The sequence below is a fragment of the Peromyscus californicus genome, unplaced genomic scaffold (genome assembly GCF_007827085.1).
Source record: "Peromyscus californicus insignis strain IS unplaced genomic scaffold, ASM782708v3 Scaffold_14__1_contigs__length_90479793_seg_2, whole genome shotgun sequence".
Lineage (NCBI taxonomy): Eukaryota > Metazoa > Chordata > Mammalia > Rodentia > Cricetidae > Peromyscus > Peromyscus californicus.
In genome coordinates, this window is record NW_026294436.1 from 29,698,321 (window position 1) to 29,842,499 (window position 144,179).

General features: G+C 36.8%; 2 protein-coding genes and 1 pseudogene across 2 annotated transcripts; 1 reads left to right on the forward strand and 2 right to left on the reverse strand.

Moving 5' to 3' along the window:
• Positions 1 to 2,988: 2,988 nt before the first annotated feature.
• Positions 2,989 to 117,095, reverse strand: Cdc73 (cell division cycle 73). Its single transcript, XM_052737111.1, has 17 exons — positions 116,914 to 117,095; positions 113,727 to 113,832; positions 110,149 to 110,218; positions 104,257 to 104,319; positions 104,125 to 104,177; positions 99,584 to 99,672; positions 93,807 to 94,023; positions 86,483 to 86,581; positions 84,455 to 84,533; positions 81,956 to 82,020; positions 40,909 to 40,966; positions 33,820 to 33,855; positions 33,422 to 33,509; positions 21,230 to 21,391; positions 19,239 to 19,339; positions 14,207 to 14,348; positions 2,989 to 13,376 (listed from the first exon to the last, which is right to left on the reverse strand). Exons 1-17 carry the CDS (start codon positions 117,042 to 117,044, stop codon positions 13,340 to 13,342), a joined length of 1,596 nt encoding a protein of 531 aa, XP_052593071.1. The 5' UTR covers positions 117,045 to 117,095; the 3' UTR covers positions 2,989 to 13,339.
• On the forward strand, positions 56,120 to 63,783 carry B3galt2 (beta-1,3-galactosyltransferase 2). The gene is made up of 2 exons (XM_052737112.1): positions 56,120 to 56,773; positions 61,030 to 63,783. The coding sequence occupies exon 2, from the start codon at positions 61,153 to 61,155 to the stop codon at positions 62,419 to 62,421; it is 1,269 nt and encodes a 422-aa protein (XP_052593072.1). The 5' UTR covers positions 56,120 to 56,773; positions 61,030 to 61,152; the 3' UTR covers positions 62,422 to 63,783.
• Positions 117,096 to 134,681: 17,586 nt separating the features above from the next.
• Positions 134,682 to 134,832, reverse strand: LOC128110217 (uncharacterized; annotated as a pseudogene).
• Positions 134,833 to 144,179: the final 9,347 nt, after the last annotated feature.

Sequence of the window (144,179 nt, forward strand, 5' to 3'; positions counted from 1 at the left end):
GGGTCACCACAACATGAGGAACTATAATAAAGGGTCACAGCATTAGGAAGGTTGACAAACACCGTCTTAAGGTAACAAAATCATACATACAATCAATCAATATACTTGCTTACCTACATATTCTTCTACCTACCTATCCATCCATCCGTCATGAAAGCAGAAAGTGTACTATTTAGAAGAAGAGGACCAGAGGAAGAAAACGGAGAGATTAATAGAAGAGTGAATGTGAGCCAAGTACAATGACATCCGTATATAAAAATGTCACAAATAAAATCCATTTTGTATGAAAATTTTAGAAATTTAAAAACAGCAACAATACAAACAAAAAGTCAAGCTATATAGCATTGCAAAAATATGTGTAAACTGCAAGTGTGACAAAGGATGGACGTGTACAAAACATAAGCAATACTTGATCTGCACTAGTCAGGGACCATAAAATAACCATTTAAGCTGAAACTACACAAAACAACCTAATAAACAGCAGAAAGTTTTGTAATTGTTGACTTTTAAATCATTGTCAAAGCTTCCTGTTTTATATATGTGTACATATATATAGTACATTTATGAGCATACACAAATTTTAAAAGTACTAAAACTAACATTTATTTAGCACAGTATACTTTGACATTAGAAACTTTAAGAACAGTGCTTTATCGTGACATAACCTACAATACAGAGATCATATCTTTCCTAAATGGTCACCCTGAGTGTTCATACTGTCGTCTAAGTTGGATCAGCTTCTAACATTTTGTGTTGCATTTTAATATTGTGAGATGTCTCTGGGTTCCGTTATTAAAGAACTTTTCCCCAGCTATGTCAAGAGGTTTATGACCATCAAATCCCACTAGCTGCATACTCACCTAAATGCCCCAGTGTTAACATTCTTATCAACTATTGACTACAGAATCCCATTTGTGCCTCATTAAAATTTTATTTCACCTTATAAATTACATTTATGTGCTGTACTTTCATCTTTGTTGGGCAATTCCATTTTTAAGTGATTTGTTTTTATAAAGTGTCATCGGGATTTACTGCCAAAGACTCAGAGGCTACAGAACATGTACTTTGATTTCTACCTTAATAGAAGGTCTATAGCGTTCACCAAAAGTTTTGAAAGAAGCAACTGGTCACTGACTATGACACCCACCCAGCTGTGCTGCCATTGAACTTCATGGACTGGAGAGCTAGCAACAAGGTTTGTACTTTATGCAAGCACAACTAATCCGCCATATTAACTGAAATTTGAGCTATGTGGATTACCTAAACCATGACGGGAAGGGGAAGGCATGCACAGACAGTGGTGTTTAAACAAAGAATTCTCAGAACTCTGGGGCTGAAAAAAGTCAAGGTAAAAATAGAAAGAAGACATGAGCAGACATGTTGACAAAAAGAATATACAGATTTAAAAAAAAATAGTTCCTAAAGATATGGTCAACCACAATTTGCATCTACTAAAACATCAAAAAAAATTATTCATGACAATAACAAAGACTGGCAAGAAACTGAAAATACTCTACCCCTCAAAGAGAAATAGTGAGGATTTAGAGGTCTAGTCACTTTGCAAACTAGTTTCACAGCTTTAAAAAATACTTATACAGCTATCTTACCATTCAGAAACTGCACTCAAGGGTCTGTCTATCAAAGTAAAAATTATGTCCACACATTCTTGTGCTGATGATTATTCTATGAGCTCTACTTTTCCCCAAACAGAAACAGCTCATGTCCTTCAATAGGTTGAACATTTGAACATACTGTGTCACATTCATACCATTAAATGCACTCAGAAATTAAGGAAAACTATTGGTACAGAAGTTGGTGAATCTCCAGATTATAGGGGGTGGGGGTGGGAAAGAGGTCATCTAACAGGCATGGTGTCTAACTGATACAGACTGTCATTGAATAGTTTCAAAATGACAAAATTATGAAGCAGTCAAACAGATTAGATGACCGTAGGTGTTGGAACAGGAGTATTAATTAGTAACAGAGGTAGCACAAAGGACTGCTGTGTTGATGTAATATTTCTATATCCTGACTGTGATACTGACATAAATCTACTCGTGATGAAAGATAAAACTACACAGAACTACACACACTCAAAATGAGGACACAGACTAAAAAAAAAAATCCAACAAAAAAGGTGTAGTGGTGCACACTTGTTATCTCAGTACTCAAAGGGGGTGTGGTGACATAGAAAACTAAACAGATCTGAAATGATGTGATTTGACCTCCAAATGCATCTAGGTTTTTTTCATCATTCCTTCCTTCAAAACAGTGTTTTATAACATATACCATAGCCCAAGCTAGCCCTATATTCCTGGTGGTCCTTCCATTTCAGCCTCCTGAGTTCTGGGACTACAGGCTTTAACCACCACAGCTGTATTCTAAAGTAAAACATTTTAAAAAATGACCTCTAACCCTGTGATGCCACTTCCAGGCATTTATCCATGATATATTCATATATACAGCTCCATGTATTTCATACATGGATATAGTACATATAGGGATGTCATTGTACCAGTGACATAACAGCAAACAATTGTACCCATCTAAAATGCTTACATGGTGCTCGCATAGCCATAGTGGAAGAGTATGTAGCCAGTTAAAAGTTTAGGATAGGTACTAAAGAATATGAATTTTAACAATAACACAACCACCCTACCACTACAAGTTAATGTTTCTGACAAACATAACTGTACTGTTATTTAGTGGTTGTGATACTCTTCATTGCCAAATGTACTAAGAATTATGAACTTAGAATTAAAGAGCAATTGCAGAGCGGACTACTGAAGAGGAAGACCCACCCCGAAGGTGGGTGGCACCATGGAATATAAAATAACAGAAGAAAAAGGGAAGCCAGTGCAGTGTCAACATCCTCCTCTGTTGTGCCTCTTTTCCTTCAGACATGAAGAGTGGGTTCCATCAAGTGCTCCTTCAGCACATGCACATGAGACAAGTATCATGTATCATGGAATGATCCCTCCGAAATGGTGAACTCAAATAATTCCTTTTTATTTCAAATCAGATATTTTGTCACATTGACAAGTAACCAATACAGTGTTACAGGTCTCTAAATCTGAGCAACATACTTCAGGGAGCATGCAAGATGATTCACTGAAGTACTGGGTAGGAGGGACAATAAGATGAGTATTTGTATTTAAATTAAGGTTTATTAATAAATAACAGATATATTGATACAGATGCTGTTACTTGATCTGGATACAAAGCAAATTAAGAACAAGCCCTGACAGTGGTGCCCTGACTCCCTCATTTACCAATAATTTACAGACATCTCACAAAACAGTAAAGTAGCACAAGAGGATCAGAAGGGGAAATGACAAACAGCCATAGTAATTCAAGAAAATGACACAACTGAACCTTCTCCTAAATTTGCTCTTTGCTAAATTACAAGGTTAAAAGTTATGAAAACAGGTAACCAAAAAGTCCAATTTTTTTAGAAAACAAGTGCTACCAGAAGAGTATTTTGAAAAGGCTTACTGAAATACTTTGGGCTTGTGCTTTTGTGGCTGAAAACCTAGCTTATTACCTAGCAAAAATTTCAAGCTTCACAATGTAACAACTTGGAAATAACTTCTAGACCTACTTTAAAATCTCCAAAACATCAATACAAATTATTTTTTTAATATTCCAAAGTGCTTCTGTAAGCTTTAGAAAGCTTTTTCTTAAAAAAACACTAACTTGGATTAGGTGCTAAAATAAACGTTAATCTTCCAAGAAGCCAAGCCTTTGTTCTCAGGGTCTACAAAAGCTAGAATATGTTTACTCTCTTCATTCCTACTTCTGGATTTTGCTAAAACAGCTCAGTATGACAGTGGTACATTTTCCATAGAGTAGGGCATATTGACTTGAACACATCACATTCATACAACAAATTCTCAGTTACTCTACCATAGGATATTCATTTTGATTAATTTGATATTTTAAAAGTTTTATGTTCCTCAGATAAAGCTACAACTGGGCATTGCCTACACATTGGAGAGTAACCTTCTGACAAGATAATCTTATCTGAAGAGACTTGGTTACAGTCTTAAGTCTAGAAGTGGGCTTTTCTTCTTCCTTTGCACATTCCTTTTTAGCCTGAAACTCAAAGACCCTTTTCACACAGTAAATGGGTATTTCAAATATTTCAAAAGTAAACTGATCCTCTCAGCTGCTACCATTCCCAAATTCCATACTTATAACAGTCTTGTTCACTCTAGTCGCAGGAATACTTTTTCAATTCTCAAGCAAAAAAAAAAAAAAAAAGTTGGAATGTTGCTGACTCTATTGTCTCACAATACACCCAATCTCTGTACTTTGAAATTAGCTCCAAAACCTGACCATTTATCACTTTTCCACCAGTATCATGGGAGCCTAAGCCTTTATTACCTGTCTAAATTACTGCAGTAATTAAAGATCTGGTCTTCCTGGGTTTTCCCTTTTTAACTAAACATGGTCTATTCTTTAACCAGTCAGTGACTCTTCAATCACTTTGAGTCATTATCATTCCTCTCAAAAACTCTCAACAGCTTCAGCATTAAACCAAGAAAAGCCCCAGCCAATGGTCTTCCTTGGTCCATGAGACATCACAGAAGCTTGTTTCCTACTGCATCCGCTACCTCATTAGCCCAGTGGCCTCCTTGTCAGTTCTCTAAACAGTAACTATGACCCTAACTCTTCCTACTTTGAGTGCTTTCTTCCTATATAGTCACAAAGCTAACTGCTTCACCTACTGCACAAATGTCACTTTATTTGCCTCTGGCCATCCATGTAAAATGGTAATTTGGGCCAAAGATGTAGCTCAGTGGCAAACACTTGCTAGAGTGTACAAGGCCCTGGGGTTTGATTCTTTGTGCTGTAAAATAGTTAAACTCTGCCACTTTGTTTTTGTTCATTAACACAGTACTTTTCACTGGCACAAATCAAACAATAAAAAAAAAATATCCAGATGAAATAGAACTATATTTTCTCCCAGTGTTGCCTGGAATCAAAATTCTTTCAACTACTGGAATTTTTCTCTAGTATTTACAAGTTGTGCCCAATACAACTTGCTTTTACTGGCTATTCTTAGCCACACTCAATATTTTCTATTTGTTTCTTGGAGGTTATGACCTTCATATCTTTCGAGTTTTGCCTTCTTAGTAAATTATTAATCTGGTAACAATTTTGGCCACTCTTTTCTTTGCTACTATTTTTGTGGTTTTATTTTGCTTTATAGAAAGTATAGTCTATAAATTGTCTCAGATAACATTTGAAAATTCAAATTGTCCTTCATCTAACCAACAGGGCCTTTTCATTACTCCTGAGTGTTCTCACTATAGAGGATATTTCCTATCACTTGTATACTTTCCTTTGTCTACTGGTCCCAACTTTGGCACAAATCATACTATGAAATATTCTAATCAGCAATGATCATGAACTCAATTACCTCTATTCTGAGGGCTAATGGAACTCAATTACCTCTATTTCTGTGGGTTGGCTTATTAATCAGCAAGTTGTCAACTCAAACATAAGGAAATCTCTATTTTCCTCACTAAAGACTTGCCCTTTCCAAGTTGAATGAACTGAGCTCACCATGAGACCCAGAAAGAACACTTGAAGGTAATGTCCTTGGCAGCATAAATGTGGACAATACCACTTTTTCTCTAATTCCATGATCTTTGAAAGAAAGGCTCAAGAGTTTAGAGTCCACTCTATATTCTGGTAGATAAAACAGACTGTAAACACTAATTGTCCTGTCTTAGTGCCACAGCCACTTATCTAGTGATTAAGAAAGATCACAGGAAGAGAAAAAGGGAAGTGAGTTACAAGTACAAGCTTTTTCTCCCAGACCACTACTGGTATTTAAGACAAAAGATAACCAACATGTCCTGAAAGACCTAACTACAGGGTGACAAGATGAATATACAAGAGAGAGAATAGTATGGCAAATCCTGCAACAGAGAAGTTGTAGAGAAATACAAGTCACTAATGAGCAAGAGGACACTAGACTAATAGGAAGAAAAGATGCTCAAATGCATATTCAAGGCTTAAGCCATACAGTATTATGAAGTTCATGGCTTCTGTTCCCTCTATCAAGAAAAGATAAGGTCACTTCTGGATGAAGACAATGGAATAATACTGGGTTGCAGCTGCATAATCAAGGAATTGATAGGAAAGTGAGGAAGGATTGGAAGAAAAAAATTAGCCAACAAAAACATAAGGCATACCACCTCATGCTAACAAGGAAAGAGACACAGGAAGATTAAGACTCAGAATAGCATTTAACTAACCTCACTGTAGGAAAAAGAAAGTTGGTAGCATCTTAACAGGTCTTATTCCAAGTCTAGAACAAATTGAGGAAACGGGCAGCTCAGATAAGTCAAAGAAAAATTCTCCATAATATAAAGTCCTTCCCTACCATCAGTATATTCAGGGATGTCTTTTTTTCTAGCACCCAGAAGTCAGCTCACAACTCGTCAAGTTAGTCTTTGTAAGAGATGCTTTAAAAAATGACCTCTTGAATTTACACATTCCAATCTCCCCTTCTCATCTCTCAAGCTCAAACTGAGTGAAGCTTTTAGTGTATAAGAACCTTCTCAACTCTACCAGCTCTTTTCCATGACTTATTCTTTGTATAACTTGGATTCCACCTGCTGTCAACACCATCACCTAGCAAATGTCTCCAACTCCCTGGCCTGTTTCTACTTCCACCAAAAATATTATAAATAAATAAATAAATGAATAAATGAATGAATAAATAAATAATAAAATAACAAACAAACAAATAGATAAAGTGGCTCTGGTTCTCTACACTTCACTTGCAGTTAGCAGTTAAATGTTTCTGGAGAAAAATCACATCAGAGATCTGCCTAACTCCCAAATTCCATTCTGCTTATTTCCTTTTTAAGATTCTCAAATAATTTCTTTCTCTTCAAAGTCCAATGTCAACTTGCTTTATCCTTAAACTACTTTAAAGCTCAATTATTTTATCCATGGCTCTACATTTGTTTCTGTAATGTGTTATTCATTACAAAATAAAAATACATTACCTAAGAAAACAAAACATTTCTAAACTGTTTTACAGTGGAAACCACCATAAATACTAATGATGCTAAATTGTGCTAAAACAACTTAATGAGCCATGATGAGGCTCACTTTTATATCTTTCAGTGATTGCAGAGTACTGATAAAAACTTTCAAACCGCTCCATTTCAAAGAACGTTTATATTATCAGCCAATTTAAAAAGGAAAAACAGATGCTGCCATCACATTTAGTCTTAACACTGTTAACTCTAGAAAAGCAGTTCTCTAAGAATACATGACCTTGTTTTACCACAGTGAATGACCTGGTGTGTTCTCTCCTAGAAATCTGTTGACAAAGGAAGCAGAGTCCAATAAAATTATCAAAATGTAGTAAAGGAATCTCTCAGATGTCTTCAGCTTCAGTGTGATCTCAGCTCTATTTACATTAGTTCAGTATTCTTTGGATAAGGATGAAATATAAACTATAAATACAGGTAACTACTAGACAGACTATAGAGCTACCTGATTAGGTTTTCTATGGTTATTTTTAAAAACAGCTATAAAGTCTCCCAACTCACACAAAATGCCAATCACTATGAAATTAAACAAAAAAGGAACTTATTTTAGAAAATGAGAAAGAAAAAAAGCTTACCTGGCAACGTGCTATTAACATGCACATCTCTGAGTCTTAAAAAACAAAAACAAAAAAAACAAAAAAAAAAAAAAAAAAAAAAACCCTAACAGCACATTCACTTTCTGTTTTAGTTCACAGACATAGATCTAAGAGCAGATGATTGAAGGGAACAGAAGAAAAAAGTTCATATTTATTGAGCACTTGTGAACAGAATGAAAATTAAATTTGGATATGGCCCATTTCCTTCATTAAAAAACTGTCACATCAGATTCCCTTATTATTACTGGCATTGCCAATATGATAATGTTGTTAATGATTTGAGTGTATCTGACTATATGGGAATGTGGTTTTCAATTTTATAAAATGTTAAAATCAGGATATTTATATGTAAAATATTGGGATATACTTTACTATTACAATAACAATTTGACATACTTCAAGTCACTGTGAAGTTCAGTAGGTCATTAAGCCTGCTGACTTTACAAAGAAGTCTAATTCTAGAAATGATTTGACTTATTAACTGAGAAAAAAAAAAGACTAACTGGATTTAACTCATTAATTCCAAAGAATAAACATATTTATTTCCTGAAGAGAAATACTATGCCTGACAAATCTCATGAATCATTTTACATAAAGACAACATGCCAAACTCAACAATACTTTCTGCCTTCTTGGTAGGCATGGAGTGAGTGAGTGAGTGAGTGAGTGTGTGAGTGTGTGTGTGTGTGTGTGTGTGTGTGTGTGTGTGTGTGTGTGTGTACACATACACACTTCGTTTGTTGTTTTGTTTGTTTGTGGCCTTTTTTGGGAATTAAGGGAAGGTAGATACATACTCAAGATTTTTAACAGCAAAATGTTGTATGTAAAATAAAGCCCACAATTTAAAGCTATAAGAATGGAATAAGGAGGAGAACTTTTCATCAGGTAACAGGCTTCTAATGAAGCTCTATTCAGGAAATACTTTGCTTCACAAACAACACTAGTTGTTGATTAAGCAACCAGTGAGTGGTCACTATTATGGTAGGGACTAAGTCACCTATTAAGAACTATAACCGAAGGAGGTTAAGTAGCTTTACTAATGTTTGTTTGCATAGAAACACAACGCAATAGCACACAAAATACTTGGAAAGACCATTTGCTTAATTTTGACATACTATAATCTCATCTTTTAAATTTTGGCACAAATCTGGTTGTAGTTCACAAACTTTATTCATATAAAAAATGCTTACTGCATTTCAGTATATGGTAATTTATAACTTCCAAGATACTCTTATGAACAGTTCCTAAAATAATACACAATCCCAAACACATCAGTGACCTGAAAGCATTATAAATTTATGTGTACTTACTAAGAAGACTTCTTTATACATTTAGTGTACATTTTCAATTTCTCCTCAGCTGTTCTACCAACATGTTATTGCAGAAACTATGTTAGGGACAATACATACTTCTAAACATGGCCAGGAATGTCAAAAAAAAAAAAAAAAAAAAAAAGGATCTATTTAAATTCTCCAAGTCAGGGTTAACCAATTCTCCATTTTACTATAAATTAATGAAAATCACCATATGAAAATTAAGCCCAATGGATAATGAAAATTCAGTCCAGTAATTTCAAAGTGAATGCAATTAAATTAAAATTTCATTTATTGGAAAAACAGCAGACACCAGCTTTTCAGTTAAAAAGAAATTTCTATACTTTTATAATTTTCTCGACATTCTACATAAATTTAGACAGAATAACAAATCTTTTGACTTATCTATGTATGCATGTATGGACATTCACACACATGCTTTAATAAATTTCCCTGGAGTGGGGGACTAAAAATAAAACTTTTCTGGTTTAGTTATACTTTTGCATTTAACCAATTTCACAATTTATGGTTTGGAGTGTAACTCAGTGGTAGAAGTGCTTGCTTAAAATGCACATAGCTCTGGGTTTATCCTTAAGCCAACAAACAACAACAAAAAACAAGAACCCACAAAATTTAAAGCCACTTTCTAAATGATTCTGACCAGCTTCAGTAACTACAGTATTAATAATACTGTAAGATATTATGAAATGTCAAATAATTTTGCATATCTCATCAGTGCAATAAATCTCTTCCCACTTTCCAAAAAACAAAACAAACAACAACAAAAAAAACCACTGTCATCACTTTGTGTTAAGAAGTCACAGAAATTTTTATTTAAGAAATGTTCCTTCAGTATTTATTTGATAAATTTTCATTTAGGTGAGAACTTTTACTTTTTGTATAGACTAACTCAAACTATGCTTTTTTTTTCATAGTTGAATTGTATCTTACTCTGCATAGCAAAGAAATTAGTAGTTCTTTGAACTTAAAGACTTGAGAATTTCCTCATTGTGAATTAGTTCTTCCTGTATAAACTGCTGTTCTTCTGCTGCTAAAGAATACTTAGTAAAATAATAAGCAAACAGCAAACAAATCATAAGCTATGATACTAATTAATAATGAAATATATTAAACGTTGTTTAAATATTAAACAGCAAAATACTCCTTGTACATTAAATAAATAAGATTTGAATTTGTCATTTCGGGATATAGGAAAATATCACCAATGGGAGATGCTCTAGTGCAAAGAGTGGCCTCAAAACATGTATACAGACACACACACACACACACACACACACACACACACACACACACACACACACACACAATATACAAAGATGAAGAGAAAAAAAGGAGGGAGGAAACACAACACTCAATACTGGTATCATTTCCAATAACACTTTAAATGGGTGAGTCTCACTCCCCCGCGCCTCTCTCTCTCTCTCTCTCTCTCTCTCTCTCTCTCTCTCTCTCTCTCTCTCTCTCTCTCTCTCTCTCTCTCTCTCACACACACACACACACACACAAATTATCTGGAAAACTTTTGAAATTTAGTGACAACTGGGTTTATCCAAGAAAATAAGAGTAAGGATTCAGATATATTTTTCAAATCTCTTCAAATGGTGAGCTTCTGATTAAAAACTACATATTTTTTCTTACTGTTACTTAGAAGACTCCAGATAATAGAGAACCTTCCTTTACAAGTAAAGCTGGCAAGAATACCTCCAGTTAGCAACTTATAGGGAAACTGAACTTACTAATGTGTACTCATTTTCATTAAACTATCTACTTATTTCTTCTCATTGCTTATATTTCTTTATTCTCAAATTCTAAGACCAAATAAGGTCAAAACTATTTTAAAGACTGAATCACTTATGCTGAAAATACATCATCCATTTACACATATAAATAACTACTGAATGCCTACATGTGCAAGGCACTGTTAGGTGCTGCTGCAGAACTGAGTCACAGGAGATTAATGAATGATTGGCTGAGCATAGTGGATTTTTATAATTTGCTTTTTCCCTTTATTTTTATACTTAACCACTATAAAATTTCATAAACTTACTTAGGGGACCAAAATGTTGAAGTTAAAAAAAATCTAAAATGTTTGTGCATGTTTATGTGTAGGTAATTACAGAAAGGAAACTATGATACAGAAGGCAGAAGAGTTCTTAGGAGAGGGTGAGGAAAGAGAAAGAGAAAGAGAAAGAGAAAGAGAAAGAAAAAGAACATATGTGACAGGAAAGCAAGAAGGGAAATGGAGGCAAGAGGAACGGGGAGGTCAGCAGGGATGGGAAAAGAACAAGTACATGACACGTGTCCACCAAACTGCCAGCAGGAAACTCATTACGTTTCCTTCCACCTCAATTTTCTTTTTGAAATCTTAAAAATAAAACAAGAAACCCCAGTGCACACAAAGAATCTGATTTCAAGATACACGTAAAGCATAGTTCTAGATTTACTAAGTTACAGGTATACCCAGAAACCTTTGACTAAACACAAAGCAAATTTAAAATAGAAAAATAAACCATGTTCAAAGTAGATATTAATTTTAACCATACTCTGTTATCAAGTAAATTTCAGATAGTAAGAATAAATATCAAACATCTTTATGGAAAGGTAGTAGTTCATGTCCACTTTGCAGTAGTCCTAAAAAGTAATTTTACATTAAAGTATTACAGGTTTGACTCACTGACTATTTCATTGTGGAGAAAGTTTATTCAATACATAATTTAAGAATAGATTTGTATGCTGAGAAATTCTCTGAACAAAGTGAGTTTTCTTTTGCCATAAAGAAGAGGATGCAGGAGAACAGGAAATTGTGGGCAACATCTACTAAAATTAAAAATGTACTAAAGTCATTTGAAACATTAGCTGCTTCTCTTCTGGAGAGCCCACTGAACTCCATCTGAATAAATATCTTTTCCATTTTTACTGACAATTGATTTTTGTAGTAAGTTAATAAAATAAATTAATACTTTTTTCTCATCTTTATGATAGCATTAAATTCTAAAGAGGCTAAGTATCCTCATCAGAATAGAAGAGCTAAATGTTTTACTGCACCCCCCAAGTCCCCCAATTTGATAACCTAAGAGATAGCCACTGAAGAAAACAAGATACAAGGTGGGATGGTCAACAAGAGCTCTAATGGCAGAAAACGGTTTCAAGGAATAAACATTCCTTTTAAATAGTAAAAGGTAAAACCAGGACTCAAGGAGCACGGTCATTCATTGCAGCTTGGATGCAACACTCTGTCTAAAGTAGAGAAATAGTAAAATATTTTACTAAGTTAAAATATAGGTTTTATATTTTATACCACATTGAACACACACATAAAAATACCAGTGTTTTTATCTTGTTTCTGTTCAGACACGTAAGCAAATGTGTTCTTTGGTGCCTGGGAATTTATCAATATTTAGGGATAATGGAAGATAAGAAGTCCCAAGTTGACATGTGTACAAATAGAAGACTCAAAATCCTATAGCATATAAGAATCAAAATCAAACTTAGAAGTTCAAGTTACACTGTAACTAGGCTGATACGTACTCAGTCTCCCAAATCATATTTTAGCTTTCTAAGTAAGAGTCACTACAGCCTATTATACTGTAATCTTTGTTTCTTGAGATTTCTTTTCAAGTGGAAACATATCCCAGATAGAAATATATCACTTTAAGTTTAAAATCATCAAAGTCAACAAAGAGAGTGTACATTCATTAAATGTATTCATTTACAAAAGAAATCTTGAAAAGGCTGAGTTCAACCGAAACTGAAGACTTGTTCTTGATTTTTCATTATTCCTTTTTAAACATGAGTTAGTATAGACATAGTATACACACAGGCCAACTTTCAACTGATTTAATAGTTACTTCCCTTTGATGGGGTTTTGAAGTTCTAGAGTCTAAAATTTAAAACCATTCATGACAGTATTTTCCAGTAAAAGGAACCATAGAGCAATGAAAAATCAGAAGCAAGATGGCTTAGAGAGCCTAATAACTTCTAAATATACACACATTTATAACCTGTATTTATTTCTAAAGAAACAAATTTTTAAGTAATGCTAATTTAACCAATAGAGAAAAAGCTTCTATCAAAATATACAATTTCCATTACAGACTAGAAGGCTAATATTAAAAAAATAGTTGTAAGCCAAAAAAGTTTGCTTGTATGGATGGGAGGCAATGCCCCTTTAAAGCACACAGCATCAAACAAGGTCTTATAAAAGACTGCTCTGTGGCCTTCTTCATTTGCAAGTTCTTGATGAATTCATAAAGCTTGGGTTTCAGTCTGTAGATGAAGCTATATCCATGCTTCTTAAACCAAGTTTTCAGAAATGGAGGAATCAAATGATTCAGAATCTCAAGTGGGATTTATGCTTTACCATGTATCTGGGAAAAAAAGAGAGTAATGGGTTAGGATGACAATACAAATTTCAAAATTTTAACATGTAAAAAGGGGTGACTTCTTTATTACAAAATCACTAAGGGACAAAATACTGTTTTTACTAAGCAACAAGAAACTGGATTTTGCAGCTTCTGAAAAATAGTAAGAAAAAAAATTTTTTTTTCATTAAATTCTATAACCTAAGAGCTTACTGGAAGTACGTTTATCTTTACACACTATCAGTTACAGCCATAGAGTTAACTCATGACTTTCAGAAAACTGACACAATCCAGTGAGAGATACCAAACAAGATATAGTTTTCAGGGAACACAACAAATAGCAACTGAGTCCATAGTATTAGTTATGATAATCCGCTGTTCTTGTATTTGTAAATTACAGAACAGCTGCTATTTTAAAAGACTTAACTCTATCCTAGTAATTCCAGTAATATCCTAGTAATAAATGAAGAATTAAATTCCTTTCACAGGCGTTCAGGGTAAAGCCCAAGGGTCACCTGACAGCAGGCTCCTAAGCAGATAGAAAATGAAGTGCAGAAGGTTTCCCAGTTCATGAGAGCAAGATCACAAAATCTTTGTCTTCTCATGAAGACAACAGAGTTTAACATGCCTTCTAATAGACTCTAAACTCTACATTTACATATTAAGTCAATAAATCAAAGTATTTCTCAATCATGAATTATTATGTTGGCATCAAATCAGACGATATTCAAAGCAAGGAATTACAAAATATAGCTTATAACTAAAGATTTTAAATTCTGATTTTAAAAAATTGCTAAAATAAAGTATGTATGAGTTTATTTTAAGATCACAATTACCTATCCAATGTTTCCCAGAAACGTAAGAAAACTGGTCTATCCAAATGACGCTTATGATAGCTGAGTTCTAACACTGTTACATCCCATTTTTGAACATTTGGATCTAGACGAACTTCATCATACTTGAGATGGAAGGCTTTAACTACATCAGGAACAGGAAGAAAGAAAACAGCATTCTTATTAAAAACTGAAGCCAAAATTATGGAAACACTTTCTAGAAAGAAGTATACATACACACAAATACCAAAACAAACAAAAATTCCAATCTTTTTACTATCAACTAAAGCTATATTAACATTATATCCAGTGACCTGTGAAACAGCTGTTCTATGGTACCATCAGAAACACTCAAAGTCAACAGTGAGGGTTGATACAAGTTAGCAACTAGTGATTGAAACAACAAATAAGGTAAGATAAAATTCTTAATTCATTTAAGGGTAGTTAAGAGAAAGACAACTCAAATATAGTATAGAAAGCACAATACAAGATCACAGAGACATAAAAAAAAGTACCTTTTCACAAGACATAAATTCAGGAAAAGACTACATAGGCAATAATGATTCATTTAAAACTTAAAGAAAAACAAGCAATGAACAAAGTGACATGATGATCAAGATAATACTCAAAGAAGAAATGGTTTAGTCTTAGAAATGAAAACGTCAAAGAAATGGAATATGTAGAGTAACAAAGAGAAAGGACAAAGGATTAAGATCATAAACGTTCAGAGTGATAGTGGTCTTGGAAGCCCGTATCAGTCTAGAATTCAAGTGATATGGAAATCATTATAAACTACTTACTAGATAAAGGAAAGGAATTCTTCAGTTAAGTAGAAGAGACAGAGCCAGGACGACAAATACCTGTGAAGTTACTAAGGAGTGAGAGCCAATAGGACTCAGTGCTGGCAGAGTTTTGTCAACATAACAGAAACTCAAGGAACCTCAAGTGAGAAAAATCCATCCGACTGGCCTGGAACCAGGACTGTGGGAGCATCTTCTTGATTAGTGACTTATGTGGGAGGACCCAGTCCAGTATGGCAATGCCATGCCTAGGCAGGCTAAGCAAGCCACAAAAAGCAAGCCAACAAGCTTCCCTTCATGGTTCCTGCCCTGGTATCTCTCAATGATGGACATAGAAGTATTTAAAAAATAAAAAATAAAATGCTTCTTATGAATTGTTAAAGCCTATAATTTCTTTAATAATTAATAATTTTTACTGTCATTTACTTTTGATCTAGACTTTTTAAACTAAAGTTGGTAGCATACTAAGAAAATAAGGTTTCCCTCATCAGATAAAAAACAAAAAAATCATTTTATTTATTTTGGTTTTGGGGACAGGGTTTCTTCGTGTAGCCCTGGCTGTCCTGCAACAGACAAAATATCTTTATTGCAGGTATCAATAATGCAAACCAAACATGCCAGCATATTACCATAAAATGTATGTGACTCAGAAAAAACAAAAGTTTTCTAAGGTTCTTCAAGTAAAAACAAAAGAAATTACATAGTGACACAATGAACACAAATAAAAACCATATGTCTCAGAGTAACATACATCTTTAGGCAAAATTCATAAACTGCAAAAATTTTCAGCAGGGAACAAAAAGGTATCCTTTTGAAAAAACAGATACACTAATGGCATGCCATGATAGAGAAGATAGATTGTAGAGATTTAAATAATTGTAATAGTAACCAGCAAGAATTTGAAGAAACTATCATTAAAAAGTCTTTGGGGAATGGGGCTGGAGAGATGTCATGGTGGTTGCTGCTCTCCCGGAGGACCTGGGTTCCATTCCCAGTCAGCACCCACATGGCAACTCATAAACACCTGTAAACTCCAGTTGTAAGGAAGTCAATGCCCTCTTCTGGCCTCCATGGCAGAAAGCACATATATGATGCACATACACAAATGCAGACAAACACAAATATACATAAGAAAAAATAATCTTTTTAAAAAATCTTGAGAGCTGAAGATTCAATGCTTGCCTTAGCATACAAAAGTCAAGGATTCAATCCAAAGCATTCCAATAGTGAGGGGGGAAAAAACCGTTTTCAACAGCAAATGTATATAACTACTCAGCTACTCAAACATAAAATATTAAGCTACAAATTAAAATTTATTATACTTTTGAAAGGATTTTTTTTGGAAACTATATAATTTGGTATCTAATATCTTTGCTAAATTTGACTGTATCATAATTATGCAATATTACGTTACTTTTTTACTTATAGTTCATGAAAATACTGCCCAAACTCCCAGGTTTCTCTTATGCTATATAAGTAAGTAAATTCTCTGCTATATGCATTATGACGTGGAAAAGGGTGGGACTGTAAAAGCTGAGAAAAGCACTGTGATGGTTAATTTATCAACTTGAAACAAACTAGAATCAGTAGTAGAGAGTCTGAATGAGGAATTTTCTACACTGGTTTGGCCTCTAAGCACGTCTATGGTGGACCTTCATTACTACATTAACTGACATGGAATGAGCCAGTCCACTATGGGCAGCACCACAGGTCCTAAACTGTATAAGAATAGAGAAATCTGTTGGGAGCACAAGTAAGCAAGCAAGCGAGCAAGAATGTATTCATTTCTCTCTGCTCTTGACTTGTGATGTGATATGGCTAGCTAAATAAAGGTTCTGCCTTGACCTCCTCACAATGATGAACTGTAACTTAAGAAATTATAAGCTGACATAATCATATGTTTTACCTAAGCTGCTTTCTGTCAAGGTATTTTATTATAGGAACACCAATGAAACTAGAACAAGCACTAAGAGCTAAAAGACAATATAGTCCAAAGTTTCTGGTTTAGGCAAATCACAGAAAAAACTAAGCTAGGGATAAAAAAGGTGAAGAGACTACATCAATTAATTGGAGTCAATTGGAATGGATTGTCATATTCCAACAGAACATTAGCAAGTATTTATTAGGTAGTAAGACATACAACACAGTCCTACAATGTTGAAATATAAGAGACATAATTTTTATAAAGTGGGGAAAGAAAGTATTTATTGGGTAGTAAGACATACAACACAGTCCTACAATGTTGAAATATAAGAGACATAATTTTTATAAAGTGGGGAGAGAAAAAAACTGGAAATGTGAATTGGACAGTGTGGCACATGCCTTTAGTCCCAGCACTAAGGAGGCAGAGGCAGGCGGATCTACATGAGTTTGAGGCCAACTTGGTCTACAGAATGAGTTCCAGGACAGCCAAAGCTATTACACAGAGAAACCCTATCTCAAAAAACAAAACAAAAACTGAAAATGTAAGATTTCCTTAAGAGGGTATTCAGAATTTAAAGAGGAACAATAATTTAAAATGTACAGCTGGCAGTCAGAAAGAACTACCAAGAAATAAAACCAAAAACCCTTGAGATCAAATGAAGCCCAGTACACGGACACAAGCATTTTAAAAAGTAAGAAATCAGTCAACACAGTAAAATTCTGATAGAAGGCCAAAACTAATACTGGGAGGTGTAGAAAATCAATTTTAGTGAAAGAGCCAAGGTATAGTGGCTTGAGAACTGAGTGCCAAGTTTGTGGAGATAATTGTTTCACAAAGTAGTTACAAAAAAGAGGGTAGGAGATCAGGTTCATGGTTTGGTTTTGGGATTCATTTAAATATAGAAGGAGAACATTTCTAACCACTGCCAGAAAGGAGCCAGTATGAAAGCAACAGTGAAGAGAAAGAATAGTATGTGGAATAAACTTACTGATTATTGCTAAATTCTCAACATCCTTATCTACCTTGGAAGAATAATAATCTCAATGATTGTAATAAACTTATTATATTCCTAATAAAATTTGGTCTTTTTATCTTGAAGATAACCTTTTCAATGATAAAACTTCATCACTTTTCAATGATAGTCAAGGCAAGATTTAAAGAAAGAAAAAAAAAAAAGAAAGAAACAGGTACTTGCATTCATTAACACATTTCCATTCTCTCCATTATTTTAACTTTCTATGCACCAACTCTATGCATTCCTCAGAAATGGAATAAAAAGCTATCATAATAAAAGCAATATTGTAATTTGTCTTTAAAAGCAGATTGAGATAAAATAAAAACAAATTAATAAAACTTTAATTTTAGGACAGAATGGTGTTACCAACAAAAATGGGTTGCTAAAATATCTGGGCTGAATAAAAGTACAATTTATATTCACAATAAGTTGTCACTGATTATGAGAATAATTTTTAATTATTTTCAATAACATTAATATTTTAATTGGGTCGGCCAACTAAGTAATAGTTGGACTATCCCTTCCACCTAATAGACTAAATAATCTACTGTGTCAATTTCCACCAAATGTATTCAACAAGAGAGATTTTTATCATATGAAGTCATTCACTCTTAGGATAGTTATAGAAAGTCTCCATGTATCTGGCACTCTTTTGTTGAAAATACAAAGGTGGAATGAATGAATAAAGCAGAAAAGGGCTGCTCCTGCTGTGGTACCTGCATTCTCTTCCAATAAAGATAGAAAAATCACAAGTTGCCAAGAAACAAACACTAGTAAGGATTCTCCAAATAAAGAACACTTGAGCTAAGAGAACTGAATGAAGAAGTCATACAATAACCATCCCAGAGGAGGTAGCTGATAGATGTCCTGGACATTTCAAGTTAGTGCTGCTATACAGCAAAAGTCAACCTATATAAAACTTAGCTATTGCTTGATATATGCAGGTAGAGAAATATGGGTAGAAATCAATTTATACAATGTATATTACATGTAGCTAGTTATCAATCTTAATAAATATGTATAGGCATACTGAATTATTAATAATGTAAGAAACCTAAAATATTTGGCAATGTAACATATAGGCAACACTCATATTTTCTATATACAACCACATAGAAAATATTAATGTACAAAAGGCTTTAAAAATACCTCACAGGTGGTTAAAGGTTAGTATTGTATGTTACTCAATGGCAATCCTTTCATACATTCATATACAGGGTGACTTACATGTGCTCTTTCTCTTAAAAATTAGTTCTATATTGAATAAGCAGTAAACATATGGAGAGAGAATCTTACTTTTAGCAAATATGTCAACTGGTGATCCATCAGGTAGAAGCCATGGCCAACCTTTGAACTGCCAAGCAGGACCTTGAACAAAAACAGCTACAACCCGATCCCTACAAGCAGAAAGAAGGAAGTGGGAGAGAGAAGAATACCTCAAACTTGAGCTTTAACTACTGCAAATCCTTAAAAAGAAGTTTCCTAATTATTCATGTGACAGCCTTCCCAGCAGTCCTCTTGGTGAGACAAACATAGTTGACATTTTACTATGCTGGTAGGATATTAAACCTTAATGACCCTAGCCCCTACCTAAGTCCTCTGGACATGGTTGCAAACAAGTTTGAGGTCATCTTTGTAATCCTTTTTTCTTCCCTTAAGTAAAGACTTACAGACTGGAATACAGATCGGCAGCTGATGTATTAATTGAACAAATTGGTTTTAAATGGAAGTTATTGGAAATTCAAATAAATATTAAATATTTAAATTTAATTAAAACACTAAATTATAGGAATTCCCCAGCCATTTTGTGAAACTTTCAAAGACTTACTTTCAAATCTTATGGTTCCTTAGGAAGAAATCTGAGTATAAGATCACCTCAACTTTTCTAATTTATCAAGCTTTAGACAACTATTTTATTTACACTAAATGTTAGTTTGGTTTCTAAAGAAACTTGTTTTTTTCAGCTATACAAACTAATTTTCCAAGAAAAAACAAATCTCTTTCTAGGTCTTCACATTTCATTATTTTGCACAATATTCAGTTAAAAATTCTATAAAGTACTGCCATAAGCAGTTTAAGTATACAAGAGTCAGGAACAAAATAATGATGGTTACTTACCATGAATAACATTAACTTAAGTATTTACTAAGTGACAGTGTTGTTTTAAGCACACTATAAATTAATCATGTTAATACATTTCATTTTCAAAACACTCTGGTGAGGTGAATACTACTGTACCCCATTTTCAGATGAGGAGACAAATATAAGGCTATATTAAAGAAGAGCCCACTAAACAGAAGGCAAAGAGAGAGAGGGAGGGACAGGGGAGAGAAGAAGGAAGGAGAATAATTATTAATCTCAGGCACTGGATAGAAAAGTTCCATTTAAGGACTGATATATCAAGAGATATATAATCACCTGCATATTACTACAGAAATAGGCTGCCCTTTAAAAGGTCTACAGAATGCCTAGGGGTCTTCATACCAGACAATAATAATCCCTGCCTTAGATAACAACTCTATACACCTAACAAAACAATTAAGCAGTTACTCTGTTCAAGACCTACATTAAGCCAGGTATGGAATTAATGCCAATATCAGTTTTCAGGAGGCTAAAGCAAAAGGAGTGCTGTGAGCTCCAGCTCTAACTAGAGTGAGGCCATTCTTCGACAGACACACACGCACGCACACGCACACACACACAATGACAGTTAGCAAAATTACTCAGAAAAACAGCAACCTGAAAATTCCTACTCTTCTCAAAGTTTCTGAGGCTAAAATTAAATCATAAATAAAAATATTTCCTTCTGTGGAATATATACCCCAAACTTTCAAAAACATCTTCAAAAGTACAGCACACTACTAAATAAATTAGATGTAACTTACACCATATAATAGTTGTGAGAGTAAGATATTACTAGAATGTCAGTATTATTATATAGATCTTCCTATATGGATTAATAAATTTTCTAAGATAATTTCTATTTAGAACCTGTTATAAAGTACGATACCTATTTATATCATTTAAAAAATGGTCAGGCAAGATAGCCCAGCAGGTAAATGTGCTTGCTACCAAACCTGACAACCTGGGTTTGATCCAGGACACACACGGTAGAGGAGAAAAACCAACTCCTGCAAGTTGTTCTCTGACTTCTGCAATCATACCATGGCATACTCATACACACAAAATAAATATTAAAAAAAAAAACTTTAAATGCAAACAAAACGTTAATGCAGAGAGAATGGGGGAGAAGGGAGAGAGAGTGGGGAAGGGAGGAAGAACCTTACCAATCTTGAGGCATAAGTTTCAGGGGCTGGTCTACTACTCTATAAGGTACTGTGACACTAATGGCTGTGCCCCCTGGTTGCATCTGATCTTTTCTTCTCTGTATTAGTGTTTCATTTTCTCGTTGACAACCTTGTTTCTTCTTTTCATCTGATGGGACAAACCTTTGAAAGAGTAGAGAAAAAGTACACAATATGATGAAACAAGGAAAATATATTTTCAAATACTTTTTGAAATGTTAATATTTTAAGCTAAAATGTTTGCTTTATGTGTAGATCTTAAGAGTTGGAAAGATACGCTCCTTTTTGTTTTGATTTTGGTTTTCGAGAAAGGGTTTCTGTGTAGGCTTGCCTATGCTGGAACTAGCTGTGTAGAGCAGGCTGCCCTCAAACTCATAGAGATCCGCCTACCTCTGTGTAGCTGGAAGTTTTCCTGTGTCCCACCTGGCCCATGGTCAGGACAAATCTCTCTCACCTGCAGGTCCCATAGCTGCTTGGACCCAAATAAATACACAGAGGCTTATATTATTTACAAATGATATGGCCTAATGGCTCAAGCTTCTCGCTAGCTAGCTCTTACATCTTAAATTAACCCATTTCTATAAATCTACACTCTTCCATGTGGCTTGTGGCTTACCGGTACTTTACATCTTGCTTCTTCTGGCAGCCAGCAGCATCTCTCTACTGTCTTTCTCCTTCCTCTCTCTAGTTAGAATGTCAGGCAGTGGCAGCACATGCCCTTAACAGGCAGGATCTCTGTGTGTTCAAGGCCACACTGGAAACAGAGCCAGTCTCCACTGGGAGACCAACTTACTCCAAATTTCACAAGACACTTTTAAAAAAAACTTCTACACTTTCATATTTCAGAAAAATTAAGTGACATTAAACTTCTGTGTTACTTTTAAGATTCTAAAGTAGGAAAATCAGCATATATCAATAGTCTGTTCTAATAAACACCTTTAATACTATCATATAGCAGTATTTATAAACTCTATGTGATTCAATTTTCTACTGTATCCTCCCCACAGAAGTCAAACTATAACATAACCTAACATTCTGAAGAGGAACTACCACTCTAGAAACTGGTAGTGTTTTACAAGCTATAATGGTTAGCATGTTAGCTGTCAACTTGACTCAATTTGAAATGGTATGACAACATTCCTTTGGGTGTGTCTCATAGGGGAATTCAGAAAGGTTTAACTGAAGAGGGCAGTTCTACCTGGATTATAGACAACACTATTCCAAATGTTGAGGCATGTGGCTGAATAAAACTAAAATAACACCAGCACTTATTTCTCTCTGCTTCCTGAATCAGATACAGTGTGGCAACCTGTCTCACTCTCCTGCTGCAAGGGCTTTCCACAAGGGGAGACTATATACACCCTACAACTGTAAGACAAAAGGGACCCAAGTTGCTTCTGTCAAGTATTCTGTCAGAGCACTGAAAAAAGTACCTAATACTTAAGCGTGTATAAACACTCTAATTTTTAAAGTAAATATAATCCAAACATATGGTCCATTAGTCATGGCTTACCCTCTCCAATTAGATCAATACAACCACTGCACTTGCAGAGCAGTGCTTCCAAAGGCTAGGGAAGATGAAACGGTAAAAGGATAAGGGCTAAGAAATAAGAGTTGGGTGTGGGGTTAGGGTTAGGGTTGGGATGCATTAAGTCCACACTAGGAAGGGCTCCTTGAAACTTTCTATAAAGTAATGCTAATTTTGTGGTCATGAAAGATTTTAGTGCTTGATAATAACAGCAGTACAGAACTGTCTGAGATGACCTGATTTTTATCTTTATTTTATATCTGGTAATCATTTCCTCCTGTATAAATTTTGCTCATTTTTAATTAATCAAGCTTATACAGAAAATGCCAACTTTAATAGCAACACTTTAAATAAAACATATTTTAAAAATATTGTATATAATGTTGGAAACAATTCTAAATCAAAAAGAACAATGAAGGAAGGTATTTAGTAAACTTGCACATGCAAACGGAGCACATTAAATGTCAGAACGTATCTACACGGTTGAGTCTGTGCTCTTGAACTCGTGTTTTAGACGCACACAGTTCTTACCACCAAAACTAAGTTGGTTTTCTTGGCCTCAGTCTCTACCTAGCTGAGGTTAAATTGCTCACATTTTTAAATACCACATTTTTCTTTCTGAATTTTGAAATGTTATAAAAAGTACTTCGATAATGAATTATAAAATAAAAACAAATGATATTACCTAATTAATAAAGTTATTACATACCTAATCCAACCTATTTCCTAATAAATAAAGAGTTATGTAGCACCTGCATGTTTCTACACTGGTTGCTTCAGTTTTATTAAAGTTCAGAACAACTCATATGATCCAGAGTTTTAAAAAAAACTAATTTTTTTCACGTGTTCTAGTATTTTAATGTCTGCTTATGTCAAGGTATGTTTTTATTTTAAGAACAGCAGAGTTCCTCTGTTAACAATAAGAAGCAGCTCTATTTCAAATACTTTCCTCCTTTGGTCAGTTGATAACATAAGGATAAACCTTATAACCGCTTTTGAAGTTCATTGGAAAGATTATTTGCCACTTGTTCATCTTGCTGAATGAAGGTCATCAAACCTAAGAGACACTAAGGACTAGTATACAAACTCTATCATACCACTAAAGGAAACAAAAATATTAACTGCCAACTAAACTCCAATACTTTAATGATACTGCACATAACTCAAAGCCACTATCCCTCTACTGGAATTGGCTACTTCTCCTAGCAGACTACATTGTTTGATGTTATGACAGAAAATTTTTCATTTATACCTCAAGAACAAAAATAGGCAGAGCTTTACCTACAGTACAAGTTCTCTGTAGAGATCGTTTAGATCTTCAAAGTAATTATAACAACATAAGTTTGCAATTCTCTCACAAAGTGGAATTCATTTTAATGTATTTTCGCACATATAACATTGGCATAAAATTTACACACAATTAAATATGAAAAATAGTTTAAATTTATACCCAGAGCATGTTCATTAAAAAAAAAAATGTGATATCCATTGACACCTTGTGCACTTTTAGTCAATTCTCATCACTCTTCTCTCAATAATCACTTTATATTCCCATCAGCATAAATTGGTCTTGCCATATTCATATACATAAAGTCCTATAGGACATAATCCTTTGTAGCTGGCTTCTTCAATCAATTGTTTCTAATATTCAACCATACTGTGGGAACACAATCAGTAGTTTGCTCTCTTTTACTGCTGAGTGGTATTTTATCATTAGACTGCAGTACTGAAAATGATTTTGTTCTTGCTAATTGTGGGTGTATGGGTGTCATAGTTCATTTGAGATATTATAATAAAAACATGACAGACAAGGTGGCTTCTAAGACAACTTTTCTTTCTAACATTTCTAGAAGTTGAGGTCAAACATCAAGATGACGACAGACTGGAAACCTCGGGAGGAAGAGATTACTTAGTGGTTCAGCCTGTCACCTGCACTCTATGTCCTCACAGTGAAGAGAGCAAGAGAACTCTGAGGTTTTCACTGCAATGGCATTAATCCTATTACCAAGGGCAGAGTTCTCATCTTCATTAGCCCCAGTCTTAGTTACTTTTCCAGTTGCTGTCACAAAAAAAAACTTGACAAATAAAACTTAAGGAAAGAAGAGTTTATTACATATCTCGTAGTTCAGGGGTCCAGTCAGTCCCTCCCAGCTGGGAAGTGATGGCAGCAGGAGCTTGAGGTAGTTGGTCACATTGTAACTACAGTCAGGAAACAGAGCAACGAATGGCCCTCCTTTTCTTCATTTTACCCTCTGTAGGACCCCAGCCCATGGAATAGTACTGTCCAAAGATTCACTGGTCTTCCCATCTCAGCTAACCTATGCAGACAATCCCTTACAACTATGTCCAGAGGTCTGTCTCCTAGGTGATTCTTGATTCTGTCAAGCTGACAATATCAACCAACACATCTCCCAGTCTCCTCTTTTTTATATCATCATATGAATGATAAATTTAAATATATGAAATTGACAGCAGGAACAAATATTCAGTCCTCACCAAAAAGGTTCTAAGACATGGGTTAGTACAAATTAAGCTAGCAAAGGAATTACATTAGTGATTTATAAACATGTATTTTCATTTCTTCTATATAAACACCTTGGAGTAGAATTTTTGAATCATGGAGTACATTTAACTTTGTAAGAAATTGCAAAAAAGTTTTTTGGGGTTTTTTTTGGTTTTTTTGTTTTTGTTTTTTCGAGACAGGGTTTCTCTGTGTAGTTTTGCGCCTCTCCTGGAACTCACTTGGTAGCCCAGGCTGGCCTCGAACTCACAGAGATCCGCCTGCCTTTGCCTCCCGAGTGCTGGGATTAAAGGCGTGCGCCACCACAGCCCGGCTGCAAAAAAGTTTTTAAGAATAGTTGCCATTTTGTACATTCACCAAAAATTCCTGAGAACTAGATTTTTAATTTTGCCGTTTCTAATGAGTGTAAAGTACTATCTCCTCATGCATTACTGGATATTGTATCCTTTATTGCAATATCTCATCTTTAGCTTCTGAGTCTTTTTAATATCAGTATGTAGGAGTTCCTTATACACTGTAGACATAAGTCTCTTCTTGGAAATGTTTAATGTGAAAAATAAAAATTGTGTCAGGGTTGCCACTAAAGCCCTGACAACTCTAAGATGTCCATCACCAATTGTAGGATATATTCCAACATTAAGTCATGACACATAAGTTTACATTAGTTCAATAAATATGCAATGATTTACTCAACTAAACAAAGAGTATGACCAAAGTGCTACATATACAGTACTATTAGTTTGGCTACTCTACCAATTATCAACCTGTCATCTTCTATTACAATTCCTCTTATGCCTGAGAAGTATCAGTTAATGATAGCCATGACTAGATAGAAGATAATTTAGGATCTCAAAGAAAACAAGGCAAAAATTAGCCCTTTAAGTTATACCCAAAATCTTAACAGAACAAACAACAGTATTTTATTTCTATGCCTCTAGTTTGCCCAAGTAGTTTAGTTAACATAGCGGCACCTGGAGGGACAGTACATCAGACAGTTAAATATGAGAAAAAGTTTTATCTCCTGTCTATCAAACTTTAAATGTGTTCCTAAAAAATGAATTAAACTATTTAATAGTAAATCTAACCATGTTTATTTCACTAAGAATTTGTCTTATTTAGCCAGGCAGCGGTGGCACAGGCTCTTAATCCCAGCACACGGGAAGCAGAGCCAGGAGGATCTCTGTGAGTTCAAGGCCAGCCTAGGCTACAGAACGAGATCCAGGACAGGCACCAAAACTACACGGAGAAAGCCTGTCTTGAAAAACCAAAAAGAAGAAGAAGAAGAAAAAAAAAATTTGTCTTATTTAAAGTAGTATTACATTAATAATTTTACAACGGATTTTTTTTAAGAGATAGCAATTTACCTAATTTACCATCTCTCAACTGTCAGTCGGACATGATGTTTACATCAACTAGTGTGCTGCTCTGAAGCATATCTGTGCACATTGGATAAAGTGAAAAATCTGAAAAAATTATTTAGATAGAACTATGTTATTTCAGATTTATCATGATTAATGCTTACTATCAAATGACTAGATCTAAAATGACCTAAAAGACAAGCCACCCAGCAAGTTAGCTAGATTGGGTTATCTCCTACTGAACTTCAGGTTTCAACCTAACACAGCCCTGAGTTATCTGAGGGAGTCTCAAATGAGGAACTGCCTGATCAGACTGGCCTGTTGGCATGTCTGCTTGCTAACTGATGTAATAGGATCCAGCCCACTATGCCAATACAATATCTAGACAATGGATCCTGGACTATGTAAGAAAACTGGCTGAGCAGAAGCCAGGGAGTAAGCCACTAACAGCATTATTCCAGTCTCTACTTAAGTTCCTGCCCTGCCTGTGTTTCTACCAGAGTTCTCTCAATGATGGACTATAACTTTAAAAAAAAAAAAACAAAAAAAAAACCGCTTTTTTTTGAAGATTTATTTATTATGTATACAGTGTTCTGTCTGCACATATCCCTGCAGGCCAGAAGAGGGCACCAGATCTCATTACAGATGGTTGTGAGCCACCATGTGGTTGCTGGGAACTGAACTCAGGACCTTTGGAAGAGCAAGCAGTGCTCTTAACCTCTGAGCCATCTCTCCAGCCCCAGACTACAACTTTTAAGATAAAATAAGTCCTTCCCTCTCCAAGCTGGTTTTGGTCATGGTGTTTATTTAACACTGCAACGATGAACAAGAACAAGTTCATCGAGGTGGGAAGGTCCACACTAACATAGGTAGCACCATTCCATGGGCTGGGTCCCAAATGAATGAAAAGGACAATTTAAATAGTTAGCATCTCTCTCTGCTTCCTAAATGTACTTCAACTGTGATGAGATGACTCGTGTTTCTGGGGCCAGGATTTCTCTGCTAGTTAAGTTTTTATTCTCTTTGTTGTTGTTGATTGTTTGGTCAACTTGACATAAGCTATAATCATCTAAGAAGTGGAAACGTCAATTGTGAAAATGCCTCTATCATCTGGCCTGTGGGCAAGCCTGTGTGGACAGTTTCTTGATTAATGATTGATGTGGGAGGTCCAGCCCAATGGGGATGGTGACACCCCTGGGCAGGTGATCCTGGGTTATAGAAAAAAGCATGCTAAAAGAGCCACAGAGAACAAGCCACTAAGCAGCACTCTTCCATGACTGCTTCAGTTTCTGCCTCCCTGTACCTGACTGGAGTTCCTGCCCTCATTTCCTTCCCAGTGAGTAGGATTAGATGTTCGAGACAAATTCTTTCTTATGTGGTTGGTTTTGGACAGTGTCTTATCACAGCAACAGAAAGCACATTAGGACAGCCCTCCCATCATGACAGATCATATCCTTAGACGAGGACAGCCTTCCCATCATGACAGACCCTATCCTCAAACAAAGACAGCCTTCCCATCATGACAGACCATATCCTCAAACGAATACAGATGCACCACCGCACTTTGCACTAGCTGCGATTGTTGAGAACAGGAACTCTCATTGGTTAGGTACAAGTTTCAAAGGTTGCCCTGCCTGTTCTCATTCCCAGCAGTTACTGTAGCCCAGGCCCAAGTAGTTTCCTTACACGTATGTGTGGAAGAACATTTAGTGACTGCAAGGGTACCCTCTACATATATATCTTTTGAGCGTTCTCTTATGCAAGCTCTCCTCTTGGAAGTAACTCTGCCTTCTGAGAACTCCACCATGACCAGAAGAACACTTTCCATCTATGCACTCTACTCTAAATAACTGTGTAGTCCCACCAATCTTCTCTCAATTATGCTAACAGAAGTAACACGTTCTTGACACTTCTATAATATTAGCTTTATTTTGGTAGGAGTGTTAAAAGTTAGACTGTAAAACGTTGAGCTGAGTTCTAGTTTCTGCTTCATTTATCAGTGAAGGGATACAAGATAGAAGAATCCTTACTTTTATATATAACGAAACAGAATCTATGCCAATTTGAACTATGGGCCACAGCCAGTACTATAATTGTGTCAAGGAGGTTTCAATTATGCATTAATTGCATGGTGAAGCCTCCAGCCGACTCAATCAGTAGAGGAGACATCAACTGCAATGAGTCATTAAACAATGAGAGAAATGTTTTGAATTTGGAAGAAAAAAATGGACACAATCTATCCTAAAAGTGTGGTCCATTTAACTGGCTTCTCTGTAGTAAGGCTAATAAGAAAGGGAAACAAGGTCATTTTGTTATCTCTTCAAACTATAAATATTAGACTTAACAGCATACTAAGATAAATACCATATAAAAGAGTTGGAAGGAGCTTTAAAAGATCACTAAATTCAAAAATACGAAGAGTAAATTTTTAAAAATCCTAAGATCAAGTAAAAGGCAGCCTCATAGGAAATATAATCTATACCTTAAACAAGGAATTTAAAAGTTGAGAAAAATACACATTGCTCTTGGACTCATAAAACACACAATACACACACACCATACACACACACACACACACACACACACACACACACACACACACACACAGAGTGAATCAAATGCTGAATTTTAGGTCAAGTCTCTATTTTCCCATCCCTCCTCTTTCTTTTTCATTTACAACACCAAATGTTTAGATTAAAACAGTACATTTACAGTATTAGCTACAAAATATAACAAACCCAGGTCTCTGAAGAATCCAAAACTAGATAAAAATTCTAGAAATACAAAAACAGAACTAAAGAAAAGAGCAGCCACATGCTATTTCACAGACTATCAATGATGGAAAGAATATATTTGCATAATAATTAGAAGGTGGAAAGGAGACACCCATTCCCCCACAGGCTCCCTCTCACGTGATCTCCTGAGCACTAGGAACATGGCCATTCTAGCCTTCCATTCAGGCTTTCTGTCCATTTATGTCACCCACCAATCCCCAGAAACACTTTCTACCCGGGACACAACCCCTCAAATGGCCACACATAGCTGGAATTTACTCAGGTAGGCTAGTCTCATTCCTGACCTCCTTTACACTCTCCACCAGACTTACTCTTAGTCTCAACATGCTTGCAAGAGCCCCTCCTCAACCCCATCTCAATTCACTGGGGACTCCATTTCTAGGTGCAAACCCAGGGTACCCCTAGCCCTTTCATCTCCATCTCTTTATAGACTCTTTTTTGACCTTCTGCAGCCTGCTTGTAGGAACTCCCCCTTCTCATCACATCTTGATGTCTACCCAATACCCCTAGCTCTTTCCCACAGCCCTTCCCAGTCTTTGGTCCTAGCCATTTCCATTCCTTTACACCACCCACCCAAATGCAGGAATTTCTATCAGGGAACCCACAGCCACCACACTTGCCTAGGATCTAAGGACAACAGCAACCAAAGAACAGACCATACACCCAACAAGAAGCACCAAGAAACACCTCAAACATCACAATTCCAGCTGCCTAGACACAAGCACAGAAAGAAAAGAACAGTAGAGACAATGTGCTTCCACCAGAAGCCAGTGAATCCTATTATAGTAGGCCCTTAGAGATACAATATAGCTGAATCACAAACAAGGCTTTCAAAACAGCAAATATAAATATGCTCAAGGTTCTTAAAGAAGATATAAATAAATCCTTTAATAAAGTCTGTAAAAACAGCTGAATGAAATGATGAAAACAATTCAAGACAGAAAAGTAGAATTTAAGTAAGAAATAGAAATCACTAAAGAAAACCCAAGTGGAAAGAAAAGATTAGGATATTAAAGAAAAACCTCAGAGGTTAAGTCTCACCAACAGATTACAAGAGATGGAAGAGAGAATCTTGAGTCTTGAAGACAAGGTGGAAAAAATGTTTACCTCAGTCAAAGAAAATGTTAAATTGGCAAAAAAAAAAAAAAAAAAAAAAAGCTCAAAACATCCATAAATCTGGGACACTATGAAAATATCAAATCTATGAATTATGAATATAGGGACAGAGGAAGAAGAAGACCCAAGCCAAATGCACAGAAAATATTTTTAACAAAAATGTCCCCAAACTAACCAAGAAGGTGCCTATCAAAGTACAGGAACATATAGAATATACAGAATACCAAATAGACAGGACAAGAAATTTCCTCACAACACATAATAAACAAAACACTAAATGTACAGAACATAGAAATGATATTAAAAGCTGCAATAGTAAAAAGGCCACATAACATAATGGAAGAACGAAGAATAACATCTGACTTCCCCATGGAGACTCTAAAAGCCCAAATCTCCACAAATACAAAAAAACTGAAACATCCTGCATTTTATTTGACCACCATCAATTAAAGCTGCATATCAACAACAAAAAGTATACAAACTCATGGAAACAGAACTCACTATGGAAAGAAAAATGGGTCAAGACATAAATAAAGAAGAAAATTAAAAACTTTTTAGAATTGAATGAAAATTATAACAGCATAACAAAATTTATGGGACACAATGAAAGCAGTTCAAAGAGGCAAGTTCATAGCACTAAGTGCTTACATAAAAAAAATGGAGAGATCTTATATTAGTACGTAATATTACATCTGAAAGCTCTAGAACAAGAAGAAATAACACACGACAACAAGAAATAATCCAACTCTGGGCTGAAATCAATGAAATAGAAACAAACAAATAAAAAACAAGGAATTAATGAAAGTAACGCTTGTTTGAGAATATCATTAACATTGATAAATTCTTAGCCAACTTAAACTAAGACACAGTGAGAATAAGATACAAATTAATAAAATTAGAGAGAAAAGGGGTACAATATAACAGATATCAAGGAAATCGGCAGAATCCTGAGAATATACTTTAAAAATCTGTACTCCATCAAACCGGGAATCCTCAAAGAAGTGGATAAATTTATTGATCTACCAAAGTTAAATCCAGATCAAACTGCTAGAGTGGTCAAGATTCTGAGACTGGATAAGAAAACCTAATACTATTATTCTGCTAAAAGAACATAGCAATAAAATGACTCTGTGGTGGTTTGAATGAGAATGGTCCCCATAGGAGCCTATGTTTGAATTTGTGAACTCCGGCTGTTAGAACTGTTTTAGAAAAATTACTAAGCTTGACCTTGCTGGAATAGGTAGGTGTGGCTTTGTTGTACAAGGTGTGTCACTGAGAATGGGCTTTTTGATGTTTCAAAAACCCATGCAAGGCTAGGTCACGCTCTTTCTTTCTACCTGCATTTTATGGATGACAAGTGAGCTCTTAGCTACTACAGCTCCAGAGTCACGCTTGCCTGCCAACTGACACCATGCTGTCAGCCATGATGGTCATAGACTAACCCTCTGAAACTGTAAGCAAGCCCCCAATTAAATGCTTACTTTAAAAGTAACCTTGGGCTGGGTGGCAGTGTTGCATGTCTTTAATCCCAGCACTTGGGAGGCATAGCCAGAACTCTGAGTTTGAGGCCAGCCTGATCTACAGAGCAAGATCCAGGACAGGTGCCAAAACTACACAAAGAAACCCTGTCTCGAAGGAAAAAAAAAAAAAAAAGAAGAGAGAGAGAGAGAGAGAGAGAGAGAGAGAGAGAGAGAGAGAGAGAGAGAGAAAAGTAACCTTAGATATGGTGTTTCATCACAACAGAGAAGCAACTAATACAGACTACTAATGACTTTCTACTATACCCGTTGAGCAGTGCCTCAGTCAGCCATCACCAGAGACACTTCTCTTTCCAGTAAATGGAAACTAACACAGAGACCTACAAGTGGACAATGTGCAGAGAGTGAGACTTTGGAACACTAAGTCACAAATGGGATGTCTTTATCACACCTGTCCCCCTAGAGTTCAAGGATGATGTATGGAAAGATTACAAGAGGCTATGTGATGGGTGACTCCAAGGAACCTGTCTTCCATACACATTTCTGATACACATATAAACTCACAGAGATGGTTGCAGAAAGCACAGGGTTTGCACAGGTTCAAGCCAGAAGGGGTCCCAGTGCTGAGAGGGGGAAGTGGACATGGGCTCCCACCCCTAAACAAGAAGCTGTCTGCAATTGATACCTAATGGCAAAGGTTTTATCCAATGGCATATAGCTCGGTATATTAACCACACATCAGGGTGGGCCCCATGCTTAGGAGTAAAATGGTCTTTTTGTATACTTTTTGGCTCATTTTGCTTTATTTAGACATTCTGTCTTACTGGTCTTTTGTTTGTACATTTTGGTTTCCATTTTTGTATGGGTTTTTTTGTTTGTTTGTTTGTTATAGAGAGACAAGACAGACAGACACGCCCACCCACCATGGCACTGGGTGGGTGAGACGATGGGCAGAACCTGGGAAGCATTTGAGGAGAGGAAAAGCATAATCAGACAATAGTATATGAGGTAAATTTTTTACAATGAAGAAAATGTAGTGCCATGGGAAGGTTTGGAGGGAAGAAAGGGAAAGGGAAGTGATTTAATTATATTATAATCTCAAAAAAAAAAAATTAAACTTACATAGTGACACCAGCAGTGTCTTACAAGGAACAAGTTTATCAAATTATTTAAAGACTATAAATTAAAAAAAAACAAAACTATAAGTTAGTGGTGATGGTGCACACCTGTAATCCCAGTACTCAAGAGGCAGAAGAGGCTGATCTCTTTGTTCAAAGCCAGCCTGGTCTACAGAGAGAGTTCCAGAACAGCCAAGGCTAAACAGAGAAACCCTGTCTCCAAAAAAAAAAAACCAGAAAAAAAAGTATAAATTACTTACTTTAGATCCTGTAGAAGGTCTTTTGCATTAAGCATAGTTATTAAAGAAGTGGTAGCTGCAGGGATGATAATAATGGGTGTTCGTGATCCTGTAAAGGAAAAATTTAAAGATTAAAAAAAAATCATTACATTATTATTATTGAAAGGAATTACTTTCTGTATTAAAATAATTTTAAATTTATAACCTTAATTCTTTCATGCCAAAATATTTTAAAATAAATTTAAAATTTAAATTTGCAATAATGGCAAAAACATTTAATAAGCCACTCATGTGGCTTATTTCCTGCCAAGTAAAGATACCAAGCAGATACACCCAATAATGGTACACAAGCATATTAGCCCTGGTTTTGAAACCTATTTCACCTCCTAAAATAAACCAAAGACACAATCATACCATACCTTTCTTCTGATTTGGGGGTGGTCTTGCTTGAGAAACTATAAACAGAAAAAACAAAAATCTCAGTTGTTATTAAAACAAACATTATTTCCAAATTATAAAGGAAGCTTAAACATTACTGATATTCACATGACTGGTGGTAAACCACAAGAAATCCCACATTTTACACCTCTGCTTTTTACAAATATTAAAATGCTGTAGCATTACTCAACAATTTAGTATAAGAAATGAATAATAGAATAAATACATTAATTAAAAAAGAAACAAATAAATATAACAGTTTAATTATCTAGTTCATGGATGCCTGGATCTGATAAAGAAAATAGTTTTATAATACACTGATTAACTGTTATAAATGTAAAAGCTGATTACTAAAAGAACATTTAACACAGTAGATTCAGGATAGGAAAACAGAAAAGAGAAAGAAGTTACTGGGGATTAAGATCTGAAATAGTTTTTAAATTCTTTTCTCTCTTTAAATGATTTTTGATTAGAGAAAGACCATTAAAAGCAGTGAGTTAACTATCTCTGAAAAACCTATTTAATCTATAATGTCGGTAAAGGACTTCATTAGTGGTAATTGTGGTTGCATTATGAAACACAAATATTTCTGGTTTTATTATTCTACATGTAGCAGCAAAGAAATATTTGTTAGCAGACAGCATTAACTTAATTCATGATTTATAAAAGAGAATAAATAGTGCTTCGTATTCAGTTTTACTATTTACCTATACAACATCTTCTGAAATGCTTTCTGTGTCACATGGATTCTAGTGGGTTTAATTTTAAAATTTATTCTGCATGATGCTATGATGGCGAACACAAAACAGTGAGCACTTAACAAGACCAAGGAACTTCACAGGAAAATGAAAGAATAGACAGTAACATTTAAAACACAAATCATTTAGGAGAGTACAAAGATCTCAGGATAGACTGGGGAATGTGGTAATAGAATCAAAATGTACTGTAATTACATGAGAACCACCTGGAAAGGGGAGGGGAGGGGAGGGGAGGGAAAAGAGGTGCTAACACAAGTAAACTGGAAGTCAGTGGGGGCTCTAAGACGAAATGCAAAAGAAACTACCTGAAAACTATCTAGCCAATACAGTTATTCCACATGGAATTGTAGGTTAGCCACTTCAAAACCATTCCTTATGTGTAACAGAATTAAACTAAGGAATGATGGATAGTAAGGAAAACATTCAAATTGATGTCAGATTTAGAAACAGCTGCCAGCTGTAAGTGAATCACAAGAGTATAAATATTTTTTGAAATACAATGCATTCTTTAGGGAGCAAGATGCTACATCCTAACAAATTCTTTATACTCCACATAGTTATTTTGTTGTTACAATAGAGTACACTGTATGATCTTTCCAACATTACAGAGATTGGCTCTCACATACACATTTGTAATAATTTCATTTTTCCTCTTCCTAAGGAAATACACAAGCTTTCTTGACTAATTTCTAGGACCACAAATAAATCTGAGTAGCTAGATCATATTATCTGGTATATGTAGCTAGAGTTTTCCTGGCTGGCCCACAGTCAGGACAAATCTCTGTCACCCGCCAGTCCCACAGCCTCTCAGACCCAATCAAGTAAACACAGAGACTTATATTGGTTACAAACTGTATGGCCGTGGCAGGCTTCTTGCTAACTGTTCTTACAGCTTAAATTAATCCATTTCCATTAATCTATACCTTGCCACATGGCTTGTGGCTTACTGGCATCTTCACATGCTGTTTCTCATCATGGCGGCTGGCAGTGTCTCTCTGACTCAGCCTTCCACTTCCCAGCTTTATTCTCCTCCTTGTCCCGCCTACACTTCCTGCCTAGCCAATGGCCAATCAGTGTTTTATTTATTGACCAATCAGAGCAACACATTTGCCATACAGAACATCCCACAGCAGGTATATAATACAGTCTTAGGAAATAGCATTTGGTGGAGGGTAAACTGATGATATTTTAAACAGAAATATGGGCACAAAAAAGAGAAAAGATGCTATGAGAAGGACATGAGGGAGGGAATCTATCTCAATGTCATTTCAGTCAGATTTCTTTCGTTTCTACTAAGGAAATCTACATATAGACCCAGAATTGTAAAGCAACATTTACTAAAATAAGGGCTCAGGAGACCAACTACAAGAAAAAGAAATGTTTTCAGAGCTCACACATGTAAGTAAAGTTCAAAAGTTTAGATCAAATAACTACAGAAAAAGTGGTAATAGGTTCCTTAGAAGCACCAAAGCAGGGACATGGTGAAACTCATGTTGATAAACTTAATTAAACAAAAACTTAGCGGGCACATTAAGAACTCTATGTGGTATGCTCATCGATTTCCAGAATTAATATTGTGGAAACAGCTACACAATCAAAAGTAATCTAGTTTCAATTCGATTCTCATCAAAATTCCAATGATATTTTTTTTTACAGAACTAAAGAAAAAAGAAATCCTAAATTTCATATGGAAACATAAAAGTCCTTGACTAACCATAAAAATTATGACCAAAAATAATAATTACCTGGTTTCAAGTCATAATACAAAGTCATAGTAACAGCAACTATATGGTACCAACACACACACAAAAAAAAAACCATATGTAGAGAAAAGGAACAGAATGGAGGAATAAGAAATAAACCCACGCCGGGCGGTGGTGGCGCACGCCTTTAATCCCAGCACTCGGGAGGCAGAGCCAGGCGGATCTCTGTGAGTTCGAGGCCAGCCTGGACTACCAAGTGAGTTCCAGGAAAGGCGCAAAGCTACACAGAGAAACCCTGTCTCGGAAAACCAAAAAAAAAAAAAAAAAAAAAAAAGAAATAAACCCACACAGTTATATCCACCTAATATGACAAAGGTATAAAAAACATACATTGGAGAAGATAAGTCTCATTAAAAAAAAAAAAAAGGTGCTAGGAAATATCCACATGTAGTCCCCTACTTTCACCCTATATATTCTCCCCACCCCCCAAAAAAACCTCAAAATGAATTGAAGACCTTAAGGGAAGATATAAAATGTTAAGGACTCAGGCACAGGAAAGCTCGGAAACCAATCTCAGCTGGTAAATGGACTACATAAAATGAAAGGCTTCTGCACAGCAATGAGGACAGCAGAAGGAACGGCCTATAAGATGGGAAACCTAGCCGGGCGGTGGTGGCGCACACCTTTAATCCCAGCACTCGGGAGGCAGAGCCAGGCGGATCTCTGTGAGTTCGAGGCCAGCCTGGGCTACCAAGTGAGTCCCAGGAAAGGCGCAAAGCTACACAGAGAAACCCTGTCTCGAAAAACCAAAAAAAAAAAAAAAAGATGGGAAACCTTTGTCAGCTGCACACTGGACAGGGATTAATATCTCCACTCTATAAAGACACTTAAATGATGGGCTGGAGAGATAGCTCAGTAGTTAAGAGCACTATCTGCTCTTCCAGAGGACCCAGGTTCAATTCCCAGCATCCACATGGCAGCTCACAACTGTCTTTACCTCCAGTTCCAGGGGATCTGACAGCCTCACACAGACATACATGCACGTGAAACATCAATGGAAGACAGACAGACAGACGGACGGACGGACGGACGGACGGGATGATAGATAGATAGATGGATGGATGGATGGATGGATGGATGGATGGATGGATGGATAGATAGATAGATAGATAGATAGATAGATAGATAGATAGATAGATAGATAGATAGATAGATAGATAGATAGATAATGAAGATTTTAGGGTGGAAAAGTTGAATATGGTTGGTGATGCATTAAAAAGGTGAGATAAGCCGGGCAATGGTGGCGCACGCCTTTAATCCCAGCACTCGGGAGGCAGAGGCAGGAGGATCTCTGTGAGTTCGAGGCCAGCCTGGTCTACAGAGCGAGATCCAGGAAAGGCGCACAGCTACACAGAGAAACCCTGTCTCGAAAAACCAAAAAAAAAAAAAAAGGTGAGATAAAGGCAAATGATTTAAGGAGATGCCAGTGGAGTTATGGCTTATCTAAGACTATTTCTCGATGCACTAGAAAACACATGACCAGTGTTAGCTAGCTACTTTCCAAAATTTGTTAAAGATCTGAAATTTTTAGTTAAACACTTTAAAAGGTGACATATATCTAGGGATTTTTCTGGTACGATATTACTAATATTTGACAAAGATAAGTTAAAAAATAAATTTAATTGCTCAGAAATGGAATTCCATCCTTTACGTCCTTAATCCAAGTGGAGACTAAGTAGTTCATTCCACATTTCCAAATGTTCTAAACCCGACCTGAAAAAATACTACAATTCTATTCTGTCCCCATCTATTATATTAAACTGTCAGGTGTGTTTGGGGTATTCTCATTTTTTCCCCCAGATTTAAAAAACAGTAAAGACATGTCAAATATTAAACAATAATCCCTTCAAGTTGGGAAATATCATTTAACAAATATTTCTATAGAACAAAAGCATTCACAAAAATAATTAGGACACATAAAGACTCCAAGCTACAAACATCCATTGAAACTGGTTCTTAAGGCCAATCTAGTACTGAAATCTACATTTCTTTCAGAATGGTGGGTAAGGCTTGTGGGTATATGGATGTCAAATATTAATGATGCCAAATGCAATAAAGCATGCCTATAGTACCAGTACTAGGAAAGCTAATGCAGGTGGATCAAGTTTGAAGCAAGACTCTATCTCAAATCAACAATAACCAAAAGAGTAAATGGCAAGGCATGATAGTGTGTGCTTGCTATGCCAACACTTGAGACAGAAAGATTAAGAGTTCAAGGTCAACCTCAGCTACATACTGAATTTAAGGCTAGTCTAGGCTACAGAATACCCTGACCAAAAAAAAGGGCAGAAATCTCACATGTATGGGCAAGGGAATATCTGAGATATTATAGATTAGACTTAATTCCTTCTATTAGTTAAACCTTCAGTGTACTTGTAGAGCGCATAAAAAAGCACAGGATAATTAAGAGTTGAAATTTTCAGAACCTGGTATTTCACATATGATTGTCACGTTAACTAGAACACAACCCTCTTTTCATAATTAACCTGTTCCTCTGAAAAAATACCCTAGACAAGGCCAAACAAAATGGCTGGCTCTGCAGAACAACCTAAGTTCGATCCCCAGAACACACAATAAAAAGAGAAAAACAACTCCCCTAAAATTGGCCTTTGACTTATATATGTGCTCTGTGGAATGCACAGTGTGCACACATACATACTCACAGACATACTGTTTAAAAAAAAAACTGACACAGGCAATCTAAGGGAGAAATGGTCTATTTTGGCTTACAGTTCCAAAGAGATACAGCCCATTAGGGCAATGAGGACACAGCAGGAGGCAAGGGAGGCATGGAGGAGAAAGCAAGTTAGTTGGTCACATTGCATCCACACTCAGTAGGTACACAGTGAACATGAAGTAGGGCCAGGATATCAAGCCTCAGGGCCCACCTTCCTCAACTTATGAAGGTTCCACAACTCTCCCAAATAGCATCATCCCCTTCTGGTAAACAAGTATCTCAGACACATGAGACTATTAGGACATTTCACATTCAAACCTCAATACCCCTAACTTCCATTTCTACACACACCACACTTGAGTAAAGTGACTTATTACATATCAGCAACTTCCTTCTATGCCTTTGTTTAGTATACTCATTTTGGAAAACTATGAGTTCATATTAATTCACAGAATACAAAAATGGATGAGAATCTCAAGGTGATCTGTTTTGTCTTGTTTTACCTCTTTTGTAATTTCTAAATTTCTTATGTGATCATCATTAGACTGACAAACCAAAACTTGCTATCCTTCCCTTCCCAAGAAGTCACATAGCTGCTTCCTTCTACAGTGGACCTGGACTTCGTGCACACTATTCTTTGGACCCGAGTCATCTGTCACTCCCACTTACTTCACTTTTTCTTCTTCCTACATAGCGCTCTTTAGCTTCTCCTAATTCTGGCAAAGATTACACAGAAATAGTTATAAATACACTATTAGTGTTTACATCAATTAGCAAAAATTGTTTTTTAGATACCGAGAAGAAATAAACTCTAAAATAACTTCAATAGTACCCTTCCTTACCAACTATTTTCAAAAATGATTGTGGAACTTCTAAGTGCTCACCAACACATGCTGAACTTCTGTAGGAAAAAAGAATCTACATTTGCATAAAATATCATGAATCTGAGCTGGAGAGATGGCTCAATCATTAAAAGCTAGGCTCACAACCAAAAATATCATGAACCTAAAACGAAGAATTGCTAAGTAAAGGAATACATATGTAAATAGCCTTGGAAACAAATCTTAACCAAAATAAAAACAATCATCTTAAAAATGTTCTATAACTCTTCACCTAAAACAAATTACTCAAACAAATGTCCTCACAGTGTAAGTTTACATGTTACTGTTATGTAACGTCCCATCACTTATTTTACTGATGATTTCTGTGATGGTTGATCTCAAATCACCTAAGAGACAAGCATTCAGTTATATCTGAGAGACTGTCTAGATTATGTTAGCCTCTGGAAATGTCTGTAAGAGATTAGCTAAATCACATGAACTGAGGTGAGAAGCCTCTCCCTGAATGTAGACGGCACTACTTCAGGCACTAGGATCCTATACTACATGAAGAAGAGAAAGCTAACTGAGCCCACTACTCACACCCACCTCTCCTTCCTGCATGGGTGCAGTGTGATCATCTTCCTGAAGGGCCTGCCACAGAAACTTATGATGATGAACTGTACCTCTGCCTTCCTTAAGATACTTTTGCCAAAAATAAGTAATCAAAAGTTTAACTCAAATTGAGGAAAAGATAGTACAGTAAATAATATTAAAAATTTAGACTTCAAAGATTCTGCAAACTATTCATTTTAACTTCTTTAACTTTTTCTGCTAAGAATATAAAGAATAATGATGCTGGCAGAGTTTATTAAGTATTTTGTGTATATTACCACAGTTTAAGATCTGCTTAAGGAATACTGATGATTAATTTGAAGAAAAATGGTCTTTCAGTATATTTTAAGTGACACAATGATTTCTTCAGATTACTATACATCAAAAACATTCATTTTTACGACCATCTAGAAAAAAAAATAAATTTTTATATTTTTACCTGGTCTAGGTACAGGCTGGGCTGCAGGAGTTTGAGTCTTACGGGCAGATGCACCTTCCTTTAAAAGATAAAAATTGATGCATGACATCAAAGTTCGTTTACATAGCAATCAACCATTTTAAAAAGATCTGATATTGCTCTCCCATTCAGTCAGTCATTTGGCCAAGGTCTATAAGTTTAAAAAATAAAACATTTAAGAGGCTGAGACAGGAAGACTGTTGCATGTTTAAGAACAGCTTGTACTATAAAGTGAGTTCTAGGCCATTCTGAGCTACATGAGACCCTGTCTTAAAAGACCCCTGACCCTAAAAAAAAAAAATCTACCACTGCAGCAGCCAGAGCAGACCTTCAAGCCATGCCTTGTCTTCCATGATGAACTAGACCCTAAAATCATGAGGCAAAATACACAAGTAAGCAAAGTCCTAGTTATCTTTTATACTATTTTTAGCAAGGTATATTAATGAAGGTATTTAATGGAAATTTACATTGTTACCAAGCAATATTCTTAATGATTTGTTTAATTGTGAAAAAAATACTAATATTTTCAGAAACAGAGCTACTTGACTTTTTTTTTTTGTAACTTTTGAAATTTATTTTTAATGAAGTGCTGGGGATCAAGCTTAAGGCCATGCTCACGCCAGACAGTCAGTCTATGACTAAGACACATTCTAGTCCACCTATTTAAAGTTAACTCAAACCTTTTTCCTCTAAAAGTGCAAAAATGGGTAAATGATACATAATCTCATGTTAGAAAGATATAATGACACTTTTTGGTACATCTTAAAAGCAGGTAACTATTTCAAATAATTGAATGTCTTTAAAATAGCCAGGGAAAACAGGCCAGTATTATGGCTTGGCAGGTAGGGATGAGATCAATCCCCTTAAGCCACTTGGTGGAAGGAGAGACTCTTGTAGTGTTTTCACCTCCACATGCATTGCCCACACACACAAATAATATATGTAAAAAATTTAAATATTCAGAAAAAATACATTTACAAAAAGGAGTTCCGTTATATTTAAACTACAAGCAAATAAGAATCTTTAAAAACTAAATATTAAATCTCAATTACTGATGTAATTGAGATGTAATAGGAGTAAGAAAATATACAAAAAGTTGAAGTATACTAAGGAAGACACCTATGAGACACTTTAATTAATAAGACATCTGCCTGTTGTGCAACGGTTTCTATTATATTCACAACAATTTTTACACAATTTTCTTTGCAGAAAGCTTCAAACATAATTTACGCTTCAAAGCTATTGTTGCATGGAGCCCTTATCCTCACTGTATTCAACAGAAGAGGATTTGACAAGTACCAAAATCAGTTACAGTTCCACAACCCAAATCACTATTACCACAAGAAACACTTAACAATTACCAAATGTTTATTAAAACTTGAGATTTTACATGAAAAATAATTTAGAATTGCAAAATATTCCACAGCACTTTTAAAAACTAACAAGGGAACACCTTCACTGTTAGTATAATGGTACTCCTAGCCTTCAGTTACAATGCCATAGAAACCATTATTTTTTAGAAAAAAAATAAAAAAACAACAGCTACAATGTTTATTAGCAAGAAACCCTTGGGGTCCAAAGCCCTGAAAGATGCCAAGTTATCTTTCCGGAATACACTCTCTTTTAGGCAGTTAGTGGACACGCTGTATCTAGCAGTTACTCTGAGAGCTGACTTCACTAATGTATTCATTTTGTGAAAATCTGTGAAGCTTATTTACCATAAGAGTATCATCTTCTAAATTCACATAAAAACTGAAATGTAACGGAATATGAGCTATCAGTAAAGTGAAATGTTTAGTAGCATAAGTTAGGAAATTTTCTGATATATTTATCTCTAAGATCATCTTCAGAGACTTGTTTCATTTCTCTTTGGAATTCCACTGCCTAGAACACAGTAGGCACCAATCACTGGTCAACTCAATGTATGGTGGCTTTTTTTTTTTTCTTCGAGACAGGGTTTCTCTGTGTATCCTTGCGCCTTTCCTGGATCTCTCTCTGTAGACCAGGCTGGCCTTGAACTCACAGAGATCCACCTGCCTCTGCCTCCCGGAGTGCTAGGATTAAAGATGTGCACCACCACCGCCCGGCTGGCTTTTTTTCTTTAAATCAAAATAGATTAGGCAAAAGACTAGAGCTTGGAAGCAACAGAAACAAAACACCTTTTTGTCCATCACAAATAACATATAGGAATTTCTGTCTACTTTTAATAAGTTCAAACCTTGATCCTTTTAAATACTATTAATGCTTTCTGTTTGCACAATGAGCAATCCTTGCTTAATGAAGCAATCATTCCCTGGTCATAGGAAATAAATCCCATTCCTTGGTCACTGAAAAAGGCACACATTCTAAACTAGGTCAACAAAAGTCCTTTCCTGGGACTACTTCTTACAAATAAGAGCTACCTGATAAGAATTCTAACCATAAGGCTGAACTACGTACGAGGTATGCCTAGAACAGTGACATCATTTGATTCAAGAAGATAACTTACTAGCATAAAAGACAGAGGAAGTATAAATAAATACATATGAAAGGAATACAATTCTCTTTGTTAACATCTATTACCTTGTCCTACTGGCTTTCAAGTTCTACTTTTCCTCTAGTAATTCGTCATAACATGAATCATTAAACTCCCTCATCTCACTCTGCGTACTATGCACATATCTTTTAGCCTCAACTCGTTGGATCAAATTTCTGTGAGCTGCAAAAGAAAGATTATCTTTTTCAGTTTATACAAATTGAGTTATCTAAATCACTGCAGTACAGTTTTGGTTAATTTGACTCCACACACAGTTATACAGTGTGACACAACAGTACTTTATCAACAAGACAAAACTCAGAAGCTCCTTACTGTGTCATTCATTGGGAGTCGCTTCCAGGCCTCCTAGCAAGTGCCCAGTTTAAAAAGCATGTTATACTTGGATCTCCGTTCTTCTGAAACTGCCTAAGAGATCTGAGAAATGGTAAAACACAATTCTACCACTCTCTACCGTGAAGATGAAAAGGTGAAATATTTTCAAAGTTATATATAGCTGTGTGTCTGGCATGAATTAATAAGAACAGTAATTTGGCAGTAACACTAAACAGACTGCCAATACTATTGGTTTTGGTTTTGGGTATTTTTAAAGATATTAAGACTGCTAGAAACAGTCGTGAAAATAAAGTTATCAGCAGAAACAACCAAAGGAGCTGACAAACGGCTAACTGGAGAGGAAACTTGCTTTCTCTTGGGGGGAAATCTAGCATTACAGCTAGCTGCGTTAAGACATGAGCTATTTTGGGAAAGTTAAAATAACTCAGTTATACAGAAGGAAAAACAGTGACAGAGCTGCATTTCCAAGATATAAGAAAGAAAACAAAGTAAGGTATGTTCTTTACAAGTAACTCTTCGTTGTTTTATTTTAGTGAATGAGATAATCTAAGATCTTCTGGCACTGGGAAATGAATATCTGCTCCTTAAACAAGTAGGCAAAAGTATGTGTCAGGTGTGGTAGTACACATCTGTCATGCTAGTAACTGGGAAGGCAAGGCTAGGAAGACACCAGGAACTCACTGGCTAGCTAGAAATACTCTAAAGGTAAAATAGTTACTGAAGTTGGTTTTAATAGCTTTATTTACAGGAACCTGAAATACTGAAGTCTTAATGAAGAAAACAAAGAACATATCTAAAGACACATTTATATTCTACAAATGACAGCAAATAATGTTTTTAAAATTCTGTTAACTTGGGACTAGAGAAATGGTTCAACAGTTAAGAGCATACACTGCTCTTACAGAAGACACAATTCAGTGTCCAGAACCTACTTCAGGAGCTCATAACTGTCTATGATGCCAGCTCCAGGAGGATCCAATGCCTCTGGCCTCCAAGGTCACCTGCACTCATATGTACATACACACAAACACACAAACTAGCATAAAGTTATTATACTACTGCATGTTTTTATCTTTATCAAGGCAAGCTACTGCTGTGAAGTTTGGATTTAAAAACTAGAATTCTTAAACAGAACAACACTTAAACATTTGAATTTTAAGCACACTAGGGAGGTTTTTGCTGGGGATTTTGTTGTTGTTTTGAAAAGAACTGCTATACAACAGGAAACTGGGACTGAAGATGTGCTCAGTGAGTGGCAGACACCATTCCTAGCAGATGAGCTATCCTGTCTTCAATCCCCACTGTGTACTGTGGGGAGCACACCTCACACAGCCACACAGCCACATGGGGAAAATATTTTTTTAAAAAGCATATGTACTCAATGTTTGTCAACACACAACACAGTTAACATAATTAAAAAGCATAGCATTTTCTTCTCTGTTAACATGCAAATAAAGGGCTCTCAATTTTGAAAAGATCAAAAGAACTTTTTCCATGTCCAGGACATAACTAAGTACTTGAATACCCAGGTCATATTCTTGTTCTTGCCCAACCTCAAAGCAAATGATGAAAGTGGTACTGTGTCTACTTTGAAGGTGAAACTATTAAACTAAAAATACAAGTAACTTGTCCCAGGCCACATCACTAAGTACAAAACAAATGATCTGTTTTTATTCTAAAGTGTGTGCCCTAAGTGCTTTAAGTCACTGCCTCCCCCTTTAAAGCCTTCCAGGACAATCTTGACTTTTCTCTTTCATTTGCTCTCCTCCCATAAGCAAATGTTCCATCTCTGTGACCTTTTACCATTTTTCTTCAATGGAATATTGGGAATTCTAACCTGAGGAACAAGCAGGAAAAAGAAGACATCCAAGAAAGGAAGCAGTACATAGTTTTCGATTGCAAAGTTTACACACAGAAAAACTTATACATAGTTTAAACATAGAAAAGACTGCAAAGGTGGCTCCTTCAGTGAAGTGTTTGTTGCACAAGCTTAGTGACCCAAGTTCAGATCCCAGCAGCCATGGTAAGAGCCAGGTGTGGTAAGACAGGTCTTAATTCTATCTCTAGGAAGGAGAAGACAGGAAGATGCCTGGAGGTCACCAACCAGCCACCAAAGCTTGACCTCTAGCCGCCATGTGTATACACACACCTGCAGACACAATTACATGTATATACATGTGGGGGGTGGAGAGAAGAGGAGAGAGAAGGAAAGACAGTGCATAAGCACAAACGACCAAGTTCACACTCAATAGCAAGTGAGCTCATACTAGGCAACACACATCAAAGTAAACCTCAGCAATTCCACACATGAAAATATTATTATGAACACATTCTACAGTGCTCTAGGTGACAAAAATACACACACACACACACACACACACACACACACACACACACACACACACACACAAATGCTGTGCTTCTATGCTAATAGTAAAAAGTCTGAAAAATAAATGAAGAAAACAATTCTACTAATAATACTATTAAAGTAATGATGTTTAGGAACTAACTTTAGCCAAGGTGGTATAGCTTTGGGTCAATAAAATTTGTAACATTCCTGAAAGGACATAAATAAAAATATGCCTCTGTTTCTGGATTTTTAGAATTACTATGTTAGGATTTGCATACTACTACCTGAAATCACATACATACTCAATAATTGCTATTAAACTCCCAGTTTTTGCAGGAATAGAACAACCTACCCTAAAATTCACAGAAAATCGTAAATAACTTCAAACAACTAATCTTGGAAAGAAGACACAAACTATAAAATTCAAACTTCCAAATTCAATACTTACTACAAAGCTATAGCAATTAAAACAATGCATCACTGAGATCAAGACAGACAGTATAGATTGGTGGAAGAGGAAATAAACTCCCATTTGACAAGAGTGCCAAAATCATCTGAGAAAGGAATCTTCAAAGAACGGTGCTGGAAAAAGTGGTATTAACATGTAAAAGAACGAATATCCACCAGTACCTTATACTATATACAAAAAACAATTTATATAAGATCACAGGACCATATTTGAAAGTTAAAGGTATATAATGAGAGAAAAGTTTTACAATATGGAATCTGACATTGGAGTATTGATATGAAGCAAAAACTAGAGTTGATAACAATGTTTATATGATAAAACAGATTTCCTCAAAATTAAAAACAGCACTAATGGCAGAGCTGAAAATATAACTCATAGAATGGGAGAAAGTTTTTTTCAAGTCATTTTTCTCATTAAAAATTAATGTCCAGAACATAAAGAAAATCCTTTCATTTTAGCACAAACAGTAACAAATATAAAAGATTCAATTCAAAAAAGGTGTAGGACTTCAACAGAAAATTCTCTCGAGCATATATATGAATAACCAATAAGCACATGAAAATACGTAAAACACCACTAGTCTTTTGAGAAATGAGATACCATGTCAACCTCATTAGAACAGTTACATGACATTAAAAAAAGGGAAGTAGAGGAGCTGCAGAAATGGCTCAGCCGTTGAGAACACATAGTGCTTTTACAGAGGATCTGAACTCAGTACCTAGCATGAATATTAGGCAGCTCACAATGCCTATAATTCTAGCTATAGGCACCTATATTCACACTTACATAACCCAAACGTACATAGACATACATACACACAATTTTTAAAATAAAATGAAACTTAAAAAGATAAGCACAACACAAAAAAATCAGAACCCTCAGTGCAAGGTTGGCATGAATGTAAAACAACTATGACAGTGGTTGAAGACATTCAAGACAGAGTAACGATCCATACCAACAATTCTAGTCATGGGTACCTACCAAAAAGAACTGAAGATTGGGACTTGATAGATACCTGTGCCCTTATGCTTGGAGCAATAGTATTTGAACAGTAGCCAGAGTGAGAACAACCCATTAACAACTCTAACAGATGAATGGATAAACAAAATAATGAGACACACAATTTCTTCTACCCAGTTTTAAAAAAGAAAATAAAACTCTCAAATACAATATAATGTTGATGAAAACTGAAAATATAATGCTAAATGAATTAAATAAAACACAGAAAAACAAGTATTCTATGACTTCACATATATGAGGTACCCAAAATAGTCCAATTTGGAGACAAAAGGCAGATTAGTCATTAATAGGGTCTGAGTGCAAGAGGGAATGGGAGAATTACTGGCTAATAAGTATACACACTTTTTTTTTCTGAAATGGAAAACTCAAGAGTATCAGTGACAATTGCACACTTTAAATGTCGAGATGGTACCACTGAATTGTGAACTTGGAAATGGATAAAATGGCATATGTTACAGATATTTATGATTAAAAGAAAAGAATACGCTTAAGTTACTAGGAATATGCCAAGATGGCAAAATTCAAGTATCCTCCATGACACTAGAATTGGGCAAAGTCAAGGAAACAAAGGATAAACAATACTGAAAGCATCAGTCATAAAGAGACCATAGGAAAGTGGAATAATCTAGACATATACAAAAGTCAAACAGCAAAAATGAGGTCAGTCCACTGAGCTTGGGGTATGAGAGAAACTAACATTCTTCTCCACATTAGCCAGCTAGTTCTGCTTAAAGAAACCAAAGTCAGTTCTATGCCGCGAACAAGCCCACTTGGTGGTTCTTTCAAGCCTGCAGTTAGCAGGTTTAGTGTGAAAGTGATGCCTAGTCACCACTGAAAAAGAAATTCACTCCGACATCCTCTATACCTCAGAAAGCTATGACCAGTTACCTCCTTGAAAAGAAAAATATCTGAGAAAATGCTTCACTTGGAGTAACAAATATAAATTGTGGAGCCTAGGCATACCCAACTACAGTCCCTGAGGAAGCTACACACCAATACACCGAGAATAAAGGGTGGCAGGAGGTTCACATGGCAAAAAGCTTAGAGGTGCACAGTGACCCTGATTTCTCTGGCAAGAGGTAAGATAATGATAGAGACTGAGAGCCCTGAGCCACAAGTCAAGAGGCAGCTCAGGGTGGCAACAAACATGCTCAGAACTGAAAGCTCTAGAATGATGGTTGATGGGACACTCCCCAGAGCCTCACTCCTCCCTAACGGGTTCCAAATTAGAAAGCACTGAGAAAGTCCTCCAGTACTAGAATTGCCTCTCCCACACAAGAGCAAACTCAGGAGATTGCTCTGTTCTCAATGTTAGATACACAAAGGGACACAAATTTCAGAGCATTCTCCAACAAATGACAATCGGTTTGGCCTACAGACTGCAAAGCCAGAGGTGGTCAGCAGTGTGGTCCCTGATATTCAAGAATGAGAAAAGCCACTAAAGTGACTGCAGCGCTGTCTGTTAAGCAATGTTCCAGCATTCTGAGCACAGCACAAGTGCAGGACTTAAACAGTCACCAACTTCCAATAACAATCCCTTCTACTGGCAATATCCTCTTCTAAAATATTGAAAAAGAAAATGCTCCAATACAGTGTTTCATGACTGAGACTTTTACTTGTCCTGTGTTCATTTTTCTTCAGATTTCATATATTCTATAAAATTTTAATTCTAAAAACAGCCAAAGTTTTCTTTATTTTTCATTTTGTGTTAACTGTGCTCATGGGTTTTTCTTTAGTGGGGTCAGTTTTTTGAATTTCATTTTTTTTTCTCTCTCTCTTCTCAACATTCACCTATCTTGCTTCTCCTTTTATTTAGCCCAGGCTCTTCACCTCTTCTTTTCTGTCCCCTTCATAATATTTGACTTCATACCTTACTCTATATGATCACTTACTCCTATAGTCACTGATGGTATAAGAGTCAACATTAATAAACTTATTAATAAAATGTATTTCTAGAGAATGCATGGCTCAATGGATAAAGAGCTTGCTGCTCAAACATTGAGGATTGGCATTTGAATCCCCAGATCCTACGTAAAGACAGATGCAGTAGTTTCTATCTATAATCCCAACATTACTTTGGCAAGATATAGAAGTCAATATAAAAAAAAAAATTATAAAAAAAAAATGTCATTTACATTTAAGAGACAGAGGGATGGAGGGAGGGAGGGAAGAGGGAACTTGAAATCACTACGTTAAACAAAATAAGCCAAACTCAGAAAGACAAAGCACATTTTTTTTTTTTTTTTTTTTTTTGGTTTTTCGAGACAGGGTTTCTCTGTGTAGCTTTGCGCCTTTCCTGGGACTCACTTGGTAGCCCAGGCTGGCCTCGAACTCACAGAGATCCGCCTGGCTCTGCCTCCCGAGTGCTGGGATTAAAGGCGTGCGCCACCACCGCCCGGCGACAAAGCACATTTTAACTCATATACAAAATCTGAATAAAAGTGGAAATGAGGCTACACGGGGGGGGGGGGGAAGGATTCTAGAACTTGAGAGACAAAGCAGGAGGAACAGTTCAAGGCCATCCTGGATCACAAGAGACTGAAAACACAAATCCAGAGAGATTTGTGAGAGTGCGTGTGTATGTGATTGAAACGACAATGTAATTACATCATTTTCCCTTTCCTCCCTTCTAAGCACTCCCATAAACCCCTCCTTGCTTTCTTTCAAATTCATGTCCTCCTTTTTCACTAACTGTTCTTACATACATATATGTACATACTTATTTTTCTTTAAAAAAAAAGTCCAACTATAAATTATATGAAGTAAACCCTCTGACGGTTGTCTGCTTGAAGAATGATTTCTCCTGTTCTCACAAGTGTAAATGTACTCATCAGTGATGAACCTTTGTACCCACGCTTCTTCCTGGAGTATACACACAGAGATAACAGCAATCGGTATGGAATCTTGGTGGCTGTCAGGATGACTACATATATACACATGACCAGCAAGGTCATACAGCACCAAACAAAAAAGCAGAGCTTCTCTAAATTAATGAGCTTTTCCATATTCTTACTGTTCTTTTTAAAGAACAAGTTTTACTTCTCAGTATGGGGTCCTACAAAATATCCCTATAATATTATAATGAATTTGTGGTTTTTTATATATGCTGATTTGAGAAAACTTTAAAACACTGAAGAACCCGGGAGGTGGTGGCAAACGCCTTTAATCTCAGAAGAGGCAAACAAATCTCTGAGTTCAAGGCCAGATTAGTCTACAGAGTGAACTCTAGAGAAACCCTGTCTTGAAAAAAATTTAAACAAACAAAATAAAAAACCTGAAGACAATAGAAAATGGAAAGGTTTCCCACATTCATAGATCAGCAGAATACTGAGATACATACCAGACACAGACAGACACACACAGACACACACAGCCAATATATGTAATGCTACTTGCTGAATATCCCTAATTGAAAATACTCTAAAACCTGAATCTTAAACTTTCAGCCTGACTTCTTGTGATAAGTCAGTCAAAGTATAGGTATACTAAAAACATTTAAAACTACGCCCAGCATTTGTTACATACATAAAGCATGTCTGAAAATGAGTAAGTTTCATGTTTAAGATTGATTGATCATGATTCCCAGGAAATCACATTATGCTCATGAAAACATTGCAAAACTGAAAACACTTTAAGTCTGTTATAAGCAATTACAGATAAAAACATGAGTGAAAGACATCAGAATGTAGCAGTACTAATTTAGCACATTAAATGAAGTCAGGAAGCAACCTTTAATCATATCTCAGATGAGTCAGTAGCTGGCTTTTTGAACTTGCCTTCAGATGTGATTACCTCCAGATGCAACCTGACCCACTAAATATTATTAACAAACTACACATGGTGGTGCACATGTCTAAGTCCAGTGCTTGGGAGGCAGAGGCAGGCAGATCTCTGTGAATTCGAGGTCAGCCTTTCTACATATTGAGTCCCAGGAGAGCCACAGCAATAAAGAATGACCCTGTCTCAAAAACAAAAAATTATTAACTACTGTGACTTTCCATAGAATGGATTTCTTCCCTCAAATTACTGAGGGCCTGAGATGTCACCCAATCTCTTTCTTGGAAGACAAACATTTCATAGTTTTGATCGTATCAATCATGATTTATGAATAATAAGTGATATAATCACCAAATACTTTGGTTTAAAGTATATAAGTTGACATTTTATACAATCTTTCTTTAAAAAAAAAAAAAAAAGTAGGGGATGGGGCTGGAGAGATGGCTTAATGGTTAAGAGTATTGACTGCTCTTCCAGAGGCCCTGAGTTCAATTCCCAGCAACCACATGGTGGCTCACAACCATCTGTAATGAGATCAGATTTCTTATTCTGGTGTATATATAAAAACACATGAATAAATAAATCTCTTTAAATAAAAGTTGGTGCTGAGGGTATATCATCATGATGGGACAACAGTCACCTTACTCATTGAGCCATCGCCACAGTCCAACACCATAACTGTAATTGGAAAAAGACATACGAAACTGAAACTGCTAACTCACTGAGGTAACAGAGAACGTGAAAGCAAAATCATGTGTCTGCCAAATCACTGAAAATTTTAAATGATTATACTCTTTTAGGTTAATAGTTTATGAATCATGTTTATAGTTTATTAATTATATGAATTAGAATAAAAGTGCTGATAACTAGTTCTGAAAGAGACATGTATATTTAACTTTGCTTTCAAGTCAAAAGAAATTCTTAACATGAGTTTCTGCTATCCAACTTAATGAAAACTGAAGGAGAAAATAAAGCAGGCAAACACTGACACTTGTGGTCACTCTGAGATTGCTAATTTACAATTAGGCTAACACATGCTTTCTAAATTCAAAAAATAATAAAACAGTTCATATATAACTAGTGGACTTCAAAAGGAAAAAATATTTTAATAGGTAATTTTTTAAAAGGGCAATGCTATTTACTAACATAAAGTAACCAAAAATATGTCATTTGTCTGCATCTTTCATACAATGAAAAAGTCTATATTTTAATAAAGTCAAGAGGTATAAACTGCAAGTAAATATTATTGTGCACATTAGGGAGCATCAGTAAAACTAACCCTGATCCCTAGATAACTATGTCAAATAGTAATTTTCAAATGAAAATGGTGAAAATTATACCTGTTTTAAAAATCTAGGACTACAAAGAAAAAGGATTTAGTTCTTGTCATGAGCTGAAATAAGTGTGAAGTATAAGGGCCATGTAAAGCACAAACAAAAGGGAAAACAATGTAGACAAGAGTGGACTTATGTCTCCCTTCTCCTATTCAACAGCAATAGCTCAGTGTTCTCCAGCCATTTCTTGTCAAACTTTTTTAAGATCAAAGACAAATAATTTAACTTATACATAATGATCAACAGATAATTCCCACAGTTACTGCTAGTTTATATAATGTAAATCACTCAAAACCATTAACTATATGAATAAGGGAATAATTTTTGTATATTTAGTAGAAATAAGGAATTAGGAAGCATTACAAACCCTTTCTTTAAATTTCAGTTCCTTATGAGTTATTATAGACATGTCTAGGAAAATTCCTTACAAAAGAAAGAGGTCGGAGGGAGGGAGGGAGGGAGGGAGGGAGGGGGAGAGAGGGAGAGAAGGAGAGAGGCAGGACAGGTAGACAGTTTAGGCCACTATACCCAAAGTAATAGATACCTTTTCCCCCCATAAGGCATGTATTATAAAAATAGAAATAGATCTATGTAAGCAACAATTACATGCCACTTATAACTATAAAACTTAGCAGGGCAACTGTCAGTTTGCTAAGTTTGAGAAAGAAACCTGCCACAACTATTTGAGTTAGTTTAACCACAGAATTCAGATTTAAAAGGAACTAGACTAAAGGAAGAAGTTGTACAAGGTTTCCGGTCACAGATTTTCACCATTTCTCTGGAATCTGAAGTTGTTAGAAAACATCACTAAAAGAAATTTTACCTCATAGCTGCTATTTTTCTAAACTTTAAGCTGTTAATCAACTTAAATGTTAAGAAACAAAAAAAATTAATTATAGTTCGAATAAAATTATTGCTTACTGTGTACTCTGCCTGATACACAAGAACCTCTGCTTACCAATCTTAGAAATCTTGTCATATAAACACTTGTCCCATAGCAATGGGTAGAAAAAATCTCACTGGTGGGTAATTCAGGCTTCAACCCAACATAGAAGGGAATCACTATTGAGTTATCCATGAAACCCTCAGTAATTGAGAGCCATAATAAATCCAGTTCAGTATCTAAAAAGGACATCTTAGAGATGATGGATGTGCCAGCTGTCTTGGGATGATCATTACAGACTATATAGAATGTCTCACTGTACCTCACAAATATGTGTAATAACTGTGAATTAAAAATAAACACATTGCTGGGAATGTAGAGCAGAAGGACAGAACTTACCTAGCACTGCCCAGCTTTCAGTATTACCAAAGGATAGATTTAAAATATATTAACAATAATTGGCAAAATAATTACTTTGTCCTACCCTAGAGAAAGGATGGGGAATTTATTCCATCATCATTATATTCCCAATAATTAATAAGCTGTGCCTTAATGTATGTGTTAGCATTTAGTAGCTTGTTAATAAACAGTTATTGAAAAAAAGTGAAAATACATTCAGTATTCCATTAATGATTCCTACAGTACTATGCCAAAATTTGGGGGGAAAGTTTCACAATTTCTCCAGCAGCCACGTAGTATAATATTTAAGAATAAATTACAGAAATTCAGATTTTAAAAATTTAAATAATGCTGTTTCAAAATTCTAATCTAACCCTCTTTCCCAACAGTAGTAACAGGTGTTTAGGTTAATTATTTCACAACTCCAGGTACCAGTTCCTCGTCTTTAAAATAGATATTACAATAATAAAATGATCATGAGGCAAGATCATTTACATACCATCTCTAGTACTTATCACTCAATCTAATTTGGAATGAACAATAACTGTATAGTTCCCTAACCTCAGTCAAGCCCCACTATTATGAATCACTGATATTAACAAATCCACTTCTACTTTAGAGAAATTATTTAAGCAGATTCAATAAGCATTACTCCCTTACCTATTAGTTTGTCTAATTACCTAGCCAAGAGAAAAAAAAAAAGCAGTGAAGACTATGGTGTGGAGTTTTAAGAACCAAACGCTAAGAAACATGAGTTTTAGTCCTCTTCCTACAATGTAACTAAGGCAGGCCAAAGTTCCTTCCAAACGGTAGTGTTTTCTTTCTTCCTTCAGTTCTACTGTCCTAACATTTCTAGGGGATGTAAGAAACACACTAAGAAAGTCACAGAGTACACCTAAACCAACAAAGCACACTCTAAGTAAAATATGAAGACAAAAAATTTAAAGCTATTAAAGGAAGTGTAATTTTTATTCACCTGAAATATTTCTCACCATATGACAAATAAATGAAGTCTGCTCCCCTAAAATATATAACATAAGCTCTAAAACTATAAATTTCTAGTAGTTAGTGTCTCTAGAATATCAGAGGGAAATGTTAATTACAGCCATTAAAAACAAATAACAAAAATACCTGCCTCAGTGAGTGCTCTTGTAGGAAAAAAAGATGCCCAAGTGCCCAGGTGCCTAGGTAACTTTACCAGAGGAGGAATTCATAGTCTCTAATGTTTGTAACACCTGTTTGACGGCATTTTACTGAACCACTTTTTAAATATTAAACATTACTAGAAGCACTGGACTCTAGCTCATGACTGTAGTTTTTTTTTAACACACACACGTAATATGTATAAATATACACAATATTTATTATACAATAAGCAAAAGTTCTAAGTTTTTCTCTACCTTAGGTTTTTAGTCAAAATGCAATCAATCATGTAGGACTCACCAATCAAGAAAATCTATGCGTGTTTTATATCTACTTTATCATTTTAATTCTATGATACATGTAATTTTAAAAGAAAAGTTTTAATGTTGAAAACAAGAAAGTGATTTAAAATTAACTTTACTTCTATCAAGAACCCTAAAAACTGCAGAGAGCAAAAAAGTAGACAGTATCACAACATCATTAAAGTAATCCAAGGTAGCCAATTTAGATAAGCTGTAGAAAATGAGAGGGGGGAATTCTAAGTTTCAGATAAAAAACAATGTTTTAACTAGACTAGAAAATCAGAACAATTTAGACAAAAAACTTTAAGAGCAGTAATGTACTGAAAGAGTTAATTTACACCAACTTGCATGTAAAAGCTTTTGCTACTTCTGCTCTAGAAAAGCTTGATAAGAAACATGAAAGCTACCACTGAACACAGAAAACATTTAGAAAGCCTGTGCATAAGTTTAAATAAAGATTTTAAAAACCATTACCTTCATTTCTTAATCATACTTTTATATTCACTCATCACTCTATTTGTTCTGAATAAATACAATGAATCATATAGAAGCAAGATTTCTAAGGTTTCCCTACCTTAGGTCTTTAGTCAAAATGAATGCAAACAATCACGTGGGACTCAGCCAAGCAGTGACGTTAAATTCTGCTCTGTCAGAGAGAGCATCTGTCAAGCCCACATTTAAACTGCTGCCTGCCTGTGCAGCAGCTGAAGAACCGTGGATTTCATATTACAGACTAAAACCCCAGTAAAACTGCTCAAAAAAAAATCCTTCCTGCAGCTGCCAGGCAACAACGACGGAAGAGAGGCAAAGCCCTTTTTTTTCCCCCAATGCAAGTGAAACACTAAACCCTCGCTCTGCTGCTTTACATTGCAGCTCAGCACTATTACGAGAAATATGGATACTGAGAAGAGAATACAGCACCGCATTGTCCAGCCGGGGAATACAGCAGATGTAAGGAGCTTCAATGCATCAACTATCGGAAAGAGACAACAGTGCACCAAATAGAACGGACAACTACAGCTCTTTTGTTTAATCAAAGGGAGAAAATGAAAGAAAGGGAAAATCTCTGAAGACTAGGACACATATGAACAAGAAGGGTAACTTGAATACGCGCCGACAGATGGACACTTTGGATACTGTGAAAAGCAATCACAGGAGGCAGACTGTTGGGGGATGTGCGCATGTTCGATAGCATCGGTTTTTTTGGGTTTTTTTTTTTTTTTCCTGAAGTGATGGCGTGCCAAAAGTATTTTCGGTGGGCATAATCTTCTCCACCTAAATGGCCTGACCAAGAAAGAAAGGTATGTGGCTGTCTTGTGTACAATGTGCATTAAATGTGTTATGATTTGATAGCCCTGCAGGCACTAATACTTGATAAACAAGTTCATATAGTTCCCTGCCCTTGAAACTATGGAAAGGTTTCTAAATACATGATTTTATAATCTGCCTTTTCTAGAAGGCAAGCTGTCACTGCTTTATTCAACTAAATATGTAGCTGGGAGTAATTCTTCAGAATTTTAAACATTAAAAAAAAAAACAAATAGTAACTAGATGTACTGAAAAGATTCTCTGAGAAATTAAACTAAGAAAAAAATCTATAGCCCTTAAAAAAAAATACAGCAATTCTCTAGCAAATTAGGTCAAATTGTTTCCTTATCTAATAAATTAAAGCACATTCTTTAAAATGGCTATCAAAAGATAGTGCAGTAAAATTATATTAAATAGAATCAAATATGATCTTAATATCATGGGGTCTATTTGGGAAAATCCTTTCAATCAAAATCTTAACAGTTCATAGTAATATCTTTTCTCTAATATCTATCTCCTCAGAGATGACAAACATAATTTAAGAGTATATCAGCAAATTTTACATATTATTGAGCTACAAGATATTACATTAAGTTAAAACATTAGCATCAGATCACACATGGTAGTGAGCTTATGCAAAGCATAACACCACCAAGTAGTCAGTCACATGTTATTATAGTATCAATGAATACAACTTTAAACAAAGAGATACCAAATAGTTGCTCTAAATACATTAGTGAAATAGGGAGCTTTTAAGTAACAGACTAATTCTAAATAACTGAGTATAAGACTGTTCCTGAAGATAATTTTAAAAGTGAAATTAAAAATCTAGCGTAAAATAGTTTGATATGAAGATATCCATTAATAATTATCAATAATGGGCTTCTGGGCTTTATTTACATGTAATAACAATCTACCCACTGCCTCTACATGTCTAAAAGACAGATATACACTATCCTGGGGACAATGTTAGAAGAGCAACTAACTCAATTTTACAAATCTATCAAGTATTTTGATTTTTTCCCCTCAATTTCTTAAAACTTACTAATATTCACAAAAAAGCAAATAATTTTAAAATCTATGGAATCTCTGTATTGTAAAATTAAGACTGAATGAGTGTATCAGACCTTGTATATAAACATCAATTCTCAATCATAATTATCTGTATTCTAATAGATTAAAATCAGAAACTATTAAATGAAACAGTTTTAAAAATCCAGCCTCTCTTGGTATCTTTATTAGAAATTAAGTTTTATAGACTAAATATATCAAGACAAAAGTATACAACAAGTTTTTCTATCAAAGCATCACTTAAATCTGGGACTGTTTCAGAATATTAATGTATTTACATCAACTTTTAAAGTCAAAGAATAGGAACTCTATGGGAGGAATACATTTAATAGTAACATCCTTATAAATTACAACCCATACGATATAAAAATACACTGAAAGTATTATAATCAAAACAAGAAAGGAGCTATTTAAAAAAAACTGTAAGACATAGCAAAATATTTCACTCTCTAGTCTTGTCCTCATTTTCAAGAACTAAAATACAACAGGCATTAACCTAAGAATAATTTTATCATCTAACAAAAGGAGAAACAGTTATAGCAATTTTATTTTCTTTTTAATAGCACACACACATGCAGATATATACATATATCCATCCTGAGAAACTTTAGCAAACAATGTAAGGCTAGATGCATGAGGTTGATTTATCAATGGGAGGTTATCAAACAGGAATATTTGTACAGGGATTCGAAGCCCTCCTAGAATAATACGTACAAGCATGCAAATCTCGTGAAATTTGAATTAAGATGTACCTCCATCTTATAAAATCACATTACAACCAATTATGAATATATGCTATGGTACAATAAAAAATAATGAGCTGCTTTCTGTAACATTAAAACACTTTGGAATATCACTTCAAGTATACTGTTTTCTTGAAAACAATGTAACTTACTTCAATACTTAACTTCATTCTCTTAGGCTCTTTTACTCATTCATTTAAATATCTGACCTTGAATTTATTCCTTTTTGAACTGTAAGTTTGCACTTTTAAAGTATCTGAATGACTGGATCTCAGCCATTTTCTAAGCAATGTTCTATCAATAGAAAGCTGGTATGTTTATATTTATAATGCTTGAAACACATCAAACAAACTTTCCAAAGTAACTTCTTTTTAAATTTATATATGTAACTCTTTAATATCCACTAGTCTCATAAGGTGAGTATGTGTCATTAGTAGCTACCAAATAAAGTAATTTTCCAATAAATTCTGTAATAGTTTTCTGCTTTAAATAGAATTTTTAAATATATACAGGAAAACCTGTTTCTAAATCAGGCCAGGAAGCTCTATAATTTTCAACTCATGTCATATAGGAAACATGTTTCACAGGATGAGAATAGCTTTGATCTTTATACAGTACTGTACGATTTAAATTCACGTAAATAAAACTAAGAGCAAACTAGATTTTTTAAAAATCACTGTGTGTGTGATACTGTGTGTGTGTGTGTGTGTGTGGTTAAATACTTTTTTAAGCTTTGAGAAATACCCTATTCAGTAAAAGCACCATTCAATTTCAGAAACAAGATCAAACCTTAGTGCCTGTTACACATTAGAAATTTGTTCAAATTCCCACCTACTTGCTCCTCCTAGTGGCTGCTACTAGAATAGTACTTCATTCATAACCATCTAACACTTTTGAGCAGTAACTGAAAGGTATGTGTAAGTTTTATGCTACAATTACTCAATTTTTTGAGGACTTACATGGAAATTATATTACTTCTTAAAAGCATTTGTATCAGTGTTAAACCAATCTGCCATCAACCATAAGTTGATCACTATCATAAGCTAAATAAGCACATGCATTTACACATATAATTTAAAGTAAGTGGCTATGTTAAAATTTTATTTGCTTTGTTTAAAGAAATTATTTCAGTGAATATTAAAATAAAAATCACTTCTTGAGCACAAAAATTTAATAATGCCAGTTTCAAAATTAATGATAAAATAAATGACTTTCACTTCTGGGTTTGGTTTAAAAAAAAAGTGAAAAAAATCAGAACTAGATATTTGTCTCCATTCTTCAAAACACCTTTTATTGGAATTCAAACTACTTCTATGACCTCACTTCATCTAGAAACATCTGAGAATAGGAAAAAAGAAAAAACAAAATACAATTAACAAACACAAGTAAGTTTGTGCTATGCTGAAAAGCCTCTTGCAAAATAACCAGTTTTCATTATGTGGCATCATTAATTTCTCTTGACTAGCTCGTAACTTTTTAAAGATCTAGGAATGAAAGTGTTATGCTACTATGAAGACTTAAAAATTAAACTAATTTCTGCTTGTTGCACATTATGCAACAAAGCATAATTCAAGAATATTGTAAAATGTATCTTGTGAACAATGAGGATTAAAGCAGTTGAAGATAGTAGTGGTCATTGCCTATATATTGAAAAAATATAGCTAAAAAAAACTGTGCAAAATGCATGCCCGTTGCCAAAACTATAGTTATTAAGACTGACGACCTCCTGGGTATTTCCTATTTGAGGAGGATGGTTAAAATTAGCGAAGTACTTAAAAATGTTAATCACTTCTTACTGTCTAATCTCACATGAAATTACTGGACCCTGAAAATTAATTTTGACAGGTGTATCTTCTCACTGACTTTCTTAACACAGTGGGGGAGAGTGGAAATGTGCCAAGCAGTGTACTGTGACTAACTGAACTCTGCCACAATCAAACTACACCGTCTGTCCCAAAACTAATACATGACCATTTTCTAAAAAAGGCCACTGACTGCACCATATCGCCATGGTATGTCAAATCAATTTTAATTAATGTCAACAAACTTTCCATCTGTTCTGAAGGCCTTCTTACTAAGCCTTTGTAAGAAATCAAAAAAAAAAAACATTTTTCCTTTCTACATCACACAACTTTAAAAAATCTTTACCCTAAGTCAAAGAACAGGTGACCAGAGCTACTGAGATCATCATCATGTGAGTCCAATAAAATTAATCAATCACTTACCTTTCAGGTGATCACTGTGTTACAAGAATATCTTAAAATAAACCTTATTTATTTTTTTGTTTTGTCAAAAGGAAACAAATAATATGCTTTCTTCTGGTTTATCCTATTTTTCACAGCTTAAAAACGTCCTTACATGAACAATCAGAGAGCCCTTTTAAGGCAGTTTGTAAGATTTTGCATTTTGTAAACCATTGTGTTTCATCTTTACAGAATGACTTCGAGAGACACATAACTGAACCAGAAAATAATGACCAAAGAACAGTACTGATTCTGGAAAAAAACAACAGTACTTTTGGCCTCGTAGATCTTACTCTATTACTGGATATTTACAACATGCTTCAGTGGAGGAGAAGACACTGCTGCTTTGCAAAGATGACCTGGAATGCTAAAAGGTCTCTGTTCCGGACCCACCTCATGGGTGTACTTTCTCTAGTGTTTCTTTTTGCTATGTTTCTGTTTTTCAATCATCATGACTGGCTACCGGGTAGACCTGGATTCAAAGAAAACCCTGTGACATACACCTTCCGAGGATTTCGTTCTACAAAAAGTGAAACAAATCACAGCTCACTTCGGAACATTTGGAAAGAAACAGTTCCTCAGACTCTGAGGCCTCAGACAGCAACTAACTCCAATAACACAGATCTATCACCGCAAGGAGTTACAGGACTAGAGAACACACTCAGTGCCAATGGAAGCAATTATAATGAAAAGGGGACTGGACATCCAAACTCTTACCATTTCAAATACATTATCAATGAGCCTGAAAAATGCCAAGAGAAAAGTCCATTTTTAATACTATTAATAGCTGCAGAACCTGGGCAGATAGAAGCAAGAAGAGCTATCCGGCAAACATGGGGCAATGAAAGTTTAGCGCCTGGCATCCAAATCACACGGATTTTCTTGTTGGGCATAAGTATTAAGCTAAATGGCTATCTTCAACATGCAATTCTAGAAGAAAGCAGACAATATCATGATATAATTCAACAGGAATACTTAGATACATACTATAATCTGACCATTAAAACATTAATGGGTATGAACTGGGTTGCAACATACTGTCCACATATTCCATATGTTATGAAAACGGACAGTGACATGTTTGTCAACACTGAATATTTAATACACAAGTTGCTAAAGCCAGATCTGCCTCCTAGACATAACTATTTTACTGGGTACCTAATGAGAGGTTATGCACCTAACAGAAACAAAGACAGCAAGTGGTACATGCCACCAGACCTTTATCCAAGTGAGCGTTACCCTGTCTTCTGTTCAGGAACTGGTTATGTTTTTTCTGGGGATCTAGCAGAAAAGATATTTAAGGTTTCTTTAGGCATCCGTCGTTTGCACTTGGAAGATGTGTATGTAGGGATCTGTCTTGCCAAGTTGAGAATTGATCCTGTGCCCCCTCCCAATGAGTTTGTATTCAATCACTGGCGAGTTTCTTACTCAAGCTGTAAATACAGCCACCTAATTACCTCGCATCAGTTCCAGCCTAGTGAACTGATAAAATACTGGAACCATTTACAACAAAATAAGCACAACGCCTGTGCCAACGCAGCAAAGGAAAAAGCAGGCAGGTATCGGCACCGCAAACTACACTAAAAGACTATTTTTGTTCAAGTGTGCAATCTGTAAATACTACTTAAAGCATGTATAGTTAACAACTTGATTACATACATAGGACAAGTTTTAGTTCACAACTCATCACATAAAGGAATCCAAAACTATTTTTTTAATTTCTGAAGAAGCTAATTCATAAAATTACAACATTATGACAGAAAGATATCCCAAAAGAGTCTATTTAAAGATTGTTAAAAAGGGATTCTCTGTATTAACATGCAATAATAAGCATGCATAAATGGTTCAAGTCTTACATTAGGGATCAATACAATGTACCTGCATATATTTTCCACAAAAATCTTAATTTAAGAAATGAAGACAGTCAAAAGATTCCTAGGTTTACTTTGGATTTCACCATATGATTTAATGTAAATAAGACAGTACTATTGATTTTAAGGGAACTTTGTAACTGCAAAGAACACATTTTCTGACTAGACTCTGGAGTTCTAAAACTTTATACTACATGCAATAAGACTTAGTTAAGTTAATCCATAACTCATTTATATTCAGGTGTTTGAGCAATGCAATTCTCATTCAAGCATTTACTTTTAAAAATAATTGATAATTATTTCTATTTCTTTTATTAATTAATCTCGTATATACTGGGAAAATTATTTTGACATGATGTGGTAAATGTGAAAAAAAATTAATGTGTCTCAGGCTCAAGTTTTTATAAAATGAATTATTAAAGGTTTCAAAATAGATAAATTTTGTTTCCTCATTGGTATTAATGGCCAAGCCAATACTTCAATGAATTTTGCATTTAGACGAAATATTGCACTCTTGGAGAGTGCTGTCATTTAACTACAACTATACCTGACTTCACGTATGTCTGTAAAATAGAATCATGTTCCTCTAACTGAAGCAAAAGTACTAACATAGAAGCACAATGATTATGTGTTGTTGAAAAAGGACGAAAAAAGGAATGCAGGTAGTAATTTCTTTCAATATATTTTTAAGATGCATGTCTGCCAAACAGCAACATATGGGAAGTTTATTTTCTGAAAGCAGGTGTACATAATCCAACATTTAATCATTTTATGGAACTTATTTCTTTCTCTCAATGTCAAGTTTACAAACCTAGGTTTTTCATTTGGTAAATGACAACTATCTGCATCACCAATTAAAAATCATTTAGGGAGGGATGGGGAGAAGCTACAAATGTTTGATGACTGTTTGCTTTTAGAATGGACGACATACTCAATGCTCTTTTATCAAGGTACCATTAGTTTTAAAAGGTAAACAACAAAACCCTGAACTGAATGTTATACAAATGTTCTCATATTTTGTTTGGCCCCATCATGAATTTTAACATCAATAAACAAAAGCCCACTAACTTTAAAAGTGTTTGTATTCTATATAAATTTATCAATTTTAATTAAGTCAGAATGTCTCTGACCATAATTCTAATAATCATTTTTATCACTGAACCTATAATGAAGAATAAACTGCCAGAAGCACAAAAAGTATTGTTAGTAATACACTGAGTTCTACTTATATTAAATTTATCCCCTCTTTTAAATCAGAAACCAAGTACTCTATCAATCAAAAGATTCTGAACAATCAGCTACAAAACATCTACCAGCTCTTATTTAATGGTTATTTTTCACTTAATTACTCAATGTAATTGCAGAGTTACCAGTATTACTACAAAAAGACATACAAAATCACATCAGTGATGAAAGACAGAGGGACTGTCAGTATAGACTAATTCCCTCTGATTTATGCCACGTAAGTTTAGAAAGAAAAGGGGTGGGGAATGTATGTTTGCAAACACTCATGCACAGGTATGTAACAGAAACAGCACCCCCAAGTGATATTTGAAACTATAACAGTATAGGATTATTGGGTTTAAAACAGACTTCTGAAAAACAGAATTCTTAAAAATATTTAAGTACTTACTCTTAGGTATCAATTTAAAATCATTTCTGCATTCCTCATGATTGACTTGAAAGATAATAATAATGATGTTCTGAGTCCCCAGAGGAGATTAAACCAGTGAAGTTCTAATGTCAAAAATCTGTATTTTTGCCTTTGGGGTAGCATATGGAAAATGATGCAGGAGGAATGAGAGTTCAAGGCAAAACTAGGTTAAATAGGAAATTCTGATAAGAAAACAAGCAAACATTATTTTATTTTACTTTCACATTTCATTTTCAACAATATAAATGTTAACTTTATAAGCCAAATAAGCTACTATTTAAATGTCTCACCAGTTGCTAACTATATCTTCTTTACCTCAGTACTATGAAATTTTTGTATATAAGAAAGATATGTTTGAAAATAATTATATGGATTTGATCAAAGCAAAGATTACAGAATTAACTGGGTAACACTATACTCAAAGTGTTAACAGACGTTTCAGAAGGAAAATCCAAGTTTCAGTATTTACAACACTAGTTTGTTTGGAATAAAATTAGAGACAATGAATTTCTTCAATGATTAAATAATTCACATTTTCCCTACTCTCTTTCACGAATATAATATGCATAAGCACATACACCCTAATTGGAATTTTATTAAACCTAGTTCCAGAAATGTCTACAGTAACATTACCAATCACAGCACCATACACTACTGACTGTGGAAGCAGTGTTCCTGGTACTGTGTTAAAGTACTGTACATTACTCCATGCAATACTTGTAACACTAAAAGAAAAGACTCATGTGAGAGGTTAAATATATAGATCACAAGGCTAATAAAAGGCTTCCATCTCAGAGATCATGCTCTTATCCATTATGCTGCTCTGCTACATATTTCACTTAAGACAGAAGCTAACACAGGTCTACAAAGCCAAACAAAACTGGCTTATTCCACTATTTGCCATTCTCTGCCTATTCTCTTTGGCCATGCCCACAGATTTCACAGGCATTTTTCTCTCACTAACATATATTATCAGGTGTTAGGTATAAATAAGAAAAGAGAAAGGAAAACATATTTGGGCCCCTGGTTGAATTCTCTTCCCCTTTGCAGATATGAGTGAATGGTAAATTTAATTCTGAAAAACATGTGCACTGCAGTTTTGTGACCAGGATTACATCTATAATAGTGGCAAGTGACACTTAGAAATTTCACAACTGATAATTTTCAGCGGACAAATAAAGCACTGTGCATATTTACCCACTACACCATTTAACAGTTACTAATGTGTAGTAAGGTCAAAGCCAACTCCTCTGACTAAGTCTAGCCAGGCATAGTGGCACACCTTTAATCCCAGGAAAAGGGATATAGCTCTCAGTGAGTTCGAGGCTAGCCTGGTCTACATAGCAAGTTCCAGGACAGCCAGAGCTATGTAACAGAGAGATTATGTCTCAAAAACAAACAAACCAAAGACTTTAACATGCTTCTTTCCCAGGCACCCATATAGTAGAAAAAGAGAACAGACGCTCACAAGTTGTCCTCTAACCACTACAGTTGTACACCATGGCACTTGTGACCCACACACATACACACAAAAAATATAAGTGAATGCAATGCAGAAAATTTAAAGAAAAAAAAATAGATTCCAGAGGATATAAAATACAGTATTAATTGCTCAAGCACCTACTCTGCTAAGATTTTAAATGTGGGGTTGGCATGACTTCTTTAATTCATGACACTGTAGATTCAGAAAAAAGAAACTAAAATGAAGGCAAACAGCATAGTTATTTATAACTAAGCAAAATTAATTTCCGTCAAAACTAAAACAAAAGACAAGCAGGGCATGGTGAAGCTTGCCTATAGCTACTCCAGAAGATGAAGCGCAGGTCAATTACTTGAGCCTAGCCGTTCCAGATTGGTCAAAGCAACACAACAATGCTCATTTCAAAAACAAGGCAAAAAAGATATAAGGCAAGCGTTAGAAATAGACAAAACATGTTCGTATTAAGCTCCCCTACATAAATCAATCACGATACAGAAAATGTAATTTTAATGGTATACAGCTCATATTCTACAACTACACAATAAGAATCATGATCTTAAGAAAATGAAAACTGGCTATTTTATCCATGTTTTTATTTACTTCAAGTCAATAAGTACCATTTAGGTTTGTACTTACCTTTTTTAAGATTTATTTTATGTGTATGAATATTTTGTCTACATGCACATATATGTGTACAACATGCATGCCTAGTGCCAGGGATCCCTTGGAACTAGAGTTACAGACAGTTATGAGCTGCTATGTGGGTGCTGGGAATTGAACCCAGCTGCTATGTGGGTGCTGAATAGAAAAACAGCCAGTGCTCTTAACTGCTAAACCCTCTCTCCAGCCCATACTATATCTTTTTTAACTAACACATATTAATTACTCATTAAATGTAATGTAGTTTAACCAAATTTAGTCAAACTATAATTATTCTTTCTAGAACTAGAGGATAACAGTCAAAATCTTAAGCAAGTAAACTATAAAATGTTTAACACATTGCTTCCAATCATTCATCAAACACGGGGAGCCTACTATTTGCAGCCTACTATTTGCAGATACCAACATTTTAAGAACAAGACAAAATATGGATGTCCTCAGTAACTGGCTCTGTGTAAATGCATAACCACATAGAGAAAATGCAGAAGTGTATTTGTTTCTCAATCCAAGAATAACTCCCAAACTCATGGAAGATATAAATGTCAATAATGAAAAACATTAGTTCTTAAAGAAAAAGTGAATTCTTTCAAAGTTAGAAACATTGGAAAATTGAAAAATGAGAAGTAAAACAATGTATAAGTGGTAAAAATTTTGTAAAAAAAATTCGTTGGTTCATAATAAAAACATAACTGACAAAATGAGAAGCTTGCTATCTATACAGGCTGGTTGCCCCAATATATTAAAAAAAAGATACAAAAAGTAATGACCATTCTCAATAGAAAATGGGAAAAAAATATTAAGGCATTACAGAGTAATGATATCTCCCCTAAACCAAGGTCAACCCTGGACATAAGACAAATACTAATACAAACTGTACTGATAAACTAGTCTGTACCTATCAAATAGGTAAAAAAATTCTTGTGAGATGTGTAGAGGAAAACGAGAATGGCCATTTGCACTGGCAGGAATGCAAATGAAAAGATGCAGCCGGGCGGTAATGGCGCACACCTTTAATCCCAGCATTCAGGAGGCAGAGGCACGCAGATCTATATAAGTTCGAAGCCAGCCTGGGCTAGAGAGTGAGTTTCAGGAAAGGTGCCAAAGCTACACAGAGAAACCTTGTCTTGGAAAAAAAGAGCATGATTTTCTAATACTTGGCAGAATTATGTAAGAATTTGACCCCTTTGTTCAGCAATTATGCATAAAAGCCACACAGCAAAGAATACTGTCGACATTATTATCACAAAGCTTTAACTGATGTTTTATCAACACAAGCAAGAAATTCTATTAATAAGGTTAGGAAATGTTATGTAAAAAACTGGTACATTAAAGCTCCAGCCCCATGTGGTGGTATTTGAAAAATGAGGTCTTTAAAATGTAATAAAGAAATGGACAAAGTTATTGGAAATGGTGCCCTCATGATAGAGTAAGCGTACTTGTAAGAAAGAAGCATGTGGGTCATGAGCTTAGGTTGAAGTTCCTTCTTTGTTAACAACAAAAGAACTCTTCTTGATTTTAGGATTACATTAGAATTATTATACTAGCAATATACAAAATATCTAGCATTTCAAAAGAAATCTCTTTCTCTGTCTACTAAAATATCAAAAGACAATGGGAGCCTCAATGGTGGAGAACATTTTTTAAATTATTTTTAATTAAGCCTCTTGGGAGACAAAGGTGGGCAGATCTCCAGGAGTTCAAGGCCAGGCTGATGTACATAGCAAGTGCCAGAAGAGCAAGAGCAACATAACAGAGACCCTGTCTCCAAAAAAAATTTTTTTTCATTAAATTACTTATTTACTCTATGTGTGCTTGCATGTGTTTGAGGGCATACTTGCCACAGCAAGTAGAGAACAGGTTGTAGGAGTTAGTTCTCTCCTTTAACCATGTGAGTTCCAAAATTGAACTCAGGTCATCAGACTTGGCATCAAGCGCTGACCAATTCCCCGGCCCACTCAACATTTCCAGTGGTCAGGTTACAGTTTCTAGATACCACCACTTTAAAAAGCACCCACTTTATCTTTGCAGAAATGCTGAGTTCCAGATCTGAAGTAGAAAATAAATATATAAACTTGCCAGAAATCAAGGAATGAGAAATTAATGAAGTAAAGTCAAAATACATAGGTTTCAACTTCAAAAAGCCCCCTACACACCTAATATGAGGTATCTAGATAACTACTTGAAATGATTGATATGTCAATTTATTTCATTACAATAACCAATACACTATATATGTAGCTTTTAACATGTTAATCAGACAATAAAATTTATTTTAAAATGAAATAAATTTTAGCAACAAATAAAATTCAAAAATATGTACAACTCTGAGATCACTGTAATTATTAAAGAGAACTCTGTCCATAAGATACAAAGAAACCAACCCTTCATTCAAAAAAAAAAACTAACAAAGAAAAACAAATGGTTACTACTTTGACTAAAACTATAACTGAGTCAAAAGTTAAATGTAAAATAGATACGTGTGTGTATACATTTATGCACGTGTGTGTACATTTACGCATGTGTGTATGTATTCAGTTCCTGCAAACAAATCCTCACAGTTGTTATGGTTTCTGTCCTTTCAACCACTAGATTCTTTAATTGTACCAGTTTCTCTCCAACTTTTTGGTTTGTTTGCTTACTTTATGATTGTAGGCAAAACATCCTACATGATGGAAGACACATTAGCAGACAAAACCATTCCTAATGTCTATGGGGATTCCATGCCCACAATATACTTTCCCACATTAATAAACTGGAGTGAAAAAGAATCCAAGAGCAATTTTCTGTTAAAGTATAGAAGCTGAAAACAGGTGTAGGTGCTCGTGACTTTAACCCCAACACTAGGAGGCAGAAGAGGCAGGAAAATTGTGAAATCAAAGCTAGTCTGTGCTGATAGCAAGATATTGGCTAGGAAAATAAGTAGATGATAGACAGATAGATAGATAGATAGATAGATAGATAGATAGATAGACAGATAGATAGATAGACAGACAGACATACAGACAATAAAATACAAAGCTGAACACTGTCTAGTTTTCATCTTCACAGAACTTCAGAAGAATAACCAAGTTGTGTTACTCCTTGCAATTTCACAGAGTTAGGACTACGTTGCAATAAGGACTTAAGAGCCTGTGTTCCTAACATCATACCCTTTTGAGGCAGAGCCAACAGAACTCTAGTGTAACTGCAGAATTTCCTCGCTAGGCCTGATACAGTGTAAAATGTAGTCTGAGGTTAGAAATTAGTGAGCAGAGAAGAATGATCTAGCATTTTGCTAGATTTTTTAATTTTTGTTTTTTAAATTTTTTTTAATTTTCTGGTTTTTTAAATTTTTGTTTAAAACACCTTTCCATTATTAGAGATCTTGCTCATCTCTAGACAACATTAAGAAAAAGAAGAGGGTGGTGGTGCATGCCTTTAATCCCAGCACTAGGGAGGCAGAGTCAGGTGGATCTCTGAGTTTGAGGCCAGCCTAGACTACAGAGCAAGTTCTGGGACAGCCAGGGCGATTAACACAGAGAAACCCTGTCTTGGAAAACAAAATAAAACAACAACAACAACAAATCTGGTAGTCTGAAGTGTTCTAATTCATTTTTCATCTTACCTGCTAGTACACATCTCACTAAAAACACAATGATAAAATTTTTGAAAGAGCAGCTCAGACAATGAATGGTTTGGTAAACAACCTTTTCCTACAGATATCATAATTGTTTCTCGGTAAAATAAACTAAAGTGACAGAGACACAGAGCCTATATGTGAAATTCACATTATGTAAAAGATGACTTGCCTGTTTCTGTGCACAAGAACCAACATAACATAAACAAGAGGCCAATATAAACACAAGTGTGACCAGAGGAACAGAAGGCCCAACTAAAGCAGCCACAATACAATCCACCTAGCCCTCTGTTCCAATAAACATAGTGAGTACTGGGAATACTAACAGAGAAAAGAGTTCCAACCCCAAATTTTGGTCTCAGAATGCTGATAGAAGCTTTATGTTTAAATAAAGGAAGAATTAGGGAGGCACAAGAGATACTTACGCATTCACATAAAGGTATGGACCCACTAAATGTTGTATCAACTCCTACTTAACAAGAAGCTGTTAATCTGCTAGTAATCACTGTCATTCCCAAGGAGACTAATCTGGTTCCTAGAAGACAATCTGTTCGAATACAGTCTTCCTTCCCATCACAGACACCTGCTCTCATCCTGAGAATAGTCAGTCTCACCTTTCCTCCTTGTTTGTTCAAGGTGAATGATGGTTTAGGAAATGACTCATCCTTATGCCTCAGGTATCACTCACTTACAAATAGCTATTTCTGGAATGATTAATGTGCCTACTTGCCCAGTAAACAAGTAAAACTAAGACAAGGAGACAAATGAAGAACGGAGGCTGAAAATTTCAGGCTTTCATCTTGTTTTAGTTACCACATTGGATCAAGAAAGGAGTCAATGCTTTTCAACCACATCAGCTTCTAAGTACCTGTTACAATATGTATTTCTTATACAACAAATACAAATGTTAGTTTATTTACTGTAAGTATGAGGCAACCTCTAGCACTTTGATATCAACATTATATGTATGTGGGAAAGAAGGGAGAGCAGAAGGGAAGAGTTGAAGACACTTCTATTACTACTAACAATAGTCCATTTAATGAATTTTATTTGTGAAATACCATCAACTGAGTAAAGTGTGAACAAAACTTTCTACCTAATTCAGTTATTCTTAGGAAGAAACCTTTCAAACAGTACCATACTCTATAGTATATCTTCACATCTTTAAAATAAATACTTCAAATTGAAATATTTTTTTTTTTTTTTTTTTTTTTTTTGGTTTTTCGAGACAGGGTTTCTCTGCGTAGCTTTGCGCCTTTCCTGGATCTCGCGCCGTAGACCAGGCTGGCCTCGAACTCACAGAGATCCGCCTGCCTCTGCCTCCCGAGTGCTGGGATTAAAGGCGTGCGCCACCACCGCCCGGCTTAAATTGAAATATTTTTAATGCTGCTATCCTGAAGCTGTGTAGTAGGTGCAAAACAACAAAATAACTACATATGTCCTTACTCATAGTTTTCTACAGTGGTACTTGTCATAGTATTCAATTTGTACTTCTTATCTGGCTTTTGTATTCATTCTGGGTGCATTAAAAAAATCTTTTATACCATGATATAAGAAAAAAAAAAAACCAAACTAAAGTAACACTAAACTTGAATTAAGGAAGAAGGCAGGATTTAAGCTAACTCATTAATTTAACAAGCCAGGATGTATGAAGGATGAAAATATGGAATCCAAAAAGAAATCCTTGCCTCTCTGTGTCCTTAGACATTAACACAATTTAATGTGATTAATAAAAAGCCTAGAATTAAAACAAAGATATTCTACAATTTCTATCCTGTCTTGTGATAAGTCAGACCTTTGGGATACCACCTACATTATGAATGTTAGTTACCTCAAAAGCACTTCTTGAACAAATCAAACAGAATACAATTGGGTACTAGTGCTAAAGTTAAATTATCTATTATAAAGAAATAGATCTGGAGAAAGATTAGCCATAACAACAAGGAAAAGTAACAACGGCTAATGCTGAGGAAGCCCATTCAAGAAGGGATCAAAGTAAATGGCACCATAAAATACCAATGACTCAAAAGTGAGTAATTTTATGAATCATAGGTGTCCCCAAATATGACACAAATTCTTTGAAGACCATCTTTTTCACAGTAGCACAGTTAAAAAGAAAAAGTGTTTCTAGTAAAGCTTTCTGTGGTTGTTTTGTCTACAGGGTGCTGGGGTTTTAACCCAGAGCCTCACACATGCTAGGCAAGCACTGTACTGACCCTTCGATCATCACTTTAAAGTTATGCTTTTCCTTTTATATTTAAAACATATAAAGTCTCATTATGCTGCTCAAACTGGCCTCAAACTCATGACCCTCCTGCCTCAGTTTTCTAAATGCTGAGATTACAAGCAGGTACTACCACACTCAGCCCAAAAGTACATTCTTATTTCATGAGAACACTACAGTAACTTTTACATTATATGAAACACATATATCACAGTTTATGATACATTATAATGAACCCACATATTTAGTATGAAAACAATGAGTTAATGTGCCACTCCATCTAACCCCTATGGCACTACATAGTACTATGTATACTTTTATAGGATGTACTGCTGAAATCATAAGATCACATCAAAAGCTGAATTGGGGAGGTTTTGTCTAATAATAATAACAGAAGATAAAAATTAGTGACTTCTAAGAGATCAAAGAGGTGCTTAACTTTAGTTCTAAGAGTTGATTAATAAAATATACAAGAGAACAGAACCATCTATTTAAAAACACTAAATAAATGATTATAAAATCAATAATCTCCAGAATTTACTATTTATAGATAACAAAAGATATGATTAATTTGTTATAATTTATAAGAAGTTAAAATGACCTATTTCTAACTATGTCTTTATTTCACCTTACATGCTACTGAAAAAAATCTAATCATAACGAACACACTATCTCAGTGTCACTATAATACATGCTCAACTATAAAAGTAATCCAGTTCTATGACAATACTTTCTCTAGCAAAAGCAAAAGTAGGACCTTAAAGTTTCCATTTCCAATCATTTCAAATAAATATCTTCACCCTGTTGTTCACAGAAAAGCAGTATTCCAAAATCCCAAGAACTTAGCGTCTAAATGTAAGATCTGTCCAGAGGAGAAGTAATAAGAATTTAAACCAGATACTTAAACATGAGAGCAGTCACTCACAGAGGAACATGAGAAGCAGGAAAGACAAGAAGAACAACACTAAAAGAAACATCCATCAAGAACAAGACCTGGAAAAGAAACCAAAACTTAGAATTAAAGATCAAATGAGGTTGGGCAGGATGGGAAAGGGGAGAGGGAAAAGATGAAATAAGCAGATAATCCAATGAAACAATACAAAATATTAATAGATAATCCAATGAATAATACAAAATGTTAACAGGAAAATAATAATTTGAATGCAAGAATTATATAAGGCTGAAAATTCATTGAAGATTTAAATTAATTTACAAATACTAGGAATCTGATGCAGCATACTACAGTTCAGCCAACAGTCCTCAAAGTATCAAAAACTATCTAACACCTGTATATAGATAGCATGTCAATAAATATACTAGATTTTGTCATATGAACAAAATGTTTCAGATCTTCAACCACAAAATAAAGAAAATACTAAAAATTAATATCTATTTTTCTAAATATTAAAGGAGACCCACATTACTTAAAATAAAGTAGTAGCCTAAATGTAAGTTAATGTGTTAGAATTTAACAATGAGAAATACGTTTAATATTGGCATCAAATTTATTCAAATTAAATGAATTAAAGTTGTGTCAATACCAGAAAATAGAAATCAGAATTAAAAGTTTTATTATACAATGATAAAAGGAGATTAAATTAAAAGAAAACTAAAGTCTATTTTGTGCAGTTCTTGGAATCAGATGTAATGACGCATGTGTGAATGTTTGCTTTTATGTATATATGTATCACATGCATCCCTAGTGGCTTCAGAGGTCAAAGTAGGCATCGAATACCCTGGAACTAGTTATAGATGGCTGCACGCCATCATGTAGATGCTCAGAAATGAGCCCAGGTCCTCTGTAACATCAAGTATTCTTAGTGACCAAACCATCTCTCTAGCCCCTAGATTAATTTTAAAGGCTATGTTATACATGTTATTGACATCTCTTATTAAATCTAGAGGTGGTATTGAGCAAACAAACATCAACTAGTGAATTTGATGATATAAGCTTATTATCAAAAGAACAAGTGGATTTTCAATAAAAACCTTTAAGAGATATAAAGTGATACTATAACACTTTTATGTGCATTAAAATTCCCTGTTACTATGCTCTGCTCTAGTTCATTTCCTTTAAGTATATTTACCACCTAAATGCTGATTATGTTGACAAAATATGCAATGATATAGCTCATCTTAAACCCTCTATGATAAAGAAGGTACTCACATAATGAAATAATATAAATTCACCAAATGTGTTCACTCTAAATATCATCCAAGTAGAAGAAGAACAAACTATACCATTCAGGACAGAAAATTTGCATGCATGGTAAAAACAAATTCTAAAATTAAATTCCATCCTACAATCAAACAGCCAGAGGACAATACAATTCAAGGTATTCATGTATACATTTGAATCTCACAACAGAAACCTACAGAAGTCACACCCCTTTTCACATTTAAAAAAACAGCGAAACAAAACAAAACAAACTAATCCCTAATTTGCTGCAACAAACAGGCTGGTAAATCATAATAGACAGTTTTTCTTATCAAGATAGGGTCCAAATCTAAGCCAGCTACACAATATTTAAAAAAAAAAAAAAAAGGCAAGGTAAAGCTAGCACAAAACAAAGAAGCTGCTGCCATTAGAAAAACTGAAGAGAGCCGGGCGGTGGTGGCGCACGCCTTTAATCCCAGCACTCGGGAGGCAGGCAGGCGGATCTCTGTGAGTTCGAGGCCAGCCTGGTCTCCAAAGCGAGTTCCAGGAAAGGCTCAAAGCTACACAGAGAAACCCTGTCTCGAAAAACCAAAAAAAAAAAAAGAAAAACTGAAGAGAAACTGCTATGCAAAGGTTTGTTCTGAATACAAAGAAAAACAATACTGTGCATTAGATTTAAGGATGGCTTCTTTAAGCAATCTGTGAAAATGTAGGTCTAATTTTAAAATTCTTGTATAAAATATTAGTATATTAATAATGGGCTATTCATATAACAGCCAGGAAATGTGCAAGAACAATTTTCAAAAGCTTAAGAGATATATAGGGATTGGAGAAATTCCTCAGCAGTAAAGTTCCTGTACTACTCTTACTGAGGACTTGGGTTCAATTCCCCGCACTCACATGGTGGTTCACAAGCATTTTTTTTAATTTTTATTTTTAGTACATTGGGGCTGCACGTACATCTGTGTGAGGGTGTTGGGTCCCCTAGAACTGAAAGTACAGACAGCTGTAAGCTGCCATAGAGATGCCAGGAATTGAACCTGGGTACTCTGGAAGGGCAGTCAGTGCTCTTAACTGCTGAGCCATCTCTCCAGACCTTACAAGCATCTTGAAATATATAATTGAGTTATAAAAATTACTTCAAGTTTGATATTCACAAGCAGTATAATACATACCCGTCTAAAAATATAGCACATGAAATCTTGTTATGTGGAAGTACTATTTCTATAACAAGTTAAAATCCTAAATACTATAGTTTCTTTTTCAAAAGACAAATCAATATAAACAAATAACATCTCTTCCTATGCATCTGTGTCCTAACAGGTGACTAGTAAAAGGCACCCTGACTAAGTTATCCATTTACATGAAAACTTCTCTGCAATTACCTTCTCTCAAAGGCTAAAAGTTATAGGATAAGCATACAGAACTATAACAAAAAATACCTTATAGATTTGAAAGAAAATGGATTCTCTTAAATTTAAATAGACTACTCTTGGTAACACTGAAAATTTTATCATTGAGCAAGTAATATTAAATACATCAAAAAAGTTATAACAAACATATGCAAGTCAAACTGGGAAAATACACACACACACACACACATACACACACACACAAAGGAAAGCTACCACTTGTTGACTCCTCTTTGGGCTCAACATTTGTACCTTAGTACAAATAGGGCTTAACAGTTTAATTTCTTAACAGAACTATGATGTAAATTCTACTGTCTTTACTACCAAATAAAAAGAGATTTTTTTTTTTACTGCAAATCCTTATTATTTTATTTTATTTTATTTTTTAGTGCTCCCAAGTATCTGGCTTCTCCTTAGCAACCTGGCACCCGCTTTCTTTAGATCAGGGATTTAAAAACCAGCTGGGGCTATGGTGGTAACATACAATGAGTGATGAGTGAGACACCTTAAAGAAACCAAATAGCCATGGCTCAGGCAATTGTGAAAATTCCCTCACCAGACTGTACAGTTAATATCATGAAAGAAACCTAATATATAGATTACGACACTCTTTTAAAATGAAAAGTAAAAGTTGAAGTTACAACAGACTCCTAGTATATTTGGGGCAAATTTTAGACCAACAAAAAATTATTCAGAGCTGGAGAGATGGCTCAGCAGTTAAGAGCACTGACTGCTCTTCCAGAGGACCTGGGTTCAATTGCAAGCACCCACAAGGCAGCTCACAACTGTAGGTTATTCCAGGTTCCAACACCCTCACACAGACATACATACAGGCAAAACACCAATAAAATAAAAAAATAAATATTAAAGAAATAGATCTACTAGGAAAACAAATGTCTAAAAAAAAAAGAATGATGCTAGACACATGATCAACAAGATGTGGGACAATGAACTGGCATCAGGCCCCATCTAACTCTGAGAGGAAACTCTGCTGTGGACATAATCACTAAACAACTCAACCTTTCAAATCTTTCTGTTTTCCATGTTCTTCCTTTCATCACAGAGCTTTTAATCTTACTTTTTGTTTACTGTTTCCAATTTGTGTTTTCTTGTTTTTCTAGCACCTACTCAAATTTCAGATCCATTTTCAAGTATTACCTCCTCAATGTACACACTTGCTACAATACTAATTTCCTATTCAAGTCACTCACTAATTCTTCTCCAAAAGACCATAAATCAAGCCTATAGTATTATGTCTGGTTTTGTTCATCTCTGTTGTCTCTGTATCCACATGATATACAGGAATTATCCAAAAGGTTATTTATGGAGGAAGTGGGGAGGGCGTGGAAGCACATGCCTTTAATCCTAGCACTAGGGAGGCAAAGTTAAGGTCTCTGTGAGATTAAGGACAACCTGACCTACAATATCAAGTTCCAGGACAGCTAAGGCTACGTAGAGAGATCCTGTCTCAAAACAAACAAAAAAGGAACAAATAGTTGCTAGTTTCTAAACTTTCTATATGCTCTTAAGTAGGCTAGACCAAAGAAAATTGATTCTTAATCAAATTATCAAATCCCTAAAACTAACAAAGAATCAATTCTAAGTACATCTTATTCCCTCTCCAGCAAAAGACACAAAGGTTCCTCGCTACAACCCAACTAAAAAAACAAACAAAACAAAACAAAAATTTACCATATCTTATTTACTATATAATAAAAAGCATTACCAAGTAACATTTTCTTTCCATGTTTTGGATGACAGTGGTACGGAGGCAGAGTTCCACACTCTGGCTGACCTGGAAATTGCTAGATACACCAGGCCCGTCTCAAGTTTACAGTGATCCTCCTGTTTCTGTATCCCAAGTATTCAGAATATAGACACATAGTACTCCACACACTCAAACAGCATTTTCCTAATCTATGATGGTCCATTCATAAATTATATATACTATAAAAATACATGAAACATAATAACATAAAAGGCTTCAAATTTAAACCTCATATAGTCTCACTACTACTAAACCAAAACACTAGGATATGAACTATATAAAGAATTTTCCTCAATATGTTTTTACTTCCAACCCATAACTTAGGCTAGCTTTATTTAAATAAATTCTGTATAATAGTCCTAAGAATATTCCCATCAAAAGTGAGTAAAGAGAAAAATACCAGTGAAGACTCTTTTCTTCTAATAACTGCATGTTAAAAACATTCACATTTCTCTGCCACAAAAACTATTTGATCTAGTGTTTCTTAGAACACTAAAGAATGCAGTGGCGAGCTGGAGAAATGGCTCAGTGGATAAGAGCAGTGCTCTTCCAGAGAACCTAGGTTAGGTTCCCAGCACCCACATGGCAGCTTACAACTGTGTGCAGCTCCAATTCCCAGAGCTAATAACCTCTTCTGACCTCTACGGACAGATACACAATAGAAGAAAGAAAGAAAAGAAAACAAACAGAAAAGTAAGAAAGGAAAAGAAAAGAAAGGAGGGAAGGAGGGAAGGAGGGAGGGAAGGAAGGAAGGGAGGGAGGGAGGGAGGGAGGGAGGAAGGAAGGAAGGAAGGAAGGAAGGAAGGAAGGAAGGAAGGAAGGAAGGAAGATATTTTTTAAAAAGACAAGGAAGAATGAATCCTCGAAACTTATTTTGGGGGGAAGTTCCATCTAAGATAAGTTCTGAAAACATCTGTGTATCTTGCGACTCTGGAACCATCAATGTCAAACATATGTCTTGACCTATCTAAGTCAAAGGTTAAACAGAAGTCAGGTGAAGCAACATGTACCTGAACTCCAGCTAGGTGAGGAGCAGAGACAGTAGGAAATCCCCTGACCAAGAAATACAAGGCTAGTGTGATCTATAAAATGAGATCCCTTTAAGGGTATGTGCCTCATGCCTTTAATCCCAGCACTCAGGAAGCAGAGGCAGGTGAATAATTTGAGTTTGAGGCCATCCTAGTCTATATAGCAAATTCTTAGTCAGCCAAGGCTACATAGTGAAACCTTGTCTTTAAAAAGCACCATCAGCCGGGCAGTGGTGGTGCACGCCTTTAATCCCAGCACTTGGGAGGCAGAGGCAGGCAGATTTCTGTGAGTTTGAGGCCAGTCTGGTCTACAGAGTGAGATCCAGGAAAGGCGCAAAGCTACACAGAGAAACTATTTCAAAAAACCAAAAAAAAAAAAAAAAAAAAAAAGCACCACCAAAATACACTAAAAATAAAGTGAGATTCCCCACCTCAGGAAAAGAAAGGGTTAACCAGAATTTCCCACACAGACTTGTGTATTAAAGGTGTAAGTCAAGTGCACCTGAGTGCAGTGTGGCCCACAGAGTCCTTGGATCCACTGAAGCTGGAGGTGCAAGCTTTTGTACATGAATGGTAGGAACCAAACTGGGGGTCCTCAGGAAGAGCCACAAGTGCTCTTCACCACAGAATTATCTCTCTAGCTCCTCAACACTTTAGATTTTTATTGTCAAAACACTTGCAGGACTTTTATTCATACAAGTTGTAGTAACTTACTAAAACACAAGCCTTGTCTAATACATATAGAAAAAAATATTTTGTATAAAAATTATTAATGTACTGATTTAGTCATGTATCAAGAGATCTGATACTCAAGTTAAAAGTTACAAAGATTAATCCTAATGTAGATAAATCCTAATTTCAGAAACTACATGAACTAGGCACATTAAAAATTTTAAGAACATTAGCAAATATGAATTATACATATAAAAGCAAGGAAATCTCTTGTGGTCAACAAAACCTTTTACATTTAATACACATTCACCTGTCTTGATAATACAAGAGAAATTTTCTGAACAACAGGATGAGGAAAGAAGTTGTTGCAGCTCACAAATGATAATTTCAAAAGAGAAAAGAGAAGGGAAAAATACTAAACAGGAAGGAAAAGTTTGAGGAATAACTAAAAATAAACACTTATCTAAAAACATTACTTGTGTTTCTTGTGAATACTTGTGTATTCTCTTTCTAGCACATAATCAGCATATAGAAGGAGCAGATTCCAACCAGTTACTGAAATAATCCAACTAGCCATTTGGCCACTTTCAGTCTTTTTGTTGCATTCCTAAGCAATCCTTTTTATGATTATTTTATTTTGTGTGATTATTCTTTAAATTCATATAGCATAAGCTTATTTAAATTCACCTTTTAAATATAGAAGCTCTTATAATAAAAACAAATTCCATGGCACTCAGAGTCATGAGAAAGAAGAAAACATTAACAAAAAACTTAACTTTTAATGGTTACTGAAGAATAACTTCAGTTCTCTGGCAATTCACTTTGGGAATCAGCAACAGACAAATTCTATCTCCAAGAAAGCATCAACTAACTGAATCACATAAGAATTTAATTCAAGCCAGGCATGATGGCACATGTCTTTTAAAAATATAAACCAACAAACAAAGCAAGTTAAACCTTACCACCATTAATTACATTCTGAAATCAGAAACAAGCAAAGAAAAGGCATAAGATACCTCTATCTGGTCTTTTCCCACTTTTGCTCTTGCTCACTAGATAGGAAACACTTCCCTATCATTTGTCTACTGAGTCAGTTTTTAAGCCTGTTGTCCCTGCAGGGAATGCTCTTCTGGCACGACTTGCTCAACTCTGACCTCAGAGAGGCCTCTTTGACTGCTCTGGGAAGCAGTACACCGGAGGTATTCAGAGTCAAACACCGGACAAGAGTATTCAATAAATACCTGTTGAATGAATCTATAAGCCTACACACAATTTCAATATATAAAAACAAATCTGATCATTTAAAAGTATATTAGCAAAATACTTGATAGAGTCTCAATTTAAATTAAAAAAGTCAAAACTTCAATAGATTTTTATGGCAAATTCTAAGTATAAAGATTAAATCTGAACTCAGAAATCACAACAAATATATCATGATTTCATGTCATGTGAGGTCTGTAAATCTCTGATGACTCACAAGCAAAGACAAAAGTAACATTTTTAGGTCTTAAGTATGTAGACACTTAATGCATACGCATAGTATTTTAAAGTGTAAGAGGTATGCATCAGAATATACAAATGTAAAATGAAATTAAAGTACACCTGACCTGTATCATCAAATACTATCATTTACTACACAATAACAAGACGTGTCAAACAGAAAGAAGTTGGCCAGGATATTAAAAAAATTTAAAGAGAGCCAATAGTCTCAGTTACTCCGGCAGTTGAGAAAGGAAGACTCCTGGCGCCCAGGAGTTCTAAGTCCAAGCTAAAAAGAACACAGCAAGAGTGAGAAAGACAGCATGGGGGCAGGGACAGTGAAAGAGCAAGAGAAGAGAAAGAGGGAGGGGAAGAAGGGGAGGAAGAGAAAAATGAACTGGCGAAGTCTCTCAAACAAAGACTCATACTCATGAATATATAAATATTTGGTTCCATCAAGTGGTTTTTTTTTTAAACAAGAACCTGTTTTATTTTTTCCAGATACAGAGGTTTGCATGTTTTGCAAATATTACTTGAGAGAAACACTCCTATGTCCAGTGCCTTCTAACAGCTCGTAAACACAGATACATATCCACAGTGCAATTGGCTCAGCCAGGATCCACCTTGCATACATACTTAAACAAATGACTCCATCAACTACCACACTCTTTTTACTCATTTGGCTGATTTGGAGGCTGACTCCATGCCACTGAGCAGTCTAAGCAAGGGCTCTACCACTATGCTACATGCCCAATCCCATTCTTACTTTTCCAAAGACAATTACATTTGAAAGAACATAAGATATCAGAAAAAAAAAATTGGTCCCATATGACCATAAACTCAATGGCTTTAAACGTCTCAATGACAGCATTTCAAATTAGTTGAAAAACTTATAAATTCAAAATCTGATCTGGAAAAAAAAAAAAGAAAGAAAAAAAGGGCAGATCATTCATGAATCCAAAAGAATATCACACAGATCTATCAGCAGTACAATGGTCACTAAAAAATAAATGTTTCAATTAGAAAATGCTAGAGAATAAAAGCTACTCACATAAAACACCTGGAACAAAAAACCTCTGCACTCATAATAACTTACCGTTACAGATTTCAGTGTCATGCCATGGTATGTGCCCATAGTATCAATCTTAAAGCCTTCCGTTTCTGCAAAGAAAAGGAGTCTATTATGATTTATATATTTCATGAGACAGATAAAAATTTCTATCATAATTTATATTATACCTAACAATTAATTCAACAGTGTAACAAGGCCTTACTTAAATATACTATACACAGTTTTATCACCTATTTCTAAAAATTAAAAACTTTTAAGACATTAGTTGCAAAAACATATTCAAATTCAATAAATGTCAAAGCACTGAGTTCATAGAATCTGGTTATGATTATCTTTTGAATTTTATTTGAAAATCACACTAAAGAGCTAGAGAGAAGTATCAGCAGTTAAGAGCACTAGCTACTCTTGCAAAAGACCCAGGTTCAATTCCCAGCACACATAATCTGCCCACACCTGCATTAAACTTCAGTTTCGGGGAATCTGATACCCTCTTCTGGCTTCATGGACAACAAGTACATATGTGATACACAGACATACTCACAGGCAAAACATCCATACACATAAAAATGGAATAAAATTTAAATCATACTAAATAAAAAACTTCTAATTTCTAATCCCTTTATTTTTATTACTAACTACTAAATGACTGCACCACTAAAAGCATGTAAAATAAAAAGTTCCTAAATTACAAAAACTTTTGCTCCTAATTTTAATGTAAGGGACATTTATTAGAAAATGGTGCTATAAAAAATGATTCGAAGAGGCAGGCGGATCTCTGTGAGTTCGAGGCCAGCCTGGGCTACAGAGCAAGATCCAGGACAGGCGCAAAGCTACACAGAGAAACTCTGTCTTGAAAAACCAAAAAAAAAAAAAAAAAAATGATTCGAGGGCTGGAGAGATGGCTCAGCGGTTAAGAGCACTGGCTGCTCTTCCAGAGGTCCTGAGTTCAATTCCCAGCAACCACATGGTGGCTCAAAACCATCCATAATGAGATCTGGTGCCCTCTTCTGACCTACAAGCATATGTGTAGGCAGATCACTGTATACACAATTAATAAATACATTTAAAAAAAAGATTCGAGTTCCAAGACATAAGTACAGCATGCTCTTCTCGCTCTCTCTTTCTTTTAAAATAAACATTTAATTCTATAAATACATGGCAATTCATTCCTGTTTTGGCTCTTGCTATGGTCAATCAACTAATGGCAGTCAATTTGGGACTTTGACAGTATTTTACCAGTGGAAGAATGATATAAACATTCCATATGTTATTAAAATAAAACATACATTGCTTAAATTTCATCTAGGTTATGTGACTATCAGAGAAATATTTCTAATTGAAAAATTAAATTAAATTTTTCATATCATATGCTCTATTCTTCTTGGGAAAGATCATATAGCAAGTATTTTATACACTACAGACAATACACCTTTGTCTCAACTATAAGATTTTGTAGCTGTGGTGCAGAAAAAAAGATGAATAATATGCATATACATGGAGAAGCTGGAGTTGGTCCTTAAAGGATTGGATTTGCTATCAATTGCTTTATACAATTCATTCCATAAGGAAACAGGACAGTGAATAAAAGAATGGATCACTGTCTTTGTATGGCATCTCTTCACCATGTGCCTATATCTGGTAAAAGAAGTCAGCACACATAACTCACTGCATCAAAGCAATATATCCTTTCAAAAAGTTGCCCAGAGACTTCAGATTATACAGGGGAAAAAAGGAAACGTTAAAAGTTTAAGTTGCTTTTATCTCATATCTTCCTAAGTGAAGTCAAGATGAATGAAGAGCTCAAGAGAAACTGGTGACAGTCTCACCTCACTAATAAAGAAATGGCTCATAATTGCATTAGCTAGACTGTCAAGCAAGCTTTAACAAAACAAACTCTCACACCTGCTCCAAATCTATGCTTCTTTATCCCTTAATGTACACAATTCATAGTTTGGGAAATAATTTAACACATGGCATTCCACATCCCAAAATTCTTTATAACCACAACTAGTATCAATAATAGCAAACATTTGTGGATAGTTTATTACATTATCAGACATTATTCTAGGAACTTCACCTTCAGCACCACATTTATCCCCAAAGTAACCCTATGAAATAAGTTATCAAGTATTATTAATATTTAATTACAGATATGAAGTAACAGACAGAATACAGTTGAAAAAGCAATAAAATCCACATTAAAAAAATAACTGAAACACAAGCTATTTGGATGGCGAATCAAAGCTACCAACAAAATTAGCCAATTTTGTTCTATAGAGTCCAAATACTATTTTTAAGTGTTGCAGGCTATATGACCGCTCTCAAAACTACTCAACAAAGCTGTCAGAGTTAAACAGCTATAGATCACATATAAATGAGTAAATATGGCTGTTAAATAACAACAAAAACTTTTATTACAAAAGTAGGTGACTGAACTAGATCTTATTCTTCAATATCAAACTATACTGCCACTCCAGCTCAGCATGACCATTATGAGAAGAAGATACAGAATAAGTAACTTACCTTCTTTGCCTTTGAATCTTTCCTGGTCATATCTGTTGTAGGCAGCTGGGATAGGTTGCTTCGTACGCAATGTGGGATCCTTAATTAAAAAAAAAAAAAGAGATGCAAGTCAATATTTTTAAATATTATTTAACACTCATAAAACCTGACACAGACACTTATAAATGTTATTCCAATATGGGCCAGAAGATAGAACACGGTAAGAAGACTACTTGGCATTTGATGACTAGGATTCAATATTATTTGCACTAAAAAATGACCATCCCTACAGCAAGAATAAGGACAAACAATTTCAAGTATACTTGTATCCAAAACCACAGAAATAATATGTAAGCACAAACACTCTAATTACTTAAATGACTTTGTGAAATAATACTCTCTCCAATGATAATCTGAACAGAGTAAGTTCCAGGACAGCCAGGGTGACACAGAGAAACCCTGTCTCGAAAAACTAAAAAGAAAAAAAAAGACTAAAGTAATAGACATTCAATAAACACTTATAAATGTATACTGTAAGACTAAAGTAATAGATGTCAGTTTTTTAAAAACTTGAAAAAAGTCACTTTCTAATTATGTATAATTTAATTCAAATATTTCATACTAAACTCAGTCTATAATAACCTAAAAATAGGTATTTAAAAAGCATCTTAAAGGTACTTGGGAAAATCATAATATTTATGTAGTCTTCATTTTGTTACAATAGGATTACAGTCTAATATTACAAAAGAAAAATTATCAAAGACTATAGCTACATATATACATCTATATGCCAAACATAAAAATTGTGACTATTTCAATGATTGTAAAATACACAGAAAGAACTCACATTCACAAAGACAATGGTTTAAATGTTTTTACAGTTTCACATTCTTCCCACCAATTACTATGACAAGTGTCAACAAATTTGTAATTATGAGCACACTATGCTTGAACATCATAGCACTTACTATATTTCCATTTCATAGATCTAGTAGGTTTAACTACGAACTCAAAACAGAACAAGGACTATGACATTGTATTATTTTTATCTCTAGATGCTTAGAACACTGCATGAAAAATAGACACTACTTAAATATGTGTGGTAAGCCAACTAAAAGTATCTGTCTAAATAGTACCAAGAATTCGGTATCTGCAAAAATTAAATATCAATGATTTCATGTATAAATAAAATTACTATTAACTTCCAAGGCTATGTTTAGTACTCTACCAATGTTTTTCCAAATTCTACATAAAAGTGAATCAATTTGAATTATACTCGTTGCCTTTCTTGAATCTTGAGAACAGGTAGAAGGATTTACAACAAACTAGAGGGTATTTCTGAATTTAAATGGAGACTATATGGCATGCATGAATTAGGGTTTGGAGGGTCCTAAACAATACCTCCACCAGTGAGGCAGTCAACCAACAGAGGAGATACAGCTGAGGTACAAAGAATGGTCCATTTGACGGGTGACAGGGAAAATCAATATACCCATATGAAATGGTCACCAAAGATTTCAAATAACAAGTCCAAGCTGGAAGCTAACAATGATTTATATTTTTAACAATAGTTAAAAATTTTCCCAAGCGCCGGGCGGTGGTGGCGCACGCCTTTAATCCCAGCACTCGGGAGGCAGAGCCAGGCGGATCTCTGTGAGTTCGAGGCCAGCCTGGACTACCAAGTGAGTTCCAGGAAAGGTGCAAAGCTACACAGAGAAACCCTGTCTCAAAAAACCAAAAAAAAAAAAAAAAAAAAATTTTCCCAAGCAATAAATAGGCCAGCTATAGTCAACCTAAAAGTTAACTTAGAAGGCTTTTCCTAATTAACTCCTTTTCAGACTCTCACCCAGGTATATCTTAAGAATGACCCAAAATTACTGCTAAGATAACTTTTAAAACAGGGGAGGGTCTTTATATCCTTCGAGTATGCTGAAGTAGCAAAACTTTATACCCTCCTAACGTAAAATGTTTAAGATGTCAAAATTATAACACTAAAATGCAAAATAAACATCACTTTCTTAAAATAACAAAAGCAGAAAAGATTCTCACCACAGGAGCTGTATTTGGAGCAGGCCGCTGTTCAGGGGCACGCCCTTCTTCTCTGGCTTTTACAGACTGAAGAATTGCAAAAATATTCTTGGAAAAATTCTAAAACATGAATAGATTCTAATTAAACCCAGCGTACATGTGCAAGAGCAATAGTTTATCCATTAAGCAATTTATATTGAAACTTTCTTCCTACTAATTTTTCCTATTTCATAAAGTACTATAATTGCTATGGTTTGGATGTGATCTGTCTCCCAAACATTCCTATGGGGCCCAATGAGGAACAATTAGCTATCTGGGCACTGCTATCACAAGGGGTTGATGCTGGTCTTGAGCTGTTACCACATCACATACCAACAGGTGGTGGAGCTGTCCAATCTTCCACTTTCAGTCTCCAAAACTTGAGCTAAATAAGTATCTTTTCTCCTCACCCCTGATGTTAGGCCCTCACATAGTCAAGCAAGTATTCTACACTAGCCTATGTCCCCAGCCCTAACCTTCTATGAAGCCCCTACCTTAGGAATTTCATCGAATCAACAAAAAACAAGGTACACAATTATACATAAAAATAAAAGCCAACTACCTGGTTATTGCAAATCATACTTAAACAGACCAATTATTTATAATTTTTATTATTCTGTATCTACTCAAATATAACCAAGAAAAAAGTAAACATTTAAATGTAACAGATTTCTATAAAAGGGGAATACTACATTCTCAAAGTACAATAAATCCCTGTGCTACATTCAGATTACAGCAGACGTTCTACGATGCCCAAAGGTTATGGATACTTAGGAGTCACTGTGTAACTTTTAAGTCTGAAAAGGTGGGAAGTAATCACAAATCAGCTTTTCCATGACTATCCACCCAACACTGTTGACTAGGTGATTACACCTTCCTTCATGAAATAAGCTTTCTTGGCCCTGACACATTATTCTCCCCTGACTTTTTTGTCTAATGACTAACATTGTCCCCCAGTGACTAACAATACTTTGGGTCTCTTCCCCAACCCCTATCGCTCCCAATCACCCATCTCCACCCTACCCCCACTCACCCACTCCCCCACCCCCCGCGCTAGCATTCAACAGTTTAAAGAATATATGCGAATCTATTGTGAGCTAAATGTCTTAACTGACACTAAAATCCAACGAAGATCAAATGGTTCATGCTCTCTTGTACTTCAAATGTAATACAATTCTCTTCTCTAGAAAATGAAGCATTCGGTGGTGGGTGGCGGCACACGCCTTTAATCCCAGCACTCAGGAAGCAGAGCCAGGAGGATCTCTGTGAGTTCAAGGCCAGCCTGGTTTTACAGAGTGATATCCAGGACAGGCGCCAAAACTACACAGAGAAACCTTGTCTCGAAAACAAACAAACAAACAAACGAAAATGAAGCATTCTGGGGCCAGCAAGGTAACTAACAGGTAAAGCACCTGTAACACAAGCCTATCTCCCTGAGTTCAATCCTTGAAACTCATATAAAGGTAGAAAAAAGAGAACCAACTCCACAATATTACCCTTGAGCCTCCCCATTTGCACCACAGCGTGGGCACGCACTCACTCACTCACTCACTCACTCACACGCACGCACGCACGCACGCACGCACGCACGCACGCACGCAAGCACAGAGTTATTTTTAAAAAAGAAATCTGGGGGCTAGCTCAGTTAAGAGTACTTGTTGCTCTCCCAGGCGACCCGGGTTCACTTCCCAGGACCCACAAGGCAGCTTACAACCATCCATAACTCCAGTTCCAGGAAATGTGACATCCTGTTCTGGTCACCATGGACACCAGGCATGTGAACAGTACACTAACATACATGAAAGCAAAACACTCACACACATAGAATAAAAATAAGTCTTTTTAAAGAAAAAGAAAAGAAATTTAAGTGTTCTGTTTCTTTGGCTTCCACTACTTGTCCCACTTTATCACTCCACCTACTTTACTAGTTTTTACTCTGTTATCCCCTCCTAGTTTTTACTCTGTAATCCCCCTCCTAGTTTTTACTCTGTAATCCCCTCCTAGTTTTTACTCTAATCCCCCTCCTAGTTTTTACTCTAATCTCCCTCCTAGTTTTTACTCTGTAATCCCCCTCACCTTTGTTCCTGGTTTGTTTTTTCCTGGTGAGGCTCGTGGTCTCCACACACTGGACTACTCAGCCTCATGGCTTTCAAGTACTGGACTACTATGAAAAGATATTCTTTTACCTCTTTACTTATATTGCATCTCATTGCTGCTTGTATTAAACTATCATCTCAATCACTGCCTAGCCTGTACATGTTAAATATTATACAAATGTATACAGAAAAGTAAGTTTTAACATTAACTGGATACCACTAGTATAATTACCACTATACTAACTATGATACTAACTAGTTCCTGAATCTTTATAGCAGTAAATACAGGTCTCAGAACTACTTTGCCATCTTAGAAACTACTAAAGACTCTAAAGGCCTTTAAGCTGAAGGTACAATTTATCACAGTAAATATTAAAACTGACAAATTTCTCAAGTAGGAATTCCTTTAAAAAAAAAAATAAGAAAAGCAAGATTCCACACAACCATAATACGTTTTATGAAAATTATTTTCCAAAACCTATCAAAAAAGTAATAAGACTATAACTTGAAATTTTATAAATGTGTTTACTATCTGGCTTACTAAAAATGCATCTGTATTCTGATATTTACTTCTATATATCTACTATGTTATCCTGTTTGGTCAAGATATGAAGACAATCTAGCCTCAGCAGTAAAGGGAGAAGCATTAAGACAGCTTTTCAGGTAGCTGAATATATTCTCCTTTGTTATACCAAAACAAATGGTCTCCTAAAAGATACTGAAGATGGAAACCACATCCATAAATATTCTGCATTTCTGCTGTCAAGTATATAGTATATAAAGTATAAATATACTTTTTAAAGTATATAATCTATTTTGTATTTTAAATGGATATTTTTTCATTCATGCATTGGTTCTCTGAAAAATATCACTGAGTTATGCAGTTATGCATATTTTCCAAATATTAATACAGTATATTATTCAACATTTTAAAATGTTATTTGCTGATGACATATTCATTAAATCATATTTTTAATATAATTTACAAAAATCTTATCAAAACAGTCTAAGAATTAGAAAGCTGGAAAAATCACAGCAGAAAGAAACTCTCCAAAATTTTAATTTTCCCAGGAAAGTTCACATCTTACCACTGGCAACAAATAGTTTGTTGCTTTTCCTGACAGACTCGTTCAAGAGAATGTCTATAAAACACCTAAGTCTGAATAACAGTTATTCAAACAAAATGTGATGGTTTTCTTTTTTTAAAAGGTGCTTTAGTTAGGAACCCAAGCCTTAACAGAAATGCTATTCATAATATCAACCACAGCTTTTTTAACACGCAGGGCCGCTTTTACACATTCAACTTCATGAAGTGTATGTATTAAGCGGCCACACTTGAGTGAAGTTCTGGTAGGTGAAACACCGTGACTTGCTGGTCATGCTGGGTGACTAACCCATGCGGTGAATTTAGCAGTCACTGCTCCTGCACCATCAATGCAGACATCAGCACAGTGCCAAATGCCAATGAAATCTCAGCCCTACTATGAAAACATGAAAATCAGACCGCTGTTAAAGTGATCAAATAAATGAAAAACAAACTCTAGAAGAATGAATGCAAATAGCATCAGCAAGTTTTGTGTGCAAGAATTACAGATGATTATTTTTGTACAGATGTATTTATTATACCATGATTCAACAATAAATTACTTTGGTCTGAAAAAATCCCCCAAATCTATGTGTTAGAAAATTTATTTTTAAAAAGTGACTTTGAAAATGGATTAAGTGGAGACTAAATGAATGACGTAGAGATTTTAAGAGTCATTTTCTGATAAAATCATAATTATTTTCAGCCCTCTTTTTTTATTCCCTCTCTCTCACCCAGGTGATACCTTCCGCCATTTTTGATGCAGTAAGAAAGCCCTCATCAGATGCAGTTCCTTGATCTTGGACTTTCCAGCCTCTAGAATGGTGAACCACAGAAATGTCTATTCATTATAAATTACTCAGTCTGTGATACTCTGTTATAGCAGCACAAAACAGAATAAGTCATAATAATTTAATGGCACAGAAATTTGTTTGTTATAAGTTAGTCTGTGATATTCTGTTATAGCAGCACAAAACAGAGTAAGACATTTAATATAATTTAACGATACTATAAAATCAGGTTGCTTTAACCAGGGCATATTAACTATATAAAGAGGAGGAGAACTTGAATTTTCTTGCCCCTTAAGAATCAGAAAACAAGATTCTGATCACAGCAGTAATGAAGGTCAGTGTAAAGTCTACACTAGGCCAGGGCTGTAGCCTGACAACCTGAGCTCAATCCCAGGAACCCACACAGTGCAAGGAAAGAACTGACTCTCACACGGTGTCTTCTGACTTCCTCATGCACACTGTGACAAATGTGTCCACACCCACACACACACCCACACACACATACCCATACACACACACACCCACACACACATACCCATACACACACACACACACACACACACACACAAAGCAAATGTGAAGTCTATACTGCTCTGCTCTAAGTATCTGTTTAGCAGATGAACACAGTATGTATACCTAGAGATCAGCAGTCAAAATGTTTAATTTTGACCTTTAAAAATGACAACATTCAAAAATAAAATTTTTTAAAGATAATACTCATGAAAGCAAATCTAGCTTCTAAACAGTTGTTAGATGGTTTGTTTTAAAAAGATACTGTGGTACCAACATTAAATTAGAACACTTTTAAACTTGTACAATTCTGCCCCCTAGAGTTCAGAGAGAAGAGTTCATCTCAACAACTTAAAATGGGAAAGCTTCACATAGAAGAAAACTCTAAGTTAAAGACTATCTAGTTAAAATTAACTTAAAAAGGAGGGGGGGGGGCAGGCATAGTAGCACACGCTTTTAATCCTAGCACTTGGGAGGCAAAGGCAAGTGGATCCCTGTGAGTTCAAAGACTGCCTGATCTACACAGTGAGTGCCAGGACAGCCAAGGCTACTCAGTTAGACTCCCCTCTCAAAACAAAATAAAAAAGGCACTAAAAAGTCACAGTGTTAGTCAAGTATTAGCCATATCAAGCAATGAAAATGAGAATGTTGTCGTTTAACTGTAACAAAAAATGAAAAATGAAAGTTTATTCATAACCTCACATTTCTTTCTAATTCTAAGCTCTGGAAACGGTCCTTTCTATTTTTTAAATACGTGGATGTGGACATATGTACCACAGTGCAAGTGCAGAAATAAGAGAGAAACACAGTGGAGTCAGTTTTCTCCTTTCATCTTTACAAAGGATTGAGGGATCAAGTGCAGGTTACCAGGCTTGCATGGGTAGCACCGTTACTCCAGGACAATCTCACTGGCTCTAGAAAAATGGTTTCTTTTTTCTAAATTTAATCAACTTTACTTATTATTATTGTGCGTGCATACACACATGCATGATAGGAATGAGGGGACATGCCACACCCTGTGTGGAAGTCAGAGGACAACTTTGTGGAATTAGGTTTTTCTTTTCACCTTTACATGGCTTCTGGAGACTGAACTCGGGTTGCCAGGCTTGCAAAACAAGGGCCTTTACCAGCTGAGCCACCTGCGTGCCCATGGAAAATGCTTCTTAAAATGTAAGACAAGTCAAATAGAAAATAAACATAAATCATTATTTCTTATACCCTTTTCTAGTTACTTTATTCCTACCAAAATGGGACAGTAAATTAAAAGCTCAAGCCCCAATATTATTCTACAATCAAAACTAGTCGGGGCAGGTGGCACATAGCTGTACTCCTAGCACTTAGGTGAATGCAGGCCTAAGGCACTAAGAAAAACCCTAACCTCAGAAAGCCCAGAGAGTCTCAAAACATAAAGTCTATTTCTTTTTTTGTTTGTTTGTTTGTTTTGTTTTTTTTTGTTTTTTTGAGACAGGGTTTCTCTGAGTAGCTTTGTGCCTTTCCTGGAACTCACTTGGTAGCCCAGGCTGGCCTCGAACTCACAGAAATCCGCCTGGCTCTGCCTCCCAAGTGCTGGGATTAAAGGCGTGCGCCACCACCGCCCGGCCCATAAAGTCTATTTCAATGTGAAGTTCAGTTTCACAATAATCTCACACACTTCTTTAAATGTTTCTACCAAACCACCACTGTTAGCGATTCTCAATGGAGAATCGACAACTAAGAAAGTTTAGAGGAAAGCTCACAACACAGAGGAAAATGTGCACATAGAACTGAATTGAAGCAGAAAAACAATGAAATCTGGAAAATATCATCCTGAGTGAGGTAACCCAGACTCAGAAGGACAAACATGGTATGTACTCACTCATAAGTAGATACTAGATATAAAGCAAAGGACAATCAGACTGCAACCCACAGATCCACGGAGGCTACCTAGCAGGGAAGACCCTAGGATGACTGTGGCTTATAATAAGTTTTGGTTTTGCTCAATCACTGGGCAAGCTTTAGTGAAACATTTCACTATTAGGATAAGAATTTGTACTGTATCAAGCTGATGAAAGAATATGCTGGCTGTACTTTCAGGAGGGGAGGCTAAAATCTTTTTAGATTATGGATTAGCCTATAGAAAAACGTCTGCTGTAAATCAAACCGTGAAGGGGAAGATGAATAGGAATCTCACTTACACAACTTAAGTAAAACATAGCTCTCTGAACAGAGGAAGATAGGTTTCTTCTGTATCCCAGAATCTAATCAATATTTATATGTATAATTTGGCTATTATTTGGTTTAAAAGGGCTTATTGGGAAATGTTATCATTTTTTCTATTTTCTACAGAGAAAATATTTTTCAATTTCAAATAACCCTGGACTTTTGAATTATAACCTGTTTTTATGTTCAAGTTATCTGTGTATTATTTCTCCTGCAGTTGTACATAAAATGTTTTTACATTCAAAAACAAAAACTGAACTAATCCATCTTTTTTAAGAGCAATTGACATACTAGAGCATCTAGTATTAATTTTTTTTATTAATGTATATATGGGTGTGTGTGTGTGTGTACACCTAAGCATGTGCAGGAGCTACAAATACATGGAGATGAGAGGACAACTGTGGAGTCCATTCTCTCCTTCCACCTTCACATGGGTTTGGCTGATCCTCAGATTGTCAGACTCTCAAACTCTTATCTTTCAAAATTTAAAGAGCATGCATTTGCTCTGAACAGAAGTTGAAAAGAATTAGTCCTTGGCTGCACAAATATAAATAAAATTTAAAACCTATTAGTAAATTTTAAACAATCCTACAGCACTCCAAAGAAAGAGTAAATATTTTAATTACCTTTCCTGTGCTCTGTAAGATGGTTGTTCTTGTTCTCCACACTCTTTCTCTGCTGACAATATCTCTGGTCACATCAACCTCAGCATCCACGAAACTCCTCTGTTTAAGGGCAGTTATATCATCATCTAGATCAGTCTTGATAGTAGATCTTTTCTTAGCCATAATTTTGGCTTTGATTGCAGCAATTTTTTCCACTGACATAGCTTCAGACAAAGACCTAAAAGTAATTTATTTTTTAAATTTCACAGCTAAGATTCCTTCAGTACAACATATATACTGTTGCACTAAAATTGATAATTTAAAAAAAACACCCACTTCAAGTGACAATAAGCTTTTCTATAAAATTGTGTACTTAATATTTTATAGTCACACAGGATTTTTACAAGTAATAATTCATAAAGATAATACTCGAAAAGCAAGTTAGTAATTATTTTAATTTTAGTTTTATGAGTATAAGTGTTCTGCCTACATGTAGGTCTATGTGTCATTTCTATGCCTGGTGCCCAGGAAAGCCAAAAGAGGGCATCAAATTCCCTGAAACTGAAGCTACAATCAGTTGTAGACCATCTTGAGGGCGCTGAGAACCAAATCAGGGTCCTCTGGAAGAATGGCCAGTGCTCTTAACCACTGAACAATCCAGCCTTGAATTAGTAATTTCTTTAAATTAACATTAAAAAATTAAATAACAATAATAAAATTCTTTGCTCTTTTCAAATCTCCCACAAAAAAGCAGAACTAACACAGGTGCTTTTGCTTGTATTCCCTGAGGCTTTACCGGTCAGTGTATCTATACTCTCTACATATGAAAATTATACACAAGCACAGAGGTCATCCTGTAAAGGGGTCAAAAAGTCATTCTATTAAAAAGCTCAAAGCTTAGGTGTTTCCATGAAATGTATTTTAAGGTTTTAAAGCTACAGGCTTCATATACAACTGACTTCAGAATCCAAAGAGACTTTATATGCCACAATAATCCTTTTAATTTCTGGAAGACAAAACCATACCTAATTTAATTAAAACTTCATTATAAAGAACTTACAAAAAAATACTGAAATAAACATACTTTGAACTCTTGTCTTCAATTTACTTGATTCTCAAATAAGCAAAAAGCAGTCTTTTTATTTAAAAAAAAATTATTCATCAACAATGCCACAAATAAAAATTTTAGTATGCAATGAAAAAAAGAAAAGTAAATTTCTCAGTGCTTTCAATTTCCTGGCGTATTTCTCTTTGAGATTCAGGGGCAATAAATCAGTATTCCAGGGGCTAGCGAGATGGCTCAGAAGTTAAAAGCACTGGCTGTTCCTGTAGAGGACCAGGGTTCAGTTCCCAGGACCCAAATGGTGGCTCACAACCATCCATAACTCCAGTTCCAGGGAATCACGATGCCTTCTTCTGACCTCTGTCATCACCAGGCACATGGTACACAGACATACGTGTAGGCAAAATATTCTTACACATAAAAAATAAACTAAACCAACCTAAAATTTGATTGAAAAAAAATCAGGAATTCTCAGTTTTCAAAACTATGTTGTTTTAAATATACTCGTAACAGTCTTCATAACAACTCTCTAATATGAACAGCAAAAACTGTCTAAAGAATAAAATATGTGGGGTTGGGGATTTAGCTCAGTGGTAGAGTGCTTAGGCAAGCGCAAGGCCCTGGGTTTGGTCTCAGCTCCAGGGGGGGGAAAAAAAGAATAAAATACGTTAAGTTCAGTAGTACTTACAAAGTACAAAAAAAAAAAAGAAGACTCAATGAAAAACGTATTTTAAAATTCTGGTCTCCCGCCGGGCGGTGGTGGCGCACGCCTTTAATCCCAGCACTCGGGAGGCAGAGCCAGGCGGATCTCTGTGAGTTCGAGGCCAGTCTGGGCTACCGAGTGAGTTCCAGGAGAGGCGCAAAGCTACACAGAGAAACCCTGTCTCGAAAAACCAAAAAAAAAAAAAAAAAAATTCTGGTCTCCCAATAAGGGAACATCCCTTTATGGGACCACATGTGGAAACCACCCATTATGGTTTGCACTGAAAATGTTTTATGTTTTTTATAATATAAAATTCGAAAAGTAATTCAACAGTGGTTGAGGGCTGGTAATATAGTTCAGTGGTACAGTCTTAACCTAGCATGCATGAAGCCCTATATTTAACAAAGACTATAAAAAACAGAGCTGGGCCAGCAACCCAGTGGGTCAAGGGAACTCCACCAGCACAGGCAAGAGTCAAGGCCTTGCAGCAACAGCTAAAGATATAAGGAAAGAACATATGCTAGTCTGCCATCCGAAACTGTCAGCATGGTGTCCAAACAAGGATGGTACAAAATATTTTTAAAAAATGACATCCCGCCGGGCGGTGGTGGCGCACGCCTTTAATCCCAGCACTGGGGAGGCAGAGGCAGGCGGATCTCTGTGAGTTCGAGGCCAGCCTGGACTACCAAGTGAGTTCCAGGAAAGGTGCAAAGCTACACAGAGAAACCCTGTCTCAAAAAAAAAAAAATGACATCCCAACTCAATAATTACGTTCTGGCTCATCAGTTTGGAGGGAATGTGGCTCCAGTATCATTGTAATGGGCACAAACATTTCCAAAGAAATTCCAAACAAGGTCCCTCCTGCACCCTGCTTTCCTGCTCAAATCTTAATTAGTATACAGTGAAAACCATGGGTGCAGATTAAATACTGTGATTTTTTTTTAAGTGCTAATGTGTGTGTTTGAGGAACTCTCTGTAGTCTACCTACAAAAGACAGGTTAGTACAGTTCACAGAAGTCCTGTCCTTTCATTTGATTTATAATGTAACAGGGTACTATAAATGAATTACCAAAGGTAATTTATTTTCTACCTTTTTCTCCTTCTACTTTGTACTGATTTCTAGCTGTGAAATTAAAGCATCTCAGCATATTTTTAGATAAATTCAAATTGTTTTTAATTGCATTTGTTTTGGTGTGTACACAAACATGCACCACAAAGTGTGAGAACCAGAGGACAAGTTGCAGGAGTAGGTTCTCTCTTCCCACCATGCGGGTATGGATATGGGTATGAAAGTCAGGTCACTGGTTGAGCTTGGCAGCATGGTCTTTACCAATGAGCAATCTGGATGGCTCTCAAGCTGACACTGGACTTTCAATGATCAGACTTCTATTTCTAGCTGAGATGAAGTGCCAGTGACTGGAATAGCTCTCAACAACCAGAAAATGACTAGCTGAACTTCACAACATAATGGTTTACCAGGTATTAGGAATTAAACACTAAATGGCAGTGATTCTCTAACAAGGTCCCTCCTGCACCCTACTTTCCTGCTCAAATCTTAATTAATATACAGTGAAAACCATGGGTGCAGATTAAATACTGTGATTTTTTTTTTTAAGTGCTAATGTGTTTGTTTGAGGAACTCCCTGTAGTTGAATGAACTAACTCCTGTAACTTCACTGGCTTACTGCCTTGAAAACTTCCAAAGTAGGTCCTAAGAAGAACCCAGGCAGAACTTAATCAAGACCAATGTGTTTACATGGTACAGAATGGTTAAGAAAAGTGCTGAACAGGGGGTACTGCAGCAGAATGCTAACACGTGGGTTTAACAAAGGAACTACCTAAACCTGGAAACAACCACTACCCAATAAGTTTAAGTCGGTAATACAAGGCTGATGTTCCCATCACCCAAAAATATACATGAGACATTAGGAAGTCTCCTTAAAACAATATTGCCTCTAAAGTAAGTGAGAATAATTACTGTAATCAATCTTTGTTTAATGTAAAGTCCCCAGGGGGAAAAAAAAGAAAGAAAGTCATGCCTATGGTGAAGATTCTACAAGACTGGCTGGCTGAGTAATTAGAAATTCCTGGAGAGTTAGAATGTCACAAGTCCATAGTCAAATTGTGGGTCAGGAAAGAGATGCCCCCAAGAGAAAGAAACCAGGAAACAGCTGTGTGGGCTGGTCAGTGCTCATGTGTATAAGTCACACTGCTCCTTCCTCACCAGATGCTTACAGACACTTAAGTTCAAAAGCAACTGGGTTATATAACCATCAACTATAACCTGACACCATGAGAGAAAATAGATCTTCCTCTTTTACATTTCTCAGTTAGTTATCACTAACAGTCTAACAGAGAAAACTGGTAGACAGGGTGATCACCTGACTATTCCATTCAGAAGCTTTGGGAACTAGTCATGGGAGTTTCCACTCAGATTTTAAAGGAAGACCTAAGAGGCCAGACAAATGGTTGGCAGGGCCTGAGACAATGCATGAAGCTATGTGAATAAACCTAGAAACACAATATAGGCATGGAACATCTGCCACAATAACTTAGAGGCAAAGAGTAGAGCCGGCCTGAGCGAGAAGTTATGTGGACTGTAATAAGTCAAGCCATAGGGATGGGGCTTTCCAAGCCCACTGGAGTACACATATCATATTATCACCTCATATGCCACTGATGGTGGAAATGAATTTACAGGACTTGACATTTGTCCTCTAGATTGCAGGCTTTACTTGGTCCCACTCCTCTCCATGCTTCATCTCTCCATTCTGTAATAATAATATTTATTCTACACTGTTGTATGCTGAAAATATGAAACTTGTTACTAAAAATTTTTTAAATGATGATTTATTTTATGTATATGAGTGCTCTATCTGCATGTACGGCATTATTCGAGAAGAGGGCATCAAAATCTACTATAGATGGTTGTGAGCCACCATGTGGTTGCTGGGAATTGAACTCAAGACCTCTGGAAGAGCAGTCAGTGAGTGCTCTTATTTGCTGAGCCATCTCTCCAGCCCCAAAGGACTGGTTTTATTGTTGTTGTTTCCATTTTTGTTTTTTTGACACAGGGTTTCTCTGTATAGTCACGGCTGTCCCAGAAATTCACTCTGTAGACTAGGATGGCCTTGAACTCACAGAGAAGAGCCTGCTTCTGAGTCCGGAGTGCCAGGATTAAAAGTCTGCACCATCATCTCTTGGCGTTAGTAAAATTTATAGAGACTCATAGCTAAGAGATTTCTACTTCAGGACTTTAAGCTGCACCCTCTGAAAAAATCTGGAACTGTTGATTTTTCAGGAACTATCAAAGACGGACTAAATACATTTTGCATTATGAGACAGACATGAGTCTTTGGGAACCACAGATATATTAGTGTTTGAATAGGCGATGTGTTAAAGGCATGGTCCCCAACTGATGGTGCTATTTTGGGAGTTTCTGAAAATTTTAAGAGATTAGACTTAGCAGAGAAGTGGTTCACTGGGGTTAAATCCTTGTGACTATCATTTCCCTGGTCCTTCTAGTTTCCATACACACACTCCACCCTCTGCCTCCCACCCCCCACATTTCTCCTATGTGCCATGAGGTGAGAAACAATGCTTTCTACTACAAACTCCATTCTATACAATGATGCTCTGTCTTCCCACACATAGGTCCAGGGTTAGAACCATAGAACTCTAAACTGAAAGTGAACAAAAATAAATATTCTCTTCTATGTCTGTTCTCGTATTTGACATACTGGTGAAAAATTTTAACACAGTAAGTAATCTAGAGTAGGTTCTTACAGTACAGGTTATAAACAAATCCATGCCATTTTTTCACGGGACTTGAGCACCTCTGGGTATTAATAACTATGGAGAGATCCTAGACCAACCACAATAGATTCCAAGGGACAACTGCATTCTTCCAAACTTAGAGAACAGGGGAATACAATGAATAAAAAATGCAAATGTAAATTGTAACATCTAACCACCCCCATTTTCCACATACCTTTACATAAAATCTGTACTACCTACTGAAGAAAACCTTACCTAATCTGTTCAGTCTGTACAATCCCTTCTTTATGGCCTTCCAAACGAGCTGCCAATCTCTCTTTGTCAAGACGCACACACTCTTCATCCTAAAAATAATCACTGGTTAGTAACATTTTAAGTTTTATTTAACTTTTACATGAACAAATCACTACACACAGCTTCTTGCCAAGATTACCAGAGTACAGTTCCATGTAATATTGTACTTAAATCAACTTTAAGACCTTTTACTTTCACAAAGACAACAGTGTATTTGGATCATGTGAGTCTGGAACTGATTTTTGAGGTTCCTTGACTTACAACAGGGCTACGTTCTAAGAAACCACATGTGATGGTTAGTTTTATGTCAATTTGACACAGGCTTGAGTCATCTAAGAGGAGGGAACCCCAAATGAGAAAATGCCTCCATATGATTGGGCTGTAGACAAGCCTGAAGAGCATTGTCTTAATTAGCGATTGATGTGGGAAGGCCCAGATCACTATGAGTAGGGCCAATCCTGGGCAGGTGGTAATGGGTTCTATAAGAAAGCAGGCTGAGCAAGCCAGTAAGCAACACCCTCCAGGGGCTCTGCATCAGCTCCTGCCTCCAGGTTACTACCCTGTTTGAGTTCCTGGCCTATTTCCCTCAGTGATGGACTATGGATGTGGAAGTGAAAGCCAAAAAAAACCTGTTCCTCCCCAACTGCTTTTGGTTACAATGTTTCATCACAGCAATAGTATACCAAATTAAGATACCACAGTAAATTTAAAACATAATAAGCTAGAAATGTGTTTTACACATCTACCTACAAAATATCATAGCTTAGTGTTGTTTACTTGAACATATCCACTAGCCTCCATATAACGTGGACATCTCACATTTTATTGAAAATTGTACCGAAAGTAAAATAAATCTGTCTAAACATATGTGTTGCTTTTGCTTCATCAAAAAGCTTTAAAAAAAAAAAAAAAAATCACCGGAAACCATCTGTAAGTTTACATTACGGTGCCCAGACATCTATTTCCAGGTGCTCTCCCAACCACTACTACTTTCATTCAAAATAATAATAATAATAATAATAATAATAATAATAATAATAATAATAATAATTTCATTCATTTAAAAATGTTTTTAAATTGATTTCTGTGTACTGAGTGTTCTGTCTACATGTGCACTATGTGTATGCGTGGTGCCTGCAGAAGAGATGGAATTATGGACAGTTGTGAATCCACTAGTGGATGCTGGGAACTGAACTTAGGTCTTCTGCACTTGTTCTTAACTGCTGAGCCATCCCTCCAGCCCCTAATAGAGCCATTATTCTTTAAAAAAAAAAAAAGATTTATTTATTACGTATACAGTGTTCTGCCTGCACACATCCCTACAGGCCAGAAGAGGGCATCAGATCTCATTATAGATGGTTGTGAGCCACCATGTGGTTGCTGGGAATTGAACTTAGACCTCTGGAAGAGCAGTCAGTGCTCTTAACCACTGCGCCATCTCTCCAGCCCTAGATCCATTCTTAATTTAAAAAAAAAAAATCTAGCTTTTAAAGGAAGTCTTCATCAAAGTTAAATTTTTCATTTTGGATACCAATTTTTTTTTAAATCCCAAACTCTACCAAATACAAGTCCAAACACTAGAAGAAAAACTTGAATAGCTTTCAAAAGACAAGTTCCTCGGCACATTAAAATCTTCCTACAAAGTTCCCAATAGACTATTTCAAAATCTTATCTAGCAAGGGTGAGTAGTTCATGCCTATAATCCCAGCAGTAAGGGGGCTGAGGCAGAAGCATCAAGAGTTTAAAGACAATATTGGCTACAACTGTGAGCTTGAGGTCAACCTGGGCAATATGATTTCTAACTTATATTAGAAAGCCATGTGAAATTTAGTTTGAAAGATATGTGGCTGATTAAGAAAAAACCCAATGAAGTGACACCTATCTAGGTCAAAGTTTATATTCAACAAATAAAAAACAAGGAACAGGTCAATGAGTAAGACTGTATGAAACTATACACAACACATTATCATACTTAAGACATCAAAGGAGAAATAATTTTAGGCTCCAATCCACGCTCTACTAGTTTTCTACCATGTAAACATGTGAAAAGAGACACAGCAAAGATATTTTAACAAATGCATTTAATTTTTATCATTTGTAAGGAAGTTATATCCATGATGGTCAGGGTCCTCAAGAAACTAGTAATTTTAGAAATACAAACTAGTTTTAATCAAATCAGAAATCCTGACCAAGTTTTCTTTTGCCTCCCATGGTGTCTTAAAAAAATTCAATTTGTTGAACTACCTACTAATACAAATATTTATTTGTAGCTTATATATGACAAACAGAGAAAATATAATGCTCCTTCCTGTAGATGTTTCAAGTTACTGATAGCTTTGGCATTTAGCTTTCTCGGGTGTTGAATTTTTTTTCAAATAATTACATTGTGATGCTTTCATATTTCCAAGTAAATGAGGACTCTAAATGCACTCACTGTTTTAATAGTGGCAGAGTTTTCTTGCATCCAGGAGGAAATGGAGAAACTTTCAGTTTTACTGCCACAAAATTCACACACATTATAGCAGCCAGACTGCCTTGGTTCTAATTTTGGTTCTACAAAATCTCAGTAAGTCACTTTAGTGTGGAACCTATCTACTCACTGATATTGAGTCTAGGGCTACCAAATTCAAAGGATGGTAGTAAAGAGTACATTACTTAATATACCTAATGCATTTAAAGTATCATCTTGTATAGAACGGTAACAAAGGATTAGCTATCAGTACTTAAAAAGTATGAGGTTCCTGTCTCAGAAATAACTAAAATTATACTGTTTTAGATCAGATTGTTAATGACTCCACTGTATACACTTGCCGACCAACGTTATCCTAGTCACATTCTTCATCCTTACTAGTAGATGCTTGGCCATTTACATAGCAGAAAATAATTTAAAGAATGTATGTATATTCTAAAATAAAAAGATATATGGTTTCTAGTATTGTTAACACTTGTGAAGAAGACAAGTGCTAATTCTTTACTATAAACTGATACATGATCTATTTAAATATTTGCTAGATTTTAAGTTTCTAGTAAATTGTTCTCTATGTCCAGAGGTTTTCTATGCATACAATATGGAGCTTGCTACAAATTTATGTAAGTCATTAATATGTATCCTGAGGATATCTTACTCAGAATACTAACTGGTCTACTAATGGTAATAGCAATTTTTTAACTGTCCAAAAGTACACATCATGAGTAATATTATCTTCTGAAATATACATAAACTATGGCATGGCTCCATCTAGTTAACTTTGGTATTACTTTACATTGTCACTTTTTGGTGCTGAGATCACATCTTCCTTAGCTATTTTCAAAACACAATATAATTAGTTAAAACCATTATACAGTAGATACTCTCTAAAAGTAATTTTATTTGTTCTCTATTTCCAATAAATGTTATGGTGAGAATCTAAAACTAACTTCAAAAGACTCGGGTATGATGGAGATGGCTGCTGTCTAACGGGCTTTGGAGAGGCAGTTGGAGTCTAAGGGTCCTACTGTACAGCTCTAATGCGCTGTGAACCCACAGCTCCAGGGACCCTTAGGAATGGGGCCTGACCGAAAGGAGCACAGGGTGTGCTCTGAAATGTTAATCTTGTTCCACACCTTCCTTCTCTGTTTCTCTTTGCAGTTAGAGAAACATGGTGGGCGATTTCCGTCCACCATGCTCTTATGCCATATGCCTTCTAGCATAGGTCCAAAGACAGTGCGGCCAGGCAACCACGGGCTGAAATCAGGAGCCAAAGCAAACCTTTCTTTACACAGTTTCCCTTGGGAATTTGTCACAGTGACAAAAATTACTAACACACTATCCTAATCCATTTGTGCTCACTAAAACACTAGAAACCTAGAATCTGTGTCAATATTTTGCTGAATTAACAGTTAAGTACTTCACATTTTACAACTCTGAAAAGTAAAGCATATCCCCAAACTACTTTATTCTAGAAGTCAGAGAACCAATTCTGACTCCCACCATCTTACAGTTTTATTAAAACAGCCACATCTATCAATTTATGTGTGATTTACGCATGTTTCCCCACTACAGTAACAGAGAATAGAAAGATGGAGGAACACCAAGATGGCGGCGCAGCAATCAAGACTGCAGGGCCCTGAAAACCTAAAATAATAGTTTCTTACCCTAGGTCTAGGACATTGTTTTCATCAAATAAGGCAAAGAACAGCAAAGAAAAAAATGGCGTATCCACCACAGAGCTTAATGCAGTAACACAAGTCACCTATTGATCTATTTCTCAGTGGAAGAAAAGCTGCTAGAATTACTATGAAGAATTTTGGTTTGGGTTTTTGTTTTTCAAGACAGGGTTTCTCTGTGTAACCCTGGCATGTCCTGGAACTCTATGTGTAGACCAGGCTGGCCACCTGCCTCTGTGTCTCAAGTGCTAGGATTAAAGGCGTGTGCCACCACCCAGTCTATGAAGAATCCTTATTTCTACACAATTCCAAATTCAGTACAAAACAAATTACTTTAAAAATAGGAGTTCTATTACCTCAATTCGTGGTTTCTTTGCTTCTGCTAAAACTTCATCTGCAGCTCTTTTGACTATAAGAAAAAAAGAAGCCAGTAAGTGTGCACTTTAGGAAAGGGGAGTTTAAAGGTCAAAGATAAAGACATGGTATACCTTGAGTGGACCGCTGAAGACCTATTTCCAGGGGGGCACTCCTATCTATGCTTGCTGATGTTGCTGAAAACGGAAAAGAAAAATCATATAAGCAGACCAACATTTGAGCATTTATTTTGGATGTTATTCCAGGGGAAATATTCAAGCTTTATTTTATTTCTTATATCCATAAGAGGATTTCCCTAGGTAAAATGATTTCAAAAAGCAGCCCTACAGAAGTATTTTATTAACAAGATGACTATGCATTTGAACATCTGTGAAAGAACAAACGATTTTTAACAATTTAGCTTACAAACTAGTGAGATGCTAATTACTAAAGTTAATTGGTCAGTTCAGATTATACTCCCCTATAACAAACACACATTTAGTGAGTATGCTTCCCCCAAATACTTAAAAAAGGACACTATCATATTAACATGCAAATTTTAGTTATTCACAATTGGTAAGACACTTCCAACTATCCTTCAAATTATTTTGAGTGGCTCAAAATAAAACTATTAAAAAAAAAAAGAAGAAGAGTACCTGGCCCCTTCCACCAAGTTCCTACTCCCCTATATAACTAGTTATTGTCTTATATATCCACCTACAAATACAAGAAATACAAATACTGTATTGTACCTTTGTGCACAAAGGCGGCATAATACACAGAATATTCTAAAACTTGTTTCCCATTTTAAAAAAGACACCCTTTAAATACCAGTATATAGGGTAGTTCCCTAACTTCTTTTTCATTTTACAGCTATGGGGTATCTTGTTGTATGGAATAATTATAATTCATTTGAATGGTGTTCTATGAGTAGGCAGCTCAATTCTAAGTAGTTTGTTATTACAAACAATAGCATAAAGAAACTTCACATGTATGCTACTTTTTACATTTTTAATACATACCTCTAAGACAGTTCCAAATGTAGGAGTTCTATTTCATCTGAAATGAACTGTCAACAACTTCAGGAAGATTATAAAGTAACACAACCAATGATGCCAAATGCTCCCTTCCAGCCTCACCAGAGTTCACTAACAAACAGCAAAATTTAAAATCTTATCTTTGTATCCTTTAAATTTGCAATTTATTATAAAGTAAATCATATCTACAAGTGATTTATCATCTTTTCTGTTAATTATATGTTGGTTATAACTATTCAAGTTGTTGGTCTTTTGTATGTCTATTTACAATGTCACACTTCATGTGCTAACTAGTGTAACTGATTCTATAGTAGTTGAAACATTTTCCAGTATATCAGGCCTTTTGTTTTTTCTCTTTGTTTGTTTTCAAGACATGGTTTCTTTGTGTAACCCTGGCTGTCCTGTAACTAGCTCTGTAGACCAGGTTAGCCTAGAACTCACTAAAATCCACCAGCCTCTGCCTCCCAAGTGCTAGGATTAAAAGTGTTCACTACCACTACCGGGCTGTTTTTAATGATACAGAACTTTTTTTATTTTTATCAAATATTAACTGATAATCCTACCTTCTTCCATTGCTCTGACATGTCTTCATTTAAATGTTAAATTGATGTGTGTATTTTCTGGAGTCAGATGCACTATCATCATACTATACTGCCAGTCTCGCATTTGTATTTCTTATCTAACACATGAAAGTTGTTTTATTAATGTATTTACTCATTCTCAGTTTTTAAATCATTAGGTCTTTAAGTTCTACACTCCAGAATGATTAGTCTGTTCTCATTGCTTTTCCTCAAATTGTTAAGATAGTTATTTTTACCAAGTGAAATTTAAATTTATGTAGTTCTATTGTTCAAGAAAAGTTGTCTTTTGTTGAGATCATGCTTTTAAACGTGTAGTTCATGTAAACAGTTAATGTCTTTAAGTTATTAAATACAATGCTATCTTAACTACTTTCAACTTTTTCATTGAACTAGTAACATGTTTTAAAAATATAAAAAAAAATACATTTGAGAACTAAATTTGTCCTATAGAAAACACAAGAAATGATGTGAATAAACAACTCATTGAGACTCTCCCAAAGTGAAGAGATTTACCAGGTGCATCTGAGACACTTAGTAAAACTGAAAAATCCTACACTCCCTTCAATACATTTTTTTAGGAGAAAAGTCTAAGAAGAAAAAAATATATTTTTTTAAACAGGTATACCATGATTCTCATGCTCCAAATAATTAAATTTGCTTTGATTTAAAACAGACAAAAATAAAAAGCCTATTTTTGATCTTTCCATCTCAACTGCCTTTGCAGGAATGGAATTCCTCCTCATTCCTCGTTTACCTTATATGAAAGTAACAAGACTTTACATTCTATACAATGCCCAGCATAATTCAATTTAAAAATAAGCATGGAGGGCCAGTGAGCTGACTCATCAGGTACAGCCATGCCATACAAACCAGCAATCTGAATTGGATTCCTGAAAGCTACATAAAGGTAGAAGAAGAGAACTGACTCAAAGTTATTCTCTGACCTCCACATACAAGCTGTGGCACATACACACACACACACAATCTGGAAAAAAAACTGTAAAAAGTTACACATTTGCAGAATGAAAATCACACAAGAAAACAGTCCTAGAGGTCTTCCTATTATGCACTCTCTACACATACCAACACTACAGCTTAAAAACATGTGGCAGAATGTTTAACATAACTGCTATTAATGGCTTAATGATAACAATAAATTCCATCCTAGGGAAGGTGAGATCTATTATGTTTCTATAATACTAAATTTATGTATATGCTACAAAAAAATTATTCATTCATTCAATTACTATATGCTGCTGTTCTACACTTTTTATTTTATTTTATTTTTTTTAGGTTTTTCGAGACAGGGTTTCTCTGTGTAGTTTTGCGCCTTTCCTGGAACTCACTTTGTAGACCAGGCTGGCCTCGAACTCACAGAGATCTGCCTGGCTCTGCCTCCCGAGTGCTGGGATTAAAGGCGTGCGTGCACCACCACCACCACCACCGCCCGGCTCTACACTTTTTAATGAGTAGTAAAATAAGACAACCGAAACAACTGTTCCTTTAAGGTTCACTCTCTAGTAAACAATATCCAAGTAAGTAATAAATATAATTTTAGATAATAAATATGATATTTGTTTAGAAAATAAATAGGATGATTACATACAGAAAGACATGAGGGTGGATGTTATTTCGTATTTTAGAATGGAGAGATGTCTTCACTGACAGAACAATCCTTGGAAGACTATTTGAGCATCATGGAAGATATGACAGCCCAGTAACAACACAGACAATTGAAGACAGAAAGAAATGCAAACACAGAGGCTCTGAGATTAATTAAACCAACTGAAAGATCAATACACGGGCTGCTTTGGTAAAGGAAGAATGATGGAAGATGATCTCAGAGATTTAGACAGAAACATGGTCATGGAGTTCACACGGTAAGAAGTATGAGCTTTATCCTAAGTGTAATGGAACCCACAAATGGCCTTGAGCAGACAAATGGCACAATTAAATTTACATGCTTTTTCAAAAACAAATCTTGTTAGATATAGAATAAGCTGTAGCAAATAAAGAGTAAGAATATATGAGAAGGTTTTAGCATAAAGAGAAGTGGGACAGGGCTGGAGTAGAGTGGAAAACTGTCACGGTTTTCAAGGGAGAGAAAAGGACTTACAAATGGTGTGAATATGTCAGAAAAATAATTTCACTGGGGTTTAAGGCCTAAGTCATTGCATGAAGTTACATAAGGTACCATCCCTTCTTTCTAAGATGAGAAGAACAGACTCACTTTTGTTTCATGTGGGTGGAGATGGGAAGGAGTAAATTGGGCACTCTATTTTGAACACGCTCAATTTCAGAAGCCTGTTAAACATTTAAAGGAAGATGACAACAGTAAATTTATAAATATGAAGTAGAGTTACTGGGAGATGTATGCAACTGACTCTTGAACATGGGGGTTGGGGCACTGATTCTCTCATCAAGTTGAAAGCTCACATATAAATTTGACTTCTCAAAAACCTGCCCAAAAGAATTAATACATTGTTGTTTACCAGAAGCTATTTAACAATAACATAGGCAGTAACCCATATTTTTGATGTATGTATCAGTATCATATAGTGCACACATAATATATGATGGAAAAAATATCTAAGAACTGCAAGAAATCACTTTTTACAATAACATACAACATTCTGAAGAGGTAATCTCATTACAAGAGTACATGACGTTTTAAGCAGATACCTGTGCTGCCTCAGCTCACTAGAATTGTCAGAGGAAATCATTATAAAGCTGTAACATACTACCCTTGATTTTATTCAGTTATGACTTAATAATGCATCTTATGTTTGTTTACATTTCTCTCAATAGTGAATGGTATCAATATGGTATAGAAATACTATGTGACAGTTCTGATAAGTTTTAATTGTGTATAATAGACTTTTGAATTATAAATGAATAGATAATTTATATATTTATTATATACCTTTTTGTCATTGTACTTTTTAACTTATTTTTAAGTTAGTATATAACATAATAATATACTTAATTTTTTTTTGTGATGGCTAATGTTTTTTCAAAACAGTCACAAATCTTAAAAAAAAAAAATCCTCACTACATATTAGTGGACTTGTACTTATCAAACCCATGTTGTTCAAAGGCCAACTACACTTGGAATTCGGCAATATGAATAGGATATTTACAGCATACAACTTGGAAGGGGTCACCTAGAGATTTTAGAGTTACGAGAGAAAAAGAGCCATAGAAAACTTCCTAGCTAGTTTCATGTCAACTTGGCACAAGCTATGTGGAAGAGGAAACCTCAAAGGAGAAAATGCCTCTGTAAGATTATCTGTAGAAAAGCCTGTGGTGCATTTTCTTGACTGATGACTGATAGGGGTGGAGGGCAACTCACTGTGGGTGATATCAACCTTAGGCACCATGATGGTCCTGGAGGCCATAAGAAAGCAGGTTGAGCAAGCAATGAGGAACAGGCCAGTTAGCAGCAGTCCTCTACTCCTCCAGAGCCTCTGTATCAGTTCCTACCCTGACTTCCCTGGATGATGGAGTACAAGCTATAGAACGAAATAAACGCTTTCCTTCCCAAAGTGATTTTGGTCATGGTGTTTCATCACAGCAATAAAAAACCTAAGACAACTTAGGCACAGAAGTGACAAAAATACTCTGAAAGGTAAACAATGAACAGAATACCCAAAGTCTAGGGTCCCAAAATGCCAAGTGAAGGACTTCAAAGAAGCACTCTCCAACAGTATCAAATCTTCACAGGTAGGGGGTAAAAGGAAACAAAGGATGTGGCAACTCTCAAGTTTCTCTGACTTGAACGGGATGGTGAGGATGAAAGCTAGGCAGAAGGAACCTGGAGCAGGCAAAGGGGAAGCAGTGATATTATGTCAATTCTTTTTTTATAGTAATAAAAAGAAAACAGTGATAAATAGAAATGTGGAATCAGCCAGGTGGTGGTGGCGCACACCTTTAGTCCCAGCACTTGGGAAGCAGACAGGTGAATAGAGCTCTGTGAGCTCAAGGCCAGCCTAGTCTAAAGAATGAGCTCCAGGACAGCCAGGACTACATAGAGAGACCTTGTCTCCAAAAGAGAGAGAGAGAAATGTGGAATCAAAAAATAATTTTTAAAGAATAGATATTTGTACATGTATTCTAAAAGGTAATGATTCAGAAGGAGAAAACAGTAAAGCAAGACAGAAATAATAATTTACAGAGACAAAAGTCTTTGACACTATGAACAGAACCCTCATGCAAGGGTGGAGAGACAGCCTAACAATAGACAATGCTGTGCAGCTGCAGGGAGAAGCACAGAGACAGCTTTAGGTAAGGTATTTAGTGGAAATACAAACTTCCCACTACATCTTACTTCAAAGGGAAGATTTGGGAAAAAAAAAAAAAAAAAAAAAAACCAATGTTTAAAAGTGGGAGCAATTTTAAAACTACTCACATGCTTCCCCATTGAGATATCCAAGTAGATCTTTTCGGTCAGGTCTTCTAACCACAGGAATATTTTCGGTCTGAAGCCAAAATTTTAAATTAGATATTGAATGGAAGCAACTATGAAACTTGATAAATATCATGTAATCTCTGAATTTATCTAACAATCCTTAGTAGCATGTATTTAAAGTCACATTTGTTTAAAAAAAAAGCTAAAAATTATCTAAAATTCTTGAAAATTTCTCAAATGTTAATTTTCAGTAATTTTACTTTGGAAATTTCAGAAAGATAGATTCCAGACACTTGTTTGAAAGTAAGTAATAATTTTATCTTTTCTCAAAGTATCAATCTCAGGCTTTCTCAACCCTCGACTTTACTTTTTTTTTTTTTTTTTTGGTTTGTTTGGAGACAGGGTTTGTCTGTGTAACCCTGGATGTCCCAGAACTTGCTCTGTAGACCAGGCTGGCCTTGAACTCACAGAGATCCCCCTGCTTCTACCATCTAAGTGCTGGGATTGAAGGCGTGCACCACCACCGCCAAGCTGTTACTTAATTCTGAATTGCACTCAGGATGTTATGCACATACAGGGACACTACCTTTTCAGTCCCAATGTTGACTCACTTTATACTTTGTCTGTAGTGCTTTTTTCCCACACACAGACCAAACCTCTTCGAACTATTCAACTGAAACTCTTCCAAGTGAACTACATAAACCACTAAATACGAATTTTGATAATTAACAAGTACATGAGAACAAATGAACTCTAAGAAAATGGTAACTGTAGTAGTTTACCACCTTAGAGCCATGTGAGGAGCTGCAATAAGAAGTTGGCTCAGCAGCTAGAGCACTGGCTGCTCCTGCAGAGAAGCAGGGTTCAACTCCCAGCACTTCCGTCAGGTGGCTCACAACCACCTGTAACTCCAGTTCGGGGAAAGGGTTAGATTCCCCTGGCCGCATCTGGTACCTGAACTCATGTACTCATGTGTACTTAAGATACAACACAGCCGCATAAGTAAAAATAGCATATCTTTTTAAAAGATGCTTAAAACAAATAAAATGTACACTCAGGCATCAAGTCATCTTTGGGCCAATGAATTTTGCCATTACCAAAATTTTCCTTTATCATTTTTCTAATGTAAACAGAGTGAAAGAAAAACTGGTTGCCAAGGGATTGCAGATTAAAACCTTTGTCAACTATTATAAACAACAATGACGTAATAAGAACCCTTAGTATTACTAGCCAATTACCTCACAATGACCACTATATGTCACAACACCCAGTACTTGCACATACTTTTTTCTGACTTAGCTCAACAAATAAATCACTGAATTTTTTTTAAAAGGTCAGGCTGAATTTTAGTTTTTCCTTATGAGTATATATACAAGTTTAAAAACCTATAAGTATTTCTGTCATTGTCATTTTTTAATCAGCCTACACAGATTATTTCACAATCTCAGAGTCTGCTAAGGTATTTCAGAATCCCTTCAAGTGTGGCGCACATTGGAGCCATCTAAGAAACTGCAGGTCTGCTGACACTAGAGGCCCCAGGGGTCAGGAGCATCTACCTACTCCAGGAAGAGTTGGTGTACAACAATCAGCAAGAACATGGCAACTGAAAAAGCAACCTCTACTCTGCACGACTATAGACGGTTACATGTCTGCCCCCTTGGAAAATTCTTAAGAAAAACAAATGTCACATCTTAAAGGACTTGGAAATCCTTGGGTCCACAGTAACGACGGTAACTGTTATGAACTATAACCACTCTACAAGAATATAATCTTTAAATCTCTAAGTACTTCAATTTAACAAACAATTCTAACTGCTTGATTCCGTTTTGGGTTTTTGTCTGCCTTTTTTTTTTTTTTTTTTTTTTTTTGAGATATAGTTTCTCTGTGGAACAGTCCTGGTTGTCCTGGAACTCGATTTGCAGACCAGGCTGGCCTCGAACTCAGAGATCCACCTGCCTTTGTTTCCCAAGTGCTGGGATTAAAGGCATGTACCACCACCACCCAGGGCTTGATTCAGTTTTTATTTAAAGATCTAATAAAGAACAATGTAATGGTCAATTGCTAATATTTTCCCTACTACTTAACAATTTTAAGGTTTTTTAAAAATGTATTTAACACTGAATGTTTCTTGCTCAGAAAAGCAGTCCTACTGAATACTGAAGCCCATTCAATGATGAATCCTTTCTCAGCTAGTCCAAACAACAAGTTTCTATTCCAAAACCTCAACTATCACTGCTTTGAAGGCAAGGCTACAAAGCAGATCTCTCACAACATAATGCAATCCAGCAGCAGTGTCAGATCCCAAAGAGGGGCTCTACTGAAGGCAGGCAGGCACAATAATGGTGCCTAGGAAGAGTCTGTTCTAAGAATTTTAAGACATGAAAGTACTATTTTAAATTAATACAATGAGTAAAGTATATACTCATAAGTTAACACAACATTTAGAATGGATATTTGAATATATCAGCATCTCCAACCCTACCAAGGGATCTGATAAGGCCCTCACTTTCAATAAAAGCTAAAAGGCTGGGGTATCTCTAGAAGAGTATTTGTCAGTATGCATGAAGCCCTAGGTTCAATGTCCAACACCATAGAAACAAGGCATGATTCCACACACATCTAATCCAAGCACTGAGGTAGAGAAGCAAGAGAATCAGAAGTTCAAGGTCATTCTCTACTACATAGGTGCTGAAGGCCAGCCTGGGCTACATGAAACCCGTGTTCCTCCAGCGCCCAAAAAAAGCATCTGGGAAACCATCTTATTTGGACATTTATGGCAATTTGCAATGTCAAATTCAAATAAGTCTGAATCCTATTTACTTATCAGTTTTTAAAAGTCTCTTGCCTTTGGAAGAACGCCACCATAATAATCTCTGTAAAATGAAGCATTTTTAATTATTTCTAATGATTTTCTCTCAATAATGGATTTTCAAACACTGAAAAAGCAGATAAAACTGAAAAACAATACATCTGTCACTACAGTACCAAAATAACTACACTGTTTAAAATTCTAAAAGTATCTATTCATGTTGGATTTATTTATTTATTGAGAATTTCATACTGGAGTACTGAATGTACATCATTTTTACCCCTCCCTGCCCTCTATTACGTTTATACTAAGAAAAGTTTTCTTGAAATTAAACTGTAGTTCTGAATTATCAGAGTTCTTCCACCAGCTTACACATTTTTGAAACATCTATGAAAGTGCTTTTAAAACTTCTACTGTTATGCTGGGCAATGGTGGAACACGCCTTTAATCCCAGCACTCAGGAGGCAGAAGCAGACAGATCTCTGTGAGTTCAAAGACCAGCATGGTCTACATAGAAAGTTCCCAGACAGCCAGGAATATGCACAGAAACTGTCTCTAAAAACAAACAAACAAACTGTCTACTGTTATAAACATTACCTACATTTTACATGAATAATGAATTGTCAACTAAAACAACTGAATAAATCACATAGCAGCTTAATTTTGATGCTCCAAAACAATTTCAGACATTTGAAACCCATGAGGGAAAGTTATCTATACCAAACACTAACTGTTTAATCAATGAAATTTTAAAATGAATTCTACTTACAGCTGCACGTCGGACATAAACAGGATGAGAAAGGTGTACATTATTAAGTAGAAATAAGATAGAATCCAATGTGTAGTATTCTCTGGGTTGGCCTTCCTTTCCAGTCCTAAAATGATTAAAACATGAGTTTAATTAAGATTTTTAAATCAATTATTTAACCTTAGTTACATGTATTCATTTATCTATATCTACCTGATTATCTAACAATGTAGTTAACACAGCAAAAAATAAATATGCAATATAAACTCTTATAAGTGAGTTGTTGTTGGGGCAAAAAGACAGAATAAAAAAAATGAAAGAAGCAGGGAGAGCACATAAATTCATACTCTAAAATACTATATATACTTTTTTCTTTTCTATTTTTAAGATGGGCAAGGTCTCATGTATCCCAGCTGGCCTCAAATCGGCCACACAGTTGAGGGTGGCATGTTGTATGTGGTCCTGGAGATCAAATACAGGAACTCATTCATGCAGGGCAAGCACTCTACCAACTAGGCTACATCCTCAGCCTCACTTTACACATATTTTAAAATAAGACCTAAATTGTGTTCTGAGCTCTGTCAACAGAGAAAGCAACCCAACCAGCTGCTCAATGGAAAGATCATTCAGAGGAAACTAACTGCTCAGGGGAAGGATCACTAGGGCTGGCTGCACTTAGAAAATGAACATCTTTCTAACAAGTTCTAAACAAGATACTGCCATACAACATCCTCAACAATATTCTGAAAAGGAAACAGGATGAACTTCAATGGTATGATCCTTGTAACGTCTCTCAAACTAGACCAGTGACACAAAACCAAAATTTAATTCTGTGATTCAACAATGTAGTCTTGGGGGTACAAACTCTATAATGCTAACACATACACAGCTTTCCACTTCTCCCTTCCCCCTCCATCTGTAGTTATGATGGTTAAACTATATGAATCTATTTGAATGCAGCTCAATGTAATTTGTCCAAAACCTACTTTACTAGGTTCTATTATCACTTTTCTTCTAAACTGATACATCAAATCAGCCATTACTCGTTAATTATGTACAAAGTAATGGTAAAAAAGCAGAAAGCAATGAATGCATTAAGGGTACTAATTAATCTTTTATATATGTACGTACTTAGATGTACATACATGTAGAAATAACTATTGAAGATATGATATTAAAAGTTTCAATTTTTTCTAAGTTTTACTTTTCCACTTATTTATAAGCTCTTGTCAAAACATGCTTTCTACGGGTGGTGGTAGTGGTGCACGCCTTTAGTCCCGGCACTCGGGAGGCAGAGCCAGGTGGATCTCTGTGAGTTCGAGGCCCAGCTTGGTCTACAGAGCAAGATCCGGGACAGGCACCAAAACTACACAGAGAAACCCTGTCTGGGGGGGGTGGGGGGGGGATGCTCTTTCCAGGATTCATATCTAAATTATACAAGTCCCTATACTGGAAGGCTATTCCACCATTTCACTCAGAATTCTTATCCATTCTTTAAAAGTTACTCATCTGTTCATTCATTTATTAAAGGAAGGGACATTGTAAAATGGACGCATGTCAAACACATTTCCATGAAACCCTCTCTAAATATCCCACACACACCTAGAAGAAAACAACTTTTGGGGGAGACACACCTAGAAGAAAACAACTTTTGGGGGAGGGGGGGTTCGAGACAAGGTTTCTCTGTGTTGCCCTGGCTGTACTGGAACTCACTCTGTATAGGCTGGCCTGGAACTCACAGTGATCCGCCTGCCATAGCCTCCAGAGTGCTGGGATTAAAGACGAGCACTGCCTGTAAACAACTGTTCTCTTCCTAGCAGCTAGAAAGAAACATTTCGCATCAACTTAATCTGTTTCATCTTTCCGAGCTAAAATAGGTTAGCCTCCAGTAAGGCAGGAACCAGGGTTTTCAGCTTTTTTTTATTTCTCAATTTAAACTTATTTATACCTTGAGGGTTGATTTTTGGTTTGGTTTGGTTTTTGGTTTCTCTGTTTAACAGTCCTGGCTATTCTGGAACATGCTTTGTAGACCAGTCTGGTCTTGAAATCAGAGATCTGCCTGCCTCTGCCTCCCGAGTGCTGAGATTAAAGTCGTGCACCACCACGTCCGCTATATCTTGAGTTTTTTTAAAGAAAAATATTCATTAAAATCCAATAATTCTGCGTAATTTATTTGAAAGAGTAAAACACGTTAAACTCAGACTGTCACTTAATCAACATTTCAAAAAGAGAATCAATAAGTCAAAAGAAATCTTAACGTTGTCTAGTTTTTTAATTGACCATTCATGAAGTCATTCAAACAAAATGGGTACCAAAATTCTGACTCCATGATTCTAATTATCAAAGTGAAGCATCAATGACAGTAACATCATTAAAGAGGCCCCAGAGGATTATTAAACTTGATCCTCGGTGGCTTCCTGAGTGACTTAAATTCAAGGCATGCAAGGATCAATATTTCGAAAGATTCCTCTTTCGGGCGCTTTCCGAAAAAGCAGAGGATCAATTTCTCAGACCCATTTCACCAGTAACTTCCTCCCCAGTAAAGCCCTGCTTTCATCTCGAACACTGATTTTGCAGACTTCCAAACTCTCCCAATCTCTTTCTTTAATGAACTTCAAGTCTATGCCCTTTTTTTTTTTTTCTTGAGGAATAACAGCATTCTACCCAATGAAGGGGGGGGGGGGGGGGAGGAAAGAAAGAAAATTACCCAGGCGCTCCAAGAGCCTGGGGAGACAGTTGCAACACATGGCAGCCTCAGGGCAAAAAAAAAAAAAAAAAAAAAAAAAACTAAGAACAAAAAGCGACTCGGTGGCCGCCAGATGCTGTGCTTTGTGCTCCTATACCTACGTTCAGGTAGACGTGCACAACCCCACAGGGCGCGGACAAACCGATCCGTATTGGTGAGCCCCCACTGGGAAAGTCGGAAACTCCCAGGGTCCCTTTCCCTGTGGCTTCTCCAACACAGAAAAGAAAAAAAAAAAAGACTTGACCGCTCTAGAATCCGCTCCCCCTCTTGCTTCCACACCCTCAAAGTGCAACTTCTGCTCCAGCGAAGAACTTTTTCCACCCCCTCCCCAGGAGCACCCGTTTTCCTCCCATCCCCGAGGGACTCGGAAGGGGAGGAGGGGGGTTCAGGGGGAGGAGAGGTCGCCCGGGGGCGCCCGACGCGACCCCAACCATCCCTAGGCCGGAGCCACGGCGCACTTACCCCCACACGACATAGTTGGTCTTCACGTTCTTGGGCCAGGAGAACTCCCCGAAGATGACTTCGTCCCCCTTGACCACGATCTCCTTCTTCTGGATGTTGTACTGTCGCAGGACGCTGAGCACGTCCGCCATCTTCGCCCCCCTCGCTGCCGCTGCCGCCGCCGCTGCCGCCGCCGCCGCCGCCGCCGCCGCCGCCGCGGGCCCCGGGCACCGCCGTCGCCGCCGCCGCCGCGCCTGCCTCCTCCGGTCCCCGTCCGCCTCGCCCTGTCCCTCCGCCGCCGCCGCCGCCGCCGCCGCCGCCGCCGCCGCACTAACAGCCGTCCGCGTCTACGACAGCAGCACGGGCAAGTAGCCACCCAGGCCGCCGAGGACCCCGCGCTATATAAGGCAAGGCCCCGCCGCGGGCTGCCCGCGGAGAACGCCTGACGGACCCACGCTCCGACCCGCGCCGCGGGGCCGCCGCCAGGGGGCGCGGCGACCGCCCGAGCGGGCGAGCCTCCCAGACTCCCGCCGTGGGGGGGGGGGGGGGGGGAGACACGCTCGCTGCCGAACTCCCGGGAAACAGGGAGCCAGCCAGCCCGCCCGCCACGCTGCTCCTCCCTTAATGCAGAGGAGCATTAAGCGCAACGGGGCGCGCACCGGGCGAGAGCGCACAGCTTGCACCCCTGGGCGAGCCGGGCGAGCCCGGGCGAGCGACAGGTGCGCGCGCACCTGCCAGAGCGCTCCTGGACTTGCGGCCCTAGAGCGCGCGCTGAGGACTCGATCGACTTTTCCCCTCCCCGGCGGCGCGGAGCTTCGCTGTGCTGTGCTCTCTTAAAGCAAAGAATTTGGGCGTCGGACCCACGCTTAGAGAGAGGGCTTGAGGTCCCCGTGGTCAGGATAAGCTATTACAGAAAACTGGGAGTTTGGAATGTGGACGTTTTGGAGTTTAGGTTGAGTTCTGATTCAGGGGTGGATTTGCAAAGAAGGCAAGACGAGTTGGCTGGAAAACTATTCGTGCACCATTCACAACGCTCGATTAGTGGACAGAATAAAATTAGCATGAGATTAAGCTGAAAGCATCCTACAGAGTCTACGAAATAAAGTTAATTGTTGACTCTTCTCCTTTCTTGGAAATAACTTTTTCCATCCGGTAACTTCTCCCAGGTAATCACAAAAAGCCTCAAATGGTTCCAGGTTGTGAACAGAAAAAAAATATCCTTCAGAAACCTCAAACTAGCCGGGTGTGGTGGCGCACCCCTTTTAATGCCAATCCTTGGGAGGCAGAGGCAGGCGGATCTCTGTGAGTTCAAGGCCAGCCTGGTCTACAAAGAGAGTTTCAGGACAGCCAGGGCTGTTACCCAGAGAAACTCTGTCTCAAAAAAAAAAAAAAAAAGAGCCGGGCGGTGGTGGCGCACGCCTTTAATCCCGGCACTCGGGAGGCAGAGCCAGGCGGATCTTTGTGAGTTCGAGGCCAGCCTGGGCTACCAAGTGAGTTCCAGGGAAGGCGCAAAGCTACACAGAGAAACCCTGTCTCGAAAAACCAAAAAAAAAAAAAAAAAAAAAAAAAAAAAAGCACGCAAGCTCAAACTGTGAATTAGAACACTTTCGGACCACCGGAATTTTTTGTTTTGTTTTGTTTTGTTTTGTTTTGTTTTTCGAGACAGGGTTTCTCTGTGTAGCCCTGGCTGTCCTGGAACTCACGCTGTAGACGAGGCTGGCCTTGAACTCACAGAGATCCCTCTGCCTCTGCCTCCTGAGTGCTGGGATTACAGGCATATGTCACCATGGCAGGCCAGACTACCAGATTTTTAAGTGGCACTCAGCAGGTTTATTGGTACCCTTTTGGTTATGGGAACCTAGAAATTAATTCTACATACCATGCATTGGCTATGTACCCTAAACAAACATATACTTTAAGCTGACATAACCAAATTTCTTAACCTGTTTTGAAAAAAATGAAATTTTGTTGTGTGTAGTGAAGAGTATTTCCAATTTGGAAGTATGGGGTTAAAAAATGCCTATCCCACAAATGATGTCCTCCCTTCAATGTGTCTCTGAACCTCACTGCAAATGTAATAAAGAACTGAGTGAGCTTGGATATCCCATGAGCATCTCTGTATTTATGCCTATATCACAGCGCCCCGAGGTGTTTGGAATAAAGTTTGCTTCTGGTTAATAGACTCCAGTGGTCTGGACCCCGTTATTTGTACAACTCCAGGACCTAACAGTCCTCTTTATTTGTGTGCTTGCCTAGGAAATGAAAGGACTATAGACCTATAAGAGCATATGAATATCTAAAATATTACTTGGTACAGTAACAGCTCCTAGAAAATATTGAATTAATAAGTGAAAAGGTAAAGGCTCCTAGTAAATTTTTGCTTTGTTTTGTTTTGGTTTGGATTGGTTTGGTTTTTGTTTTTCAAAACAGAGTTTCTCTATGTAGCTCTCTGTCCTCGAACTCTCTCTGTAGACCTGGCTGTCCTGGAACTCAGAGATCCACCTGCCTCTGCCACCCAAGTGCTGGGATTAAAGGCATGCACCACCACCACCTGGATGTAAATTTTGAAGTAATAAATTCACAGATAATTTTAAGGAAGCTAAGGTTTCATGATGAGTTAAGAAAGTCAACAATAGTACTCTCAAATGATTATGAATTTTATTTCATATACAAATAATTTCCAAGTAATTCCTCTTTTTGATTAATTTATGTTTTTAAGGTTAATGATCCCTAAACTCAAAAGTTGTAAGATATGTGATTAGTTATTTATTGTTTATAACAGTTAAAGCACTGAAATTTTTACAGCATTGTTGTTATACAAATACCCTCAAATTGGCCCTCTAATGTTTGTTAAGTCAAAAATGTCAAAATATAATAAAAGATAATAGTGGCAGTAGAACCAAAACTTGGGAAATTAACTAGAAAAGATACTCAAAATAGCTTTACCTTGGGCAAAAGCTGTGCACCTCATAGTAACACATATATGTTGGTGGTAACCAACAGCTCTCTAATCTGATGTAAGACCCATCCAACAAGAGGGAAATCATACCTGGTACTGAAGACCTAGCTATCTACCCGGGGCTAGTAAAGTCATAGATCTTGAAGAAGAATCTACAACCACCACTTTACTAAATCTACATAATCCCTAACTACATCTATCCTATCTTAGGAAATCCAAAATTTTATACCTAATTTACTTTGTATCATATCTAAGGAAAACTGCAACTATAACTATCTAGTCTTCAACTCTGTCAAAGGCCACAGAAGGATTTATTATTACTTAAGTAAACAAAAAGTACATTGTAAACAACTTTCAAAAACTCTAGAAATGTCAGAGACATCTGAGTGCCTGGACAATCACCCAAAGTTCCTTTGCAACATTGGGACACCCATCTTCAGTCTACATGTCCATAGTATCTGGCAGACTTTTCAATGAAGTAAGAAATTTGAAAGACTGTCCTGCCTATATTGACCAAGTTTGTCAGTCACTTTCCTCTGTGTACTGTAGAATGTCTGACAGTTTCTTCTGTGAAGCAGGAACCCTGAAGAACCATCCCACCATGTTTTGGCAAAGTTCAGTGGTCACCATCCTATAGGTCCTGCATGTTCAGTTTATACAGCATTTTGTCAAGCAGTCCAGGCAAGAGCAGCTTCTTGCCCAAATGGCTAGCCTTGCCACATTGAAAGCAAACTCCATTAGGAGTTTCTTCGATGCCCATCATCTCTGAAGTAAATTTGTGCTGCCAGGAGCAGATGTGTCTCATTGTCATGAAAAGCCCTAAGTTAATAAAACATTTTAAATGCCATATTCTGTAGGTCTTTGAAAAGTTTGAGGACCATCTATCTATCTAAAATATATCTCTATATGATCTGGAAAGCATACCTAACATATCTACAATTTTGATTGTTAGAAATGACTAACCAATAAACTATGTTCCTGATTATCTTATATAGTTTTTAAAAACTAGAACTTCACCTTACATTTCCAAATGAAGTGCATAGGCATAATACTGCACACAAAAATAGAGACATACATACAATATGTTTAAAAAAAACCTTAAATTTGTATCAATATACAAAATTATTTAAACAAGAGTAGAAACATATATATAGCGTAACAAAAATAACTTTAAATTTGTATCAATATACAAAAATCATTTAAACAAGAGTAGAAACATATACATAATGTAACAATAACTTTAAATTTGTATCAATATACTATATTCCCCTAAATGATAACAAACATTCATAGCCCACCAAATAACCAAAAACACCCACACCCCCCAACTCTTAGGAATGTGGGCCTGGTTTTCTCTAGACTGCTTCCTGCTGTCTGTGAACAAAGCCATCTTTTTTAGGGGTGCCTGAGAAAATTTGAGATAGTGGCCACAACCTTTTTTGATATATATCACCTGTCAAGAATCAAGAGGTCTTCCCCATCAAACCTGATCCATATTATTCCTGAAGGAATCCATAGCCTCTTGTCTCCTGTGGGAACAGAACTCCAAACATTTTTTTATTTCCATTTGAAAAAAGCATTCTTTGACTTTTTTTAAATTAAGGCATTCCTAAAGTATCTAGATTGGTTCAATTTAGCAGTCCAGTTCACAACCCCATGACTCTCAGCAGCAATTCCTTGCTTGTCAGCATTCAAAAAATTAGAAATCAACACAATACTATATACGATACAGACTCCCTGTGTATTTCCCATCTTACATGGCTTTTTTCTTTTATATTACTTTTACCATCTCTTTAAAGACTTTACTTTTTTAAACTCTTTCTATAACTGTCTATACCCATTTTCTTTTCTTTCTTAAGTCTACACACATTGTAAAATACACTGGAACCTGTTTAGAGGTTTTTTTTCCAAGTGGACCAATGTGGTGGTATTGTGTTCCCCAAAATATTGTATACCCTTATAAACTTATCTGGGGTCAGAGAACAGAAAAGCCACTAAATATTTAGGATAGGCAGTGGTAGCACATGCCTTTAATCCTAGCATTCCAGAGGCAGAAATCCATGTGTTCAAGGATACAGCCAAGCATGGTGACACACGCCTTTAATCCCAAAAAGTGAGACTTTAATCCCAGGGGGTGTTGGTAGAAAGCAGAAAGGTATATAAGGCGTGAAGACCAGGAACTAGAAGCATTTGGCCTGGTTGACCATTTGGCTGGTTAACCTTTCAGGCTTTCAAGCAGCAGTTCAGCTGAGAGCCATTAGGATATGAGGACTCAGAGGCTTCCAGTCAGAGGAAACAAGAGGAAACAGCTGAGAAACTGGACAGGTGAGGTTAGCTGTGGCTTGTTCTGTCTCTCTGACCTTCCAGTGTTCACCCCAATACCTGGCCCGGGTTTGATTTTATTAATAAGAACTTTAAGGATTCATGCTACAGACCTCTTTTACTATGTATCTTTTAGCCTTTTTTTGATTGTGTAAGCAAACCTTTAACCTGTTAACCTACACCTGGCTCCTCATCCGGACCTCTTTTACTATGTATCTTTTAGCCTTTTTTGACTATAAGCAAACCTTTAACCTTCTAACCTACATCTGGTTCCTCATCTGGACCTCTTTTACTATGTATCTTTTAGCCTTCTTTTGACTCTGTAGGCAAACCTTTAAACTGCTAACCTACATCTGGCTCCTCCCCACTGCTCTCTCAGTTGGCTCTGCCTGCTTCTAGGTTCCTGAGAGGCAAACCTAAGCTGGGGGCCCATTTGGAGTTTTGTCTAACCTGGAACTGTATTCAACCCCCTAGCTATGGATTGTCAGTGCCCTGCACTATGGCAGGCATTTTTACTTAGTTTTCTGTTTCTATTTAGCATGAAAAATGCTGTTTAAGTACTCTGCTGTACAGCACGTTTATTAAAGGCCCCATATCCTCTTTTTTTTTTCAAAGCTTTCTCAGGCCCTATGGAAATATGAGCCTCATGTTGGTATGCCAAAATGTTGTTTGTTTTTTGCTCTTTTCGGGGGGGGGGGGGGGGGGGGCTACCACTCGGCTCCCAAACAAATCACACATGGAGGCTTATTATTTCTTATAAATGCCTGACCTTACCTTGGCTTGTTTCTTGCCAGCTTTTCTTAACTTAAAGTAGCCCATCTACCTTTTACCTCTGCTTTTCCTTTTCTTATTCCTGTAACCTAACTTTCACTCTTACTCCATGGCTTGATGGATGGCTGTGTAGCTGGGTGGCTGGCCCCTGAAGTCCTCCTCCTTCCTCTCTCATTCCTTCTTCCCAGATTTCTCCTTCTAGATATTCTCTATGCCTGCCAGTCCAGCCTATCCTTTCTCCTGCCTTGCTATTGGCCATTCAGTTCTTTATTAGACCATCAGGTGTTTTACACAGGCACAGTAACACAGCTTCACAGAGTTAAACAAATGCAACACAAACAAAAGTAACACACTTTAAAACAATATTCCCCAACACTACATTTATCCTTATGCCCACAAATAAGTGTAATTCTCACCCCTCCTCAAGAAAATTCCTCCTTGTGACAGATAAAGACCCTTACAGAAAACCACAACTGATCAAATGCAGAGTTGTGGAACCCAGTCCCCACTAACACATCTAAAACTCCTACACTTCAGGCTCAGGGATCATTTCCAAAGAGGAGATGGAAAGATTGAAAGAGTCAGAGGAACAGGAATTTTACTCTGAAATTGTCTCCTAGAAATGTCAGAGAAGGGCCTGGAGAGATGGCTCAGTGGTTAAGAGCACTGACTGCTTTTCCAGAGGACCTAGGTTCAATTCCCAGCACCCACATGGCAGCTCACAACTGTCTGTAACTCCAGGACCCAACATTCTCACACAGTCATACATACAGGCAATAAATAAATATAAATAAATTTTAAAAAACCAAAAAAAGAAATGTCAGAGAAGGTACACTCTTATGTGGCAACCTAAACATGAACAAGAAATGACACCAAGAGACATACTAACATAGACGAGAGAATGCTCATGAGGCCTCAACCCGAGAGAAAGAACTACAGGCAGCAAGGAATACTGAGAGAGGGAAAAATAGTCTTCCTCGGGGAAGAGCACGCTAACTGGTTATCCAACACCAAATGGTAAGCCTGAAAACATATATACATATGTGTGTGTGTGTGTGTGTGTGTGTGTGTGTGTGTGTGTGTGTGTGTATGCCTGAGCAGGTCACATTTATATATTTATATATTTAGGACTGTGTATCTGTAACAACAATTTAAGAAAAGAGATATGAATTTGAAAGACAGCAGAAGAGGAGGTTCTTGGAAGGAACTGGAGGGAGGAAAGGGAAGGAGGGATATGATGTAATTATATTATCTCAAAAAATTAAAAACTCAGCTATGCATATCTGCAATTTGAGTTCCAGAATTCCCAACAATTAGATTAAGATCTATTGATTAAATGACTGACCAACAATCAGAAAGTGTCCTGCTTGCTTGTTTTATAACCTGGAACTCATGAGTCTCTTAGACACAAATATACGTATACAGGCAGATCTTTGTATGCTTGTTGAATCCTAGGTAGCTCTTTTTACCGTAGCCCTAGTGTTGCTTTTCCCAAATGTTATAGAGCTGGGATCTCACAATGTTTTTACACATTAGCTCCTTTTACTTGTTAGTGACCACATAAGCATCTTCCGTGTTTTCTCACAGCTGACAGCTCACTTATTTTTCAGACCAAGTAATAATCCATTGTCTAGATGTGCTATGAGTCAATTATTTACAAACCAAAGGAAGTCTTGGTGGCTTCTAAGTTTTGTCAACTTTGAGGTTGAGTCGACCTCATATTAATATCTTTGCCCAATCTTTAGTACGGATGCAAGTTTTAAACTCCCTGTGTAAATACCAAGAAGACAGATTGCAGGGTCAAATGATAAAAGAATATTTAGTTTTGTCAGAATCTACCAAATTATCTCCCAATGTGACTGTATAATTTTTCTTTGATACCAACAATGAGTGAAAATTCCTCATCTTCATACCAGCTTTGAGTGATGTCAGTGTTATGGACTATGGTCATTCTAGCAGGTATGTAGTGGTATCTCTTTGTTTAAATTTGCATTTCTGCTGTGGATATCACTCTGTATGCTGTGAATGTGTTGCTCTGATTGGTTAATAAATAAAGTGCTGATTGGTCAGTAGCCAGACAGGAAGTATAGGTGGGACAAAGAGAGAGGAGAATTCTGGGAACAGGAAAACTGAGTCAGGAGACACTACCAGCCGCTGCCATGAGAAGAATGATGTAAAGATACTGGTAAGCCACAAGCCACATGGCAAGGTATAGATTTATAGAAATGGGTTAATTTAAGATGTAAGATCTAGCTAGCAAGAAGCCTGAGCCATTAGGCCATGCAGCTTTAATTAATATAAGTCTATGTGTGTTCATTTGGGTCTGAGCAGCTGCGGGATCAGGCAGGACCTGAAAAACTTCAGCTACACATTTCCTTGCTGTCATATTATGTGGACCATCTTTCCAAATGGTCACTATCTCTATATCTTCTTTGGTAAGGTGTCTCTTAGCATCTTTGACCCATTTTCAGGAGTATCTTTGTTTACTTACTGTTGAATTCTCAGAGTTCTTTATATATTTTGGATTTCAGTCACTTATCAATTATGTCCATTGTAAGTATTTTCTCCAAGTCTGTTACATGACTAGTCTCTCGATGGTGTATTTAAAACAGAAGAAGAAATATAATATGTTCATGATCCATTTTTAGTTCTTTCTTGCAAGAAGTGTAAGGGACTGTATTAAATTTTTTCTTGCATATGGATATTGTCTTACTTACTTTCAAATTGCTAGAATAAGACACCATAACCAAGGCAGGTAATAAAAGAAAAAGTTTGAGTCTTACAGTTTCAGAGGGTGAGTACTGTGGAATGATAGATGAGTTCTTAATAAAAAGATGATTAGCTGATGGCTAGACAGGATTTTCAGAGCAGAGAAAACACTGGGGCAGAGTCTCAGGAGTCAAGAGGAGATGCCAACCAGACACAAAAGAAGCAGCATGGGAAGTTCATAGATGAGGTAAATGAGCCTCAGGGAAGCACATAGATTAATTGAAATGGGTTAATTTAAGTTATTAGAGCTAGCTAAAAACAAGCCCAAGGTGTTGGCCAAGCACTTATAATTAATAAGCAGTCTCTGTGTGGTTATTTGAGAGCAGCCAGTGGGACAGAGCTGACCTGTGATCTAGACAGAAAACTCCTCCTACAGGTGAGTCCATGACCATGATGGTGGGGAGCATGGCAGCAGGCAGACAGACATAGCACTGGAGAAGTAGCTGACAGCTTACAACTGATCCACAACCCTGAGACCGGGAGAGTTAATTGGGAATCCTTTGGACTCCTCAAACTTCAAAGACCACCCCCAGCGGCCTACTTCCTTCAAAAAGGCCATACCACCTACTCCTTCATAAAGAATTCAACCAACTAGTGCCTGAGTAAAACATATGAGTCTATGAGGGCCATTCTATTTCCAACCACCACAGACTAACAATTGTTTAAACACAGTTTATTAATATACTATCATTTCCACCACTGTTGCCTTTGCTTCTTAGTCAAAAATCAGTTGATTATATTTATATAGATCTATAGCTAAACTCTTTTCCTGTTCCCATGACCCGTTTAACTTTCCATTTGATGTAATCACTGCTGTGATTGATTATTCGAGCCCCAGAATGGGGTAGTGTCAGTCCTGTTAAGTTGTTTGTTTGCTTGTTTGTTGTGAAATATTAATGATGCAAAGGTGTGTTGCATTCTTTTATGTTGCATTTGTTTAACTCTGCGAAGCTGTGCTACTTTGCCTCCCTAAAACACCTGATTGGTCTAATAAAGAGCTGAATGGCCAATAGCTAGGTAGGAGAGAGAAATAGGTGAGGCTTCCAGGCAGAGAGAGTAAATAGGAAGAGAAATCTAAGCTCATAAAGAAAAAAGAGAGGAGAGAGAAAAGGAGGAAAGGACGCCAGGGGCCCACCACTCAGCCACACAGTCAGCCACGGAGCAAGAAGGAATGAAAGCTGTGTAGAATAAAGAAAAGTAAAAAGCCCAGAGGCAAAACATAGCTAAATAGAAATGGGATAATGTAAGTTAGAAAAGCTGGTTAGAAACAAGCCAAGGGGCTGGGCATACATAAGTAAGAATAAGTCTCCATGTATTTATCTGGGAGCTGGGTGGCAGGCCCCCAAAGAGCAAAAAAAAAAAAAAAAAAAAGTACATTTGTTTAACTTCAATTTTGTCTTGACTATTCTGGGGGATTTTTGTTTACCCCCATAAAACTTAGAATCGATTTGTTTATGTCTAGAAAATACCTTGCTATTATTGTGAATGGGATTACACCAAGTCTATAAATCAAGTTGAGAAACACTGACCTATGGATTATACTCAGTTTCCTTGTCTATGAACATGGAATATTGCCTTATTTGTTTAGCTATTTGACTTACTTAAGTCTTTAGTTTTCCTCACATATATCACATACATATTTTATTAGCTTTATACTAAATGTTATACTTTCAAGCATGCTAACATAAATGACATTGCATTTACAGTAATGTCAACTTCAGCTTCATGGCTGGTATGCTGGAACATGATTTTAGTAACATTAATATTGTTTCCTGCAATCTTACTATAATATCACAAAAATAATGGGTTTTGATCTATGCAATACTGAGAACTGCATTGATATTTTAATCTATATTTCTGTTATTGTTTAATCCCATTGTGGTCTCAGAGTGGACATCCTGTAGGCGGAAGTTTCTCTGTCCCACCTAGCCCCACAGTTCAGATGAATCTCTCTCACCCAAGCTCTTGCAGCCGCTTATAAAATAATCACTCAGAGGCTTATATTTAGTTACAAACTCTTGGGCCTATGGCTCAGGCTTCTTACTAACTAGCTCTTTCAACTTAATTCAACCCATTCCTATTATTCCATGTTTTGCCACGTGGCTTCGTGGCATTACCTGTTTCCTTACATCTTGCTTCTCCTGGTGACAGCTTGCAGCATCTCCCCTGATCCTGCTTTTTGCCTCTCTCTATCTCTCTTGTATTGGTTTAAATATTGAGGCAACTCCACGTAGTTAAAATGGAGGTTTATTTTGGGGGGTAACTTACAAATGAAGGGGTAGGTTACAGGGTCCGGGAAAGGTGTAGCACAGTCCAGCAGTGTTCTCTGGAGAACTCTGCTCAGTCTACCTCCAGCGTCCAGGATCCAGGAACCAAGAGAGCTGGCCCATCTGGATCTCAGGTCTTCAGGGTCCTCTCTCGGCTCCACCTTGTAGGCATGACAGTTACCAAAGCCTCAATGGGGGTGGCACTTCCAGGTCAAAGCTAGAACGGCTACCCACTGCACTCTTGGATCTCCCACCTGGCTCCATTCTGCCCTGCCATAGGCCAATGCAGTTTTATTTATTAACCAGCTGGAGCAGCATATATTCACAGCACACAGGAAGACATCCCACAGCAACATCCTATGATTTTCATCCTTGTAAGCTATTTTCTGGCCCAGAATGTAGTGAGTTTGAGAAGGAAGTTTCTTCCTTTATTGAATGAAATAGTCTGAAGAGCACAATGGTAACAACATGGTCAATCGTGGCAAATTCAACCACATTGTGATTGATTTTTCTTCCTGCTGAATCCATTCATGTATTATAGAATGTTAAGGCCTCCAACTATTATACTGGATTAATCTTTTTCTACTGACAGTTCTTTCAATTTTACCTCACATAATTTAATTCTATGTTGGTGGGAATTAAGGGTTGTTATGGATTTCTTTTGTTTTTTGTTTTGTTTTAATTTATTTTATGTGCATTGGTGTGAAGATCCCCTAGAACTGGAGGTACAGACAGTTGTGAGCTGCCATGTGGGTGCTGGAAATTGAACCTGGAAGAGTAGCCAGTGCTCTTAGCCTCTAAGCCATCTCTCCAGCCCCAAGGACTGCTATGTTTTTCTTGAAGAATTAACTTCCTTTATTCCCTAATGTTCTTCCTTACATTGAAGTCTACTCTATCTGAAATTAATATAAATTGCTCTTCTATAAATTATTGTTAGCATTATATATTTTCTCCATTCATTTAATTTATATGTGTCTTTAAATTGAGTTTCTTGTACACAACATACATTTGGGCCTTGTAATTTTATCTGCTCTGACAACCTCTATTATTTACTTAGTGTATGTGAGTATTAATGTTTAAAGGGATTATTGTTGCAGTTGGATTAATAGCTGCCATATGTGCTACTGCTTCATATTTGTTATTATTTTGTTCCTACTTTTGTCTTCCACTCTTTTACTGAACTTTGTGTTTTTAAAATAACATTGTGCCCTGGCCAGCGGGGTGTCAACGGGGCGACCCACCTGTGGGAGAGAATGAGAGGGATGGGGGAGACACGAGAGAAGACAGCAAGACAGTGTGTTCTGATCAAGCTGCAAATTTTATTCTCCTCAGCAGGGCTTATATAGCATGGGAGGGGGAGGGGAGGAGGGAAGGGGTGCACGACGTGCGGTATGTGCAGGTGAAGGGGGACGTGCAGGTGAGGGGCTACGTGCAAGTCGTGCAAGTCGTGAGGCTGCTAGGTGGTAAGGTCACTGGTCAGGGCTCATTGTTCTGTTGCTATGCTACCTGACCTGCCTGACCTGTTCTTTATCTTCAGGGGCATCCGGTTTAGGGTAGGGGCTTGTTCTCTGGCTTAGCTAGTACTTTTCCATGGTCCATGTTTGGTCTCTGACAACATTGTATCTGATTCAATTTTCTCTCCTTTCATGGCATAATTACATTTAATTTCTCTTCTTAAGCTTTTGCATGGAAGTTTGTAATATAAATGTATAACTCATCCAAGTCCACTTTCAACTAACATTATGTTGTATAACAGATACTGTGACTACCTTATAATAAATACTTTTAATTCCTACCTCCCATCCCCATCATCAATTTCACTTCCAGAAAACCATGTGTGTTGGTCAATTTTTCACTGATGTTGCAAAGTTCCTGAGATGGCATAGGAGGAGAAAGATTTCTTTTGGATTTGTCTTCACGGGTTGTGGTCTGTGGTCACTGGTTCCATTATTTGGTCCTCAAATGAGCAAGAATATCAAGGCAGAAAATGAATGCATGATGAAGCAAAGCTGCTCTTCACTGTGTGGCAGCCAGGAAGCAGAGAGAGAAAAGGGAAGGGTCAAGTGACAAGATACAGCCTCCAAAGCCTACAATAATCTTCTTGTTCCCAGTAGAGTCTACCTCCTAACATTCCATTCAACTATGAACTTATCAATGGGTTCATACATTGGTGTAGTTACTGCCCTCAAAATTAAATGTTTTCTCAATAGGAACAGCAGCTGCTGACTAAGCCTTTCACACAATGGCCCTAGGGAGGAAGGAACATTTCATAGCCAAATGATAACAAATTTATAAATGCTTATATGGCCACACATCCACATAAATACACATAATACGTATGTTGTTGCTGTTATTATTTTCATCAAATTGCGATATTAAAATTTTTCATGTTAATACAAAAAAATAAAGTTAGTACTGTAACTTCATGTGTTCCTTCCTTGGTGTTCTCCCTTTCTTTATGAAAGCTTGAATTTCTGGTCTGTATTATTTATTTTCCTGTAAGGAAGATCTGTGTGCAACAAATTCTTTAGGTTTGTCTGAGAAAAATCTTTATGTCTCCGTCAGTTTTACAGGATAATTTCAAAAAGTACAAAATTGTAGTTTAGTAAAATTTTAGGCTTTCATTTTATTTGTTTTGGGGGGTGTTTGCTTGCTTGTTGGTTTGTTTGAAGAACAGTGCCTTACTATGGTGCCTGAGAGTGGCATCAGACTCACTTAGTAGCCCAGGCTAGCTCAAATTCCCCGTCCTCTTGCCTTTACCTCCTGAGCGTCAGGCTGTAGATGTCAGTCACCATATCTGACTTGTCTTGGCACTTTTCATTTTTATTTTATGGGCATTGGTGTTTCACCTGCATGTATGTCTGTGTGAAGGTGTCAGATCCCTTGGAACTGGAGTTACAGACAGTTGTGACTGTCTTGTGGGTGCTGGGAATTGAACCTGAGTCTCCTAGAAGAGCAGCCAGTGCTCTTAACCGCTGAGCCATCTCTCCAGCGCCTTGTCTCAACACTTTAACTATCCCACTCTACTCTCTTTTGTTTTGCATGGTGTCTCAAAAGGTAAATGAAACTCTTCTCCTTGTTCCTCTATTGGTAAGATATTTTCTCCCTTCTGGACTTGTTCAGATTTAGTGATTTTCTTTTTAACTGCCACCTAATATGCCCATATACTTATATATGACATTATCATATATGATAAATTGGCACATACATGTATAATGATTGAACCAGAGTAATTGGCATTTCTATCTTCTCAAATAATTATCATATCTATGGATTATTTTGGAGACCTACAAAGGTTTCCTAGTGAGATATAAACTTGCTTTAACCAGCCGGGCTGCATTAGACCATGTGCATGGTTACTAGGTGATTGGAAGGGTCTACACTTGGCTGAGCTAGAGGGAGGTCTTTGCTCCACCCTTTGACATTCCCATAAATAGCCCTTTAGAAGCGGCAGAAGGGGCTGGTGGATAAGGATACAGGCCCTCCCAAGGCTATCCTGTGTTTCTATCTGTTTCTCTGTTCTCTATCCTTCTACCTCTATTTTTCTACCTTAATCTCTTATCCCTCTCTCCTCAAGAGTACCCTGGGGAAAAAGTAGGGGCTGGTCTCCCACAGATTATGAACAACTAGTATCATCTCTTCTAATTTTTAAAATATGGAATAGATTGTGGACAGTAGTGACCTTGCTGTGTTATAGAGCCTAAGAACTAACACTTCCTAGCTATTGTATTTGGTATAAATTACAGCATTGTGTCTTTATCTTGTATTTTTTGTAGTGTGGAAATAACACTCCAGAAGTGAAGGGTTTGTTCTTGTTGTTGTTTATTTTATTACGGGGAAGGAAGAGTGTTACTCTGTGTGGTGATCTCTGAACTGCCTGGATCTGTGGTTTGCTATCTGACAGTAACTTAGTTATTATTTTCTTATCTGCTGTTCCTTCCTCTGCCTTCTTCTAATCATCCTTGGATATTTAGTTCTATAATTTTCAATCTTCGTTGTCTTTGCTTTTCAGGTCGGAAGGGTCTCACGTGAAATTACCTCAGACTCATAAAATCTTTCCTCAAGTCATGCCTATTCTTCAGATAAGCCCGTCAAAAGCATTTTTTTTTTTGTTTCTGTCACAGTATTTTTGTTTTACTTTCCTACTTCATTTTTTTTTTCAAACAGGGTTTTGCTGTGTAGCACTGACTGGCCTTACATTCAAGATATTCTTGCCTCTGTCTTCTGAGTCCTGAGATTACCCGGGGGCCCTGCCATGCCAAGCTCTGTTACTGTGTTCTCATCACGGTGCTTCTTTGATAAGATTCCCTTTCCCTGCCTGGCACTGCCCATCTGTCCTTGCCTCCTGCCTCCTTCGTCCATCAGAGCTCCCGACACGTAAGTTATTGTTTTCATTCCCATTCCGATCACTCCAACACCCCTGCCGTGTCTGACACTTTGTTCTGTCTCTTCAAACCACGTTTTTATTCGGTTTGATAAACCTTACAGTTTTTTTTTCTTGATAGCTGGACATAATGTACCAGTTAAAGGGAATGGCTGTAAGGCTTTGAAATGTGGCATGAAGTTACAGGGAAGGGGGCACATTCTGTCGTCAGATAACTAGCATTCGATCTTTAAAGTGGGATTGTGGTGCTGAACTGAGGACTGTAGCATGATTCTTAAAGGGTCTTATTAATGAAGCGCAAACCTGGATCCAGGTATTGGGGAGAACGCTGAAAGATCAGAGAAACAGAACCAGCCACAGCTAACCTCACCTCGCCAATGCCTCAGCTGATCTCGTTTCCTCAAACTGGAAGCCTCTGAGTCCTCATCCAGAACGAATCTCAGCTGAACTGCTGCTAAAGCCTAAAAGCTTAACCAGGCTCTAGTTCCTGGTTCTCACGCCTTTTATACCTTTCTGCTTCCTGCCATCACTTCCTGGGATTAAAGGCGTGAGTCACCATGCCTGGCTGTTTCCAGTGTGGCTTTGAACTCACAGAGATCCGGATGGATCTCTGCCTCCAGAATGCTAAGATTAAAGGTGTGTATGCCATCATTTTCTGGCCTCTATGTCTAGTGGTTGATCTGTTCTCTGACCCCAGATAAGTTTATTAGTATGCACAATATATTGGATTACACAATATCACCACAGAGGACTTTACTCTCAGAGAGGCAGGACAGTGAGAGTGCTCTGGACATGTATATATCTCCCCTTTCCCACATAGAAGGGCACAGATGACTGGAATTTGATATTCTATCTCATAGGTCAGGTAGGATCTGACAAAATTCCAGAAGACTAAACTTCAGTTAACTAGTTAGGTTTTCTCTTTGTTTTTTAGAAGAAACCTTGTTAAAAACAGTGTTCTCTGTTATATTTCAAAATTATCTTTTCTCTGCCCCTTGCTGGATAAATCAGTTAATTTCCCTCTGATATGTACTTACAGAACACAGGTCCAAATCCTAGAGGATAATAGCAGAAATAGGAAGTCTCTCTCAGACTAGGGCCCCCTCAGGATTACGCACGTTTAGCCTCCAGCAACTCATCAGTGTGGTGGTTTAAATGAGAATGGTCCCATAGGTTTATAGATTTGATACTTGGTCCTCAGGTTATGGAACTGTTTAGGAAGGATTAGGAGGTGTGGCCTTGTTGAAGGGGGTGTGTCACTGGGGTCAGGCTTTGAGGTTTCCAAAGTCCGTGCCATTCATTCACAGCTAACTTTCTTTGCCTGGTAGTTGTATCTCAAGATGTGAGTGCTCAGCTACTGCACCAGTGCTTCCACCCACCTGACTGCTGCTAGGCTCCCCAACATGACGGTCATGGATTCTACCCCTCTGCAACTGGGAACCCAAGTTAAATGCCTGCTTTTAGAAGTTGACCTGGTCGTGGTGTTTTGTAATAGCAATAGAAATTAACTAAGACCGTCAGCTATGATGACATTTTCCAGCCCCAGCTCTGGTCCCTGTGTCTGTTTCTACACAGAGACCTGCCCTCAGGTGAACTGTGTCTGTCCAGGTTGGCGACAGTGGTTAGTCCCAAATCCTTATCTCTCTTACAGATCTGAGAAAAGCTGTTTATTGTTTATGTGTTTATCTTCTTACTTGACATTAAAATCAATTGTCTTCTGAGCTCCCTGCATATATATAACCAACATATTTGGGTTTTATCTTAATATTATTCAGGCATCAATACTTGTTTACTGATTAAATAATCACTTCCCTAATGTCCTAAAAGTAGTCAAGGATCTGAAATTTACCACTTTAATTATTTTTGGTGCATTAAAATTTAATAAAATTAAAACTTTTAAAATGATATCTATTAACACCATTTCATTCATTATCTATAGTTATATATTTTTATTTATGTTTATTAAAATATTATGGACACATATAAACATATCCATATCTGGGATTTTTTGAGTTTGTTTTTGTTTTTGTTTTTGGGGTTTTTTTTGTTGTTGTTTTTCAAGACAGGGTTTCTCTGTGTAGTCCTGGCTGTACTGGAATTCACTCTGTAGACCCGGCTAGTATTGAACTCAGAAATCTGCCTTCCTCTGCCTCCCCTGTAATTTAAAAATAATAGAAAAATAAATGATAATGACTCAGAAAATCCACCTAGGAGATTTAGAAAGTTTACATTTAAAACAAAATTAACCTTGACCCTGTTCAAAACACAATGTTGTGTTGACATTATTTTTTTCTTTTCTTTTTTTCTTTTCTTTTTTCAAGGGAGAGCACAAACACAGTCCCCCACTACCACAAATTATGCAGTCAAGTTTCCTGCATTTGGGGAAATCACAAGGGTGAGCAATGAATAAGCCTTGCCCTGGGAAAACCATCTTCGTTATCATAGTATCTCCCCTGCCAGGTAAGATATTATTTTTACATGATATAAAATTTAAAGCCTGAGAGCTGGACAGTGGTGGCCAATGCCATTAATCCTAGCACTTGGGAGGCAGAGGCAGGTGGAGCTCTGAGTTCAAGGCCAGCCAGGTCTATAGAGAGAGTTCCAGGACAGCCAAGGTTGTTACACTGAGAAACCCTATCTTGAAAATTCAAAAATAAAACAAACAAAAAAAAAGAAAGAAAGAAAGAAAGAAAGAAAGAAAGAAAGAAAAGAAGAGGAAGAAAGAAAAAAAACTTTAAAGACTGAATCATGCCAGATTTCTTTTTTACCTTGAAATTAAGGCCCTTGTTTCTTGTAACCATGGTAACAAAGGCTATTCAATAAATATGCTTTTCAAGGTTCACAAAATAAACACAAAGAGTTTACCAACACTTTTATCACTTAGCTATTGTCTTATTTGAACTGGATATTCCTAAAAACGAGGACACAACAACCGGATGCTTGTTTGCTCCTCAATTAATCTTTATGATTTTACTAGACAGATAAAACAAAGGAAAGAGCTTCCAGCAATCATAAAATGACTGCTGTGCAAGGTTAATTGTGCTCTCTCTGCAAAGGGAGAAGAAAGTTTGTTGGAAAAATACCCATTATAAAATGCACGCGTAGCCCAATCGTCACCAAAGAGGCCCGAAGGTGATAGGTGCAGATGCAGAGACCCAGGACCAAACCTAAGGCAGAGAGAGAGCCCAAACTAGAGATCTCCATGGGGTCCCTCCCCTTGGAGCTTGGGGGACCCCGTAGAAGAGGGGGAGAAAGAATTGTAGGAATCAGAGGGGTCGAGGACACCAGGAGAACACGGCCCACAGAATCAACGAAGCAGGGCTCATGCTCACAGAGACTGAAGAGGCAGTCACGGAGCCTGCGTGGGTCTATGCATAGATCACCTGAATATATGTCATGGTTGTTACCTTAGTGTTTTTTGTGGGACTCCTGACAGTGGGAGTCGGGGTGTCTCTGACTCTCGTGGGACCCCTTTCCTCCTATTGGATTGCCTCACCAAGCCCTAATAAGAGGGTTTGTACCAAGTCTTACTGTATCTTGTTATTCTGAGTTGGGTCAGTATCCCTGGGAGGCCTGCTCTTTTCTGAAGGAAAAGGAGGAGTAGATCTGGGGGAGAGGGAATGTGTGGGGTGCTGGGAGGAGTGGAGGGAGAGGAAGCTGCAGTCTGGATGTAATGTATGAGAGAAGAATTTTAAAAAATGGAAAGAAACAACACACAAGAAAGTGTAATTTTGTTTGGTTTTGTTATTGTTCTTTTAGCTTTTTCAGATAAGGTCTCACTGTGGAGCTCTGGTTGTTCTGGAACTTGCTACATATTCCAGGCTGGCCTTGAACTGCTAGAAGTCTCCTGAGTATTTAGGGTATAAGTACACACCATCACCAGCTGAGAGTTTTATTATAGCTAATTTAAAGACTAATTTGTGTTCTGCCAATTTTGTCTAGCTCCGCCATGGGGGAAAACCAGCATTTTATTAATCTTCAAAATAAGTATATAAAGAGGGTGTCATATACCTAAATGAGACGTTCTTTCTCTTCGCTTTTGTTGTTGTTGTTGCTTTGAGACAGGGTTCTGATGTAACTCGGGCTGCCTATGAACTAGCTATGTGGCAGAGAATGAGCCTGTACACCCAAGCTTTCTGCCTTCCTGAGTACTGAGTGGGATTCCAGGCATGTGACATTATACCAAGTTGGGTTACTGCTGGGGACTGAACACAGAATTCCATGTGTGCTAGGCCACCTGAGCTACATCTCCAGTCCTCATGGTCTCTGTTTCTTTCTTTTAGACCAATGAGCACAATTTCCTCACAAGGGATTTCTGGAAGGGACAACCTTGTTGAAAGTAGGTGAAGGACTATTGTATTTTGTATTTAGCCCTGGTAAGGTTGGTAGTTAGACAGATAAGAGTATAAATTAGCATTAAAACTTGAAAATTGGGGGGCTGGAGAGATGGCTCAGAGGTTAAAAGCACTGGCTGATCTTCCAGAGGTCCTGAGTTCAATTCCCAGCAACCACATGGTGGCTCACAACCACCTATAATGAGATCTGTTGCCCTCTTCTGGAGTGCAGGCATACATGAAGGCAGAACACTGTATATGTAATAAATAAAACTTTAAAAAAAAAACTTGAAAATTGGAGGACAGTGAATGTTTGACAAACAATAGGCAGTTTTTAGTTGAAATGATCTTGAGAATGCATTTCCTAAAGATGGTCCTTATGTAGCCCCAATCCACAAAATAAGGTAAAATATACTTGTTACCAAACACAAGTTGGATAAACCTGATTCCAAGCAGAGGAATTAAACACAACACAGACAGAAGATAAAACTAGTGAGGGAGTCCTTGTATAACTCTTAATAGAGTTGATCCAAAGACATTTGTCCGAGAAGAAGGCTTTCTGACCCTCTTAGTTCCAGCTCAATGATAAACACCTCTGTCTGGCCTCTCCCTGTAAATCTTTCATCTAATAGGTAACCAGACTGGCAAACAGACCGCTGGAAAGACTTTTAGAAAGCTAAACAAACAGTTTTGTCAAGGAACACAGGAATTCTGATTAGCTAATGGCAAGATCCTAAGAGACCTTATTCCTTGGTGGGAGGGGGGTAATGAACCTTGCTATGAATAGCCTTGACAGAATCCTGGAGTTTAATTTGCAGCTTAATTCACTGTAAACTTACCTCTCAGCTTTGGACCAGGTGGCCTCAGTCAGGAGGATGCGCAAGATTTTAGATGCCTGAATTAGACAATTGAGTCTCCTCATCAGCTGCAACAAGAGTCTCTCCTGAACCCCCTTAAAAACTTCATTTGTGTCAATGGCTTACAAATGAAGACCACCAGGAACACATAATGGGGAGAGGTAACCCAGTACAGGCCATGAACGTATCCACTGCGATGAGGGGGGCCAGGCTGCAATGTAAGGGAATAGTTGTTTTAACTAGCCACCTAGCTCTATGGTTTAAATACGTGTGCTAGCGAGGAAGCCCTGAGTGAATGCGTACTGTTGACATAGGCACAGCCATGTCAAGGACTCCAATGCCCCAGACCATTCCCTGGTGAGGCTCAAAGTGATGGTGAAGCCTCCCTTTGGTCATAGAGTAGATGTCAATGTATGCAGAAATTGCCCGCTACAGCTGTCTCCTCACCCCCTACCCTATGGTTTTGGCTTGAAGGCCGCTCCTCTACAGAGTCTGCCTCCTTGTTCAGCTCTATGTAATGACCCTGCCTCCTTGTTTATCTGTATGAAATAACACCGCCTTCTTATTCAGCTGCATGCAATATCCAGCCTCCATTTTTGACTGTGTATAATAAACATGCTGTGCTTCTTGGGTGCTTTTTTTTTTTTTTTTTTTCTATCGGAGGGCCTATCCTAGCTTTTCTATGCATCTGTAATTTTGTCTTTTCTTCATTGCCTTGGTGCCCGGTCAGACCCATCCCTGGAGCCGTGCTGGACGTGACAAACATGCTTTGTCCCCTCTGAAATCGTGCTGAAATTCGGCCCATGGTGTAACCCTGATAAGCAATGGTAAGACCTTTACTAGGAGGTTTGTTCATTAAAAAGAATTAGTGCTGACACTCTGGGAAGGGATTTCGGTAGTGAAGTGCTTTACCTCGTATCTGGGAATCTTGCTTTTGTCATCACCCAGAAAACTGGCTGACTACCTTGTCAGCTTGCAAACACCATAGAAATCTCAGACCTTTCATAGTTCTGAACTAAGAGGTGACAATATTTCTCTGTAAAAGGATAACTAATGACTGTTAGAAGATTCATGATCTACAGATGGTTTCTGTCTTTTTCTTCGTCTGTTTTGACTTTCTGTATTCTTTCTTTTTTTCTTCCTTTGTTTTGGAACAATCCCTTAAAAATATGGAAAAAAAATTCTTAGCTTTCAGATCACACAAAAACACGTCGCAAATGGTATTTGGCCAATATGGTGATTTGACTTTTGTTTTTGATGTACACTTATTAAACAAAGTAGGTTGAGTCCACTGACTGTGTGCTAAAGGAAGACCATACATTATATGTACCAATGCACATTTCTGTAAGAGAATGTAAAATTGGACTTGCTCAGTTTGTGCTTATGAGCTAAGAACATAACTCAGTTGGTAGAATACTCTCCTAGTGTGCACAAATTTCTGGGTTGCATCCTCAGTACAACACAGGGGGCCTAGTAGCACACACTTGCAAGTCCAGGACTCAGGAAGCAGAGGTAGAAAGATCACAAGTTCAGGCTGGAAAGATGGCTCACCAGCTGCTCTTCCAGAGGACCCAGGGTCAATTCCCAGCAACCACATGGCAGCTCACAACTGTCTGTAACTCCAGTTCCAGAGGATCTGGCACCCTTGCACAGACATACATGCAGGCAAAACACCAATGAATGTAAAAATCAATAAATCTAAAAAAAATCACAAGTTCAAGGACACCCTTGAGGCCAGCTTGGGACCCTGTCTTTATTGATCCACCCATTTATCAATCAATTAGTCAATACAATTTGGAGTCTGTGTTACATGAATTGGGGGAACATTATATTTTAAATGTGGTCTGAGTGTGTTCCCTAAGGATTCACTTGTTAGTTGTATGGTCCTAGTGGAGTGATGTTAAGAGGTAGTAGAACATTTAAGAAGATTTGAGGACTGCATAGTCTCATTCGCATCTTCTTCTTTGATTTTTTTTAAAAATTGCTTGTTGTTGTTGTTGCTTTGATGTTTTTTGAGACAAGGTTTCTCTGTGTAGTCCTGGCTGTCCTAGAACTCACTCTGTAGACCAGGCTGGCCTGTGCCTCCTGAGTGCTGGAATTAGAGGCATACACCACCCCCAGCCCAGCTTACATTGTTTTAAACTGTTAAAGACATCCTTTCCTAAATATTTTACAAAAAAAGATGAGCTGGCTGGTATACTTAAGTGCTAGAGCATATACGTAATAATGGCTCAATCACCAACACTAAAAAAGAAAGAAAGAGCAAGACAAATTATGGGTAGATTTGGTCCCCGGGTTATGGTTTTCTATATCTAGCAGGTATGAATGAATAAAGAAATAAATGAAGCCAAAGTTGTAATTAGAACAGAAGGAGGAGTGACTCATGGTGACCATATGTAGGTGTGTTCAGATATACTTATTGAACAGTCTTGTTTTATCTTGTTCCATGACATCAACCTGTGTTTTGATCTTACTGTTGATAGTATGAAATTATTTCACAGAAGAATATCATGGTCCAACTGTTTTCGCCAGTTTAGATGCTGACAGAAGCTGCCTTTCTCCTGCCTGTGAGGAGGTAGAGGACCAAAGTGATCTACCTCCAATGCCCTATTCAATTTACCCTTTACAGGAAACAGCCGGACAAGTTTTTGACTCATGCTTGACCGTTATAAGATAGTGGTAAATTGAGGCATAGGAAGTAGAGGGACTGATAATTAAATCTGTTTCATCATTCTTTTTTTAAAGATTATTTTTGTTTCATTTTGTGTGTATATGTGAGTGTCTGAATGTATGTTTGTGCATGTATGTGTACCTTGTGCCCATACAGACCAGAAGAGAGTGCTGAATCCTTGGTTCTCTTCCTTCTCAAAGGACAAATTGTCCATCATTAACTAGAGACCTATTACCTGTGGAGAACGAGAATGATGTGGTAACTGCAATTGTGGCATCTGGGAATCATCAGATCACTTGAATTAAAGGCACAGTCCATCAAGTGAATAACTGTAGCAAGTTATCTAGCCCTTTGGTATTTTCTATTCTTTATATATAAAATGAGGGTAAGAACACACTTATTTCATAGGGTTGCTAAGGAAATTGAGTGTAAAAGTATTTGAATGTGTTCTCCAAAGTCCATGTGTTGGAAGTTAATTCCCATATTCCCACATCCCCATCCCCCCATGCGTGGGTTCTTGTTTCTTGTCTTCTGTGGATGATGCAGCAAGAAGCATCTCTCCAAATGCCAGTGCCTCATACCGAATTTAGCCTACAAAACCATAAGGAATGAATCTATTTTCTTCATAACTGATCCCGATATAAACAGACTGATAGTAACACAAAATAGGCTAAGACACTACTGCCCGTTAAACGAATTTTTATATGTATACAATTCAAATGTAGGATCTAATACACCAATAAATATAAATATTCTCTTTGGGTACTGGTGAATGCCTTTTTCTTTAAAAAAAAAAATGTTTTTCTTTCCATAGTTTATCCTACATTCTCCTAGGAGGATTCCCAAAATAGGGTAAAAGACACAATTTAAATAAAAAGGGAATTTCTTAAGTTCTTATTTATTATTAGTGTATGTATATACATATATGTGCACGATGTGTATGTGTGTAGGGGTATGTGTGTGCCATGGCACTCATGCGGAGGTCAGAGGCTAACCTTCAGGCTAATCTCTCTCCTTCCGTGGCAGAGTTTAGGCACTGAACTCAGGTTGTCAGGTTCACATAGCAAATTCCTTTACCTGCTGAATCATCTCACTTGCCCAAGAGATGTTTTTACTTTAGTTAAAAATTCCACTTGAGTCAATGTCGAAACTCAAAGGGATTAGGGGGTGAAGGAGGAGAAGGGAAAGAGAGAGAAAAGGGCGAGGGAGGGGGAGAGATTGTGCTCCAGATTAAAAAAAGTAAAAATAAAAATAAAAAAAGGAACGTCTAAAGGTGTATTCTGTTACTGTATAATGTATGATCTTTGTATGCTTTGTGTGTGTGCGTGTATGCATGCGTGCGTGCATGCATGTGTGTGTATGAGTGTGTGTGTGTGTGTGTAAGTGTGTAAACGTTGGGTGTCTTCCTCTTTTACCCTTCACTCGAGTCTCTTACTCAACCTGGAGCTTGCTAATTCAGCAAGACCAGCCGGCAGTGAGCTCAGGGCAGCCTCCTGTCTCTGCTTCCCCAGTGCTAGGATTCCAGGTGTGCAGGTGTGCTCCTCCATGCCTAGCTTTTCACACTGGTGCTGGGGACCCTAAGGCAGCTCTTAGGGCATGACAAGCACCGTACCAAATGAGCTCCCTCTCCAACCCAGTGTGTAGTCTTTTGTAGACCAACATCTCTGGGTAACGTTCGCCATTCTCATTTATTAGGATAACAGTATTAAGTCCCTTACAGACTAGATCCTGATCCTGTTTGTTGACTTCAGTAATTAACTGGTTTGGAATGTCAGGAAAAATTTGTAGTGAAAAGTAACTATGGACTTAGTATGAAAATACTTTGGAACAAAGCAATGTGAAAAATGAGACAGTTTCAATATGTATCCCAAATTTCATATATTTTAAACTGAATTCTCAAATTTGTATATTTGTGGTATTTGGAGGTAAAAGCTTTTGGTATTCTTAAAGTCTTCAGGGTGAGTCATGTTATCCCCCCATCTGTAGGGCAAAAAGAGCCAAGGAAAGAACACCCTGCCCTTGACTTGACCCCCAGCACCAAAGACTTGAAATCCCACCAGTCCCTGAGCTTGCCCCAGAATCAAGCCACAAAAACCCACCAATCACAAGCCACCCTGGAAATCCCTGCACCCCACCCCCATCCTATATAAGCTCTGTATTCTGTTCAGTTTGTTGCCACTTCCCACCCTAGGGGTGGGGCAGCCTCCCTCGTGGATTCTTCCTTCCCAATAAATCCCTTGAGTGAGGCTTATTGAATGGTGTGACACTTTTTGCCAGAGTGGAGCCAGCTGTAACAACTTTCAGCAGAGCGGAGCAGAGCTGTAACACTTTTCCAGGGTAAGCAGAGCAGAGCTGTAACAATTTCACTTGGGAATCCATTCCCTGCTGGAGAAACTTTTCCCTAGAGCTGAGCTGTGAGCTGCTACACTTACAGTGATTTCGTGATATTCCTTGGCTCCCAACTCCCAGGGTGCCTTGCCATCAGAGCCACCCCCAGTAGAACTGGTAGCTTTGTAAGAAAAGGAACTAAGGCTTGGCCTGGCCCATGGATACTCAGTATGTTTGATATGCTTGAGTATGTGAAAACACTTGAGGTCCTCTCCAGATGTTGGCCAGCACTTGTTTGTTTGAGACATAGTTTCTCTGTGTAACTGTCCTGGTTGTCCTGGAACTCTCTTTAATCCTAGCACTTGGGAGGCAGAGGCAGGCAGAGCTCTGTGAGTTCTAGGCTAGCCTGGTCTACAAAATGGGTTTCCCCTCTCGGCTCTCTCCTCCCGCCCTTCCCCTTCCACTCTCCCCACATGGCCCAGCTCAGCCTGGTCATGTTCACTCTGGACTCTCCCAGATGTCCCTGCCTCTGATTATATATCTCCCACATATCTACAATAAACTTTCTCCTCCACCACACCTAGAGGCAGTCATGTCCTTCCCTTTTTATTTTTATTTCTTTTTTTTTTCCAATTTACATTTTAGTTTATTACAGTTAACATTAGCAAGAACACACATGTCCTGGCTAGTCTTAATTGTCAACTTCATACAGACAGACTAGAGTCATCTGAGAGGAGAGGACAGAATTGAGGGTTACCTAGGTCAGGCTGGTTTTTGGCATTTCTGTGAATGATCTGATATAAAAGGGCCCAGCCTATTCTGGATAGCAGCATCCCTTAGGTAGGTGGTCTTGGGCTGTGTAAAAAAAAAAGCAAGAGTCAATGATCGAACCAGAGTGAGCCAGCAAGAAGTTCTCCACAGTTTCCGCTTTAGCTTCTCTCAAGGGCTGTGATCTTGAAGTATAGCTGAATAAACCCTTCCCGCCTCTATGTTCCGTTTGGTCAGAATGTCTTATCACTGCAGGAGAATCAGATTAGAACAATAGGAAAGGACAACCGTGACTTACATGTGCTCCACAAGGGCTTTGGAGGGGTTGTGAGGGAACAGGCAACCTGGGGTCACTGGCCCAGAGCCCTGTCCTTCCTCTTGGCAGTCTAGCTCGGTTATCGCATGCTCAACTGTAAGTCCTTAATTATCTTTCTCCCTGTTCTAGACTTTGCTGCATTAACTCTTTTTTGTTTGTTTTTTGGTTTTTGTTTGTTTGTTTGTTTGTTTCTCTAGGAGCTCTTGCTATCCTGGAACTCGCTCTGTAGACCAGGCTGCCCTTAAACTCAGAGATCTACCTGCCTTTGTCTCCCAAGTGCTGAGATGAAAAGTGCGGGCCACCATGCCCCATTTCTCTTAATTTCCTTTTTTAACCCCAGCCTCACTGCAACATATGCACAACTTTCGGGGTTCACTCTAGGCCCATTCCCCTCACGGCTTACAGAGACTTAGTTCCTCCATCAGTGGAAAATTATTCTGAGCACAGGCTCTTTCTTTTCTGGTTACAGTATGTTTTTAGAAACCATATATATTGCATTTTAAACACAAATATATTTTATATATTCTTTGACAAGCTTGTG

What these genes read in the sequence shown, in the direction of transcription:
- Cdc73 (XM_052737111.1), bottom strand. Translation starts at nt 117,044, where the DNA reads ATGGCGGACGTGCTCAGCGTCCTGCGACAGTACAACATCCAGAAGAAG. An exon ending in ATATCTCAATGGGGAAGCAT is followed by an intron (nt 104,320 to 110,148) that starts GTGAGTAGTTTT and finishes TTCCGTTTTCAG; the next exon opens with CAACATCAGCAAGCATAGAT. An exon ending in TTCTGGGAAACATTGGATAG is followed by an intron (nt 13,377 to 14,206) that starts GTAATTGTGATC and finishes TTTTTTTCCCAG; the next exon opens with ATACATGGTAAAGCATAAAT.
- B3galt2 (XM_052737112.1), top strand. Translation starts at nt 61,153, where the DNA reads ATGCTTCAGTGGAGGAGAAGACACTGCTGCTTTGCAAAGATGACCTGG.